At 45.6% G+C, this 117,450-nt stretch overlaps 1 protein-coding gene, 1 long non-coding RNA gene and 1 other non-coding gene across 9 annotated transcripts; 2 read left to right on the forward strand and 1 right to left on the reverse strand.

Annotated features, from left to right (window-relative positions):
- The first annotated feature begins 9,045 nt into the window (after positions 1 to 9,045).
- Positions 9,046 to 12,939, forward strand: MYC (MYC proto-oncogene, bHLH transcription factor). The gene is made up of 3 exons (XM_052704855.1): positions 9,046 to 9,329; positions 10,123 to 10,822; positions 11,802 to 12,939. The coding sequence occupies exons 2-3, from the start codon at positions 10,138 to 10,140 to the stop codon at positions 12,362 to 12,364; spliced, it is 1,248 nt and encodes a 415-aa protein (XP_052560815.1). The 5' UTR covers positions 9,046 to 9,329; positions 10,123 to 10,137; the 3' UTR covers positions 12,365 to 12,939.
- A 16,958-nt stretch (positions 12,940 to 29,897) lies between these two features.
- LOC128091567 (uncharacterized) lies at positions 29,898 to 108,261 on the forward strand. 7 transcript variants are annotated; one of them, XR_008211458.1, is made up of 8 exons: positions 29,898 to 30,029; positions 56,987 to 57,217; positions 69,014 to 69,369; positions 82,067 to 82,237; positions 88,027 to 88,098; positions 88,780 to 92,138; positions 92,806 to 92,885; positions 100,132 to 108,261. It is a non-coding gene; the product is annotated as an uncharacterized LOC128091567 (long non-coding RNA). The 7 variants fall into 7 exon arrangements; XR_008211456.1 differs by lacking the exon at positions 82,067 to 82,237 and having other exon boundaries at positions 88,780 to 88,923; positions 91,891 to 92,138; XR_008211452.1 differs by lacking the exon at positions 82,067 to 82,237.
- TRNAS-GCU (transfer RNA serine (anticodon GCU)) lies at positions 74,163 to 74,244 on the reverse strand. Its single transcript has one exon. It is a non-coding gene; the product is annotated as a tRNA-Ser (tRNA).
- Positions 108,262 to 117,450: the final 9,189 nt, after the last annotated feature.

Here is a 117,450-nt window from a genome sequence, read left to right on the forward strand (position 1 = left end):
TGGCCCTGCACCTTGGGGTCTAAGTGCCTTTGCAATACAAACGATAACAGTAACAACAATGCTTGCAACTCACTCAGGACATCTTCTTTCCTTTCTAAGGCTGAGTGTAAATAATATTCTTATCTTCTAAGAAATAGCTCTGCCATCTCTGACTAGGTGATAAGTAGAGAGACACTCTTAACTGCTGATCAACAGGGAGGAGAGTGATTAGCATCCTCTGGGGAACACCTTGTTGATGACGGCTGCTTTGCATTGTTGAGGGTGTAAGAAGCACCTAAATTCCTCCTCCACAGAGCTCTCAACTGCTGATGAAGTCAGCACTGCATTTAATCCCTCAGCACACTGCTTGTCAGGCCAATTTCTGATCAAAGCCTTGCTTGCCACTGTGGCCATAATTGCAACCCTCTGCAACTCTCCACAGTTTGAGAAAGGGACTTAGTGTGAACGTCAACGGAAACAAGGGCTGAACTTAGGCAACACCAAACTTTCTGAAGTACAAAAATTAAACAACAACAAGAAAAACAAACAAACACACAAAACAAAAACAAACAAACAAACAATTCAACAACCCTACATAGGGACCAATTATTAGGAAAGGCTAAAATAGGTCCAACCATTTCAGGAGTTTCCAAATTGAGGGCTATGATCTTAATTCCCTGCTAACTGGGTCTGATATGCTGGGTTTCTGCAGCTGCCCCCCAGTGCTCAGCCAATTCTGGCTAGCACAAACGTAGTTGAGTCAAGGAGGAACACAGCAGAGCAACATGTATCCTATAAAAAGTCAAAGCCTGAACTAACAGATAGGCTTACTGAAGGTCAGGCTTAACCCCAAGGGGTGGATCAGTACAGATATGTGGGAACAAGCCACTGCTTTGATTGTGTTGCTGAGTACCAACAGACCCAGGTACTCTCCATCCTCACCACCATCAATAGAAGAAAATGACATTCATGTGACTACACCCATACCAGGATCATGTTCAGTTTTGGGCCCCTCACTATAAGAAAGGAATCAAGGCCCTGGAGGATGTCCAGAGAAAGACAACAAAGCTGTGAAGGGTTTGGAGCATAAGGTGTTTGCTTTTTTTTGTTTGTTTTTTTTTGTTTTGTTTTGTTTTTTAATGGCAATTGGCTGAGATAACTGAGATTGTTCAGTCTGGAGGAGGCTCAGCGGACACCTTATCGTTTTGTACAACCCTCTGAAAGAGGTTGTGGTGAGGTGGATATCGGCCTCTTCTCCCAGATAACAGCAATAGGATGAGAGGTGATGGCATTAACTTGTGCTAGGGGAGGTTCAGGTTAGATATTAGGAAAAATGCCTTCTCTAAAAGAGTGGTGAAGCATTGGAACAGGCTGCCCAGGAAGGTGGTCACCATTCCTGGAGGTGTTCAAGAAACATGTATACATGGTACCTAGGAACATGGTTTAGTGGGAAATATTGGCAGTAATTGGACTGTTGGACTAGACGATCCTAGTCGTCTTTACCAACCTTAATGATTCTGTGATTCTATTCTATGATTCTATCTATGATCCTCTGTTGACAATGGTGCTTCAGCCAGAGCTGGGATGGTTCTTTCTGTAGTGCTTCAGTGCTCCCTATCACATTGGTGAGGTGTCTCCAGCCTGGGCAATAAAACATAGATACAAGCACATACTTACTAAGGCTTTTCCTGCTCTGCAGGATCAAACTGCTTTACACATCTCAGAAAATACTGGGGTAGGAGGTCCTTTCCTCCCAAAAAGGCTGGCCCTCCTGGTAAAGGTGGGCCCCAGCGTTGTGTGAGTCTGGTTGCACAATATGAAAGAAAGATGTCAAACAGATCAGAAACTCTTCCCTATCTAGTAGTGTTCTACATCTGGAAGAAAATGCAACCTCACACTTTCGATCACAGGCTGACTCTTAAATAAGGCAATCCTTATCCATAGCAATGATTTCCTTTCTCCCCTCTTATTATATACATTTTACCTCCCTGTATTATTGCTCACAGGAAACATCAATTTTCAAGCATGGTATTTCCCTTTCTAATAAAATGCAGCAGGAGGTTCCACAGGTTAATTATAAATTGATTTTAAAAGCATTTACCAAGAAGTGTTTTAAATCCATTTCCCTTAATTCCATTTGATGCAGCATATGTCTCGCGGTGCAAAGGGGAGACGCGGTGTTATTGCCACTATCTGCCAGATGAACATGTTCATCACCAACAGTGCAGAGAGTGATAAGTCCTTTATCTGATACAGAGAGACAAAACATTCCCTCTTTCTTATCAACAAATCGAATTATCAGCCAAGTGAAGTAGTTTTTGGTAGCATTTCTGACTGCGTTTTGCTTTTAAATCCATACCGGTAGCAAATGTTCATGGATGCATTTCCCTCTTACACTCATTTCAAAATGCAGCAGCAGCCACAGATAAGAATGCTTTATCTCTCCAAGACGTCAATCCTATGTGCTGCTAGGCTGTTCTGAATTTGCTGGTAAACTAAGCTATAGTGAAAAGTAAAAAGTGATGCTAAGACAGACATATATAGAGCTTGGAGGACCACAGAGCTGAGCCAATGTTTACTGACAAGCTGAGCAATGTCTGCTGACATGACTGTTGCTAACAGCTTAGACAACACTTTTCAGTGCCATCCCTTAATTCGGGATGCTTACCTTAAGAAGATTGGGACCCAGTAACCTTGGAAAGCTCTCATCTAGGTAAGGTGACAATACTGCCACCACTGGCACATGTGCCAGACAGATTCAAAATTAACTTCACAACACAGTAAAGCTAGAAAGGAGTTAGGGTTATTGGCCACCTGACAAGACCAGGGGAACGTAACAGCTAAATACACAATCACATTTTTAGGTGTGAGAGTTAGAAACCATCTGATGCCTTTGTATGAGACAGTTTGTTGGGATGCTCCCAGCAGAGTTCTCCGAAGTGAGCAGCTGCTCTGAAGGGCTTTGTGTGGGTGAGTACCCATGGGAAAGGCCTCAACATCAGCCTGCCTTGAGCACAGAATGAGAGCACTTAGCTGTTAACTTGCATTGGAATGTTGGAGTCAAAGCACCACTTCAGCTGTGTTCAGAAAGTTAATTTCAATGGGACAGCACTGGAAAGAGTTTGTGCTTGAATGCACTTACCGGGCAGCTGCACACAGTTCCAGCTCACCAACAGCGTTTTAATGCAAGTCATCTCTTCCATCAAGCAGGCCAAAGACGACAAGGCATGATCGCAGAAACTCATGGAGCACAGGCATATCACTCAAGTAAAAAACTTCTTGGTAAATATCTGCAAACTCCCTGCATTGAGTTCATCTTTCTCCCTCCCATGAGAGATGGGCAATCAGCAGCTCTGCAAGTAATGGAATGTTTGAAGACAACACCATCATCATTTCACCTGATGAGCAAGAGGAGCAAAACTAGTGAGCGCTCTGCTGCTTGCTCAGCACAGAGCCAGCCAAGGGAGATCAGACTCCACCAGAGCTGTGGACTTTGCATTGATCAGTTATTCAGATTATGCACATCCTTTCACCTCCTCAGAGATAAACACAACCAGCTTGGAGCTAAAACAAGGCCAGAAGCATCTCCAGTGTCTGTATCTCTGTTTCTTACTGGTTCCACCTCTACAAGGCTACCTTCTTTCCCAGATTTATTTTTTTTTAATTTCCCCTGTGGCTGAACTTGTTAATTCGGTGGCAATCAGATGCCTCATCTCTAAAGCAGCTATTTTGCAACCAGCGACATGATTCCTGGAAGGGTTATATACTCTCATCTGTTTGTAGAAGGGACAGCCTAGTTGGATATTAATTCCCGAAGAGACAAGAGATAATTATAATAATGGCCCAGCTGACAATAGTTTCAATAGTTTCCAGCCTCACTGTCAGCTGACACATTCCTTCCCCCAGATAATATCTGATACAGGCAGATATTTCTGAAGCTGTGCCTCTGCAGGACGTGCCATGAGAACTGCAGCGAGGTCAGCTCTTCTGCTTTCCTATGAAACCTGCAAGGAAGTTGATGCAGAAGAGGTTTATTTTTCTTGGACATTAATAAGAAAGCCGTTTAATAGCTTTCAAACCATTCTTGCCTTCCTGCTACACTCTGCCGCTCCCTCCCACTGCAGGCCTGCAGGTGTCCCAGCACCCAAGCACAGGAATGGAGAAACATTTGCTCCTGCTCTTCCCATATGGCATTTGGTTCTGATCAAAGTCTTCACTCAAGATTTCCATTATGGAAACAGTCTTGGCCAGTTCGGTGGAAGGGCTGGAGCCACCCCCACTGGATCACATCCAGCTCTCAAGATCTAGGGTTGGAAAATTACAGAAAGTCTTGGCAGTGTGGGCAACCAAAAGGATCATTAAGCAGTTGCAAATAGCCCTAATGCTTTAACGAGGACTTAATCAAGCAGAGCTGGGATGTCTTTACAATCTGATAATTGTGACAGAAAATGCAGAGAATGTGGAGGCCTGGCAGGTCTTCCAGGGCTGATTGTTCTGAAATAGCTTTTCTTTCTCTTTTTGAAGAGAAATTTAAATGAACCAGGCTTTCAGAAATAAATGTTTATCTTTCACAAGAGCCTTGAAGATCTTCTCATTTATCAAGCTCTTAAATCTGCACAGATTTCCTGTGATTCACCCTTAATCCACAACTGGACAGAACTCTCTCCAATCAAGGGATGCCAAAACTGCTGTTGTTGGCTTGGTCTCTTCCAGCCATTCCTGACCAAAATCTTCATCACTACGAAGGGCCAATTCAAACTCTTCTCACATTTTGGAAGGTTATTACTTTGAAGGAACGTAGATTACTTTACAAGTTAAAATATTCAAACACCTCAAATAACTAGTGTTACATAGCTGGTATTGAAATATTAAATTGTCATATACACATTTGAATAGTTTCATTTTATGTAGTTAACTAATCAAGGGCTTCCTTGTTTGAAAACAAGGCTAATATTTGATACCCAGCTAACTGTGATGGTTTTAAAGGACTGCGAAGGGAAAACTGTCTGTAAACAAAGTTAAATTAACAGCTGCAGTTTTTTTACCCTGAAGCAAAAAAGGTACGCTCAGTGGAAAGACCAAAGGTGGTGAAAATTCTTCTCTGTGTTCAAAATCAGAGGAAGATGTTTTCCCGTGCTTCACTCCTGATGCCAGTAGACACCCAGTGTTCTTGGCCAGAGCTAAGGGGCAGCTCAGGCTCTGCTCTAACTCTCCTGGCAATGAGATGTACTTCCAGGGGTTTCAGTGGGTTTCTGTGAGAGATGTTGTACTCACTGCAGTGCTGAGGGAGTGGTGTAATATTAGCATAGCTCTTTTATAGAATCATCATAGAAATGTTTGAGTTGGAAGGAACCCTTAAAGGCCATGTAGTCCAACTCCCCTGCACTGAACAGGGACACCTACAGCTACATCAGGGTGCTCAGTTCCATCCAGCATGGCCTTGAATGTCTCCAGGGATGGGGCACTCATCACCTCCATGGGCAACCTGTCCTGGTGCTTCACTGCCCTTATTTTAAAAGATTTTTTCTTTGTAGCCAATCTTTTATTTCACAGCACTCTTCCCATTTAGTTTTCTGCTCTTTTCCTCTGTGCACGTCCCTTTTTCTGCTGGGAAATCAGTGGGCTGCACTTTTTCATAGTGAGGAACTCAGGCTGGCAGAGCACAAGAAGCCAGCCTGGGGGACGAAGATATTTACCGCAGCGTCCCTTGGCCACACAGCTGTAACAACCGAATAAATAAATGCCATCCAATACCACTTTTGCTACCCCATAACTCCACTGTATGGAAGTGGGCATTCACAGCATGAGGACAAGCATGGCCTTTTCTGCAGCTGCCACAAAGGCGCGTGTAGGTCCTCATGTTTCATGGTGACAGTGGCCCCCAGACACCTGCATTTCTCATTCATAGTGGGGAAGTCCACCAAGAAGGTGTTTGTCGGGGTCACGTACAAGTCGTTTTGGCCCTGGGAGATGTTAGGAAGATGTTATTGAGACAGCACTGTCAGCTTCTGCCTACACACATCTCACCTCCTGTTGTTACAGAAAGTACAGCTGCTGAAAAAGAAGAAAAAGTTACACATCTCTTTTCTGGCTCTTCTATTAATAAGGTAAATCCATTTATTTTCTGCACTGGGGTCCCACAGGACCACTGTGGATCCAGGATCCCTGTGCAATGCTATTGGATGCACACAGGTGCCCCAGCTGATCTCAGTGACTCTGAGCACAAAAGACCACATTCTAGGGAGTAAACCTCCCACCCAAGTCATTAGCACTTTCCAGCACTAATACCTCATTAGCGCTTTCCCATTCTCACCCGTGGAAGACCAGCAACTCACTGGGGAGTTGCCGGGGAGGAGGTGAAGTGACAATCTCTGAAGATAGCCACAATTTTCAAGCAGCTTTTTGCCCACTGGAAAGGGGATTACAGACGTCCCCTGGAAATATGACACGCAGCAGGTGACACAGCCATGTGTGACATCACGAGTTGTCTCAGGGTTTTCCAGCCACAGAGAGGTGAGAGAGGTTTTTCCACTATCTCTACTTCACTCTCAACTTTTGCTTTCATTTCTGTTGCTCGCAGGCTCCTGATGTGCCATCACTCATCAGTTCCACCCTCCCACCTCCTATTTGTCATGAGAATCCCCGATGTCAAAATAATCATGTTGACTCTGCTGTCTCCTTAACGTTATAGTTGCATATTTATTCTTCCTGTATAAAAGGTATTTTGTCAAAATGCCCTTTTACTGGAGATTTATACTTACTGTTTTCACACCTATCCCTGCGTTCTTTCTGAGCTTGGACATAAGAGCAAAATATCTTTGTTCCGCCACGTGAGGACGGGACCTCAACATTGACTCTCCAAGAAGACCTCCAAGACCTAAAGAAATCTATAGAACATTTTAAATACCTATGAAGGCCACACTGTTTCAATAGTACATTTCTTCCAGTCCTCCTCTCTCGTTTTTCCACTCAGATGAACACAGGGTACTTTAGGAGTCCATCTGCTTATGTTTCGTAGTCCTCGCTTCAAGTGATACTGCAGTTAGTTTCTCTGCATACAATTATATTGCAGCACAGGACTATGATTTTCAACCCTATGAGTACTGGAGTAATTCTGAAGTATTTCTGCTATTTCCAGCTGAATTTCAATGACTTTTACAGCTCTGAAAGCATTACTGTGTGATTCTGATGCTGTTCTTAAATGGGTAAAACAATCATAGAATGGTTTGAGTTGGAAGTGACCTTTAAAGGCCATCTAGTCCAACTCCCATACAATGAGCTGGGACATCTACAGCTTGATCAGAGTCCCATCCACCCTGACCTTGCGTGTCTCCAGGGATGGGGCATCCACCACCTCTCTGGGCAACCTGTTTCAGTGCCTCACTGCCCTTATTTTAAAAACTTCTTCCTAATATCCAGTCTTAATCTTCTCTGTCCTAGTTTGAACCCATTTCACCATGTCCTGTCACAACAGACCCTCCTAAGGAGTATGTCTCCTTCTTTCTGGTGGCATCCCTACAAACCCTACACTGGAAAGAACTGGATCAATTCAGATCCTGCCCCTTTCTGGCAGAGTACTTCAGCCACGCTATTTCCAGTCACACCAGCAAAATCCTCTACAGAGAGTTGTAGCATTTTAAAACAGCACGACGTATTTTAAGCCACCTTGGAGCAAGGTGTTTAAAATATCAGTGGGTGAAGCACCCACCTTGGGACTGCTCAGTGCTCCCCAGTTGCTGATCCCTTCTTGCTGTTTTCATCAATCTGTCCCTCTTTGCGACCCAACTGCAGCAGAACGCGCTGCAAACTGCACTTGGAGCGGAATGTGGCTGCAAACACTCCGCTGCTCAGCGGAAATGGGAGATTTCCACTTTAAAAAAAAAAAGGGGCGGGGGGGAGGGGAAGATTTAAAAAATGTATATGTATTATTTTTTTCGCCGGGAGGGATTCACGCAGGTGCCGGGCCGGGGCTGTGCTCTGCATCCCGCGGGCGCGATCGGGCGCCGGGAGAGGGCGCGATGGCCCCACGGTAGCGGCGGCCGTGGGAAAGCGGGGCCGCCCCCAGCGCTGGGGAGCCGCACCAGGGGATGGATAGGGAGGGGGATGTTGGAGTCTAAGTGCTTCTGCGCTTAGAAATAATACAAATACAAGTCCCCTTGGTGTATGGGGGCTGAAAAAATAAATAAGAAATAAATAAGAAATAAATGAGAAATAGAAATAATATTTATATGTATATTAGCAGGGTGCCCTGCTAATATATATATTATAGCGGTCGCGCGGGGCCGGACAGACACGAATGCGGAGCGCTCCGTCGGGTCTCGGCTCCGCGCACCTCTGGGGATTGGCAGCGGGAAAGGGGTGAGCCCGGGTGGGGAAGGAGCCGCTGGGTGGGGGGCTGCGTAGCGAGCGGGAGGAGGTGCAGAGCCCTCGGGGGTCACCTTGCAGCCGCCGCCCCCCCTCCTCCGGCAGCCTCCTCCTCCTGTTTAATTCTCCGGGACAACGAAACAGCGACACGGGCGGGGGTGCGCGAGCCACGGACGCTCCTTTGTGCCGGTAGCCGGCAACCGCCCCGCCCGCAGCCGCGTTACGGGGGGACACAGAGGGTGAACCTCCCACCTCCCCTGCTGCCGTCGGGGGGCAGCGGGCGGAGAGGGAGAGGCGATCGAGGAGGGAGGGAAGAAGGAAGCTGCGAGGAGCGCCCTTTTCATCCCCTCTTTTTTTTTTTTTTTTTTTTTACTATGTTTACTTTCTACCTCTCCTTGTAGTAAGAGAAAAAAAAACAACCGCTGCTCCGCATCGCCTCTCCCCGGCTCCTCTCCCTCCCTCTCGCCCGCACAGCTCCGGCTCGCAGTGCCCGGGGGGGCACGGAGCCCCGCGGCCGCCCCCTCGCGGCGCGCCCTCCCCGCGCACGGAGCCCGCGCGGAGCCGGGGGGGGGGGGGGAGGGAGAAGAGGCGGCGACGCGCACGGCGGGAGCGCGCACTCGCGGGGCCCCGCCGTGCCGCTCGTGCTCCCGCCCCCGCTGCATCTCCCGCCCGCCCCTCGCCGGCGCTTTAAAGGAGGAAAGCAACTTAACTTCTATTGTACCGGACGGAGCGCGCCGCGCCGCCTTGGACCGTACAATCTGCCGCACGCCGGGAAGGCGAGCCTTCTCTCCGCTGTATTTTTTTCTCATCGTGGTGGGAGGAAGAGATCTACGTTCTCCCTGCGTTTTGGCTCCTTTTTTTTTCCCCCCGTCTTCTCCGGCGGTTCTTTTTATATTTTTATCTCCAATTTCTTGATTTTGTTGTTCCCCGCACCGCCCGCAATTATTGCCTCGCTCCGTCTCGCAGCCGGCGCGTTGGAGGAGCCGGTGAGTCGCGGGGCTCCGCTTTACCCATCACACGATCCGCCGCGGTCGGGCTGACAGCGCGGGGCCGCGGGACCGCCGGTGCCTCCCGGGGGACGCGGCGCTGCGCCGGGGCACGGCGCGCCCCATCCTTCTCCGTGCGCTCAGCTTGGATATAATTTTATTTTTTTAGGGGGATGGGGGGAGAACAAGAAGCATTTGCTTCTCCAGCGTGCGCACTGCAGGTTTTGCTTATTGCACATATATACGTGTGTGTGTGTGTGTGTGTGTGTGTGTGTGTGTGTATATATATGTATATATGATACATTTGGCAAAGTTTGCCCAGCTCCGTACACGGCCAGGTGGGAGGTTGGGGAGCAGCCCGGCTCTGTGCCGGGAGCTCCCGTCCCTTCCCGCCCGGTTCCCGGTGCCGGAGCTGCGCACCGGGTGAGCGCGGCGGCTGCGGGAGCTGTGCCCGAGTGGAGCCCCTCCGGAGAGCCGCGGGGAGAGTGCTCCGGGCGTCCCCGGGAGCTGAACCCTCGGTGGACGGGGTCGCGGCTCCCGGTCGCCCCGCTGAGCTGGGGAGGGGGTAAAGGGGAGGCGCACGAGGGGTCATGCATTTTATTATTATTATTATCATTATTTTATATGTATATATATATTTTTTAAAAATAAATCAATCCGACGGCGCGGGGTGCCGGGAGGGAGCGCTGCGCACCGGGGGCGATTCCCCCCGCTACAGGGGCCGGGGGGAGCGGAGCCTCGCGGCCCCGAGCGCGGCTCACCCGGCCCCCCCGTGTCCCCCTCCCGCCCACAGGCAGCAGCCGCCGCGATGCCGCTCAGCGCCAGCCTCCCCAGCAAGAACTACGATTACGACTACGACTCGGTGCAGCCCTACTTCTACTTCGAGGAGGAGGAGGAGAACTTCTACCTGGCGGCGCAGCAGCGGGGCAGCGAGCTGCAGCCGCCCGCCCCGTCCGAGGACATCTGGAAGAAGTTTGAGCTCCTGCCCACACCGCCCCTCTCGCCTAGCCGCCGCTCGAGCCTGGCAGCCTCCTGCTTCCCTTCCACCGCCGACCAGCTGGAGATGGTGACGGAGCTGCTCGGGGGGGACATGGTCAACCAGAGCTTCATCTGCGACCCGGACGACGAATCCTTCGCCAAATCCATCATCATCCAGGACTGCATGTGGAGCGGCTTCTCCGCCGCCGCCAAGCTGGAGAAGGTGGTGTCGGAGAAGCTCGCCTCCTACCAAGCCTCCCGACGGGAGGGGGGCCCCGCCGCCGCCTCCCGACCCGGTCCGCCGCCCTCGGGGCCACCGCCTCCTCCCGCCGGCCCCACCGCCTCGGCCGGCCTCTACCTGCACGACCTGGGAGCCGCGGCCGCCGACTGCATCGACCCCTCGGTGGTCTTCCCCTACCCGCTCAGCGAGCGTTCCCCGAGGGCCGCCCCGCCCGGCGCCAACCCCGCGGCTCTGCTGGGGGTCGACACACCGCCCACGACCAGCAGCGACTCGGGTGAGCGGCGCCCACGCGTGTCGGGGACCCGTGCGTTCCTCCTTCCCGCCGCTCGCGGGACCTCGCTTCTCTTCTCCCCCCTTGCGCTCGCCGCTCTGTTAAATGTGTTAAATGCCACGTTAGCGAGGCGCGCTGCGAGTTTATTTCCTGGAAAAGCAGTTTTCCCTTCACTCTTTTGGAGGAAAGAAGGAGTCAACAACAACAACAACAAAATAGGGAGAAACTTTCATAGCGGGGTCACTGCCTGATATCCCCAGCGCGGGAGAGTAGGGAGCGCTTCTCGGTGACACCCGCGGGTCGGGAAGGAGTTAACTGCGCTGCCCGAGAGCCGCGAGGAGAATGCGGGCGGGGAGGTGCCAGTGAAAGTGGCTGCGAGGAGTGAGTGAATGGGGCTGGGAAAGTTTTAGAAATGCTTCCTTAGGTATTTGACAGCGTGTTCCGCTCGCTCATAAATTTGGGTTGAAAGCGAGTTGCTACTCAAACACTGCAGCCTTCGGGTTTTTAGGTTTTGTTGTTTTTTTGCTTTTTTTTTTTAACTTAGTTTTTCCACAAATTAGCAGATCAAGAGAGATTGAGAAAATGTCTCTGAATACACATGTGTGTTAAGTAAGCCTTCTTTTGAGGCGTGGCCAAAGCCTTCTAAATCCTTAATTAAGGGCAGCTTGAGTCTGGGAGCTTTATTACGCTGCGCTGCTGACAGCCGAGGTTAAACTTTGCTGCTATCTCTGCGCTCGCAGTTACGCAAGAGCCGTGCAACTTTTGAAATCAGGGAGCCAGAGTTCCGAGGGCAGCCCTTGAAACGCCGCTTCCTTAAGGGAAGGGCTCTTGGGTAGGGAGTGGGGAGTCTTGCAGAGTCGGATGGTTTTGAAGTAGGTTTGTCAATGGGTTCCTTGCTCCGTGGCTTGGAGTAACCCCTTGTCAGGCTGCCCTGAGAGTTTTTGCACAGATCAGCTCATGATGCTATTTTTTTCCCATGCAGAAGAAGAACAAGAAGAAGATGAGGAAATCGATGTCGTTACATTAGCTGAAGCAAACGAGTCTGAATCCAGCACAGAGTCCTGCACAGAAGCATCAGAGGAGCACTGTAAGCCCCACCACAGTCCGCTGGTCCTCAAGCGGTGTCACGTCAACATCCACCAGCACAACTATGCTGCTCCTCCCTCCACCAAGGTGGAATACCCAGCCGCCAAGAGGCTAAAGTTGGACAGTGGCAGGGTCCTCAAACAGATCAGCAACAACCGAAAATGCTCCAGTCCCCGCACGTCAGACTCAGAGGAGAACGACAAGAGGCGAACGCACAACGTCTTGGAGCGTCAGCGAAGGAATGAGCTGAAGCTGAGTTTCTTTGCCTTACGTGACCAGATACCTGAGGTGGCCAACAACGAGAAGGCGCCCAAGGTTGTCATCCTGAAAAAAGCCACTGAGTACGTTCTGTCCATCCAATCAGACGAGCACAGACTGATCGCAGAGAAAGAGCAGTTGAGGCGGAGGAGAGAACAGTTGAAACACAAACTTGAGCAGCTAAGGAACTCTCGTGCATAGGAACTCTTGGACATCACTTAGAATACCCCAAACTAGACTGAGACTATGATAAAATATTAGTGTTTCTAATATCACTCATGAACTACACCAGTCCATCGAGAATGGAACTATTGCAACTGCATGCTGTGCGACTTAACTTGATACTACACAACCTTGGCTGAATCTCCAAACGGTTTGGCCAGAACCTCAAAACTGCCTCATAATTGATACTTTGGGCGTAAGGGATGATGGGACATTCTTCATGCTTGGGGATGAACTCTTCAACTTTTTTTCTTTTAAAATTTTGTATTTAAGGCATTTTTTCTTAAGAGAATTCCAAAAAGAGTTGTCCCCAGATTGCTGTAAATATTTACACATCTTCTTGCCATGTAAATACCTTTAATAAAGTCTTTATAGAAAAATGTGCAACATTAATACGCAACAGTTGTGGCAACTGGATTTATACTTGTCTTGAACTTGTGTGCCATAACATTTCACAATTTTGTTTTTTATTTAAATACATTTTTTTCTTTTAAAAATGATTTTTATTTTGTTTTTAGATAAATAAATATTTGCCCAAAATATAATTAGTTAAATCCTGTGTAAAGACTTTCCTTTGTTTTTTCCCCTGTTGTCATTAGATGCTTGTTTCCCTGACATCCCTCTCTTTGTCATCAGAGCGTGACTTTAGAAAATTCATATTGGGTTTAGATGAGAAGAAATTGTAGTTTTGAAGCTTAGTGGGGGGTTTGGCTTCTTTTTGTCTTCCTCATGCATCTTGTTACTTCCAGTAGATTAGACCAATGTTCTTGATGCTTTGCCAACTCAGCTATGTGCCCCAATGAAGGTGATAGCGATCATGTCCATCTTGCCCATCCATGGTCTCTGCTTGCCCATCCATGATCTCTGCTCAATGAAAGTAAAGTGGAGCTACTGTGTTTTTCACACAAGCCCAGTGTATAGGATCTGCATTCTTTCCAAATAAGCTTAATTATATTCTAGGGCATGACCTTCATTCTGCACTGGGGACCCAGCTATGTATTTCGAGAACTTCTTTGTAGTGAACTCACCTTAATTGCTTCCTGTTTGATTTTGAACAGAAGTTTAATGAGATAAAAAAATAAACAGAGGTGGTAAGTGTTGACGTTGTTAAAACAGCAGAGCCGTTTCCCCTTTTAAGTGCTGAAATCAGCAGAGCTAACCTTCCTAGGTAAACACCCTAACACTTCAGTAATGTGAATAGTTACAGGGGATTTCAGGGAATACCGAGTTCAAGGTCAGGGAGTGCACAGAACCACACTTTTAACAAAGGAGAAGGAGATTTCTTGCCAGGGGAATGTGCCTGACAAACTCCTAACATTTGTCTGTCTCTATTACATGGCTTTTACTTTCAGGAATTGTCTCATGATCGGCTTCAGATGGGCCACAGAGCACTTAATGACACAGTTCCAAAGATCAGATTTGAACTTTTTCTCCCCTCTTTCACCTGCTTAGCTCAGCCTTGGTCAAAATTTGAGCAAGAAATCAGTGACCCTTGGATTTGGAGGCAGAAACTGCTTTTACAAAAGCTGAACCTTGTATTTGTCAATTTTCATAATTCCCATTAAATACTTATTTGCTTGGTTTCCAACCAGGTGAGCAGCTGCCAGATAACACCAGTGCCAGTGACCAAACTGGAACGGGAGGGGCTTTGGGTATCCTGCTGCTCTCAGGCTCAGAGCAGAGAGAGGAAGGGTGCAGGTGGACACGGGGCAAGGAGAGGAGATAGCAGCTTATGGACAAAGCAGATGCCAAAGGTTTCTGCCCTGAAAAGCCTACAATAAAAGTCCCAACAATTTTGCATGTGGGACATACTAAAAGAAATGAATGTCTAAATCCCATCTGGTAAGGTGCTTTAGGTGCTAGACTGAAGATTTCTAAGGGAAAACATCATTCTGTTAGAAATCTGGGAGAAAGCAACATTTTTTCTTCCATTTGCACTACCTGCGTGCAAATGAGTTCATAGAAACGGCGTAGTTGCGTTTTTCAGTGTGTGATTCAGATATTCAGAACAATGTGAAAGTATTAACGTATTTGAACTGTAAATCAGGACTTCCAGCTCTGCGTCACACAGTTCTGCCTTGTATTAAATGGGTTAGCTTACTTGAATACGGATGTCTGTACGTATTCTAGATACCGGTTAGGAACAGAAGTCAGTCAGAAATCAGTCATTGACCAGGAGCTTCTGAGTGCATCCCCATCCTCTGAAACAGAGTGTAGATCCACCCATGATCTTCAAAAAACTTTGTCACCTTTGGGTCCGGTTTCATGTTAGCAAAACTCTCTTGCTTCTTCCCGTTAAATGCGGTTAGACCACAGTGATTAATAAGCCTCTCCATATCTGTCAGCTTCTTAAATCATTTGGAGGATATATATTTTTTTATTCTATCTGCAGAAGCTCCTCAGTCTTTTGATGCAGAAGTTACTCTGTTAGTTGCTTTCTTAAGTTCACCTTCCATTTGGGCAGCAGTTCCACTTGCTGTTTCCTTGTGGATGATAACCAGATGATGAACATGACCCCAGATTGCCACTCCAACAATGATTATGAATTTATGGTATGAAGCTTTGTATTTAATGATGTTTCTTACTTTGTTGGAGGATTTTGAGGTACCTAATTAATATAGTGGGAAAAAAAAGTGTCTGCTGTTACTGTTTAGGGGAAAGGGCTTCCATTTTCCGGCTCAGAATGAGAGATTGGGATGTTCAGAAGACACAGACATCCCGCAGGAGTTCTCAGGCTGGATTCAGTTAGTAACACGTTGTATATGGGCAGGGAAGTGTTGGGTTTTGCTGCTGTTTTGGAGCAATAAAGGGGAAAAGTTTCTAAAATAAACTTCTCAGTCTTGAAATAAGCATTTATAGCACTTGCCAAACAGCTGTACCAAAACACTGCTTGAAATACAAAGAGCATTTTTTACTTCATCTCTTTGCTCCTTCACTTTCACTGAAGATTTTAAGCCACTTCCGTTCCAGAAAAACATTAGGCAAAATATGGCTTTGAAGGAAACCATCACGGTGGAAATAAAGTTATCATCTATACTCACTGTTCACATTTAACTACATTAATTTTTAGGGTTCCAGCTTCACTTTTTCCTGAGTATAACTTCTCTTTCCAGTCAACTAGTAATCTAAATGGCACCAGCATGCCGATGTACGTGTTAGCATAGCACTGGGATGGCACTTGTGCTGGCTTCGTTCAGCGCCATCGATGCGACGTCTGTGAGAAATCCAGGTTTCTTCAAAGGAAACAGATCCTTGCCAATGGAGGATGTTTTTGGAAGTTTGATCCCCGCCTCTAAAGAAATCCCTTTCCTCATTGCTGCCATGAGCACTACTGCTCCTGCAGCACTGCAACCACTGCGGGCAGTGGGAAGATGACAAGCATTTCATCAGAGCTGTATTAAAAGGAGAATTTCAGGCAAGCTGAATAGAATTACTGTACGCTGGAAAAATGCCAGGCCACTTCAGTTAACATCTGAATTTATTCAGAACGGAAGGTAGAGGTGGTTGTTTTGCCTACAGAGATGAACAATCTCTCAATACGCTGGATTTTTTACCTCATTTTTGAATTGATCTACATTAGAGTTATCTGCCAACAGATTATCAGAACAAACCTGCATCCTAATACAGCCAGACTGCTTGGGAAGAGACCAAGGATTTACTAACCAGCTCACGGTTTTGCTATTTCCTCGTTTTTAAAGGATGTCTGCAGAAGCTTCTGAAAAAGCTCTCTGCTGACTGAGGACGAACCCTGGCTTCTCCTTGAGGTTTCCACACAAACTAGGCTCAAAACCCGCCTAGTAAAAAAAAAGATCGAGAAATGAGATAAATGAGCCACAAAAGCTGGATTTCATTTCCAGCATGAGTGTTTGACATTCACCAGCATTTACGTACTTTGGTATCGTTTAGTCATCTTGAGCATGGTTATACAGACGCTGGGGACACGCAACTGGGAGAACGTTGTCCAAGATTCAGAATGACAACAAGGAAGGAAGTCAAAAATCTTTTATTTATTTATTTATTTTTGTTTGTTTGTTTGTTTGTTTTTTTCTTTTCCTTTTTCCCCCTCAATTTTCAAAATATTCCTATTCACCTTCTACAGAACGCATCCTGCTCACAGCACTGGACTCAGTGGTGTGAATAATGGAACCCATGAAGAGCTGGAGCTCCATTTTCCCAGGAAATGAGGTAAGTTATTCTTCTGTCAGAGTAAAGATACAAATCTTGGCAGTGAGCATGTGAAAAAGTTGCATCTGCCACTTGTTCAAATTATTTGATATCTGTAGTTACTGAGCAAACCTCACTTTAAATCCCCACCTATGAATGGGAGCCCAGCCTCTGATGCCCATCTGCGTGGTCATGCCTGAAGCTATAGGGCCACAAGGGAAAGTCCATGGCAAGAGCTCAGTGACATGACTCCAGCTGACCTGGAAGCATTCAAGACCAGGTTGGATGGGGCCCTGGGCAGCCTGATCTGGTGATTGGCAACCCTGCCCATGGCAGGGAGTTGGAACTGGATGGGCTTTAAGGTCTCCTAAAACTTAAACCTTTCAATGATTCTATGACTTGGATGGAGGAACGTCTTACTCCTCAAGCACTGTCTCCGGTTTGCAGCCTGCTGTACAAATTGCAGTTATTCCCTGCTCTGCAGAAGCCTGGGAGAAAGCATCAGGGTGAGTTAGTTCCTGGCATTACATCTGGCTGATTGTATTCAGTTTCTAAACTCACTTTCCATGTATCTCTTCACAGCTTTTGCCATAGCTATTGTTTGTTGAACACATTTCCATTCAAGGCTAAACCTCCCTTGCAACCATGCATTATTCCCAGGTCCCAATTATGTGGAATTATGTTTTCCCTACAGGATCAAGAAGAAATAAAGGATTAGTTGCTATGAATGAAGAGGTTTTAAAATATAAGCTGCAAAAATTGAACAATCTGACTGATTTACAAAGAGTTCCAAGCAGAGAAATTAATGGAGAGCAATTCCCTGCTTGGAACTAATTAGCCCCATCAGCTCCTTTCATGTTAATTTATCCATGATGAAAGAGAACAGAAATAGAATGAAAAAAAAAAACCACAGGAATTGTGCTTTATATACAACTGCTGCAAGCGGGCAAACAAAAACATTCTGCAGGCTAAAGCCCAGTCCTGGGCACAACTCACAGCTCTTGGGCTGCCTGCAGGTTGCAGCTGCAGAGCATCATTCTTGTTTTGCAGCAAGTGGTTTTCTTCTGCACAAGAGCTGCTTGCAGGATTGCATCTGCTGGAGCGAAAGGTTCTTTTTTCTGCTTTTTCTCCAATTCCCGTGCTACTCAACAATGGCAGAATCAAAGTATTTTGGTGCAGGTTGTGTCTCTGATCGAGTGAGTGTCTGATACAGCCTTTTTGGCTGGACACCAAGGTTATGATGAACTTGGGGAAGAGGGATCCTCTCTGTAGCCTGCAGATTGGGTATAAGGAAAACTGTTTTATGCAATCAGGGTGTTGAGGCACTGAAACAGATTGCCCAGAGAGGTGGCAGATGTTGCACCCTTGGAGACACTCAAGGTCAGGTTGGATGGGGCTCTGAGCAACCTGATCTAGCTGTAGGTGTTCCTCTTCGTTGCAGGAGAGTTGGGCTAGATGACCTGTAAGGTTCACTTCTGACTCAAATGATGCTATGATTCTCTAACTCTGTCCCCTGCCAAAATGCAGTCCCTGCAGCACCCAGTGGGCTCCCAACTGGTCTCACACTGCTGGGCTGTCACCTGAGATTTTTTGGTGCAATAAGGGCAATGCTGTGCCTAGAGCTCCTCGGGATTTCATTGGACTGCCCTAGAACCAATGCTTAAACAATTTGTTTTCATTCATGTTATATATGTTACAATAAATAATAACTGTGCTCAGTGATAAGTACCACAATGCAAGGCTATCCAGAAAGAGTGCTTTCAGAAAGCTGCCGTTAGTGTGTCTGAAAACAAGCAAAAATGGACTAAAAATACATTAAAGAGGTTGGATCAGACAGTGAATATGTTTCTATCCTCATTGTCCACCAGGTATTTGCCAACATTTCAAGTGTTTTTTAGGCTGCACGTTAAATTGGGAATATAGAAGAGTAACCAGAATCTAGATTAAAAGGATGTAACAAGATACACTACAAGCATTGTGCTACAGCTCGAGTTCCATGCTCATACAAATTTCAGAAGGAAATCAGATTTGATTCATTTGTTTCTGAGGAATCTGAGGAAAGGTGCTTCTCCCTTTCTCAAGAAGAGGAAGCAGAACTGCTCGATAACAGCTACAATTTACAGAATCACAGAATCACAGAATTGTAGGGGTTGGAAGGGACCTCCAGAGATCATCGAGTCCAACCCCCCTGCCAAAGCAGGTTCCCTACACCAGGTCGCACAGGTAGGCATCCAGGCAGGTCTTGAACATCTCCAGAGAAGGAGACTCCACCACCTCCCTGGGCAGCCTGTTCCAGTGCTCCGTCACCTCACTGTAAAGAAGTTCTTGCGCACATTTGTGCAGAACTTCCTATGCTGCAGTTTCCAGCCGTTTCCCCTTGTCCTGTCTCCACTCACCAATGAAAACAGTCTGGCCTCGCCATTCTGCCCCCCAAAGCTTAGCTTTTAAATAGTAGAGTTTTTTGCACTGTATAAACATAGAATCATAGAATTGTCTGAGTTGGAAGGGACCACTGAAGGTCATTTGATTCAACTCCCCTTCACTGAACAGGGACATTTACAGCTAGAGCAAGTGCTCAGAATTCTGTCCAGCTTGACCTTGAGTGTCTCCAGGGATGCGGCATCCGCCAAACATGGTGAACAAGAGTGGAAAAGTGCTATTTTTTTTATTTTGATTTTTTTGATTTTTTTTTTTTTTTTTTTTTTGCTTATTTCAACCAAATATTTTTCACAGACAGAGATTTAAAAAAAATCCATCAGACTTTAACAGCTTACTGTGGCTATAGACACTGTGATTTGCAATGGATTCAGAGAAGAAAAGCCATATTATTTTGATAAATTGTACTGCTTTATAATATTAATTTGATCTGCAAAATTCCTCTCATCTGGGATAAAGCAGATTTTTCTTGGGCGCAAGTAAAATCTTATTATGCATTCTCATTATCGTTCATCACTGTGGTAAAGATAATATTGTATTGTGCATAGATTCCCACACATTGAGAGAATGTAAAAGGCTACATGAATATCTTATGAAACAATTGCAAGCTAAAATTGACATCAAAGTGATTCAGCTATGTAACGTGTTATTCCCTCTCTGTAAAATTGGATTCTGACTGAAAAGCACTTTCCTCCTTCTAAATTTGTGGAAGATAGAAAAATGAATCCCCTGACCTTATGGAACAAGCCAGCATTTTTCCACATTTAACAAGGGCAAAAATATTCATTGGTATATGTACTTCTATTCAGAATTTAAGAGTTGCTTTTGGGTTCCTAATTAAAAATGAACCCACCTCTTCCCCATTCATTTTAGTTTGCTTCCCTAGAAATGACAATGGAGCAAGGCACCCATAGCAGCAACCACAAAGTGCGAAAGCATCAATCGGGCTCCTGGGGCCAAAATGATTGCCACATGGTTATGATCTGCTTAACAGATCATCTAAACAGCCTAGTTACTGCCACTGAGCTCTGTGCACCTGCATCACACTGCCTTGCTGTGTGGGTTCCTGCCTTTCTTCTAATTTTTCAAGTTTTTTTTTATTGATACCCATGGCCAAATTCCCATTAATGTCAATGAACTGCTGCACAGGAACGCTACGTCCTGGAAGATTCGGTTATGTTTCCTGGAGGTTTCTCTACAAGTTGAGAGTTGTTCTCAACATTGAAGTTCTGGAGCATGTAATAGTGATAGGACAAGAGGTGATGGCCGTGAGTTACACCAGGCAAGGTTCAGGATGGACGTTATGAAAAATTCATTCTCAGAAACAGTGGTGAGATATTGGAACAGCCTGCCCTGGAAGGTGGTAGAGTCACTGTTTCTGGAGGTGTTCAAGAAAAGAGAGCATGTGGCAGTAGGTGACATGGTCTAGAATGGACACAGACATGAGTTGATGGTTGGACTGGATGATTTTGGATGACTTTTTGGATGTGACTCTGGGCAGCCTGGTCTAGTGGTTGGTGACCCATCACATAGCTGGGGAGTTGAAACTAGGTGATCCCTTGTGGTCCCTTTCAACCCAGGCCATTCTGTGATTCTGTGATTCTATGATTTTAGTAATCTTTCCAACCTTCATGATTCCATGGCTCTATGTAATGTGCATATCACTGTTTCTAGGGGAACTTGCTCTGAAGAACAGCAGATCCCACCAAGTGCCATTTGCTGGAACCCTGCTTCCACATGATGCAAAGTATCAACTAGTGCAAACTGACTTTGCTGGTTTAAATATGTTTAAAAAGCTTTGAATACAAAACTCTGTCCAGATGTTATGGTAAATCAGGTATAGGCTGTCCTGCCACAGTATATCAGAAACACCTCAGGGTTTGCAGGTCAATGGTGTTGTTGACCCAAACTGTATTTATCCCATCTCTAGCCATGCATGGCTTTGATTTTGTAACTGTAAGTCCATCACAACTAATTTATTCCCTAGTTTAATAGAATCTGTAAACTAGCCCACAGTTTCTAACTTCCTTTGTCCTGGTATCCATTAAGAGCAAAATCTCAACCTCTTCACAGTCACCTGCAGAACACCTATTGACTCCAGCAGGGCCAGGATTACAGCCTTCATTTTGCAATCTTTCTTTAATCTTCTCTTAATTAATTTAATTCTGTTATCATTATCTAGATAGCCCCCATTCATTTAGCATCACAACATCCTTCTCTTCATTCGTACTGGAAGGCTTTGGTAACTTTGCAAATGTTCCAGCTCTATCTCTCATTCATGCCTTTTGATCTTTGCTAACGACCTCCCTTTAATGTCTGCTTTGCTCAGCCTTTTATCAGAGCAGGCACTCCACCCAGCCTGGCAGAGGGGACACTGCTCTGATGGGTGCAGGCATCAGTAGCTAAATTTCTGCCTCTTCTCAGGGATCCTGCTGGCCTCTTCTGGGGCATACACACACTTCTCCAGCCAGTTTTAAAACCAGTTCAGCCAAATCAAATTTAAAACTGAGGGCAGACAGGATTTCACGAAGTTCTTCATGGCAGACTGTTCTGGTTTCAGTGAATTTCACTGGCCTTGTCTCTGATGGGGGTGTTCTTTCTTCAGTGCCTTTGGCTGACAATTCTTGTGTGATGGGCAGTCTGTGATCCGTGGTGAGGCTTATCCACAGTGTAGATTAAAAGGCAGTGATCACAGTGTGCTACTTCTCCGTGTACTTGGCTTTACGAACAGAGTTATATGATACCTCCCCATTTTTTTGTCTAGCCACTCAGAAATACCATACTGCTGCCATGCACTGCTGACCACCCATGTATGGACAAGCTGTGCTTTCTTCTCATCCCCGCTGGGAATGTGGCTCAGGACCATGTCCAGGTGGTTTTTGAAGCTCTCCAAAGGTGCTGACTCCACAACCTCTGTGGGCAACCTGTGTCAGTGCTCAGTCTCCTGGTTGTGACCAGGGATGGGGTCACACGTGATTGTTGTACGTGGTTTAACACAGAGCATGTCAGCTGTCAGAGGTGCTGAGTGTCTGACAGGTTGACAGCTGGACTAGATGATCTTTTCCAACCTAAATGATTCTATGATTCTGTAGGTCTCATTTCCTCTGGCTGCATTTAGGGATGATATCTGTCGTAAAGATGAGACCAAAAAACTACTGTGGTTTTATTCGCCTGAAGCATTAACGATTTCTGGATGAAAAGATAGCAGGGACAGGGTAAATCTGGAGTACAAATACAAGTGCCCTGCTTGCCCTCTGCCACACTTTCTGGGTAACTTTACACTCTGATGCACTCTAGCTCAGCGGAGTCACATTTTCAGAAGCTCTCCAGTGTCAGTGGATGCAAAGCTCAGCTGAAATTGAGCACAAATGGAAAATCCTGTCCCCTAGTCGCTCCTAACACTCCAGGAACTGGAGTTAACTCTTTAAGACTTCCTGCTCTGCTCTGACTTTCTCATCTCCATTCACTGTACCTACTGTGATCACTTGTTACTATGAAATCCTATGGTGGACATGATTCCACCATCTGAATTAAAAAACATTAAACATCTCTGAATGCTGGACTGGACACAGGTAAGAAGGCAAGTTGTAGTTATGAAGAACTAATTTTATGGAACGAGAGTCCATTATTATTTATGTAATGCTTTTTACACAAAGTGCTGCTTTTTTTACCCATTGTCACTGAGATGAAGCTATCCAGCATGGCAACAAAATTAGTTTCTCTGCCTAGCAGTGGAAAGGTCTCCTCCCAGCATGTACCGCAGTGTGCTTTGCTGGGTGGCTAAAGATGGTGTGTTGATTTTAACTGAGATTGATAGTCAACACGACTCGGCTGCCTGCCTCACTTCTCTGCTGGATGCTCAGCAGAGAGCCCAGCAAACCTTAAACAATGGGATTGTGTGTTGATTTTTGGATTAAAAGCTCACCGTGGAAAAGCACGCTGAGCAAATGTGCTGAGAGCTCCTGCTGAAAGGGCTAATTCATAGTCTAGTCAAGTAGCTTCATAACCATGTCTATCATGAAAATTTGTTATCAGCATACTGTTTGAATCACAGATCAATGCACTCTGATTTCGGCAAATCTAATTAGATTCGATGGGGAAGAACGTTTGCATTTTTCAGACTGTAGTTCCCAGCTCTTTACGTGTAATTTCATTTTGATTTGTTTAACAGTGATTAAGGGCTGTGAATCCTGATACAGAGAGATGCCAGCTCCCACTCACTCAGTCAGCCCTGTCTGTCAACCAGCACTGAGGGTGGCAGACCGGGAGTCAGTCCCTCACTACACAAGACAGAAGTCCATGTAAACTCCCTGCATGGCCACAGGCAAAGCATTTTACATACCCACCCTCAGTTTACATATCTATGAACTTGGGTACAGCATGTATACGCATCTTAGGGGCATTGTAAAACTTCACTGATGATTACTGCTTCTGAATTGTTTTCATTTCCTCTGCATCTCTAGCGCAACACAAAATTAATGATCACTGCTTGCAGTATGGAAGAAGCACAGCCTGGTGCTTATCTACCTGTGAGAGTACCTATTCAGTTTTTGCCTGTCATATTTTCTAGGTGGGCCTCTTTTCCCAGATAATGAGTGGTAAGATGAGAGGTAACGCACCAGGGGAGGTTGGGGTTGGATATTAGGAGACATTTCTTCTCAGAAGAGTGATGAAATGGTGGAATCACTGCCCCTGGAGATGTTCAGAAAAGCTGTAGATGTGGACATAGTGGTGATGGGTTGATGGCTGGACTAGATGATCCTAGTGGTCACTTCCAACGCTGGTGATTCTGTGATACTGTATGCAACTGATTAAATCTCTTCTTGGTTCAAGTGAATGCTGACTGCATGTGTATCCATAACTTGGTGCTCAAATGGGATGCTCCGTGGAACTAAATGATCAGCTTGTGAGAGGGGTCCTTTCACAGTACTTCTCCCTCTCCCCGTAGGTCTTTTTTTATTGCTTATAGATTTTGCTCAGAGATTGTTCCCCAGTTTACCTGTATTTATGTTCTATCCCAGGGGAATCCTATGCCTTATAGTGCAGGAGCATCATCACAAAGGCTGTGAAGTAAGCTTCCAAAGTCTCAGGACAGCATTCTGCCCACACCTTCACCTCTTAGGAGGAGGTGGGAAGAGAGTATCTCACAGAGGACAAAGCTGGGTTATCTGGCTGCATTCTGAGTGCAGGCCAAGATGAAAAGTGAGCTCTTTCACTTCTCAGGGAGATGCTGGGTTGTTGTATAGAAGTGGGCAGTGGTGCCACTGTCACCAGCTGTGCTAAAAAGAGGAAATGTCTCCACATTTTTTAGCACAGTCAGCAGATTGAAGAGGTGATCCTACCCCTCTGCTCTGCGCTGGTGAGGCCTCACCTGGAGTACTGCATCCAGATGTGGAGTCCTCAGTACAGGGGAGATGTAGACCTGGGTCTGGCTGGATGGGGCTCTGAGCAACCTGATTGAGCTGTAGGTGTCCCTGTTCATTGCAGGTGAGTTGAACTATATGACATTCAGGGGTCCCATCCAACTCTAACGAGTCTATGATTCCATAAAACTGGGGTCCTGGTCCACACACCAGCCTGCCCAAGCCCCTGAAGGACCAGGCTGAGACATAACTCCTGCTCCTGGGCAACTGTGAGGGGAGTTTGGGACACATCCATATACAGGCATTTAGAGAAGGCTGAACTCAAAAGGTGAGTGTATGGGTACTAACTCGGCTGGAGTGGAGTGAGCTGGCTGTCACTAGCAAGCATAGCTGGGGCACTTTGTTTCCACTCCCACCCCTCTGTTGGAGGAACACTGAGCAACCAGCAGCAAGGCTTGTCTTCGCTGTGTCAGGAAGCTGCCATGATGGTTCAGGGGCTGCTGGTTCATTCTCACTTGGAAATGGCTCACGTGGATTTTGTGTATTTTCTTACAAATGAAGAGGTTCATATAAAGGCTAAAAAAGAAATGTAAGCAGCAAGGGAATCATTCTGGGGATACTGCAGAGGCTTGTGCCAGCTCGGCTAGTCCGACCTGTTTATAGTGTCTGACACAATCACAGGTGCCAAGGAATAACCGACAAGTCCAACTGTTTTCTCTCTGTAATTTTGCAATAGGATCTGTGTGGGGAGGGCAGGGCCCCTGCTGTTTCCTGGGCTGAGTGCCTCACACATGGGAAGGGGCTGTTTTCTGCATCCTGAGCCTTCATCCCCACAGCTGAGCATCTCCTGTGCTTCTCAGGCAGAGCATCTCCTGCTGGATGTACCGTTGGCACATCACATCAGTGTGGGTCGTCTGCCTAATGCCACAGCATCAGTGCTGGTGGCTCATGCTGTCTCATGTGACCATACCTACAACTTGCACCTCTTATCTGGTGATGCCTTCCTGTCCTGTGCTTTCTGTCCCTGCTGACAGCATCAATTCTTGCTTCCTCTCCCAGGCTTGCAACTTCTGGTTTGGTCTTTTTGCCCTTCACACAAAACAAACAGGCTCAGCTTTTTCTCCCCAAGGACTTGCTCGGTGTCTTTCTCAGAGTCTTCCTTGGGAACTCTGGCTGGGACCCAAACAGAGCTGCCTCTCCCTTCTGAGTTTTCTCTTCTTTCTCTCACATTTGTTTTTCCACTGTTGATGTTATACCTGCAGCTCGCAGTTTGTTAAATCTCCCAAACTTAAGCATGCTCATATCTGCATCTACTTTCTATCTCACTGTTCCAACACAAATTTAGCAGTGCAGATATTTGGTTTCACTTTTTTTCCACAGTTCTATGTTTAAATCACATCTAAGCTATTCATCTTAAAAGCTCTACGCAATCTTAAATTGTGTTTTAGCACCTCTCTGCCCCACTATCATTCTCACTGTAAACTCAGAAAAACTACTTTAAAACATCAAATGTCTTTTTCCTTTTTATTTTTATTTTTTCTAATTCCACAGAATTCTTGGAGAATATACTCTCATCTGAGTCACATGCTCCTGTAGTTGTGCCATCAACTGCAAGCAAGCAAGCCTGTTATTTCTGTGCTTCCTATCAACCCCTCCTTCTTTGCTCTGGAGTCAGAGCCTTAAGGAATCTGCTCCTTGGAACATGGTCCTACTTCTTTGCCAAATGTCTTCCCTGCAGTCCTTTAGAGAAGGATTCATGATGCATTTTTGGACTCCAAGCAACCTTGTGCCTGGCTTCACTAGAGTAGGTGCACTGCCCAATCTGCCACCCCTCTGCTTCCTTTATGTGTTATATCACTCAATGCCCAATATAGCTGTCAAGAGAGGTGCGAACAACGTATGGCTACAGAGAATTCAGGAAAAGAAATGGATAAGCAGAAATCCAGCAACATATTTATATTTATATTTATATTTATATTTATATTTATATTTATATTTATATTTATATTTATATCCAGCAATATATTAACTGTGTACACTTTGTAAAATGGGACTGACAGTAATAAAGCTGCCACTTGCTTTGGCAAACTTGCTGCCACAGCTCTTGGCAGGAATATTTCATGAGCAGCCACCATATTATTCTGAGACCTTCCTCTACTCTCTTCTTTGTCACACATTTGACACTGACAGCACATGGAAGGTGGTGAGAGCCCTTCAATCAGCTCCAGAGAGTTTTCAGTCTTTATTTTTGCTCTATTATTATCACCTGCTCCTAATTCTTGGAGCAGCCATTCCAGTGCCTGACCATTAAATCACTGTACTTAAAAGACATGGGTATACATGAAATACGGAATCACAGAATAATAGAATCATTAAGGTTGGAGAAGATCTTTAAGATCATCGAGTCGAACCATCAGTCCATCACCACCATGCCCAGTAACGACAAGCCCCATTGCCTTGAACCATCAAGAGAACAAGTTCATCACAGAATGAACGTGATATTGGTCAGTACAACAGGGGAGTGTGAGTAAGGTTGAGAAGAGCTGGTTCTGCTGTACCATAACACTGGCTGCCAAACAAATGGGTGTATACGGACTCTGAATACATTTGGGATGGAAATTTGGTGGTTTCCAACCTTCAGAGAAGTTCCAAGATAACACTCTAAAGGTGAGATGAGGACAAGACACTGATGCTCACCTTGATGACAATAGGCAGGCTGGTGTAAAATGATAGCTTTAGGAGGAGGGGAGCAGATGTAGTGACCCAACCCTTTCTTCTGAACATTGGAGACCACTTGCATTTTTGGTTGGCTGTGGAATTAACCTGAAATACAACTTACTCCTGGACAAGGGGAAACATAAAATATTGCTGTGGTTATGATGCATCCCAGCTGTTTTCTCTGTGTCTCTCCACAACCCACTTCTGAGGTTGGGGCTGAGGTGTTCACTGCAGCCCCATTGCCTTTACCTCCCTGTACTCAGGCCACCACAGGCAGCGTCCCTTGCTGGCACCCCTTCTCACTTGGCCAGCTCTGCCTGATACGGATTAAGGAGCTCTCATGTGATCCCCGCAGCCGGTAGAGCTGGTATGGCTGCAGAGAGAGGCAGTAAGAAGCTGCTGGAGGGCAGGTGCCTGCAGCTGGCACAGCCTCTTTGCAAGTGACCCCTGATCTTTGCTTCTGATCTTCCTTTGGCCTTGCGGAAGCGTGCTGCGTCATTTGGCCTTGGCCGTGCTGCACTTCTCTCACAGGAGTGAACTCCAAGCAGAGCAATCACCCTGCGTGGGTGTGCGAGGCTGCTGTAAAGGCGATTACAGCCAAGCACTTTATTGGCATGCCCTGAGCTTATCAAGGCTGTAACATTAGGTAGTTTTCAGAGGACAGCTACTACTTCGATGCTACGCTGAGAAGCTGAATGATCTGGACACAAAGCAGGTCACTCATGTCACAGCTTGTTTGTGAGCTGCCAACAAGCACCTTCCCCAGGAAGGGCTGTGGCCCTGTGGCTGTGGCCCTGTGCACTTTTATGGAACCTGGAGGCTCCCAAGGCTGCCTTGCTGGAGTGGCAGCAGCTTGTCCTTCTGCCCTGGGTTGCAGCTCCGGAGGCAAATGTGCACATGACTATGGGTAACCAGGCACAGAACTGCTTCCAGTCTCCTCTTAATGGTATTTTCCTGGACACAAATAGCAAGTGGAGATGCCTATCTCTCATCTGTGTTCCCAACCGTGCTGCTGGTGCACACAAGCAAGGATGTGGCACTGGGAAGTACTGTTTTAATGCAAGCTGATGTTTAACAGCACACTGTGTGTGTGTTACCTCAGCTCTGCTGAGGTAGGCAGTCCTAGGGAAAAAAGAATTAAATCTCACTTTTCAGAGCCGTTAGCTATTTCTGTGGCTGTGAGGTGGCCACCAGAGCCCCATTACGGGTGGCACGCACAGAGTGGCACGGTGACAGCTCTGTGCTACCAATCCTGCCTGCCCCCACATCTGGAACACTCAGAACACATGCATGAGGCTCCTGTAGCTGGCTTTGTAGCCCTTTGATCACAGCACTGATTTGGTGCTCTTTCCCACGTTCACTGATCTCCAAAGTCATTTATTTCAAACTTGGGCTCTGGCCAGCTGTGGGAGCACAGCCCAAAGCTGCCCAATTGCCACCTCTGCCAGCCTGCTTGTGCACAGTGAGACACTGAATCACAGAATCATACAGAAAGGCTTGGGTTGGAAGGGACCTCTAAGTACATCCATTTCCAACCCCCTACTGTGTGCTGGTTGTCACTCATCAGATCAGCCTGCCCAGGGCTTATCCAACCTGGCCTTGAGCACCTCCAGGGCTAGGGCACCCACAGCTGCTCTGGGCAGCCTCTGCTGATGCCTCACTGCCCTCTGAGTAAGTAATTTCTTCCTTATATCTAGCCTACATCTCCCCTCTTTTAGTTTAAAACAGTTAACCCATGTTGCTGAAGGCAAGTCTGACCCACCTGGCTCTCCTGGCTCACACCATGGGCATGCAAGGCCTCTTTTTCCCATCCAGCACTCTGTGCCTGGCTTAAACTGCAAGCCCACAGGGGCTTACAATTTGGATGAAGCCCCATTTATACCATCAGTTTGTGTCTTTTCACAACCATTTTTGGAGCTGGGATCGTTTTTACCAGCTGCACATACTGACACATTTTAGAGATTACTTTGAAAGATTTAGACTGGATATAAGGAAAAAGTAATTTATCATAAGGATGAGGCACTGGAACAGGTTGCCCAGAGAGGTGGTGGATGCTCTGCTATGGAGACATCAAAGGTCAGGCTGGACAGGACTCTGTGCACCTGCTCTAGCTGTAAGTGTCTCTGTTCAGTGCAGGGGAGTTGGACCAGATGGCCTTTAAGGGTCCCTTCCAACTGAAAGATTCTATGGTTCTGCAATTCTCTGCAACCTCGCAGAGGTGAGTGTGTGGCACGTGTGGCTGGGCAGGGGTCATCGGGCAACTCAGGCTGTGCTTGCAGCTGGGATGCATGGGAAGGTGTCAGGGCCATTTGCTGGAGAGAGCAAAAATAGTGCAAAAAATAAAAATAAAAATCATAGAACACTGAAGCTTTCAGTTCCAGCCTGGAATTGAGGATACCTTTTATTTTTACATAGTTGTTAAATAAATGGAAAGGGAAAATCATGCTTATTTTGTCCTTATTTCTCCGTGATTTTTTTTTTTTTCTCTTTGTACGTACGATTTTCTTTTCGCATTTTTCTCTTTTCCTGCCCCCGCCCCCTCTCAGCCCTCACAGGACCGCTAAGCCACCTCCCTCTCTTCGCTGCGGGCTACTCTTCCCGGGGTACCCATGCCATCCAACCTTTGACCACCGGCCGAACGGGGCACTGCCAGAATACCCCATTTCCACGCCGTCCAACGCTATTTGCTCCCAGTCCCCGCTGTCCCCGCTCCCCGTCCCGCTGCGCTCAGACCGGGCTCCGCGCTCTGCCCCGGGCTGCGGCCGGCGGCGGCGGCGGCGACGGCGGCGGCGGCGGCGGGGGGCGGTGACGTCACAGAGCCGCTCGCCAGCACAACGTTCCATTGAGGCGAGCGCGTGCTCCGGCGAGCACATGGGCAGAGCGGCCCGCACCGCACTGCTCCGCGCCGCTCCGCTCGGCCCCGCCGCCGCCGGACCCCAGCCCGGAGAATGGGGGGGGACGCGGTGAGTAGCGGGGCTGCAGAGAGCGGGGGGGGAGGGGGGGCGGCTTTTGGTCTGATTTTATTTTTTAATAATGATCTGCATTGTTATTATCGCTTTAATTTTTTTTATTACTTCTTATAATTTTTATTCTTACTGCTTATCTGTTTTCCTTTTTGCTATTTTTATGGATTTTTTTTTTCCTTACAACCTATTCCCCCCCCCCCCCCCCAACCCTCCCATTTTTGCTGTACGTTTCCCTTCGCTAGGCCTTGCAGGAGTTTGCAGCTTGGCTGCGGGGCTCGTGCAGATGGAGGGGGGCGGGAGGGAGGTGTTGCATTTTATATATTTTTGATATTAATTCTTTTTAAAGCGCTGCGGCTAAAAATAGCCGTTGCCAAAGCTGAATCCGGGCGGATGGGGAGGAAAAGGGCTCGGAGTGCCCCCCCCGGCGATGCATCGCCGCGATAAGGCCGAGGGGTGCGGAGACAGCCCTAGAGGGGAGGCGAGGAGGGAAGGGATGCCCGAGCCCCGTAGTGGGGCAGGGGGGTGATGGGAGCCTGGCCCTTACTGCTCCGGGGCACAGCGTGTACCTTGGATGTCAGCTGGGGCGCTGGGAGGAAAATGCGAGGGTTCCAAGGCTGTCTTTTCCTTAAAAATCCGCCTTCTGGTTTTATTTCTCATTTATCTGTCTGTTTATTTTTGTACTTTAAAATGCAACTTAATTTCCAGAGGCCACCTTTGGTGTTTGCCTATCAAGAGTATTACAGTGTTTCCACGCTTTAGGACTTGAGTCCTAAACTGAGAAGCCCTCTGGCAGTCGCATCTCAGGGCACACGGAGGGGCGATGCCCGTAGCGATGCCCGCGGCCCCGCCTGAGGGATGCTGGAAGCCCATTGCCCATCGCACTGACAAGTTGAGGCTTGTTTTGCTTGTCCAAGGCTGTGGGCAGGCGGAGGGAGTCGAATACCCCAAGCCACTTCCTTCTTCTTAATACGTGTCTGCAAAGACAACCAGACACTTTTTGGAGAGCATTGTTTGGGTGATGCGCTTTCTGGGGGGACATAGTGACACACAGCATGGGTCAGGGCAGAGAGCACTACTGTGCACATGCCATGGCTGCGCAAAATGAGAATATTTCTTTGTCGAGCAGGAATACAGTCTCTACTGCCAGCTTGTGCCAACTGATTTGGATTAGTGTAGAAGCATGCCTATCTGTTGCTGTAAAATATATTTAAAAAAACCTCACTCTGAAGTGGTGACATCACCGTAAGAAGTAATGCTACAATGCAATATTTGATTACGTCTCAGAGACACCATTTTTCTTTTCTCTGTAATTTTTAATAATTGTGTAGTAGGGATGTGTGCTTTCTGAGCACGTGGAGCAGCCAGGTGCTGTGCTGGGTGCCATGTGTGATGGATGGCTCACATCCATGGAGCTTAGTGTGTGCTACGTACATTGTTTAGCTTAGTGTTAGAAAACCTCTAACTTTTGCTTTTTCCTCTTTTCTCGCAGTGAGTGTGGCTTCTCCTGGGTTAGGATGCCATAATTCAGGTAGATGTGGCTGTGCCTTTGTGTTCAGGCAGTGAGGTGTGCAGGTGCAGCGCTTCAGCCCTTGGGAGTGCCTCTGTACCTGTTCAGTGTGGGACATACTGTGCACCTCCAGCATCCCTGCACACTGTGAGCACTGCAGGCCGAGGTGCTGCTGCATCCCCTGCTTGGGCTGCGTGCTGATGTCCTCGTGCTGTCAGAGCAGCTTGGCAAGAGTGAAAATAAGGAAGGGCTGATGGCTGCTTCTGCTGAAAGCTCTGCATGTTGCAAAAATGAATTATGTATAGGAATTAGTTCTTAAAATGGAAGATGGGCTCCCTGTGTGAAGTTCCGTGCACGGAATACAACTTCCGCAGGAGCTGGTTGCTCTCTGAGGCTGGGAGCTGTGTGCCGACGGCAAAGCTCGTGCCGCAGCTCTGCAGCTGTGCTGTTCTCTCTCTGCCGAACTGAAGCCTAGGTTTCTGCTCCATCATGGGCTGTATCTGCTCAACTTTGAACTTATGCCTATTTCTCTGAAGGATCTGAGCCATGTCTTCCTGTTTTTAATCAGAATGCTGTGCAAAGAGGGCTTTCAGTTGGTGGCTGTCGGTATCTCACTAACTTTTATAAAGGAATTACTGCAGTGCTGAGGGTGTGGAGGAAGACCAGAGGAAAAAACTATCTACCATCTCTGAATGTATCAAAATATCGTTGTGTTCTTCTGTCACCTTTCTGATGAGAATGTTCAGTGGGTTACTACAGTGTCACTGCTTTTCTGTAATCACGCTGGAGCAGCCCTGCTAGGAATTGCAAGGTAGGGCTTACACATGTGACACCTTCATAAAAAAACACATCTGTACACACGCATTTTTTTTTCACCCATTGGTCTGTGCAAACAATAGCACTAATGCCATGTCAAGGGCAGGACGCTGACTTTTGTGGTCTGGGAAGTGTTTCCATGGCTTGTAGGAACCCTGGGGCTCATCTTTTGTTCCCTATCTGTGAGTATAGTGGCAACTCTCTGGGTACTGGTAGGGCATTGGGTGCTTCAAGCATTGCAGCATAGAGCAGTGCTGGAGACTGTCCACAAAGACTGCTGTCACTAGTGTGAGCAGTGTGGTTGTCATGTCTGGTGTTGGTTGCACTGAGCAATGGAGGAGGAGGAGTGAGATGGTGTCAGCCACGCTCGGGCACTGCAGAGGGCTCTGCTCAAGCCTTGGTAGATGTTCTGCCCTAATCCTTTGCTGCTGGCCCAGGAACAGCATCAGTGCAGGGTCCTGCTGTGTGAGCTGAGAAAGGTGCAGAGCTGCAAAACGAAATAGCAGAGAGGAAGATGTGTACCTGATCAGGAAGCTTCTGGCTCTTTTTGCAAGGTGATACAGATCTTACTTTGAAGCACGGGATGTGTTGTTTTCTGCCTCTTTGCTGGCTCATTGCTTTAATACCAAACACCTGCTTAGTTCCTGGCTAGATTTATGCAGAGCTTGTTGTGGGGAATAAAGAAATTATCCATCTCTTTGGCCCTATGTGGGCCACGTTTTCCTTTGTCACAGCTGCATCTCTTCCTAGTCAGTGTATGTTAATGCAGCATGGCGTCCTGACAAGACAGGCTGTGCAGCCCAACGTGGTTCATCGATACCTGCAGATGCAGTGCCTGCCCTGTGCTTGCCATGCTCCTGAGGATCAGGGCAGAACAGCATTTATCAGAGTTATCAGTGTTGTGGTAAAGCAGTGTTGCTGAGTGTTTCCAGGTGTGGAGAGCCAACTGAGCTGTTTGCATTCCAGGTCTGTATGATTTAAATGCCTTTTATTGCATCGTGAGGTGGTGTCAAATTCTTTATGTGACCTCCAGGTACAGGTGTATCAGTGTGGAGCTGTATCTTGCAGCTGGGGCTGGCTAAATATCTCAGGTTTATCCTGCCTGTGCTGCAGCCCTTGCAGTCACATCCTCGCTGCTGTTGATACCTTAGGTTTCTTGGTGGTTGCACCTGCCATATCCCTCGATAGAAAAATGATTCGTATGTGAGTTGCTGCCTACGGTAATACATCAGGCTATAAAAAGTTCTGTCGTGCAGCAGTGAGAGTCGTCACTAGGTCCTGTGCTGGGAAGCCAGGCAGGTCAGGAGGCAGCCCAAATTAGAAATTATGGCACTTTGACTTTTATGGCACAAAGACTTTGGCAAGGGTGATTAGCCACTGCAACAAATTACCAAGAGGAGGGATGAATTCTCTCTTTTAGTCATTTCCGCCTTCAAAACCTGGAAAAAGCAGCAGAAGATTTTTTGCATGGAAACTATTGATGGGTCCCTGCAAATCAGTTCCTTTGACAAGAGAAGGGAGATTTGGCCATGCCCTCTCCCAGTTTGGTTGTGCAGGTAGTAGGAGCTGCTAGGTTCTGCAGAGCATGGGCTGAACTGAGATGGGGGCAGCCTGGTGAGGAAATGCTTCTGGCACTTTGGGCTGCTGTGTGCATTTACACAAGAATAGTGGTGTTGCTACCAGATGTTTTGGAAGGCAACATTTTCTATGAGAGTCACTTCTTCAGTGCCTTGATTGAGAATACAAGGTTGAGTTGCTCTTCTGTTTAAAACCTTTTATTGTATTACTGGTCAGAGCCAACTGATGGCTTTTCCAGGTGCTGGTCCCACCCCTTGGGAAGTAATGAGAGAGGTCCTATAGGAAGCTCCCACAGGCTCTCCTCTGTTCTGGTGGCAATGATCTCTGGCTCAGGAGCAGTGCCCAGAGCTATAGGCTCCTTCCTTAAGGGGTGGTGAATAGCAGAGGTGGGTGGGATATGCAAGGCCGCATCCTAGCACATAGAGCAGCTTTTGGAGGTCTTCATCATGATCTGAATGTTTCTGGGAGCCCCGAGACTCTGAAGCAGTCCACTGCAGGGCCTTTGACCATCTCTTTTTGACAACAGGAGCTGAGCAGAATCCATGCAAAAATGAAGTGCATTGCATTGCCTTGTGTGGCTCCTTGCCCAGGCAAGGGGTGAGCCCTGCACAACTGGAAAGGGCTTGCCGGCTGTGCAAGGAGCGAGTGGTGCAAGAAACTGGAGCCTTGCTGCTGCTTGTGTGCTGCTGACGTAAATGCAGTATCGTAAAGGTGGTGTTGTGTGCTGGTTAACCTGGGGAAAGCAGCAGCTGTGGGCTGTGCTTATCCTGTGTCGTTGCACATGGGATGTGGAGCAGTGGCCAAAGCACAAACTGCCCTCAAACCCTTTGTGTTTTGCCTTCTCCAAATGGAAAAATTTCTAGCACGAGTCTCTTTTTGTTGATGTTGAAGTTCATTATTCAGTATTAACATAGCCCTGCTGTAGCTGACTGTAGATGTGGCACCCCAAACCCTTTGTTTCAGTTGATGTTGCCAGTAGTTAGTCACACCTATCAATACAACGATCTGCAGCTTGGCACACTGAATAAAACACTACTGTGCCTCTGTTTGGAAATATTTAGTAATACTTCCGGCTTCATTTAAATAATAATGGCTTGTTTATTTTATTTTATATTTTCTCTTATATATAAAGGAGGGTGTGAAGTACACTTTCCCAGAAATGATCACGAGGCAGCAGAGGCCAAGAGCTTAATGCTGAGCACAGACAACTTAAAGCCTGCTGCTCTGGGGCTTTCAGATGTTAAGTGAGTTACTGGATCATTTAATTTACAGGTATCTCACAGCTGGCTCTGGTGCTTTTATTAGCTTGCTTTTAAGGGTTGCAGTAGGCAAAGCTTTAAATTTTCCTTAAATGTTAAAAAGGCTGCTATTAGATGATACAGAAAAATGCTTGATGTTACAAAGGAAAATAATAGCTTGTAAGATGGGAGGTTGGACTGGAGACCCCAGTCCACTGGCAGTTCTCTACTATTGTGGTTACTGAGGAAGAAATTGAAAAGATGGGCTTCAGGTCTTCATGTATGGAATGAGATGGAAGGATGCCCAAATTTCTGGAATGAAGAACATTAGTAAATGTTATGATCAGAAGCCTCATAGGAGAAGGAAGAATGTCTGTCTCCATGGGACAGTGAAGCAGACTGTCCAGGTCCCAGTGTCTGCCTGGTGGTGTTTTGATTCATTGCTGGGATGAGAATGAATGATGCTGCCGCCATGTCCTGGTCTCCATAGGAAGGAAGCATGGAATTCTGTGCTGAAAGGAGAGGACCTGGATCCGAGCAAAAGGTGGTTGGTATTAAGATCCGCCAGAACCAGTTTTTATAGGTAATTTGGATAGATGATGGGATTCCCCCTACTTGGCTACAGGTAGATGTGGGGATTCTACTCTCAGCAGCCATTTCTTCCCCTTGTGCTCACATTTTCATATTCATATGTTGAGGAAGGTGCTATTTTCTGTGTTCATAGTGGAGAACAGTATGATGTCAGCTGGACCCTCAGTGCTTCACCAAAATTGTCAAGATCCTGTACTTGACTTGATGTCAGAAATGTCAACGATGACTTTGGTAGGCTGCAGCTGACATATCTAAGCAGAACTTTTGAAAACTTTTCACTGAGTAGCTGTATGGGATCACACAAGTGTTGAAAGACTGGTGCTAAGATCTCCTTTAGCTCCTAGCTAAGTGTGAAACATACATTTGAGTACCAGCTTTTCATCGTCCATAGCACAGTCTACTCAAAGCCCACTGTAGCCTGACTTTTAACACTTTGGTGATAGGACATCCATCCAGTACTTCAGAACAACCTGTTCCAGTGTCTGACACTCTCATCAGCAATAATTTCTTCATTAACTGCTACCAGCATCTCACAGAGCAAGCTAGTATGAAAAGAGACAGTAAGACAGTGATGAAACAACCTGCAGTTACTTGTGCTGATTCACAACGACTGGGAGAGTTTTCAGCTGTCTGGTCTTGCTAATACACAGTTCTCCTCCTTGTAATAGTGTTAGGAGTGCTCATATCCATAGTAATGAACACTTGTATTTTTTTTTTTTTTCTGCTTAGAAATCTGGGTGCTGAGCACTTAAAATGCTGCTGTCTCCACTCCCTCAGCAGAAAGAGAACTGGAGGTACCAACAGGGACAGGGCTGCTTTGTGGGATTTCTGCCTCCCAGGCTCTCAGTTATGGCATCTTCTCTTTAAAGTCTTGGAGCCTGGCCTAAATCTGTTTTAAGCATCCTTGAGTTGTGGCAAAGCCTATAGACCCATGAAATATTGCTGATAGCATTAATACTTATGTGAAAGATATTACAGGATGAAGTTGGCAAGAGTTAAGGTTGGACTAAATGCAACTGTGGTTACACTGGAGGTTTGGCAGGCAGAGGGGGTTGCCCCAGCAAGGCTCCCAGCCTCGCTCTGCTGCAGCGGGCCCCTGTGGTTTTAGAAGGAGTCTGAAGTCATCTTCAAGTCCATTGGAGTGGCTGGTACCCAGAGATGAACAGTGGTATTGCATCCTCCCACCAATTTCCATCCTTGGAGCCTCTGAGGGTAAAGATAAGCCTTAGCTTTGTGTAACATTTGGACCCAGCTACTACCTCATGGATGGAAAGCAACTCTCTGAAGCTGAGCTCCAGCAATGCAGAAGAGCTGATGGGCATGAAGGAAGGAACTGACTGTGCTACTGCCCTGCTGGCTCCATTGTCAGCTGGAACGAATCCACACTGAGTTGGTGGGTTAGGAATGCTCTTGAAATTGTTTTGGTGATTAACTCTTCTCTGATAGTGCCCTGTCATCTGGGACTGAGAGATGAAGTATCATCTTCCTGGGCAGAGTCCTGATCTTGGTTATGGGGACGTTTGTTTGGTGTTGCAGTGATATGTGTGAGTTGGGAGCCTGCCAGCAAAGGAAGCTTCAGGCAGACCAGAAAGCTGCAGCCTATCTCCTCTGTGGTGTTGGCAGCTTGTCTTCCTATACTGGTTTTTGCTGGAAATACAGATAGAGCTTTGAGGTCTCTTGTTCTCTTTCAAAGTACTGCCTGTATTACCTCAGCTAAGAGAAAGACTGCTGAAATCTTTCAGCAAAGACTACAGCAGTTTTCTGCAAAGAAATGGAGCTCTGCTCTCTGAGAGTTCGTTTCCATCCTGGGTTGTCCAGACCCTCTTTCTGATAAAGACACCACAAAACTCTTCGTATTCTGCTCCAAAGTGCAGGATATGTCATCCCAGTTGTACTTTTTCTACATATGTAGCCATGTTTCATATAACATTTACAGATAATTAAAGAACACGCAAGCAAAAGCAGGCCCTCCACTGCTGGGTTGGAAGAAAAATAGCATGTATCAGATATTGGTTTGTCATTTAACACATTACCTGAAAGATAAACTGGTGATGACTTCAGTGTTAAAACTGAACAGTGAGGAAAATATGTTTGACTGGAATTCCAATTGTGCCTGATTGGAATGTTGAAAAAAATTAAGGAAATAAAAAGATAGGCATGTGTACCCAAACATCCCTAAATTTTAGCCTCCCTTTCTGCTCTTCACCTGTTCCAAACTAAGGTTAGTTACCAGGATTTTTCTGTAGAGAAAAGATTAATGCTCTGTCACATTAGCTGGTCAAAGCAGGCCATTTTATTTTACTGACGTATTAAATCTTAAATTATTATTCTTTTTTTTTTTTTTTATCACATTACTTCCTTTAACATCTTGTGGATGGACTCATAGAAGTTAACCCATGAATAATTTTTGATTGTCTTCTGTTTTGTGTGTCCCAAAATGTGGCATTTTAACAGATGGGCACGCAGAACAGGAGTCGTGATCCTGATGGACATTGTGGCCATGTCAGTTAAGGGCTGTTCTCTGGGTGGTTTGATGGATGTGGTGATTCTGATGTGGGTTCCTTCTTACTGCTGGTTGTTTAAGTAATGGGGGATCTTTACAGCATCCTCATTAGTGGTTTAAGTGGGAATTTGGAGAATGGGGATGGGTGGGCCTTTGCTCAAGCTCTGTTGTGGTTCACCCCTTTCCGGATTCCTTTTTAAAGCAAGATTTTTAGGACTGTATGAGGAAATGATGGTATCTCCTTTGGCATATTTCTTGCTTCAGTCTGCTCAGCCTGCCTTATTTGCTTTTACTTTCTAACTATATCTTGGTTTATGCCTTAGGTCATTGGGTTTCTGGAACAGTAACTGTCCTTTCTGTTCTATTTTTATTTATCATCAAGCACAGACACATTTGGTTTCTCCAGCTTTTGGTGGTGCTTTATATGTGGTGCTGTAAGCAATACCAATAACTAACGGTGCTAATAGTCCTCATGAGGATCTGTGGCTGTCTGTGCACACATGATGGAGATGTTGCAGCTGTAAACATGCTGCTCTGCTGTGAATATTTTTACATGGCTACTGCATTCTTTCTTCTGTAGGTGAAAGTAAATGGGAGTCAGCCTGGTACAAGAAATGTGCAGAAATAATCCCTGTGCGGGTGAAAACTGCTGACATGCCAGAGGCAATGACTTCATCGCCACTTCTGTGTTCAGTCTTACACAGTGTAGATAAAACACAGCGTGGTTCTTGTACTTGTGTGTGTATGTATGTTTTAGATGTGTTTATGTATACAATGTTTGAATGCATCATTGCTGTAACTTTCTTGCTCCTTCCCCTCCTGGTTTCCATCTACTTCTCTTTTTCTGTTCCACTTCATGTTCTGAGTTTTATGCCCATGGTGTTTTTCACACACATATTTCCCTTTTTTCATTCCTTCTTTCCCCTTTCTTTCCTATTCTGGCTGTTCATTCTTTATCATCTTATCTACGTTTGTCTTCTGCTCCAAGACATTTTATCATTTCTGCTTGGCTCCTCCTTCCTCTCACAGAGACAGATCATTCAGCCACCCTGGTAGCATCTGTGCACGCACTGATACTCCGCTGCTTCCAGAGGAGGAGCCACAGCTGCGCCTTTTTCTCAAAAAAAAGGAATAGAGGAGCAGGAGCTGCTCCTATTTCCCTTCTCTCTAAATGATAACTTGTCAGCTTTTGCTTCTCATACCTCCTTCAGGTTGCAGCTTGCATGCAAGTGCAGTGTATCCTAGACCCACTGATACGAACCAGAGTGGTGCATAAATGGGATCAGTGGTTGTTGTGCTGCTCTCCTCCATCACAGCTGATTACAATCTTTGCTCAGAGCTCTGGGTCTGCATTCCAGCCATTAGCTTCCTTAGCTGTCAGCTGCTAATTTTAATAGCATTCTGGCTTGCTGCAAGCGTGGAACTTTCCAGCCTGGTTGTGAACCTGTTTCTACCCTCCTGAGGGATTTGGCTCTGCTCTGGGCTGAGCTATGTGGCTGTGCTGCTGCCCAGCTCCTCCTGGGGCAGAGGGTTCCTGGGGTGTCAGCAACCAGGGAGGCTTGTGTGTGGTGATAAGAGCTTGATTGGTTTCAGCAGTCCTCATCCGTTTAAGAAAATGCTTGGGAATGGTATGTGGGAATGCCTGCCCTGCAGTTCTGGGAGCAGAGGGAACTTGAAATGGAGCTGAGGTGACATCCTGTAAAATACTTTCCATTTTCTTGTAAGCAAGGAGAGCTGTAAAGCTCAGCATCTTTTAGCTGGACTCGTAGGCTTTAAAGCTGAGTGTTTTGACTGCTTCTGATTATAGAAGCGGAGGGATCTGAAATAGGAAAATGCTTTGATGTTGGCAATTTGAAAAATGTGCTCAATATCAATTTGTGGCAGACCTTTTATTCTTGGCTGCATCAGCCTCATGAGCCCACGGCAGCGAGCGACTGGGTTGGATGGCTTTGCTTGCACAGCTGTTTTTTTCCAAAAAATCCCAGGACTCAGCACTGCATTTCCCATGCTGGAAAGCCAACGCTTTCCAGGCCCCTGTGTGCAGCATTGGCAGCCGTGCCTGGGCGTTTTTGTGATGGGTGGCAATTCCTGAACGTGCTCAGCCTGCGCTCCTCTGCGGTCAGGTTGGGTGATCTCAAATAAGTGCGACTGGTGCAAACGTGTCTGGGGGCTTACATTGGTTGGTAGTCACCTCTTGGAAAAGGTGTGATGAAATCACATCATTTCGGAGGGTATCATCAGGGTGTCAATGCGCAGAAGCAAAAGCAGCAGCCTCTCCTATCCATGTTGCTGGTGAAACGTGAGACCTCTAGAATGAGATGTAAACACTGAGTGTTTCATGTTTCACGCAGGATGACTCTTCATTTTTTTTTTAATTTTTTTTTTTCCAAATGTCTCTGCGATGCAGTGATGTGTCCCCATGTCAACCCTCGGGTGTGGGGCTCTTTCAGGACATGACCATAACCTGATCTTTCTGATGACTCCTGCAGACAAGGGCCAGCTAATGCCAATTGTTTGGGTTGATTTCTATTTTCAAGACTCTCAGGCCTGATTTTGTCTCCCTAGCATAACCAAATGAGATTTTTACCCCAGTTTAATTCAGAGCAGAGACAGGCTGTTTATCTAATGAAGACTTTGGAGCTGGCATAGCTCATACACTTCTATTAGTTATAGCCCTCAGCACGGGGCAGTGACCTGGGAGGTGCAGAGGGCCTTGCCTTGACATGGATAAAGAGCAAATCATGTCTGAGGTAGCCTGGCAGGAGGAATAGCTCTTAAAAGCCATATCTGTGCAGAGCTGTCACCATCCTGGATTGTTCCAGGTTAGTGTTTATGGCTAACTGCTGCTTCTCCTGCATTTTGGGCTTGAGTGCCACAGATGCTCATGTTCACCGTACGCAGCATCCTGCTGCTGGCCCTGGTTAAAATCAGATGTTTGTAGAAGAAGTGGGTGAAAGTGAACCAAAGGGCCAGAAAGTAGCCAGATCATATCCTTTTCTTCTACAGCATGTCATGCCTGCCCACTGGAAGGGTTGTTTATGAGCTGTAGGTGGGAGATATCAGCCAGCTGACTGCATCTAAACAAATAAATATTTTTTTCTCTTTTTTTTTTTTTTCTCCCAGTATCTGAGTGTGTGGTGTTTGCTGCTTGAGTGTCTCTTTTAAGCAGTTAAAAAGTTTTTCTAGACAAAATATGTTTTTAGGCTGAAGCTGAGAGATAAATATAACTCTGAGCTGGTGTATTGAAAGGAGGCCATAGTAAGTGTTATGTTGCCTTACTCAGTATTTTTTTTTTTCTTTCTTCTTTTTGTGGTGATTCTGTTCTAACTTAAAATGGAAAACCTCCTGAAAGACGTCATTTTTCCCATTAAAAGAAGCTGCATGCTGGAATGCCATTCACTGGTTTATGCTGCAGGGATCAGAGCCCCCAGCCCTCTTCTTCATCCGAGCTCTGTGTGTTTGGAAGGCAGATGCATCTGCAGCTGAGCCAAGTATAATAATAATAATAATAATAATAATAATAATAATTCAGGTTGAGAAGCACAGAGCACCCTGTGATTAGCAAAATAATGATTGCATACTGTAGAAACGGAGAGATGCTGTTTGACAAAGCGAGAGGAACGCACATTGCAGCTGCTTTGCGAGATGCTCGGCTCACATTCCCTCACTGACGCTTTCAGCATACAGTTCTGTGCAGGAACCACACAGAGCAAAGCACGTTTGTAAAGCGATGATTGCTTTTCAGTTTTCCAGTGAATTGCGCTGATAAAAGAGCAGCCAGAAAGCTTGTAAATAGGAGTTGTACGCACTGTGCTCTACTCCCCAGTGGTAATTTTATTTATTTTTTTTTTAAATTTGGATGCAGATGCTGCGTATGTTCTCTCTGCTTGCCAAGGGACCAAACTTTAGCTCTAGGATTTAAAAAAAAAAAAAAAAAAAAAAAAAAAAAAAAAGAGATAGGAAGCTTTCCAAAGCCTTTCCTCTACAGGTGCAAGGTTGGATCCAGGTCATTGTGATTGTGACAGAGATCTGTTACACAGTGCCACTCTGACATTTGTTAAGTGTGTTTGTAGGCTTGGCACTGATTATTTGCTGCCTTAAAATCTAATCTGCCCTTCTACATAACAGTGAACGGTGGATTTTATGCATACTTTCCTTTGATGTTTCATCAGCAAGGCTTGATAAAGAGGGCAGGGTTTCTTTGGCCCTGTGCTGCTGCCCCACTTTATCTTTGGTAACCTTTGGTGTTGGAGTTGCAGGGCCATTTCTGAGACCTGACTCTTCCTCCACTCTTTGTGGCTTCAGTGGCCTCATGCCAATCTTTAGGTACCTCAGCACTGCCGCAGCAATAGAGGCATCCCAAGTAGTTGGCGCTCTGGATTATTCTGGCTGCTTTGCTGGCAATGCAGTGAGCCAGCGTAGAGAACTGAGCCAGTCAAAAAACAGCAGAAAAAACAGTGAGATTGTCATAGCATGGAGACATGGGAAAGAACAGGAACAGCTGTGTGCTCCTGCATAGGTGAGGCTAAAGGGAGATTTGGTGGTAGACCTGGAGAGCTCACACCGTCACCTACGTCTGCATGCTCAGTGTTTGGGAAATATTTCATGAGCACTGCTGGGCTTCTCCAGACCTGGGTTGTGATTCTGCATCTGCATGGGATATTGCCCAACCTACATATGTGAATACTGTGCATATATAAGTAAGTCTTTGGGAAAAAAAATATATATATATATATATTTATATATATATATATATATATATATATGTATATGTAGGGTATATATATATGTAGGGTACTCATAAGGTGTTACAACCATTTTTCAGAAGTCTGGTTGTCCTCCGGAGATTTCTTCAAAACTGCCTGAGTATTTGCATAGGACTTGTATAATAGAGGAAAAATAATAATAAAAAAAGAATCTTAATTAGGCTTATTTTTCTTCAGGCAAATGTGTGGAGTATGTTCTTTGATCTCATCCAACTTAGTTTTCTGAGATTTCACATTTTTCTTTCCTATATCTCTTGTTGACAGTACACCTAGAATCATAGAAAGGTTTGGGTTGGAAGGGACCTCAAAGCCCATCCAGTTCCAACCCCTGCCATGGGCTGGCTGCCCCCCACCAGCTCAGACTGCCCATGGCCCCATCCAGCCTGGCTTTGAGCAGGGATGGGGCGTCCACAGCTTCTCTGGGCAGCTATGCCAGCACCTCACTGCCCTCTCAGTTAAAATCTTATCTAAATCTCCCCTCTTTTAGTTTAAAACTGTTCTTTCTTATCCTATCAATCATGTATATACATATATGGATAAACATGTACACATACAAGCTCGTTTCCTTTATTATAACGTGTATTTTTCCCAGATTCCAAGACAGCTTTTATTGCCTGTGTACAACTGAATGAGCCATTGAGTTAATACTACTGCGTGAAGTTCAGGAAAGACCAGCAAACATTTTTCTAATAAGAGGATATTCTGGTCCTCTTGATAATCAACCTCCCATTGTAAACTCATTTTGAGTCACAGTTTTAAATCTTTGTTCCAGTGGAAAAGATTTTTATGGTCAGCCCAAACAAACATTAAATCCTGTTTTTTAGCAGAGTTGCCTAAAATAGCACAAATTCTAAATTGGAAGAGTGACTCTAGGGAAAAGAGAAAAAGTTGAAACAATACAAATCATGGTTTGGTGGCACAAACCTTCTGTCCCACCCCAAACCATGATAGATATTTGGCAGAGATATAAGGCTGGGTTTCCTTGCTGTAAAAGGCTGCATGCTTTAGATGGCTGTATGGAACTGGATTTAGATCTTCCCTGTGGGTGGTTGTCCCCCCTTATTTTAAAGATTCCAGTAAATCACTTTGGTGTAGTTTCCACTGGTTTTCTTCTGTGTAGCCTAATTCCCCTGTATTGTACAACCTTCCTTTATTTGGAGGGGAACGTTTTTCTGGAAAATGATTTGGAAACATGGGAGTTCAAAACCCCCAGAAAACACCATTTCCTTGCTCTTCTCCCCTACTACTTAGGCAAGTAGAGCTGCTCAAAGTGGACCCATAGCTCTTCACACCAGTTCTGCACCTACTCCATTTATTTTCAGTCACTGGAATTGCCATGGCAGCAGCAGCCCTTGGGATAATTATTTTGTCACAAAGAGCATTAAGTCAGGACAGCCCGCATTTTGGGGAGGGTGCAACTGGAGTGGCAGTGAGATTGTGGTGGGATGAGAGGAATCAGTGCCAAGGTGAGCTGGGAAACCTGTGTAATTTTATTGGGATGTTAAGGTGCTCATGCTCTGAGCTCTCTGAATTTTTCTGGCAGCATTGCAGCAATGTAGCTCTTAAAGCACATTCTGCTCTTCCTGAGCAACCCACTGTTGAAATGTTGCAAGCATCATTTCTTACTTCTCTGTCCAGGCATGGATCTTAGTGCTCACATATGCATCTCTTTACCCCTTACTTGGGATTGCCTCTGGAGACCAGGTTTGATTGCTCTGCAGTTGTTCTTGTGCCTCTAGTGCTGCAGGACCCTGTCCTTTTGTGGTGATACTCTAGCTTGTCTTCAGCTTCTCCTCACTCTCCTCCTTTGCTGTGTTCTTTGCTGGCACAGCTGGCATATGGCAGCTCTTTGTTGATGTGCTGACTTTGGAAACTTGCAGTGCAGACACCCAGTGTTCAGTGTAATATCTCACTGTGCAGTTTTCCACACCCTGTCCTTGAGTCGAGACTTGTCCCTTTGTATCTCGATCCTGCCCTTGGTCCTTTAGCATTCTTCCTGCTTGCTGATGGCAGTGGCCAGAGAACTGAGCATCTGCTCACTTTGTTCTCAGTGTGATCTGCCTTAGAAATGCTGTAGAGGTAACTAACCCTCTGAGCTGGGGAGAGGACTCTAACTTGCTGGGGCTATCTCAGTACCCACCTGGTGCACTCTTATTCTGAGCAAATAAGAATTACGCTTTCCTTACTTCTTTATCACATGAGAACAGCAGTCAGGGTATAAGGAGGCTTTACACCACACAGGTTGTGAGCATGCCCTGCTTTCCATTTCTTTGTCTCACTTTCTTTGTTCTTGTGGCTGTGATATTGAAGCATTTTGCCAAAATTGAAGGTGATGGTGATTTTAGTCTTTACTGTAGAACAGTCCCTGAGCAGAGAAGAACGGTGATGTTAGCATATGGAAGTGACGTATTTATTATTGATGATACCTTTAAATGATTAAACATTTTTTTCCTTGCATTATTTAGGGGAATTATGATATTCATCATTAATGGAAAGATGTCTGTCTAGGGAAATGCATGATTCATACTCATAAATACCTTCTCTGCTCTAATTATTTCCTTCCTATTGTCTTTTCCCAGCTCTTGCTTTTCCTTCTGTAGTAAGTGTTCATTATTCTGTAAATACCCTGTGCTAAATGCTGAAGTGTTTTCTAGCCAGGTAGCTAAGATAGAGCTCCAATAAGAGACACGGTAATTCAAGTAAGGAAGTAATGCTTAGAAAACCCCATCGCATTTGAGAACTGCTAGCAAATATTAATCAGATTTTTTAAAGTTATTATTTTATTATCAAATATGCTGGAAGCATGTTTATTCCTGCCATTACGTGTGTTTGTCTCCTCATGGTGTGGTGCGTTATTGTAGCAGGGTTTTATTAAAAATAGGACGGTATTAACTGATAGTTTGGTTTTGATAGGGTAGGCTTCTCCTAGTGCATGAAGACATGGATCAGGTCCAATACGTTTTAGTGATTCTGCCAGTGGCCTGATGTTACTTAGATCTTGGGTATTCTGATATTATGTGAAAATCTTGATAATGTGATCTTCAGCTTCCTTAACATCTCTGAAAACCTGCATCTCATTTCTCTCGACCCTTCAGAGCAAGCAGTTCTTGTCCTTACACAGGTGTCTGTTGCTCATCAGAACAGAAAACTAAACAGCCTTGCTCTCGTGTTTTTTTGGGTTTTGTGGAAGTGAAGATGAGAGTCCTTCTGCACCAGACTCATGAACACTTTTTTTTTTCCCCACATAGCAAAAACAGGGTGTATTTTAAAGATGAAATGTATCTGTAAGATTGCCTGCAATATAGGGCATCAGAATACATTGATGGGACATGGATTGACCGCCAGAGCCCCTATGTTTTCTGCATGCTGAAGAACAGCACTTTTAAGATAACTGAATAAGATAACTCTTTTAAGATAACTTCAGATATTCTGAATTGGAAGGGACCCGGAAAGATCGTGGAGTCCAACTCCTGGCTATTCACAGGACCGCCCAAAATTAAAACTCTATGTCTGAGAGTCTCCTTGAACTCCAGCAGCTCAGGGCCTTGCCCACCACCCCCTGCTGCAGACCCTGTCCCTGACCCCCACCTGAACGCAGCTCCATGCCGTTCCCTGGGCCCTGTCGCTGTCACACAGCAGAGCTCAGGGAGCTGCAGCCGCCATCAGGCCTCCCTTCAGCTCCTCTGCTCTGCACTGAGCGCACCCAGGGACATCAGCCACTCCTCATATGTCTTGCTCTCCAGACCCTTCTCCATCTCCGTAGCCCTCCTGTGGGCACTCTCTAGGAGTTTTATGGCCTTCTTATCTTGTGGCACCGAAACCTGCTCCCATTCTGGACCACAAGAGACAGTCTCTCCCCTCACCCAGTGGGAGTCCTTGCCTTGATGCACTTCAGGGCATGGATGGCCCTTTTGGCTGCCAGGGCACACTGCTGCTGATATTCAACTTGCTGTCAACCAGTGCCCCCAGATCTGTTTCTGTTGGGCTGCTCTACAGCCTCTCATCCCCAAGATCATACACATAACCAGGGTTGCCCTGTTCCCTGTTGTAGAATCCAGCACTTGCTATTGCTGAAATCTGTGTGACTGATGATTGCCAGCCCTCCAGTCTGTCAGGATCTCTCTGCCCTCGAGGAAGTCAACAGCTCCTCTTAATTTAGTATCATCAGCAATCTTAACAGCTCATTGAAGCTTCACGCTTTTTATGACTTTAAATAGATGCAATCAAATTTTACTAAATTAATACTTTGGTGTTAGTTTTCTTAAATCATTAATCTAAGAGCTATTTCTTGAGGAAGAAAAGGGTATTAAAATGGAATGTTAATTGTTGACATAATTCTGGTTGATGCTGTAAAATGGACAGGATTTTTATTTCCCGAGGAACAGTGCCTCCCACTAAGATGCAGATTTCCTTCACTGACAGTGTTTCAGAATCAAGATCCAAGGAAAGCCAAGGCCCAGCTTGAACTGAACTTGGCAAAGGATACCAAAAAGAACAAGAAAGGCTTCTACAGGTACCTCAACCAGAAAATGAAAGTCCAGGAGAGTGTCCTTAGCAATTGATACAGGCAAACTGGTAACAGCAGACAAGGAGAAGGCTGAGGTACTTAACAACTTTTTTTTGTCTTGGACTTCTCTGCTAACTGCCTGCCACACAGCCCTCAAACATTTGGTTTGATAGGAAGAGACTGGGGAAGTAACATCGCTCCCAAACTGTAAGCAAGGATTGTGTTTGTGACCACCTGAGGAACCTGAACATCCACAAATCTATGGGTTCTGCTGAAAGGCATCCTAGAGTCCCAATGGAATGAGCTGATGTAGTTGCCAAGCCACTCTCAATGATATTTGAGAAGTCATGGTAATCAGGTGAGGTCCGTGGTGTTTGGAAAAAAGGTAACATCACATCCATTTTTAAAAAGGGTAAAAAGGATGACCCTGGGAACTGCTGACCTGTCAGTCTCACCTCTGTGCTGGGGAAGATCATGGAGCAGATGCTCCTGGAAGCTACATTAAGGTGCTACATGGAAGGCACAGAGATGATACAGGAGAGCCAGCATGGCTTCATCAAGGGCAAATGCTGTTTGATCAATCGTGGCCTTTGATGAATGTGTCACTGCATCAATGGACAACGGAAAAGCTACTGATGTCATCTATCTCTACTTCAGTAAGGTCTTTGATAGTCCCCCACAACACCCTTCTCTCCAAATTGGAAAGATATGGATTTGATGGCTGGATTGTTTGATGGTCGAAGAATTGAATGCTGGATGGAATCCACAGAGTGGTGGCCAATGGCTCCATGTCTGGTTGTAGATTGGTGATGAGCGGTGGCCCCTGCGAATCAGTGCTGGGGTCAATAACTCTTTAATATCTTCATCAGTAATAATGACACTGGGGTTGAGTGCACCCTCAGCAAGTTTGCTGATGACACAAAGCTGTTGTATGCAGGCAGCATACCAGAGGGACCTAGACAAACTTGAGCAGTGGGCCCAGGTGAACTGCATGAGGTTCAGCAAATCCAGCTGCAAGGTTTTGCACCTGGGTCAAGGCAACCCCCATTACCAATACAAGCTGGGAGAGTTGGGTGCAGCCCTGCAGATAAAGACCTGGGGGTACTGGTGGATGGGAAGTTGGACATGAGCCAGCGGTGTGCCTTCTCAGCCTAGGAAGCCAACCATATCCTGGGCTGCACCAAAAGAAGCATGGCCAGCAGAGTGAGGGAGGTGATCCTGCCTCTCTTCTCTGTGCTGGTGAGGCCTCACCTGTAGTACTGTGTCCAAATGTGGAGTCTTCAGTACAGCAAGACTTAGGTCTGTTGGAGCACATCCAGAGAAGGGCCACAGAAATGATCCATGGAATGAAACATCTGTCCTGGGGCAGATTGAGAGAGCTGAGGCTGTTCAGCCTGGAGAAGAGAAGGCTCTGGGGAGACCTGAGAGCAGCTTTTCAGTGTCTAAAGGGGAACTGCAGGAGGAAAGGAGACAGACTGTTTAGCAGGGTTTGTGGTGACAGAGTAAGGGGGAAAAAAAATAATCGGAGGACGTAAGAGGCTTTTCCCTCCTTTATTATTCCTTCCCTTCCTTCCTTTGCTAAAAATTATTTTTGAATTTCAGCCTCAAAAATCCTTCTAAGACCCCTACAAAGAGTTCATGTTTCTGTAGCTTCTTCCTGTGCAGCAGTACCAGCAAAAACAAGTAGCTGTTACTTCACACTGTTTTATTGGTGTGCTGCTTGCCCAGCCTCTTGTGCTGGAGAAGGTGAGGAGCTCTTCACCTGGCATCTCAAACTTGCTGAAGTGCCTTTACATGGTCTCTCTGGGAAGAAAGGAGTATCAAGAATTCACAGATGTGTATGAACCTGGGAACACAGTGAGTTTCTGTATCACAGATAGTTCTCTGCTCCATGTTTTGCAGCCTTATCCTTTGGGCAAGCTGTTGAACTTTAACTCTTTGATTTTGCAGGGCACCACGGTGTCAGGGGAAAGGAGGCTGTGCTTCCTGGCTTTTGCTGCCAATCAGCTCATTACCAAGAACATAAGGATTTATTGTTTTTTTTTTGTTTGTTTGTTTTGTTTTTTTGTTTTTTTGTTTTTTTAAATTGTACCTAATCACTCTATAGAGGCTCTGTTTAATGTCTTATCCTTGTTTGAAATGTAGAATTTGTCTGCCTCTATTAGTACCCAAATGGAGAGAGGCCACAAGACTCGTTTACAGAACCACAGAATTGTAGGAGTTGGAAGGGACCTCTGGAGATCATCAAGTTCAACCCTGCTGCAGATTCCTACAGTAGTTTACACAGGAAAGTGTCCTGTTGGGTTTTGCCTATCTCCAGAGGGGACTCCACCACCTACCTGAGCAGCTTGTCCAGTGCTCTGTAACCCTCAAAGTAAAGGAATTTTTCCTCGTGTTTGTATGGAACTTCTGTGTTCCAGTTTGTGTCCACTGCCCCTTGTTCAACAATGCCACTGGGAACCACTGAAAGGAGCCTGGCATCACTGACTTGTCTCCTGCCCATTAGATATTTAGTAGCATTAACAAGATCCAGCTTCATTCTTCCCTTCTCCAGGATGAACAGCCCCAGGTCTCTCAGCCTTTCCTCATAAGGGAGATGGATGCTCCAGGCCCCTCATCATCTTTGTAGCCCTCCTCTGTCAGTAGAGGTTCCCTGTCTTTCTTGAATCAAGAAGTCCAGAACTGGACACAGTGCTGTAGATGTGGCCTCACCAGGGCAGAGGAGAGTAGGATCACCAGGCGTACTGTAGTGAATGGAAATTAAAAAAACAAAACAAAAACAACCATGGTTTCTGCTGCTAGAAGAGATGGAGTGATGGAGTACATGATGGTGAGTGTGGGGACACCTGTCCCTGTGCAGCTCAGCCCATGAGTATGGCACGGTAGGCAGGGCTAAAGGCACCACAGGGTTGTCCCCAGCCCTGTATGTCCCACCTGCTGTATGGGATGCTGCCTGTCACTGACCAATGTCTGCCACCTCTCTGAAGCTGCATCCCCATCCTGATGTTTTCCCTGTGCCTCCCATGAATCTCTTTTCTGCCGGCCATCCCTTTGGCCTCGAGTAACCTCCTGTTTGTCTCTCTTTGAACATGCCCCCCCCACCCCCATCAGCGGGGCCGGTTGCAGGGCTGTGTGTGTTTATGTTGGTCACGCGGCTCGCACGGGGCTGTGACGAGTTCCTGGGCGCAGAGCATCCGCAGACACGTGGCCCCAGCGTGCGGCGCTCAGCTCCTCCGGCCCCATGCCCAGGAGCTGAGTGGAGGGGAGGGGAGAGGGGGAATGAGAATTCTTAACCATTGACTGCAGAAGAGAGTTAATTAGAAAGATAGCAAAAAGCTCCCCCCCACACTGTTTGCGGGGGCGCCTGAAATCATGAGGCTGCTCTGAGTCTGTGCCTCTGAGCTGTGTGGCTGAAGCGGATGAATCATGGCTTGGGGGGAATAAAAGCCTGAGTCATAATCACTAATACTACAGAGCGGATTTGCTTTGTTTTTTTTTGTTCCTGCACTAATGTGCGGAGAAGCAACACGAGCCCTTTCTCTGCTCTTTCATCAGGGAAGAATGCAGCCCTGTCTCCCCACAGCAGTACTCAGCTCTCCGATATGTCCCAGTTGGGTGACCCCAGCCATCTGCCCACAGCCTCAAAGGCCAGGGCAGTAGTCCTGTACTTCTGTCACTGCTGGGAGTGAGAGTGGCAACTTAAAATACTCCGTTTTGGTAACCAGCACCTGTTCCCAGAGCTCCTCAGTGCGACTTACTGGTTTATGACCACTCAGCTCCCACAGCTCAGCAATGTAAATGCACTGACATAAGCTAGCTGTCACTTTCCTAGAGATGTTCCTACAGCTGCTGGACTCTAAAACCCAATAGAAATTCAAATATTTATATTTTTATAGAGTAGCTTATTTTTGGCATTTTGTGAAGAAAACCATCTCTCATTGTGCTTTTAAATTTGGACTGGACTGTGAGTCCAACTCTGTTAAACTCACTTTGACTTCCCTCCCCAAAAGATGTACATAAAAATTTAAAGAAAAAGCCAAAACCTTTTTCTTTCCTTGAAGAGGGCCAGAAATTTAGTACTGAGCCAATCCCTGGGACCAGTGCTGCTCACTGTGTGAGATGTCCCCCAGGAGGTTGTTTCAGGGTTAAATGGTTCCGTGGTGGGTGGCAGAGCTGGTCTGCCCCGTGTGGCAGCTTCTGCCTTTGGTGCCAAGTTCTGGCTGTCGTATTATTTTAGCTGATTAGATTAATTTCCTGGATGAAGTAAGCAAGTGACATTAATTATGTTGTATTATCAATATGTGCTGCTGCTTTAGGCCTCGTATGTGCTTAAAAAAACGTTGGAGTACTTGCACTGCTTGAAGGTTCGTGCACAGAATTGAAAACCTGTGCACGATTGTGCATGCTTGTATACATATGTACATACAGAGACAGAGGAAAGAGGTGCAGTGGTTTAAATTTTGGTAAGCAAAGTGTTTTGCTATGATGTCATAGAATCATTAGGGCTGGAAAAGACCACTAAGGTCATTCTGTCCAACCATCAACCCATCCCCATCATGCCCACTAACCCATGTTGTGCAGTGCCATATCCACTCTTGAACACCTCTGGGATGGTGGCTCAACCACCTCCCTGGGCAGCCTGTTCCAGTGTCCAACCACTCTTTAAGAGAAGAAATTTTTCCTATTACTCAATCTGAACCTTCTGTGGTGCAACTTGAGACCATTCCCTCTAGTTCTATCGCTGTTAAAGGCGAGAAGAGGCTGACCACCACCTCACCACAATCTCCTTTCAGGGAGTTGTAGGGAGTGATAAGGTCTCCCCTGAGCCTTCTCTTCTCCAGACTGAACAATCTCAGCTCCCTCAGCCACTCCCCATAAGACTTGTGTTCCAGACCCTTTACTGCTTCACTGGCCATCTCTGGATAAGCTCCAGGACCTTGATGTCTTTCTTGTAGTGAGAGCCCCAAACTGGAACTGTTGTTTTTGCGTTGTGGTGTTCTTAATTTTTCACTGTTAAAGATAAAGGCAGTAGGATAAGTGTTACCCCAGAGAAAAGCTGGCAGCACCTGGGTTTAGCAGTGGCAGCCTGGTGTTCCTGGTACTGGCTCCAAGTTTCACTGCCCCTTATACACCTAAAGCTGCTCTGATAGAGTGATAACACTTGCTATGAAGTTCATAGATGTTCTCGGGTTTTTTTTCTGTCTTGTGCCAGGTTATTTTTAAGCCAAATTAGTTCCCTGGCTGCATTCGCTACCTGACTGTAGGAAAGGAAGCAGCAGCATTTTTTTGGGAGACTTCATTGTTGAAGTATATGGAGAGCTGAGAAGTGTGAATGCAGGCTGCTGGGGTTGGTCTGCTGCTGCTCATGTGCTTACAGTGCTGATGTCACTGTGGCTCTGCAGACCACTCTGTGCTGTACGCAGCTCTTTTGCTGGGGCAGCCCAACCTCATTCCCAGATAGCAGTAAACTCCTGCAGCAAAAAGAATTTTCTGTTTCCTTCCTCTCTTCCTCCCCAGCCTCTATCTGTTAGCCTGTTCATTCGCATGTTGCCAGTGTGATTGGAGCTGTGAGTGTATTTTTGAGATGCATCTCTAAATTTATTTAAATTTTCTGTTCATAATTTTACAGGCTGCTAATAAACAGTAAGTAGAGATCAAGCCAAGGAAAATGTGAGATGTTTTGGTTTCTTGTCTGTGGAAAGGAGCTAATGGGCCTTTGGGTATGAGGATGGGGAATTTGCAAGTCCTGGGTATCGTTTTTTCTCCCTCTCTGTGTAGGACTTACAAGGAGGTAATTAAGTCTTGGAATAGAAGAATGCTTGATTTCTGCCTTCAGTCTTTTATCTCAGATTGTGTAAGCCAACTATGCTTCTGAAGCTGGTCCCATCTGTGATGATAGGGTGATAGCAATGGGAACAGGCAGGGACAGTAAAGAAAAAATATCCATCCAGTTGAGTCTGGCCAAAGGTCTGAAATGAGATGTGGATTCCCCTTGCAAAGATCTCCCCCCTCATTACACTAAATCAAAATGAAATGGAGATACTGATTTAATTCATGCACTCTTGGTACGTAGAATGTCTAAATATGAGTGCATTAAAGCAGGTGAAATGATTCCAGCAGCTTTTCTTGGGGAGAAATACGTTATTGCTGCGAGGCTTTGATAGAATGAGGGCAAACTTGTATAAAATGCCAATGCTTCCTGTTGGCTTTGTATTTGCATAATTCTCAGTGCTTTCACAAGGCTCCTTGCTTTCGAATGTTTGTCCAAACATTAAGTAATCTGCAGCAGCCCGGGGCTATCAGCGGCCATAGTTTCTGCCTAGGAGGGTGGGGAGGCTTTGGCTGAGGAGGACAAGATGAAGTTCTGCTGAAGGTGGAACTCTTCCAGGAAATTGGCACCCAGCTACAAATTCTCAGGGTAGCCTAGTGGTGCTCAGCAAGACCTGCCCTGGCTCAGGCTTGTCGTATGGGAATAAACTCAGGTGCTGCCTCAATCTGGATTAAAAGATCAGATGATAATTCATGTTTCTGTGGCTGGAACATTTTAGGGGATGCCCCCTGTTTGTTTGTTTGTTTGTTTGTTCTTTTGTGGGATGGCTCATTATTTGTCACCATTCAGTTGTCCCTGTAGTCTGCAAGGGCAGGGGTTTTGCCTGTGCTCGGTCATTTCTCTGTATCCTCAGTGCCAATGGGATTTATTTCAGCCCATGCTGCAGCCGTGTCTGCATACAGCCAGGCTTTCCTGTTTGCTTGGCAGAGAGCCTGAAGGCAAAAAGGGTCCCCACGTCACTGAGCACTGTGGGACCGCTCAGCAAAAATGTCAGGACAGATTTCCCAGCCCCACAGAGAGCTGGGGGTGTCCTATCTGGTCCAAACCCACTGATCTCATGAAAACCCTCGCAGCTCCCAAATCAGGCATTGTGCTAGAAAGCGATAGAATACAAGAAATGAATCAATTCACATATCCTGGTAGTTGTATCTAAGCCACAGGGGATGTCCAGAAGGAAATGGTGTCACGCATTGGCAAGGCAGCAGCCGCATTTACTGGCTTAATTGAGATTTACTCATTGAAAATCTGCAGCTGAAAGCTGAACTCTGAATGTTGGACTTGAAAAGTTATTTTTTATCTAAACATACAGATCTGAAAGCTGGAAATATATCAGAGGTACAGGCAAATAATCTGAGTGCCTTTGAAAATAAATGGCTTAAACGAGTGCTGAGCAGTAATCTCCCAAGACATAGTAAAAAAGAAGATAGAAGTATTTGGCGGATAAGAAACAGGACTGTCTGCTGTGTTGGGGGTCTTCTGGATAGTGGAATGGAGACACTGGCAGTGGTAGGAACAACCCTGCTCTTACATGCATTAACTGGGAGGAAATTATACTGGGTTTATTGTAGCCTGCACAGGACGAGCAGCAATAGATGGGAGTGGTGGTTGACAAAAAAATGTCAGGCTCATTTAAAAGCTTTGATCATTTGGAGTCTGTGCTTGGAAGAGTGGGATAACATGGCACTGTCTGTCACTGAGTGATTTTGCCCTTGCTGGTAGTTTGAACTTGTGTAATTCCTGTTAATTCTACATGTACAGCACAATGCTCAGGTTTCCTTTACTGCAGAAACAGATTTCTACTGTCTTCATTACTGCGCCTGCAAAATAAGGTGTATTACACTTCTTTTCTCTACAGTAGTCTTTCAAAGCTCTGAGTTTCTGGAATTTCCCATTAAATGTCCAAAATGAGTTCATGTGGATGGGTACAACCGTGGATGGTTGTAGTAGGTGAAGCACGTAGGTGAGGGAGAATAAGAAAAAGCCAATTAAGAGGTGTTATCAATGAGCAGAGGAACATGAGTACCGAATGCTACTGGGATCTTGAAGACTTCTTCCTTCCTAAGCAGCCAAGGTTATAATCTCACCAATTAATATATCAAGCTGAATCTTAAGGCTGGTTGGGCCACCTGCTCCTCTACTGCTGGAAAACATCCAGAGCTGAGTGTAGCTGGAAAGCTTTTTGCTCAAGCCTGAAGTTGTTCATAGCCAACTTATACTCATTTGGCCTTGTGAAGTTATCAGCTTTAATTGCTGTTTCTGTGATAAGGAGAACAGTCTTGTTTCCTCAGAACCATGCAGCTTAAACTGACAGCTCTCATCTCCCTTGTAAGAAGGACTTGTTATTCCCTCCTGGCAGCTCTGATGGGTTCTGTTCATATTCATCCTTCTTGAACATAGGCTCCCAGATGGAGCTTAATATCTTACAGTGTTCTGTTGTTATTGGTACACCTTTACATCTTCTCTTAATCTACCAGAGATACTTCGTTCTCCAACAGTTGTCAGTATTATGTAGACCTTGAAGATCTGCTGTGCTGACGCCTTGATTGTCTCTTCCCAGAATTTGGCGATGTGAGTCATAGGAATGTAGTATTGAGTCTTCTTCTTGCTAAAGCCTTATGCTTGGAGAAATGAGGGGGTTGATCCTAGTCTACCTGCAGAGTGACAACATTTCTAGTGTTTAGTTTAGGCCTTAACTCAAACTGATCTTCCTCCAATGCTAAGCCCTGAGCTTAGTGTCTTTGTGAAGAAGTCTTTGTGAACTCTGTGTGGAGTTCTTAGAAGAAACAACAGTTGAAAATGTTTCTTTTTTGTATTTGAGCAATTTTTATCAGGATTGTTTGGCAAGATGGGGTATAAAAAGTACATTTAATATGATAATATATCTATTTTTGGTTTTAATCTTCATATTGATGACTAACAAGACACAGTTGTTGTAAATCATGATGTTTGTGATTGTCATAGACTTTTTGCTACAGTTTTCTTCAAACTGGCAGGTGCTTCAGTTATTTGTTTAAAGAATTTGCATCTTTTTAACGGGGGTTTCAGGAGCTGAAGTGAAACTGAAGGTTCTAGGCAGTGCCATGGTTCACCTGATTTCCAAGGGCCCCCTCAGCACTGTGGGTTGATTGCAGCTCCAACTACTGATGTGATGAAGTCAGTAACAACGCCATGCTGTAGATAGTTGAGTTACTTTTTGCAGCAATGAAATAAGTGAAGAAATAGGGGTGCACTCTGCTGTAAGTAAGGGCTCTATCTCTGGGAGAAACCTACCTACTCATTTGTACTTTTGGTGGTTATAATTTGGGGCCCATCTCGTAGAATCATAGAATAGCTTGAGTTGGAAGAGACCCTTGAATGTTATCTATTTGTACTCATCTGCAATGAGCAGGGAAGCTAGCCATTAGGAATGAACTGTCAGTGCAGAACTGATGCTGGCAGAGCCTTTGCTTTCCATGCTTCGTTTCATTTGTGTGGAAGAAAAAAAAAAGAGAAAAGCCAGCAAAAACAAAAGCAGACTCTGCTGCTTGAAACAATAAATGAGCCATGATCTGATGTGGGTTTTATTTTCTTCCCCCCCCCCCCCTCATTTCCTCATCCAACTTTTTTTTTATTTCTCAGTCTTGGCAGTGGGAGCAACTATTCTCAAGAGCTGGTGCTCTGCTTTGGTGAGTCACTGGAACCACATGCACTCTGTTTACTAGAGTGCAGAATGTGCTCGTGCCTTGCTACTTCCCGGCATGAGTGACTTTGCCTTTATGAAGCTCTATGCATACGAGATGACGGTGGGAACTCGTCTCTGTAAGGCCAACACCTGAGCTACTGACGAAGGGAGTCTGCAGTGCAGTTGAGGTCAGTGTGATATGTAACCCCAGTGATGTAATGCACAAGGTTTTGACCTGCGGGAGGTTCAGCCAGGGTGGCTGAAGCACTTGTGGACACAGCTACTGCGTTGCTCTTCTGGAGTTTGTTCTGGGACACGTGGGAATGGGAAACATCATGTGAATCAGCTCAGATTTTTTCATGCGTTGCAACTGCATCATATTAAAGTCACCTGAAATGGGTTACTAATAGCAGTCTGTACTCTTTTCTGGGAAGAGTAATGAAGTGAAGAATAGTGAGTAGCAAATACCTGAGTTATGTGACTTGAACTCATCTGTGCTAGGAGACCAGCACCCTCCTCTACTGCCAGACATGAAATGACCCAGATGTGAGTGTCAGAATAGGTCTGATGGGGCAAACCTACAGTAAGAAAGCTGTTTGTTAGATTATACATGAATATATCTACATAAAAACACATAGTTGGTTTAATCAGTGACCCTGTGGTTACATGGACCTGTAAGGGTTGTGGCAGGTGGTCTCCTGGCGATGCAACAGCCGTGGTAGATGTTGTCATTGTGTCTGCTCTGCTTCCTGTAGGCTGCGGTGGTCCCTATCAGAGGCAGAAGGGGAACTGTGTCAGCTCCTCAGCTGCTACAAGTCACAGCTGGTGAATTAGTTTAACCTGTTAATTTAATCTTGCTAGGCCAGCAGGTCATAGAATCATAGAATCACTCAGATTGGAAAAGACCTTAAAGATCATCGAGTCCAACCATAAGCTAACCATACTGGCCTAACTAGCAACCTTCTGCTAAATCATGTTCCTGAGCACCACATCCGAATGGTTTTTAAACACTCCAGGGATGGTGACTCAACCACCTCCCTGGGGAGCCTATTCCAGTGCTTAACAACTCTTTCTGTGAAGAAGTTTTTCCTGATATCCAACCTAAGCTAGTGGATGCTGATGCCCAATGGTGGGCAGTGACAGAATTGTTCTTCCTTCTGCTAGGTGTGCGGCGCTTCTCTCCAAATGTCTGAGGCTGGAGACCAGATGCTGAGCAAGGATAGTGGTTGGGTTTGATCTTGTCTGGTGATCACTGTGTTACTATGTTTAAAGCCCATCAGTTTCACTGGAAGGCTCATCACATGGTCTCTGCAGGGTTCAAATTCTTCAGAGTTATTCCTGGTTCCTGTAGATATACAGAGCTGTGATGCGAATGTATTAATGCTTCAGGGCATCCTAATGAATAGGACTTCACTGGTGGAACCGAACCATGTATAATGATGTACAATAAACTCCTCCAGGTTGCCCGTGTTCGTGGGGATGCTTGAGGATTTGGATTTAGAAGGCAATTTCACAGTTTTCCAGAGGTCTGTTTCTGTGGGAAGCGTAATGAGGAAGAGGGTGGCAGGAAGTGATGATGTGAAGGCAGTTGAGGATCACAAGATCTTTAATCCCTCAGTGCCCCACAAGTGGGGCTCTTTATGCCTCCCTGTTCCGCTGCATTATGGTTAGAAGAGAACAGGCTCCTGCTGTCCTGGTTCCATGTGCTGCCTCCAATGGCTTTACGCCACTGTGAACACAAATGAAGAGAAAAGGAGATAGGATACTGTCATACTGGCCTGGCTGCATTCATGGAGATCTCTACTAGTGTGACTGTTTTGATAAAAAGAGGACTAGAAATTTCCCTCTTTTTTGTGGTGCTGACTGATTACAGTGCTGATAGGAAATCACATATACAGTGGCTGTACATGTTCCCAAACCTGGTGGAGACCTCTACAAATAAAATAAAAGTGTGCTCAGAATTGCTGCAACAAACCATCCATCTTGAGTACCAAAAGGGTTTGTTGAAGTACCAAGCTTGTTGAAGCTCTGAGGGGTGAATGCAGTTTCATGTTGGTGAGAGTAAGTTCTTACCAGCTAAATTAGGCTTTGTCAACTCAAGGCTAAAACTTTAGCATAGCTGTGGAAAGAGCAGGCTGGCTTTGGCATATCTGGATACTGGCATGATGTGTTTCCTGTGGTAGGTGTTGGGAAAACCTGCATCTGCTGTAAAACAAACAGTTCTTTCCCTTGGAAATGTACTTGCTGAGATATGGTTGATGGACAAGTCTCCCTTGATAAATGTGACTTCACAGATCATATTTTCAGCCTCATGGAAAAAATGGAAAAGGTATCAAATGTGTCAAACTATTTAAAGGACATGTCTGAAGGTTTGAAGGTAATCATTCTAAAAATAAACATTAAAAATGATTCATGAGCTTAGGCCAGGTTATTTCAAGATCAAAATCAAGGCTACGGCACTCTTACTCTCAGTGTAGGTTTCCAGGTCATTTTCATTGACTTTGTTCACCTGTGCTGCTTTTGAGGTAGGAAAAAAATGCAAATATCTACGAGGATCTTTAAACTCTCTTCTTGAAAGCATGTCCCTGAGGAATCCTGATTCTTCTTGCAGTCTTATGATTGCAGGCCTGTTCTGTGTTGTTTTCCTTTGGTATCTCAATTTACTCATTAGGGAAAAAAAGAAGAAAAAAAAGAAGAAAAAAAAAGTAGTTATGGTGCTTTTCGTATGATCAAAGCTGTTGTACCTTGAAACAGGTTGCCTGGAGAAGCTGTGGATGCCCCATCCCTGGCAGTGTTCAAGGCCAGGTTGGATATAGGACCCTGAGGATGGGCAGCCTGAGCTGGTGAGGGGCAGCTCTGCCACAACAGTGGGTTGGGACTGGATAAGCTTTAAGGTCCTTCTCAATCCAAGCCATTCTGTGATTCTATAAACTTTTTTTGGTATGGTGGTGTGTACACAGCAACAGTGTGTGGACAGGTCCTATGAGGACGTGGTGTGGCAGGTCTTGGGACCTGCTGGAACGAGCAGCCGTGACGACCTTGTTTTTCCAAGATAATCTTTTATCAGGAAAGCAGTTCAGAAGATGTAGGTGAAAGGTGATGCTGACCAAGTGCTGCCACTTTCCTGGCTGTGTCCTTTGACTTTTTAGGCTTTTCTTAGCCTCGCTCATCATATTGCAGCTACTGGGTTGCTCCTCACCAACGTGAGCTGCTCCAGGATCATAAGAAAGATTTTGGGGCCTGGAGAAGTGTGAGCTGGTGACTGTGTGAAAGTTTACATTTGTTGTATTGTAGACATGTCTGATCTGATGTCCTGACGTCCAAATGGGCACATTGGCTGTGTCAGAAGAGGGAAAGACGTGTCATCTTCTTAAGAAGTGACTGAATAAACTGAATATTCTGTATGGAGTTATTTTTATGCTTGACTGCCTGTCAAATAATCAAAGCCCCAAATAATCAAGTTCAGTTGTTACAGTGCCACTTAATCATGAATCTTGATGAAATGCTTGCTCCTTCCTTCTTTTCTTTTTCTTTAACTTTGGGGCCTTCTCTCAGTAAATATGTCCCATAGTCTAATTATGCACCATGTGGAAAAAAATCTTCCTTTATCAGTTATACATTTGTTATCTTATGTAAACAGGGAAAGCTGACTAGAAAGGCCTCTAACGTTTGCTCCTGTATAGTCCCTGATAGGGGGGTGTGCAAATGGGAAAGGGGATTGGCAAAAAGGGTTTCTTGAATGAGTGACATTTGGAAGAAGATATTTCCGAGTATTTTGGGTTGGATCATAGACCTGTGAATTGCTTCACTTAAGATCATGTCCTCTTGCAATAGTCTCTCTCCATTCTTAGTGAAGGATTCTTGGATGAAGGACGGCCATTTTCATGAAAACAGATCTTCTGTTCCCCTGCCATGTCCATAGAACTGATTATGACTGTGAGGTCCTGACTCAGCTGGATTCAGTAGAGAAACCCCAATGGGACTCCCCATGGCAAGGCTGTACGACAAGAATTAAACCCTGTGCTTAAGAAAAGCAGATCACACGCAGGTGTTGTGGTAGACAGTGCCTTTCTCACTGTAACAGGACAAAGAGCAGACAGGAAGCCATGAGAGAAATGTGTTCTTAGGAACCCTGGCAGAGAAAGAGACCTTTAGGACTCCGAGATTCATGGAGCGTGCCTTATAGGCAATGAAGTAGTTAGCTGCATTCACATGAAGCTGATGGCATGTGGCTGGAAATTCCTCCAATGCCTCTAGGTGCTGATGTAAAGTAATCCTACCTGGTTTTTATTTATTTTTCTCATAATTCTAGTTTGAACACCTCTCAATAGTAGCATGCAAGCTGTTCTGAAAACTTGGGCATTAGGCACTGAAGAACCTGGACTGCGTGACATGACAATTTTAATTATTAGCAGCAGATAAGAGGTGCAGTGCATCACCAGTCTTAAAACATAAAAATAAATTTCCTCTTTGAGTTGCAGGAAATGTAGTTGGTTTTGTGCATACATGAAGGTGTCCATCCCTCCAGCCGCGCCAGAGCCTTACTGCTGTCCTGCCAGCATATACAGCATGGGCATCAGTGCTTGGTGCGAATCTTTGCATCTCTTCCTCCAAGCAGAAGAGAGGACTTTCCTTTGGATACTGGGAGAAGCATGAGCACTGGGCTATAGCTCTGTAGCAGAACTGCACTGATGCAATAAATAAAACATTTCCATGCTGCATTTAGTTAAACCAACACTGCATCTATGTTTGGATGAAGTTTAATCCTATGCTGTTATGAAATCTTTCTTAATAATAATAATTTCATTCACTTCGAGAGGAGCCTGAGCTAGTGCCCATGAACTTAACTGTGCTTACAGGCTTATTAATTCGCATTAATGCTGCCTGTATTAGCAGGTAGGCATTTATTTGGATTTGCCAGCAGTTGCTGAAATGAGTCAAAGTACTCTATGGGCTTTGGTTTGATTGAAAACACTTTCTGTTATTATTTACGGAATATTGAACATGTGCCCTTAGTAAACAGGAGGTTAAAAAAAGTAACAGGAAGATAGAGCCTAATCTGCCAAAACATCACTGGACTGCTGTTCCCAGAGATGTTTTGAAACCTTCACCTTGGTTGCTCTACAGGACAGTGTGCCAGCCCACAGCATGGGGGGCTTCTCCCAAGCTCTGTGGGGTGTAGGTGCGCACCCATGCTGGAGTGGGGACTTCGAGCCACATGTGGTGGGACTCAACGAGAGCAATTATTGCTCTCTCACATCCAGGTTCTAGAGGAGGAAGCAGCCACTGAGAATTAAGCTTTGAAAGGTGACAAACAGTGAGCGTGAAATTCATAACCCATGGAAGGGGGTGATTTACAGTGATTTAAAAAATGACTTTTTCCTGCTTGGCCCTCCTCCCCTTGCTTTTGACTGATTGGCTTTACTTGCACACCCACTGAAAGCACTGCCAGCAAACAGCAGTGTTTGGTTTCTCTGTGGATTGGTGAGCTGAACCCAGGCAGAGAAGGGCCCACAAAGCACCACAGGGAGGATGTAGTGTTTGGAGGATGCTAGAGAAGTGCAGCACAGTCAGAACTGTGTCCCTTAAGCCTTCTTGAACCAACAAGCTGATTTACTGCTAGTGGACTTGGAGCTGCATCAGTGTAGTGTGCCAGAAGCAGCAGTCACACTTGGCCAGCACTGGGGTTTCTGGCTGAGTCTTTGTCCCACCAGCACCTTTAGCAGAACCAGCCATAGCAACTGGCACATCTGTGCCTCCTGGGAGTTGAAGCAGTGGCAGCATGGAGGGTATAACATCGTGAATTTCAAACCCAACTTAATAGAGGAATATAAAAATAAATGAGTCTGTAGTAGTGATGGGCTGATGAAAGCCAACTTTTAGCTGTGAAGGAACTGCTTCAAGTTGGTTGGCTTTATCTTTGAAAAGTAAGTAGTTGGTGTCTTCTGTTCTATCAATGAGATCTAATTAATGTCACAGCCACTTTTATAATTTTAGTGCAACTCCTTTGCTCCTAGAAAGACGTAGTTATGAGAATTTTATGTATTTGATTAACTATAAAGCATGTTTTTAGCCTTTACAGTAACAAAACAAATCCTGAAAACTCAAAGAATAGGTCTAACACAAAAAACTAAAATACACTGATTAGAAGGATTATTTTTGTAGCTGGCTTAGTGATTTTTGCTGGTAAAATAGTTAACTTTGCTGTGGACTAAAAGTCATAAATTAATTAATTGTAACAAAAAGTGGCGGCAAACTTTAGATAGCTCTGGGAAGCCAGGATGGCTTCTCAGGAATCAAGCCAGGCAAAGCAAGAAGTGAGGCTGCAGAGGGGTTCCAGTTTCTTGGGGTTCCTCAGCTGTACCTGGTGTGGGAGCCCCACAGGAAGCAGCACAGGGTGCAGCCCCATGGCCCTGGAGATGGAGAAGCAGCAGCTCCATCCCATACCTGAGAGAGCTCTTTCAGGCCTTTTGGGCTAGACATGGGCTGGCTGGGGAGCTGATGGTTTCCTTGTTGCCACGTGCCTGTGTAAGGAACCTGAGGGAAGAAAGGAGCTCTTGTTTGAGCCCGCTGGCGGTGCGGGAGGTGAAGCGGTGCCCGCTTGGGTGTCAACAGAGGGGCAGGGATGGAAACCTGGGCAAGTGCCAGGATAAATACCAAATGTCTGTTCTGTTGTAAGGAATTGTTAGAATAACAGAATTAAAAAGCCAAAAGGGCTGAGCCTGTGTGCTAATTAGGCTCCCACTCAGGCTTATCTGTAGCTTATCTTCTTTGGTGAACAGGACTGTGGTCACCTCGCAGTCCTTGTCCCATTACAACTGCTGCACACTCTGCTGGGCATAGCAAAACACCAAAGTAATTGCATCCGTGCAAGATATAAAAAGTGCCTTTTGTTTCTTTTGCAAGCGAAGAAGTCAGCTGCTCGGGAGGGCCATCCGCTAGCAGTGTTTGCCTCAAAGGGCTTTTCTGTGTGGCTGAGCTCTTTATGGTGCCTGATCTGTGATTTGGGTTTTTGTCACAGCAGGCGATCGCCTCCCGCTCTCTTGTAACGCGCACAGAGCGCACTCACCGAGGCCTTTCAGAAGTAATGAATTCCCATCTCAGTTGTGGGGTTACCAAGATGAACACTGACTCAGTAATGTTACGCTTGTCATGTGGCACTTCTGTAGCAATGTAAGCAACGGGTGACGGTCCCTCCTGTAAGATACAGCTGAAGGCAGCCATGGCATTCATAGCTATTGGTTTTCCTCAGCCCAGGGTCTTCTTGGAGAAGGACTTTGCTCACAGAACTGTGCTGACAAGGACTTCTGGAGGTCTGGCTTGCACCAAGGAAAATCGTGCTTTTGAACCATTAAGCTTTGAAAAATGATGTGTGGTAGTCACTAGTTAGAGCTGGGTCAAGATATAGACCCAGCCATCAAGTATGGACATTTAGGACATGTTTGAGGAATGCTGAATGGTTATGGGGAAGAGTTAATGTAATAATACCGAACATGGAACATATAGGTGCACTTCCTTGAGAAGTCTCACAAGAATCAGCAGTCCTTAGAACTCTGTTTTTTGTTTCATCCAGTGCCCTGTCATTGAACAAAGCATACACGGTTGTTCCCACTCACTGGAGGATACTCCTGCTTTTGTTGTTCTCCTTTGAACCTGTTTTGGTTGGCATCTACAGAATTTACTTTTTAGAGCAAAGAGTGGTAGGATGGGACATGATAAATGGTTGTGGTTTTCACGTCGTTTCCCTACAATACTGTGTAATGCAAATGGTGGCTTTGGCAATCCACACAAGGATAGCTCAGACTGATGCAACAGGCAAGTTGACTGACTCTTGGGGTCATCTCCTGGTCTGTGTTGCTAGATGGGTGTTCTGGTGGAGCCCCTGTGAGGTGCACTTCCCATATTAATCACGTCCTACCATAGCTGCATTTTCTGATGCAGGAGCCAAAGCCCTCCCTCTACAGGTTGCCTGGATGTGGCAGTCGGTCAAACCTGTGAACCCTTCAAAAGCAGACAGGTCACTCTAAGAATGTGGTGCTTCTGAGTGAGAGTGAAAGGGAGCAGCGGCCTTTATTTTTTTTGGAAAACAAACAAATAACAGAATATTTGAAGTATTTTGTTTATAGGATTTTCTCAATTGTTCTTTTATAAGGATGTAAATATGATGTTCAGACAAACACTGGTGTCCTTCCGTGACTCCTTAAAGTAAATGAGTTCAGACCATACACTGCCTTGCTGATGCAAAACACAAGCCCTGTTGACCTGGAATCTCTCCATTTCCTGGGTTCAATCTATACCTCTTCTAAAATTCTGTGTTTGAGAGCAGGGTGGTAGCAGCTGGGGAGAGATTTCAGAGATGGGTTGAATTAGTTAACCAGCTGGGTGCCGATGCAAGGGCAAGGATAGTCCAGCTTGATCCTTTCCTTCTTCTGTCACTGAGCTCACCACACCTAGAGAAATCCATTCCCCTTGGTGGCTGAGTTATGCACTGTGCTGAATTGGATCTGCTGCCCGGGAGGTTTGGCCAACACATGAGCTTGACCCCAGCAGTGGCCCAGGCAAGAGAGAGGACAGACTGTGTCCTGCGGTGGTTCACTGCTGCCTTTCAGTAAATATACCTGCAACCTTTTGCTTAAAAGAGAAGGAGAATTTGCAGAAAAATATAAAAGACTTTTTTTTTTTCTTTTGTTTCTTAACTGGGCATAAAAAAATTTGTTTCTGCATAGGAAAATAAAGAGGGGCCATTTTGGGACTTTTGCTGTGTTTTGGAGGGGTGAGTTTGGAGCACATTGGATGTGGGACAGGAACAGCAGAGACAAAAAGCCCTGCTTGCTCTTGTGCCCATAATAAAGTTCCTGCTGTAGTAATCTGGTGCAGATATTGAGGTTTTACAGGTCCCTCACTGCACTTAGCTCACATGGTTGGGTTGTAATGAACAAGCTGAAGTGGAAAAACAGTCTTTTCCTTAAGCCAAAAACACAGGCACAAAAAACACCCTTTGTTTTTTTAAAACAGACATTGCACTTGGGACCCTTTAATGGTAAATATTTAACAGGTGGAAGTCCTTATTCGTTTCTCTTTTCCCCTGTATTTCTTAATTAGCAGCAAGTCTTTTTTTTTTTTTTCTTTTTTTTCATTCGGCTATTAATCATCTGAGGCTCTCTGGGGTACTCTGCAGTGCTCTGCTTGCTGCTGTTTTCCTTCAGCTCATATGACTTGGTCTTGCTGCCCTTGAGAAGGAGTTGTGGGCTCTCAGTGCTGCTGTATTTTGCAGCCTATGCTGTGTTTATTTGGAGCCAGGCTTGCCCAGTGTGGGTGGCTGAACTGTGCCCTGCTGATCAAGTGCAGGAGTTGTTATTCATTGAGGGATGAGAAGAAGGAATGTGTTTCTCAGATGCTGGACTGTCACTTGCAGTGTAGATGTACTGCTGCATGACTTTCTCTATGTTATTTTGGGCAAGACCTGTAGGTGTTTGTCACTGCTTAGACGCCTAATTTGTGAGGGAAGCAGAAGGCTGCTGTAAGCCTGGAATGCAAAGCACTGGAGCTGGAGTTGAGGTCTGCAGGGCAGATGCCTGCAGGATTTTAAGGGCAAAGTGAAATTAACCAAAAAGTTGACTTTTCGGGTTTTTCCTGTAAGAGCTTGAATGTCATCTGCATCCCATGCTGGGACATCCTGTATCCTGTCCTCACAGCCTAGAAGGGAAGGTGTTGAGCACATCAGTGCCGTGTCTGCCATACCACAAAAGAATATGCTTAAAATGAACATGTATCACTGGTTTATCAGTTCTTCCAACTCTTAAAGCCTATCTAGAAAGAGGTGGACATTTATGTGGGCATAATGGAGCAACCCTTCAATGCACGTTGAGGTTCGAAGGGACCACTTGAAATCGTCTAGTTGTACCCCTGCTTCAGGCAGGGTCCCATCTGGCTTTGGAGGCAAAAAATGCCAAGAGGAAGAGCAGAAAAAGCATAATTTTTGTATTTTCTTCCTTTTGTTTCTTTGACTCATCTCCTGGTGAAAGTGTGTACAGTGAGCTAGAACAGAAGCCCTACTCCTCCTGGCACACTGGTGACTGGTGATGGATTTTTATCAGTTGGCATGCACATATTTTGTAAATATTTTAGAGAAAAAACAGCTCAAGGGTTTCAGGCAAATGTTCTTTTAGTGGAGAAATACGTTTTACAGGCATTTTAAGTGTCGTGCAATCATCAGAGTGACTGAGATTTGCTATATGATGAATAGGATGGGAGTTATTTTGGGGCAATCACATCCTTTCCTAAGATTTTTTTATCAGCTCACAGTTTTGGTAGGCTCTGAATGTTTGTGTCATTTAGGTGGGACATGATATGGGGCTATTTTGTTAGCCCTACCCATCTCTGGAATACCAAAGAAGCAAGGAGACCATTCAGGTTTCTGGTTTCAAGAACTAGAAGACTTGAGGGAAGACTTAAAATTGCTTTGCACTGATTTGAGTGACATATTTTGTAGTCAGCAGCCTAAATACACTGGGAAGACACCAGATTTCAGTGAGTTACAGTGTCATCAGTCCTACTGGTGGCAACTGTGACTCAGCTTAGCTTGGGGCTATGTTAAGCCTGTGTCTTTACAAAGCAGAGAAGGTGATTCTGTTGTCTTCCTTAGTGAGGAAGAAGGTTTGATTAAAGGCAGGTTGCATACTGAATGTGATGTAAATAGATGCGAGTGGAATGCTGTTTATAATAAGCATGGGTTTCTCCAAAGTTTTAAACGGGGAAAAAAAAAGAAAAGTATTCTGAACATTGAGTTATTCACTTGGTTTTTCCTTCTATTTTTTATTTCTGATTGCGTTTCATCTGTTTGAGGATAGGACTTCATTGACACAATTAGCAAAACAAAACAAATGATTATAACACCTTTTATTTAAGCCCGTGCTATTTAATGTATGTGCTTGCACTTTCATTACTCATTTGCTTGGTTGCAAAACACAGTGATATCACCTTTCTGTGCTGCTAGAGCTAAAACAAAGCAAAAAGAAATCTTTTGGCTCTGAGCTGCTCTCTGCTGTTTTTATGACAGATGAACTAGAAAGCAATGTTGGGCAGGGAGTTATTTGAGTTTCCTTTCACTGCTTGCAAAGCATTATTTCCGGGCCTGGCAATTGACTGAGTTTGTGTGATAGCTTTCTTATCTTAAAATCACAAACAAAAGTCCCAGCAACTTGATTCCCAGCACTGTTAGTAATATCAGGTTTTAAAAGGAAAAACAAAACAAAACAAATTTTGATGGCTTTATGCACGTTGAATAACTAGAATCTTTATGACTAATTCCCTGGGCATTTGAAGCCACTTTGCTGAGAGGTTTTTATTTCATTTGAACGTGGAGGTGTACTTGACTTGTTAGGAAGTGCAAACAGTTGTTTTACTGCAGAGCTGAGTGCTTCCAAGGTGTTAGGCTTTGTATCCAGCTGATACGTAGGGCTGTTTCCTCCACTTCAACCCAGATGGGCATTTAGATGGGCATTTTTCTCTGAAATTAGGAAGGCAGAAAGTCCCGCTCAGCTGCTTCCAAGCAGCCTTTTACTGCCTTCTCTTCCCTGTTGGAGAAAACATGTAATTAGGGTAAAAAAAGTAAAAAAGGAGAAAGAAAACTGTCTCCTTTCCCCAGTCAAAAGGGTTTTGGAAGGATGTGTTGGTTAGGTGACCTTTGTTTTGGTTGTTGTTTTATAGTCCTCTTTGTTTCATATCACGTGGGACCTGTGAGCCTCTGGAGATGGTGGTCCCATGGAGCCTATGCTCAGTGTGTTTAAATAAACCAGGCTAATAGGGAAACAAATGAAAAAAGGAGAAAAGTGAAAAAAAATCAAACAAACCTAAAAACTTCCTCCTGTGCAAAAGTGAATTGAAAGAGTTTGCATGGGAATAAGATAGGTGGGAAGAGCCTGTGCTTTCTACTTCCTTGTGGTTGCTCTCATATAATGGCTGTCCTTTTCCTCTCTCCAAAGGTCTCAGCCCTGTGCCTTCAACCACTCTGGAGTAATGCTGGGAGGAGCTCTCAGATTGATCCTTTCCATAGCTTCCAAGGATTTTTAGGATTATGGGATTTATGGACCTGCAAAATCCTCTGGAGAACGTCAGCCATCCACAAAACCATCTGGAAATTCTCCCTATCTTTCCTGGGTCACTGAGTGTTGGGAAGGAGGCATCTCTGCTCTGAGGATTACAGCAAATCAGTCGCTTGCCATCCTTACTGGAATACCTCCCCTTTCAGTTGCTCGGAACAGAGCAATTATTGCAGAAGGCAGAAGAATATTTTTTCCCTTTCTCTGAGCTTTTGCAGTGCAGCAGTGGCCATGTCTGGGTATGTAGATGGTTTCCTCATTCTTCACCCAATTTCTTTTCCTGATGTTTAGGAACTGAATCATTCTGTTTCCTTACTAGCCTCTGCTAAAGGTAAGGCCTTTCCATCTCTTTAGCATCATACTCTGAAGGTGGCTTTTCCTCATTAGAAAAGGGGTGGAGATGCTCACATCCACACCTCGTAATTCCTCCTGCACTGCCCCTGGCCACTCAGCAATTACTGATGTACTTACAGCACCACGCAGACACCGGCTGTGTGTGAACCTGCTTATCAGGCTTTGCCATGTAATTTCAGAGGAGATAATATGAGTATTCAATCCATTTTTTTTCATCTTAATTTAACAGCGCTTCTGTTGAAGAATGGCATCATTTAGAGGATGACATAAAAAAAGGAGATGGCTTTAAATTTTAACTTGAAAATTACTCGTATTCAATGTAGACATGGATAATTCAGCAATTGCAATGATAATTACAAATTTACATTTTCATAAAGATTTACAATGACTTCGATGTTTTTATAAAGGTGACTGAGCCTTTTTCTTTTCAACACTGGAACTGGATTGTTCTGTTGGTCTTTGGGGTGTCAGTTTGCTGTGAAAATCCCAGTTTTGACAGTTGCTCTGGAAGTGGTGGGGGATGAATCTACTCGTGTGCTGATGAACAGAATGCTTTTCTTAAAAAAAAAAAAAAAAAAAAAAAAAAAAAGAATAGAGAATGGAGAAAAAAGTTACCTCTTTGAATCTAGATTCCAGATTTATTTTGACTATACAAAAAAGAACTGCTAAGGGGAAATTGCTGAAAATGCTATTCTGCATTCCCATCAGCATGTGTGAGGCATTAAAAGTTTCATCTTATTGCTCTGTAAGCACAATTTTACATCAGATTAAAGGAAGGAAATGGAGCCAGGGGAACAAAATCAGTTGACTGTCTCTTGAATTTGATGTGATACTTAAGCCAGATTGAGAAGATAGACTGAGAATTAAAAGGTTCTTTGCTTTGACTAGCAGGAAAGTTGAGTACTTGCTGTGCTTCTAACGGAGACTGTGGTTTTAACTGTGGGGAGTGAAAGCATCGTACCAGGGCTATGGAGTGGGTCGTGTGTATTGCTTAGCTTTGGTGGTCAATGGAGGGTTCTGTGTAGAGCCAGCAGCCTGTGGGGTTTGGGGCAGAGACATGCTCATGGCTGGAATATCCAGTGTTTAACTTGACCTGCTCACTTGGCGTGTTGCAATCCAGCTCAAATGGCGTAGAAAATACGCTGAAAAGTTACTGTATTTCTTTTGCGTGGTGAAGCACATCTTCTGAACTTCTGAAGGCTGCATTCTCTGGTGGCTGAGACAGAGAAGAAAGGGAATTAGGAAATCTATTACCTGTAGCTGGCTCCTCCAGTAACCTCATCTGTGCCTCTGGTCAAGTCGCTCAATTTTTTTTGTTTGTTTCATTCTGCCCTTGTAGGGTGATAACATTGTGTACAGCAGAATGTAGGTAACTTTCGAGGCAATGTAGGTAACTTTCATGGGTTGATCAGGAAAGTAGTTTAGCCCATTTCTATCCCTTGTGAACACAGAATGCAATTTTCCAAGCAAGTGGAAATTCCCAGTGTTTTATTAACCACCTCCTAACAACTTCTAAGGCACCGAAGCAAGATCACTGGAAGTACGGGCTTTCTAACTACTATTTAAGCAAACATGGTTGATAACTAAAAAGCTCCTTTGTCAGCAGTGTGCTACAACACCATGAGCTTTATCTTTTGTACATAAGCAGGAGCTTGGAGCCAAAAAGTCCTAATTAGAGCCACGAACACCTGCAGAAGACCTAGAGTGCATGTACAAGATGTATTTATTGGTCTCCTCCCAGCCTTATTGCTCAGCCTTTCAGGAACAGCATCTCTGTAATTTGACGTGAGGGAGTTCCCTGGGATTCCTCTTTGTTTAAAGAGCAAAGTCAGTGTGATCACTGCTTGTATACTGGTTCCTTTGTCTTCAGTACAAGGTAGGGTGTAGGCTTCATTTCTGGAGTACTTGTGCCCCATAAAACAGGCTCTTGGTTGCTTTGCTCTTGTGATGCAGTTCCTTTGGTGCTTCTGCAAATGTTTGTTCAGGGATGGAACAAAACCTGTCCATCACTGGGTAATTTAGAGCAGCACCAGTGCTGTACATTGCATGGTTCTTCATTGCCACTAGGATTGCAGATGAGCTGCAGTAGATACATCCAAACTTTCTGTACTGCTTTGCCCATTGCAAACTTAGTCCTGCCCATCCTGTCTCAGCTCAGAGACCCTTCACACCTGGGAGCCTGGCACCATGCAGGTGACATAGACTGGCAAACCTGGGATGCAGCTGCATCTCAATGCATCTCACTTGGCCTTGCTGCTTACTCTGTGTTGCATTGCTCTGGATCCATGCTACCTGTAGGTCTGTGGATAGATGCATGGTATTAAGTTAGATATTAGGAAAATGCGTTTTATTTCAGACTGGATATTAGAAAAAGTTTATTGTCAGACGGAGTGGTGAGGCATTGGAACAGGATGTCCAGGGAGGAGTTGGAATCACTGTCTCTGGAGGTTTTCAGGAAACATGGAGGTGTGGTATGTAGGGACATGGTTTATTAGGATTGTGGCATTGAGTGTACAGATGGACATGATGATCTTCATGGTCTTTTCCAACCTTTCTGAATCTGTGATCATTAATTAAAAAAAAGGTTTCAGCTGATTGTGAAAGTGGTGTCACTGGGCGTACAAGTGTTTGTATGATTCAAACATGCATAGCTGATTTGGAGATTGTAACAGCATTGTAAAAGTCACAGCAGTGCTAAGTCGGTATTACTGTGGTTACATGAGAGTGAAAAAGCAGCCCTGGCACATTGCAGGGATGTTCCAGCCATGAGTAACCCCTTGCACTCACTGGAGAGGAATTTTTTGGTGCCCAGCACAGACAAACACTGATACTACAGCTTTGCAGCAGTTTTCAAGTCTATCTCCAGCTGGCAGAAAATAAAGGAATTGCAACTATTTATTGGTTAAAGGAAAAAAAAAAAAAAAAAAAAAAAGCTACAAGCTGTAAAATAAATTTGACAATGTAGTTTTTCTTCTGAAATCTTAACTTTCTTTATGGTTCTCTGAGTTGACTTTGTGGAAGCCCAGCAAAGGAAGATGATTTAATCTACAGATAATGTCTCTTGCTTGATGGTTTCCTGCTTCTAAAATTTACCCCCAGTTCTCTGGAATTGGGGCTTTAACTAGCTTTGGTTTTCAAATGGGATTTTTGAGGGTGCAGGTGCTTTTAGAAATTTCTTATCTTGGGTGCCAAAAGCCTATCTGGCACTTTAAAAATATTTACAACTTAATATTTGAATTCACTTCTTCCTCCAGGATGCTGCTTGGAGAATGTACTGGTGATACTGCTGTTGAAATTTTGCTTTGATCTTACCCTTCCTTGTCCTTGTTGGAAGGATTTCATAGGATCATAGAGAATGGTTTGAGTTGGAAGGGACCTCAAGTGAAGATATAGCAGGGGTGAGTGCTGCTCACAGACCCTGCTGCTGCTGACCGTGGCGCTGCAGTTTGGAGAGCACTGACTTGAAATGCAGCAGTGAGAGCCAGCCTGAGCAAAGCTGATTAATCGCAGACCTCAGTCATTGGGTTATGCAAAATCGTAGTTTTGGTGGTCTTTCCTTTTTTTTTTTTTTCTTTCTTTCTTTTTTTTTTTTTTTTTCAAGGTCTGGAATGATCCTACTAGTGTGTGATGAATGGTCCTTTGTTTATTGTTTCAAGATGTTGCTCAGTGCTTTCCACTGACTAAACTGTCACAGTAGTTACTTTCAGGATATAGTTCTTCCTTAAAAGTGATCTTTGCTTTTGTGATGAATAACTGTTTGCAGTTCCTGACTTGCCATGCCTGTAAGTGCTGCCTGCTTGCAGACTCACTATTCTGCTTCAGATTGTCCTCAGGAAGAAACAGTGAAATACCAGCACATGCATTATGGCTAGAACCAGCAAAGCAAGGATGACATCTTGGTTACTGAATCCCTTGTACTACATTGCCGGGTTCTGCAGAGCCAGAGGTGCTGACAGGCTGTTTTCTTGGGCTCCCATTTGTTGAGCAGTTGATGGGGATTCATATTTAGGAGCTTGTTTTGAAATCTGCCTCATGCCACTAAAATGTAAAACCTCCAAAGCTGGCTGCCATCCTGAGGCATTGAGGGGCCCTTGAGGGGCTTTTCAGTAGAGGTGTTTGCAGTCACAGAGTCATAGAAAGGTTTGGTTGGAGTTGGAATTGAATGGGCTTTAAGTTTCCTTCCCTCTGCCATGGGCTGGCAACACCTCACCAGCTCAGGCTGCCCAGGGCCCCATCCAGCCTGGCTTGAAATCCTCCAAATATGGGGCATCCCCAGTTGCTCTGGGCAGGCTGTGCCAGCGCCTCGCTGCCCTGTAAAGAATTTACTCCTAACACTTAACCTGAACCTCCCCTCTTAGTTTGAAGCTGTTCCCCCCTTGCAGAACACGTAAGAATTCCCCTCCTGCTCTCCTACTCACAACTTCAAGGCACCTGAAGGCCGCAGTGAAGTCTCCAGGAGCCTTCTCCAGACTGAACAAGGCCAGATCCCTCAGGCTTCCTTCCTTCCGTAGGAGCGATGGTTCCAGCCCTCTGATCGTCTTTGTGGGCCCTTCCATTGGACCCCCTCCAACAGCTCCGTGTCTTTCTTGCTCTGCGGCCCCCAGACCTGATGTGACCGCGGTGCTGCAGGTGGGACCTCGCAAGGACAGAACCTAGAGGGGAGAAAATTTTCACCTGCCGACGAGGATGGGATTCGAACCCACGCGTGCAGAGCACAATGGATTAGCAGTCCATCGCCTTAACCACTCGGCCACCTCGTCTGCCTTGTCTGTCTCCTTGAGTTTATTGCGAAAATGTAAATGTTGTGGCACAACGTGCTGGGTAGGAGTCACAGCTCTGGTGTTGCTCTCAGGCTGTGCTCCAAGGAAGAATCCTCCTGACGCTGCCATTGCATGTGGACATCTAGGAGGCTGTCAGCTGAGGATCCTTGGAGGTCGGGAGAAGTTGACTGGTTGGAGTTGGGGATGTGCCACCGCCCGTCCTGCTGGCACTGTCGCTTGTTCTCCTTGCAGGGAGAAACTCCTCTTGCTGTGATCCCTGCACAGTTTTATCTCATGCTGAGCAGTTCACATCAGCATCAGGTGGTTTTTGTTTGACCCGTGCCCTGCTTCTAAATGTAATAACAAGGTACTGGGAAAAAAAGTAATCTCCCAGATAAGCATTTTTTCCTACTCTTCTGTAATTCGTGTGGGAGCTGGCTTACTCTGCTGCCGGATGACTAAGGAGGAAATTCTTTTTTGGTTAGGGCAATGCTCCTAGTCCACTGGAATTTGTTTTATCACAGGTTTATCACTTCCACCCTTGGAATTCATAACCGTTATAGCGTGGGGCAGAAAAAATAATGGTGACTGCAAGTTATGCTGTTTTTCTTCCGTGAAAAGGATGCCGCGTAGCTGAAAGGCTTTCTCAGGTTTGCTCTGTTTTGCATAGGGATTTTGCTCCATATCCGGGTGTCTTTGTAACAAATTAACTGGGAATGAGTCTTGAATATTCTAGCAGCTGCCATCTTTGAAGCATGTATTTTTTCCTTATGCTTAAGTTAATTAATGCTCGTATCTTGAGTGTAGGTGAGTGTAGCTCTGCTTATTGTACAGATAGGGAGGAGGTTCTGATTTATCGTGGCTCAACCGAGGGATGGCAGGGTCAACATCAAGTTTATGTCTGAAGAGTTTCTGGTTCATCTTGTTAATCTCCATTACCTCCCCTTTTTATAGGGAATCTGGATGTGTATATCTGGAGGACACAGCTGGGATCTGGATGTGCCATGCCCTTCAGAAGCCATGCTTGTTGGCTGAACGTGTTTATTCTAACAGCATTCGCTTTGCTGCTGTGTTACTGTGATTTCAGCACCAATCCCTCTGAGCAGCCTGACAGGGCTTCTAAAGGGGTTTGACACTGCAAAGCATTGTTTACTTGCAAAAGTATTATTATATTTTGCATATTTATTATTCATCTCTTGTGCTAAAACTGACACTACATCATAAAATTGCTCTTAGATTTCAGAGCTTTGAGCAAAAGCTGTTTTTGTCCCTGGATGCCAATGACAGCTCCGGGAAGTGCCATAGCCTTTGTATCTCTATAGTCCCCTTTTATGAATTGTGAGTGATGGCAGGGAAGTATAAAAGAGAGCAGCGGAGCCGGTTTGATGTTCATAAAAGGCTTTGATAAAAGATGCAGTGCATAGACCTGATATTATATCCTATTTTTAACTTCATAAGCACAAAGTGCTCAGATCCAATATTTATGTAAGATGGAAAGATGTGTTTTTTCTTTTTTCTTTTTTTTTTTTTTTTTTGACCAAGTGAAGCAAAACAAAACGTCTCCCTTCTGCATTCCAGTAAAACTTTGTGTCTTCCATGGAGGCAGAGGAGTCTGGCTGGGGGTCGATGCTTGCTGCCTGCAGGCTGGCACCTAGGACAACAGTTGGCACAGTTTGGGAGTTACCAGCTCCCAAAGCTAGCACAGCACCACAAGGCAGAGTGCAGCCTCTAGGTGCAGGAAAGTGCAACTTTCCTATGAGCCCAGCTGTGTTTCCCACCGTTAACCGGTCCCCCAAGAAGTAGAAAAATAAACCATTTGAAAGCAAGAGCAGCTCTTCTCATTTCTGTACAAGTCAGATTACGGTAAAGGCATCTCTATAATAAGCAGCTTTGCTTGCTCAGTAGGAGATGAGAGGCTGTGTGCAGACAGGGTAATTTGGGTTTTACTGATGAAAGCACTTGTCATTATTTCCAGCCTCCTACATGTTTCGGTGTTCTCTTTAATCTCTTCTATCAGCCTTCTTACTTGCGGTGTGCCTGTGTACTCATGCATATTCATGTGCAGGGCTGTGATTCAGGAATGCACATACAGGCACATGCCTAAAGCTTAATAAGGTGCTTTCCTGTCTGCGTGTGCATATGCACGCAGGAAACTGTGCAAGTAGAAGGACGTGCAGCATGTGCACGTCACAGTAGCATCGTTATTTATTGGTGTGATTGGGTTGCTGGTTCATACACGGACCTGCAACCTGGGTATCAAGAATCCCAATAGTCTCAGCATGCAAACCTGATTTTGATAGTACTTTGATGCTTGTCTTGCTTGACGCCACATCTATTTTCTGTTAGGGAGAAGTGTTAACACCCTGTGCAGTGGAGAACAAGCTCTGTTATTCCCTAGAGAAGCCCAGAACAGAGTCCAATCTTGCTGCAGCTCTGAGAAAAATTTAAGGTTGATCAGATGAGCATTAGCAAACAGCTGTTAGTGGTGGTTTTGAGTCTTTCAGCAATCCATGCTCATCAGTGGGTCCGCTCAAAGCTGGAGTTACATTGGAAGTAATTGGATTTGGGCAAAGTTGTCTCAGTCTCTCACCTGTCCGAGGTGCATAAGCCACTTTCTACTCACGTCTAAGTATGTAAGTGCATTTATATGCCAAGTGTTCACCTGTACCCACAGATATTTTTAATTGGATGAATAAGTTGTAATCACCATATCTAAAAAGAAGCAGTCTAATTTTTTGGTTGCTCACCTGTAATGCTGTGCAACATTATGTGTAGGAGGTGCTGTAATGCTTTGCAGTGTGACGTGCTGGGCATAGAGAGCTTCTAGCAGAGGCATATCTGCAAATCCAAGTGTCTTTTCATCTTGTGGAAGATCGTCAGACCAAAAGTTTTAGTGTTCCTGGTTATTTTGTAGGGCACTGTGGGACTGTGGTACCCAGCTCTGGTTAGGCTGCTCCGCAAATACTGTGTTCAGTTTTGGGCCCTTCATTACAAGAAACACATCAAGGCTCTGGAGCATGTCCAGAGAAGGGCAATGAAGCTGCAAAGGGTCTGGAGCACAATTATGGGAAGCAGCTGCGAGATTGCGTAGTCTGAAGAAAAGGCTCTGGGGAGACTTTATTGCTCTCTACAGTTCCCTTAAAGGAGGTCGTGGTGAGGTGGGGGTCAGCCTCTGCTCCCAGGTAACAGTGACAGGACTGTAGGGAGTGACCTCAAGTTGCATCAGGGGATGTTCAGGTTGGATATTAGGAAGAATTTCTTCTCAGAAAGAGTGGTTGGACATTGGAACAGGCTGCCCAGAGAAGTGGTGGAGTCACCACCCCTGCAGGTGTTTAAGGGACATGGGTTAGTGGGCATGGTGGGAATGGGTTGATGGTTGGGTGTGATGATCTTAGTGGTCTTTTTCAATCTTAATGATTCTATGACTTTGTACCACTGAAGTAGATACTGTGATCAGAAAAGCTGGTCCTTAATGCAGAAAAGAGAAGGGACAAGTACTCAGAGTAGTACTTGTTGGCATGGACTTAAAACTAGGTTGTCCTCACTTGCAGTGGATTGACTCCACCAGCTCAAATGTTCTGAGGTGTTTGCAACTGCCTTGCTGCATGCTGTAAAGCAGTTCACTTGCTTACACTGAATTTTCAGGAGCAATTGAACTGTTCGACTGCATGTCATAGAGAGCCAGGCTCTTAAGTGCACCAAGAGCTCTCCCAAATGGGCTGTAGCATCCAGCAGAGCTCTGCCAAAGCGTTGGATGAAAAATGGCCCTTGGCTTTCAGGAGCTGTATTTCCTTTGAAACAGAGCAACTGCATTGCTTAGCTTCACAGGACTGGTGGTAAGGGGAAAACCAAAGTGACAAGATGCAGAGATGCCAGGGGTGCAGGGTGCTGACTCCCAGCAGGAGGGACCCTAAAAGCAGACTTGGTGCTGGAGGGAAGCATTCTCATTCTACATGTACCTGTCCGTTTGTTCCAGCCAGATTTTATGGGCTTTCTTATTCAGCAAGTGCTTGTGTGTAGCTGTGCTGAAGCAGGGTCCCAGCAGGAGGAGTGCTGCTGGCTGTGGGAGGCAACCCAAAACAACAACAAGAGAAAGTGTCCAGATGAAAGGTCTGGTAAGCCTCAGAGTCTCCTCTGCCTTGTTTTCAAGCTCTTCTGTAATCAGCTGTCATATTGGGGTCTGGGCATCGTGGAGCTCGGCAAGTAGGGGCTGAAACTTAAACAAACAGTGACTCTTCTATAAATATTTAGCTCGCACTGTTTAGGAACTGCTGGAGCAGGAGACAAAATACATTTCAAGTTCATAACTGTCTGAAAAAACTACTGGAGGATGGCGCTTGATCAGTGAACCTGTTGACATGTAGGTTTTCCCCTGTTTTTCCAGAAGAAAAGGCCTTACTTAAGCACCCTTTGCAGAGAAGTGAGATTGTGCTCTGCCAGTGTTTGCATGTATTGTTTCTCCAAAAATACACTAGCAATGGTAAGACTGAGTTCCATGATCCCTGCTGCAATTAAGCTTGCCCTGCAAGCGCCTGAGAGCAGGGCTTGCCTCAGGACAGTTGCCACTTCTCTGGTGGAGAACTAATTTTGTCTTTGTTTTCACTGCAGCGGGCAGAAGCAACTTCAGGGACTGCGTCCTCTCCTTTGAGATCAGAGGCACTGTGGTTTTAGTGGCTGCCACGCAGGTTGCAGAGGTTGGATCGCTCTGTGCTGCTTGGGTTTGGGTACTGATCCAGAGGGCTCCAGATCTTGGGACTTTAGGCTTTGTGCCCCATGTTGTTGCAGTATGATGGTCCAAGCCAAAGCATCACTGAGATTAATGGGTTTCAGAGCATGACTGTGCTGCACTGGAGTTTCAAATTAGTGTGAAGATGTCCTGCTGTTTGGTGTCCAAGAGGAGCTGGGACTTCTTGCTGGCAGTCTGAGAGATGGAGGAAAAGGATAATGACCCTTTCTCTGCAAACATCTGGAAGTCGAGAATGCAGCTGTGGGGCATGAAGACCTTTATGAGCACATACTTTGGCTGGCTGCCATGATACCAGGATAGTTGCTGGCTGCGTGGCCAGGCCGTGTGAGCAGCCCTAAATCTTGGGCTGCCACATTGTTCCTGCTCTTGCAAAAGCCTCGATAGGGAGGTGGGCCTGTCCCTGTCAGCCTTTCTTTGCCTCTTAAATATGAAGATAATATCCTTTGTTTACCTTGCAGAACTCTTGCAAGAATGGGAAAGAATGAAACACGCTGATAAGAAATGGTATCAGTAGCTGAGACGGGCAGATGCACATGTGCTTTGAATAAGGAGAACGCTTCACTGGCACAGACAAAGGTCTGGGATTGTTGATTAAAAAGAAAAGAAGATCAATTATCGATTGTTTTATTTCTTCCCTTGTATTCTAAAACAAAGCAGTTTAAAAACAAAACAAAAAAAAACACCAAAAACTTTTTTTAACTTTTTTTTCCCGGTGCCTGCCCTGCAGCTTTGTACCAGAGTTGTCTTTACCAAAATGCCAATCACCCCTGCCACCCTGCTCCTCCCTGCTGCACATTGCTCAAAAAAACTTTACTCAGTGATGAAAATTCCTGAATTTTGCTGTGGAAGAAAGAAATTTAGAGTGCAGAAGGGCGTAGGAGTTGACTTGTGGAGCAGCTCCACCAGCTGCTGCCTGGTCCTTTGGAGGAAAGCAGCACTGGCACAGGTTGCCCAGAGAGATTGTGGGGTCTTTCCTTGGAGATCTCCAAAAGCCAACTGGATATGGTCCTGGACCCGGTTGCTCAGGGCCTTGTCCAGCCTGACTTTGAATTTCTTCAAGGAGGGGCATCCACCACCTCTCTGGTCCCTGCCAACTTGTAGAGGTGAGGGTTTCATAGATAGATTCAGGCAGTTGAACAGTACAGTGGAAAACCAGTGAGCTAGTTCCTTAACTGAACCTCTTTGCCATCAGCCTGAAGCATGTGATTGACCTTATCTTAAGTTGCAAAATTAAAAAGGAAAAAAAACCCAAACTGATAACTTGTCAGAGGAGAGCAAGTGTAGCAAAATATTTTGCATCCCTTGCAAGAAGTTTGGTGTTTGCTTGAACTGCCTCTGCCCCTAGCTCTACTCCTCTTTCTGAAGCTGTGAGGAGAACCCAGCAGAAGTGCAAGCAGTGCCTGAGTGCTTTGTATGCAAGGACAAGAGGCAATGGCTTTAAGTTGTGCTGGGAGACGTTCAGGTTGGTTATTAGGAAAAACTTCTCAGAAGGGGTGGTGAGGCATTGGCACAGGCTGCCCAGGGAGTGGTGGAGTCTCTGTCCGTGGAGGTATTCAAGAACCATGGAAATGTGGCACTGAGGGGCATGGGTTAGTGGGCATGGTGGGGACTGGTTGATGGTTGGACTAGATGACTAGATGGTCTTTTCCAGCCTTACTGATATTACGATTCTGTGATTCAGGGAGGGGCCACAGAGCCAATGTGGGGCAAGGGCGAGTAAGGGAAAGGTAAATTCTTTGGTTGCCAGCTCATTGAAACCGCTTTTGGTGCTTGAGAGAAAACGTCAGTGTTTGAGTTGGATGTGACAGCAGGCTTGATGGTTTTTCTCTTTCAATAGTTTCTTTGAATGTTCTTTTTAATTTAAAAGGAGGGTTTAAAATTATTAGTGTTTTGCCTCCCATGCAGAGGGATTCCAAAGCTCTCTGCAAATCTCTGCTACAACATCTAATGTAAAAAATAGCCTCATGGTTTTTCCCAACTTCATCCTTGACAGAAGCCACTCCTTGAATTCACGCAAAGCACTAAATCTGCAGAAGTGAAGAAAGGGGACGTTGATTTATGTAGAAGGTAATTTTCTTAAATGGTGTTGAGCCAGAAAATACAAAGATGATAATGATTTTTCTTTTGGCATAGGCTTTCCAGATTTCCATGTTTCTGACTTGCTGAAGCAACGCCTCCTGCCAGGGCTGAGCGTCGGTGCTCGGACTGGGATGCTGAGCACTGCCCAAGAGGGGAAGGTGCCCAAATTCCGCAGCATCCCAGCACAGGAGGCAGGGACCAGAGCCAAGGCTCTGGACATTAGCCTGTGCAAAAGCTGCAGTGAGAGCTAAAGCCTCCTGTTGGATTTATGACACATTTGCCTGTTGAACCTCCCTGTTCACTTTGGGTATTTGTCCTGATTTTGTACCAAATCTCCTTGCTACTTGAACTGATCCATAGGCAAGCAGAAAGAATAAATTATTATAACTTTGGCTCAGGGCAGCTGTCCAAGGGATATATTGGGACACACTTGGCCTTTGAAAAGAGGGACTTCAGTCTCCAGGCCTGTCAGTCCCTCTGGCTCCTGGAAGTTTTCCTTCCAAATGGTTACTTCTAACCTCATTGAAGAAGTTTGTGTTTTTCAGGGCTATGATTAATTCCGTTTTTACGCTTCGTTGCAAAATGCCACACAATAAATGAGACCAGCAGGGTGGTGTTTTATAGTGGGGGAGTGGAAAACATCAAACAAATGCTTTCAGATGCTGTTTTGGAGCAGTGGTGTGTGTGTGTGTTGTATAATCTCTTGCAAACTGTGGGGTTTTGTTCCTATTAAAAGGAAGGGGGGGAAAAAAAAAAAAGCTTCATATGTGGAAAGAATGTTAGAAATACTTGAGAAATTGAATAATTACAGTCTTTTTGCACCGGGTCAGTGAAAGCTAAGTGAAGGTGCAGAGTTGCAAAATAATACATCACTGAAAACTGGCAGAGCACACTCTTTCATCTCAGGTCTATGTTCCTGAGAGTCAGATGGCATCTCTTAGTCATGGGTGGAGATTGCCTCTTACTCTCTCATTGCTCCCCGGCATCTTCCTACAGATCTGAAAGTCCTCAGGGTACCCTGTGCTGTGTGGTGCAGAGTTGTGGACAGCACTCAGCCCTTCCCTGTCCCAGGAATGCTGGCCTGTTGCCTTCACTGAGCACCACTGGATCCATCTGCGTGCTCTCCGTCACTTTCTGTGGAGGAGATCCTCCTTATTGAATGGGAAGGTATGTGATCCTAGTTGTGCTTCACTGACTTCAGTTTTCCTTCCCTGGCATGGCCTCTTGGTACCACATGGTCGAGGGCCTGAGTCATGTCACCACAGGAATGTGAGACTCATTATCAACCTCAAATGAGGCTTATTATACCTCTGAAGTGTTCAGTGACAAATGGAGCTGCAGCATGAGGTACTGGCCCTGTTGCAGCAGCCCTCAGCTTCCCAGGAAAGCTCTCAGTCTCAGTATCAGACCTTACAGAAAAGAGGCTGAAGCATTGTTGTGTGCCCAGATTCTGCATACTGAGGACTCACAGGATGCTCGTATATGATACTGAGATTTATTTCCTGGTAGGACGTTGGCTCACCTGGTAGGACAGAGCTCACCTGTGGCTGTGTGCACATCCTTGACCCATGAAAAGCATGAGCAAGCAGCCCCGAGTCTGCACATGTGGCCTTGTTCCTTCTCCTTGTCTGTAGTGTTTCCTCCTGTCCTCCTTCCCTGGAAAGCAACAGCCTTGTTTGTTGTCCAGGGTGCCTTCTTCTTCCTTCAAGCCACTTGCTTTTCATGCTGTTTTGGTTCCTGATAAGCAGTGGGAATGACAGGAATGAGGTGATGGTTACCCGTGAGCATTCAGCTCCCACTGCCCGCAGACTCATCCTGTCAGCATGTGCAGCCCTCATGCCAGTGACACGGGTGTTTTCTCATTAAAAATAGACCACAGACAATGCCACTTCCCGAGGACTGTGATTTATCATTTAACAACAAGTGGTTACTCATTTCCTTTGGAAAACTTTCTGGAAGTGTTATTTTGCTTTCTCCCCTTGCTTCCCTTTATTTTATTTTATTTTCTTAAATTTCTTTCTAAACCCTACATTATTCTTCCCAACAGCTGCTCTTTTTAAATGAAATGTTCCTTTTTCCAGTGGAATTAATGTTTATGAGACAAAGATCATGGGAAAAAAATCATTAACCCTTTGGATATTTGCTTTTTGTTGTGAGTCCCTGAAGCACTGGAGCTCAGCCATGAGCAATCAGTGAAGAGATTGGTGAGGCCTACTTGGAAAATAAGACTTGAAGAAAAATCAGAAGATTGTGATCCCTGATGAAGAGTGGATAATAAATCTTAGGAAAGCTTGGAATAACTGCAGAACTCATCCATCTTCACTCGCGCTGTATTACCAGCTCTGAGCTGTGCTACCGACCGATGCAGTGGTTTGTCATGAGGGATGGAGGGGTTGCAGAGTTAGGAGGAAAACCTGTATCAGTCCTGAGATTTTAGTGACTGTACCAAAACAAAGTGCTGGAAGATGTTGGGTAGTTCCTGAGGATATCCTGCTATTTTGACAACCAAACTTGGGAAATATGATGAAATAGTCATAACTGAGTATTTAAGAAGCAATACTTCGAAAACAGTTTGCTGTAGGATCGAAAGGGTGTTTTGAGTGGTCTGCTTAGGGTCTACTTTCTCTAGCGAATTGAGAGGTAGACTGCAAAGGACATGAGTGTAACCAGAGGTGTTGATGATACTTCACTCAATAGTCTCCTTGTTTACAGTTGTCTTAATGAGTTACAGGGGTAGTCTGAAGACAAGAAAAATAAATTCAGTAAAGACAAGTGCAAATTAGTGCAGTTGGCAATTGAATGCATGTACCCAAAATGAACAATAACACGTTAACTGCAGAAAGGACCTGAGAGATGCAGCGAATCATAAACTGATTGTGTATTAAGGATTGGATGGTGTTACAAGAAAGGCAGACCTCAAATAGCCTACAGAAAAATGGCAAAGGTAACAATTCAGTCTGTGTTGTCTCATGGAACCTTGCTTCAAGTAGAGCATCCATCCTCTATGTTTTTAATATTTTCATATTTATATTCCCAAGCAGGCAGCTTGGGAAGATGAAGCTTCTGTTTGGGAAGCTTCACTTACAAGGAATGGCTGGAAGATTTGCATACGCTAAACTTAGGGGGAAAAATAACAACCACCGCAGGTGCTGGGTATGATTTGATGGGATGCTGTCTTCAGCACTTATTTCACAACGTAGCGACATGTTTTGGCCAGGACAGTGGATAAGATGCAGGAGGCAGGGCAGGAAGAGGAGAGACAGCTGGACATCTGCTTTGGATCACGCTTTGATGGGAATGGTGGATTTGAAGCACCCAGAAAGGTGTCAGTCAGCATCTCCTCTTGTCTGAGCCCAGGACCAGCAGAAAGCTGCCCAGGAGGACGTGGTTTCTGGCTGCTGCCTTGCAGTCGTGCCCAGTGGCAGTGGGGCAGGCTGCTATTTCTCAGAGTATAGGTTTCAGTTCATCGTGGTGGTGGTGAGGGAAAATGAATGCTTCTGGATCTGGCCCAATAAGTGTTAGAAAATGCTTTGTTAGCAGCACAGCAGCCCTTCCCGGATGGCAGGGAGAAGGCTGCTGGTGGCTGGGAACTGCGGCTGAGACCGGCTTCCTTCTTGGCAGAAGCCAAGCTGGTGTTGCCTTGGAGAGTGGCGCAGAGACAAATAAGCTGAGTGGCCTGGGGCTAGATGGCTGCTGGACCTCTCTGCAGCCCTTGCATCTGAGTTCTGGCTTGCTTCTGGCTGCTGCGCTTTGGTTCTGCTGAGTCCCATCATCCAGACCAGATTTCCGACGTGACAGCATTACACTGGGCTTTTGACTCTTGGTTCAGTTGACCACAAACTGGTCACTCTGTGCTGATGCAAACTGCTGATTTCCTCCTCCATGAATGCTGAACCAAATACCCCTACAGCGGCTATCTGACGGTGTTCACAGCTGCTGGGAATGCTCTTGGGTCCTGCAAGCCAGGATGATTCAAGCTGATACTCATGCTTACAATAAATGTTAAATGCTGAGTCTATTCTGCCCTACCAGCTGTAACCCCGAGGGGAAAAAGGGGTTTTACTGCAAGAAGAAAGACTTTTCTCATTGATATTAAGAATGCGTAGCAGCAAAACTAAACCAGTGTGTGCCAGCTTTTAAAATAACAGGAGGATATAAAAGTGCCTTGAGAGGAAGATTACAGATAGGCAGAGCTACTGGGTACGCCTGCTTCTTTTTGTAAGCTGTAGAACCTTCCCATGTGTTGTGCAGGGTCATTGCCGGCTGTGATCCCACACTGAGCATGGCATCTGGGCATGGTGTCTCGGAGGAAGATGTGAGTTTTGCTACCAAAATCTGGGTTTCAGCTCTAACTCAGTCAGGGCTAAAATTTCCCTTGGAAAAAAAAAAAAAGAAAAAAAGGAAGCTTGATTGTGACATGCAGCACTGAATCTAACTAGTTCAAAAAACAATTTCAATTTGTTTTATAAAGTTGACAGGGAAGGTTAAGAAGTAAATAAGTGATTTGGCCTCTTCATGGCTAATAGGCTGGGACTTAGCTGGAAAGAAGTCAAATGCAACTGTAAACCCATGCTGCAGGGAGGTGAGCGGTTGGCAACCGTGCTGCACATGCTGACAGGAGTTCTTGTAAATAAAACCAAGAGGGGTTTTAGTGCAAAGCATGGAGCAAAGAGCTCCCACGGGGCAGCGGTCTGTGTTGCAGCATGTGCAAGGTTTGTTGGATGTGGACTTGATCTAAGGAGGAAATACTTGTTTTGATTTGATTTGATTTGATTTGCTTTCAGCAGAAGGCCTGAAGACTTCCAGGCGGTTCCTCCACACCGTGTTGTATCAGTGCAAGTGTCCTCCAATCGAGTTTGCTGAGTGCTGAGCTTATGCCAGTGCTGAACTGTGAAGCTGCAGTCTCAGGTGCAAAGCAAGAGGAGTAGCAGCGAACTTCTTGTCCCAGGGGAGATACTGTGGCTCTGAGAGTCAACTCACTGCATGCTGCTCCCACTTGCCCAGTCTGGGGTCACTGTGCTGTTGCAGGGTGGCATGGAGGAAAGCTGCTTGTATGGTGCCAGAGTTATTCCACGCAATCGCCTCCTTGCTCAGCATCAAGCCTTGCTTTCATAGCATCATTGTAGAATGGCTTGGGTTGAAAGGGTCTTTAGAGACCACCCAGTTCCAACCCTCTGTTGTGAATAGAGTTGCATGCCACTAGATCAGGTTGCCCAGTTCCCCATCCAACCTAATGCTTTGCTTCACTGGAGATTCATGTAGGGACCTCATTTGGATGCATCTCTGGAGGACGGGTTCTATATGCCCTCGGTGCACATCTGTGCTTGTTTTAATAACATTACTGAGGCAGTGTAAGTGGCTGTAACTACTCAACGTTCTGGCTAAGCACAGCCCTTTTGCCAGGCTCTTGCATGTGTCTGGGTTAGCACTGCCTGTCCCAGACACTGTGTCTGTCAGGTCCTTGCTCCCTACATCTGCTGAAGGGCTAGTAAAGCTTCTAAGAACTTTCTCCCTACAAGCCCCAGACTGACAGCAAACATGGTTAATTCATCATCTGAGCACTGGGAAAGCATGCATACAGGGAGCTCCTGCAGCACGGAGCCCCTGGAGCATCCTCAGAGGTCAGACTTCATAGTGTTGGTTCAGCCACTATCCCACTGGCCCAAATCTGGGGAAACTGGGGCCTCCCATCCACTTCAGCAGCCTCTGAATTCGACCTTCATGAAGAAACTAGTGAGAGGTGTCTGTGTACTAGCATGCAAGTATTTCTCAACTCCACAAGTCAGCTGTTGTGCTGCAGCTGTATGCTACAGAGTGAGCAGTAGGGAAAGTGGGAGGTGAGGACAGTGATGCTGCAATGTGGGAAAAGATGGGAAATTTTTAAACTGATAAAACATATTTTATGAGTGTGAAATGGACTGGCTGTCGACTGAGCTGCATGTTTTGCAGCCTTCATTGCTGGGTGCCAGGTAGGTTCCCATTATGTTGTTTGTTGCCTTAGCAATGTGCAGGATGACTGTCCATGTCTACCTGGCACTTGATTTCATGGCATTCTGGTGTTTGAAAGCTGTCTCATCTGCTCTGAACCTGGGAGAGGGAGCAGTAAGTGCTTGAAGGGGAGAACTCATTTGGGGCATCAGCCTTCTCCCTTTGACATGCCGTGTCTTGCCTCTACCTGTCTGCTCAACATCAATCCCAAATGCTGATCCAGAGGCACAACAAAGGCAGCAGAAGCAAAAGAGATCCCCAGACCACATCTTTAGGGAGGGACAGTGGATTTGACCCTGGAGAGGTTGATGGCAAAGGCAGGAGGAGGGAATTGGATGCAAGATCCCAAGGAGGACCTTGTGATTATCCACTGGGAGATACTCGGTGTCTTTTTCTTCCCTCAGTGCACTTGTCCTGGAGCTCTTGGTGCTGCAGTGTACTTGCACTGGGAAGTGGATAGGCTTTGCCAGCACCTGGCTTTTCCATGGCTGTCCCCATTTTTCCTCTTCGCCCTGTCCAGGTCCAGGGACTGTCAGTGCAGGAAGCATTGCCCATCACCTCCCTTCATTTTTTCCTCTCTCTCTTGGTGCCAAGTTGCTCTGATAGACTTTGGCTTGTGTCCCAGAAACAGCCTCTGAACACACACAGACCGGGAAGGCTAAAATAACACTTTAAAATTGTTAAATAAATAGCAGTCGGTCTCTGTTAAATGGGAAACACAGCTTAATTTGTTATATTTTTTTGTCCTCCCTTGGACAGGGAATTGGGGCGTGTGTGCATGTCTGTAGAGTGGTTCTTGTCGTAATCCATCTGCTGTAGCCCCAAGTGGGCAGAGGAGGGTTATGCGACTCCGAGTTACCAAACACTTACAGTAAAAGTGTAGTCATCCTGAACCTCATCCAAAGAGCCTTAGTTTTTTTGTTGGCTTTTTTGTTTTACTTTTTTTTTTTTTTCCTCTCTCCTGCCAGGATGCTGCTGCGTCACTTGCATTCTTCACCCCTCCTGCCTTGTTGGGAAGGAGCAACCCTCCGAAGCCGGCGGTAACTCTTTCCAGGCTTCTCACAGCAGTGGTTGGGGCCCTTCTGTGCTGCTTTGCTCCATCCCAAAACACTTCAGGACCACAGGGTCACCACCTAGGGTTTGCTCTGTAGCAGTGCTGGTATTCCCTGTGCCAGACTGCCTCCTGAAAAGCTCTTGTCTCTCCCTGACACATTCTCAGATCTCGAGTAAAAATAGTGTAACGATTATTGTAGTGTGGGAGAGCAGGGAACGCTGCAGGAAGCATTTGGAAAATGTCTGTTGCAAATGGCTGCCAGCAAAGATTGAGTAGGAGCAGGGATTGACTTAGTCACTCAAAGCTGTATGTCAGTGTGAGAAAGTCTCATCCTTCTTGGGTCTTTCTAGCGAGGACATCCCCCTGGGGATTGGCTGCAGGTCCCAGGGATCCAGTTCGGGGCTGGATGAATGCAGGGGGTATACCTGCACTCGATACATCCCAACCTGCTCTTCTCTTAGGCTTCTCTTCTTTTTATTTGTTTGTTTTTGGGGCTTTTTTTTGGGGGGGGAAGGAGAGGGGCATTTGAATTACCCCAACCAACCCAGTGTTTTGGATATTAGAAACTTGTCAGTGTGTTGGCCACATGGGAGGCAATTGTTTCTTGCTGATTATCTGCATGGCAAAAAAAAAAAAAAAACACAAAAAAACCCTTACTTCATTACAGCGTCAAAATTGTCCATTTCATTCCTCAACTTCCTGAAGCTGTCAGTGTGGGGTGAGCTGCAGGAGCTCTGAATCCTTGGTGAGAGCGGGGTAAAACAGCAGAAGTGGCCTGAGCAGGAATAACCCAACTTCAGAAGGGGAGGAAGTGAATGTCTGACTACAACCTGCATGCCTGTACTTAAGTATGGCAGCGATAGCCTGAGCATGGTGATCTTGAGCATCAGTGTTGTTGCAGTGATGGAAACAGCTGATTCTAGATAAAAAGAGGAAGATTTGGTAGAATATATCATGATATTTTTTAGATGCTTCAAATTTTGTCTTTTTTCCACCATGATGTAAGTGCAGAGGTTGCTCCACTTTGAATGGGTATTTTACATGAGCCTGCCTCTCAAATTAAGTAGGATCATGTTTCTTCAGCATTTAGTGTGAATCTTGATGCCTGGTGGTGTATTTCAACCTTCCAAAGAGACATGCAAGAATAAAGCACGATGATTCACTGCATACTAAAATGCTCTACATGTAAAATAATAATGATAAATAAATAGAAAAGTTGCTGTTTCAGCTTTGCAATAAAACTATAAAACTCACCAGCCAGTAAACAGTGGATCTCCTGTTCCCATGGAGAAGAGCTGCTGCAGACCTAAAAGCTTGCTGTGGGAAAGAAAAGAAATATAAATCAAAAAGATCCACTCATGGTCTTGCAAACAAAGGTTGCCTTGGATTGTGGTCACATGTTGCCGTTCAGCTGATCGAGTTCATGCCAAAAGGGGAAAGATTTCTAGTACTTGCTTGAACCCCACTGAACTGGTTTAGGGAATTAATTAGAGGAAAACTCTTCACCTTTGTTTTTTCCCTCGCTGGTTTTCTCCTAGACCCGATGGCCCTGCGTGAACTCACCAGCCCAGCCACCCCTTCCATGACTTGTGGCCACTGAGTGAACTTGACTGTGATTTAAATTGCACCCTCAGCAAAGGGGCTTTGGCTTCTCCCTGCTGAGGGAGAAGGAGCCTGCCAAATACCCAAATCTGAGCTTTGTAAATCATACCCAGCAATTCTCGGTGGCCAACTTGCTTCAAGGATATAAGGAGGAGGAACACCTGCGAGACCTTCTGGGGGTGAATTGCAACCCCTGTATATATAAAAGGTGTTGATAAGCTGGTGTTGCTGGCAACCCTCCTGGCCTGACCTAATGCTCTGTGTGCATATGTTCTGTAAATAAAGATCAGGGCAGGCTTCTTCCCTTGAACACATCCTCTGTCCACGCCTATGGAGGTATTCAGGAAACCTTCCTAAGGCTGGGCATTGGAGGTTGCATGAAAATTTCCAAAATCTTTGGCTTCACACATTTGGTGTTAAGGTACATACATGTGTTGCATGCATCACGCGTAGTTTTGAGGACAAACTCAGTGCAGCAGGCTTAGCTCTCATCCCAGGCAGTTTTCTCAGGGCTCTGGACTTGCATCTAATTTTTACAAAGCTCATCAGATGGCTGGTACCAGAGTGCTTTTCTTTGAGGGATACTGTATCAGCACAGTTGGGTATTGGATTGCTTTCCAGAATTTTCTTGCCTTCCATGCCTCGGGGCTTTTTTTGGCGAAGGTTCCATCACACACTGATCCTGCTGTCTTCTGTAGCAGATGAGCCCTGGGTTCCTGGCTTGCACTTTCACCTAAGGGTGAAAGTGGTAGGATGAAGTCGTATATCCAGACCTGTTAGTCTGGAGTACAATGGTGGTGGTTATATGCCTCTTTTTTTTTTTTTTTTTTTTAACCTTGCATTAGGGTGTGCTGAAGGAAGCAGGGATGAAAACACTGTAGGTTGAAATTACCCAGTAAAGAGCCTGAATCAGCTGCAGAGGATACTGAAAATCTTGGTTACAGACCCTTTTTTTATTTTTTCAATATTATTATATCATGCAGTGAAAAAGCATATCTGTTTCTTGGGTGAGGTCTTCCCGAGTTGACTGTGCTTCCCTGTGGCACGGCACACTTTCTTTGTAGCATCCCGCATGGGAGATGAAAGGGTTTGATGTATACTGCCTTCAGGGCAGTGTGGATTTCTCCTCAAAAACGCAGATTCTAGTTTTAAATGCCTAAAAAATGAGACCTGTGCCTTATCTCTTGGGAGATCGTTGATGGATCCATTCCTCAAAAAGATATTTTATTCATTCAAACTATTCAGTTCTTTAATTCAGTGCCACTCCCTTCATTCGGATGCCTGGAGTCTTTTATCATGTCTCCTCTTACTCATTGCTTAGCCAAGTTAGACATACTTAGTTCTTTTAATCTTTCCTAGTAACTGAGTGTCTTTAATCATCGTGCTTGATGTCAGAGTGTTTGATGCCCACTTTTTCTGAAAGTAAGCCTGGATTTTGTGTGTGTGCAAATCACTTGGGAAGTGATCCAGGAGAGCAGGAGTAGCTGAGCAGCTGCAGCTGGTTGCACAGGCTCACTCCTGGATTCCTCAAAAGCTCCCTCAAATATCCCAGTGTGGGTGCTGAGGAAGATTCTTGGCTCACCTCATATGCCAGCAGACTTGGCACGCTTGGGGATTAATTAATGTTTTTGTTGGATGTGGGCAGCAGCTCCCCTGAAGACGTCTCATGGCTTGGCTTTCCAGAGGCACATTTCTCTGGACTTCCATGGAACTAATTGAAGATGCAGGTGTAGATTATGTTTGCAGAAAACAGGCCCAGAAAGGTTACTGAAACTTACATTTCCTTCTCTTACCCTCAGCAACAAGAGCAAGATAGAGGCTTAATTTCTTTCTACAAAATCAATAGCAAAGCTAAGGGATGGGTTGTTTTTTGGGAGCAGTGATTTTGCTACATGCTGTTAGTGCAGCTCATCTACTCTTGCTGCAGGTATTACTGTTGATTTTCCAGATGAGTTCATATATTTGCACCTGAAAATAATCATTCACAAATTCTTAAATCAGTGTGAATGTAGGGATTATTGCTATCTGTTACTGAGCTATGCAGTGTATCATCTCAGCATGGTGTCGTCAGACTTGGCTTTGTGGAGGTAAGCATCTGCTTTCCTTCTTTGACACAGAAGTCCACAATTTATTCCATCTTATTTCAGTGGGAGCTGTTGGTATTTCTCTGTTTCAGAAAGGCTGGCCTGATCCAAGCCTAGTGTCGACTCACTTGGTTAAATGCAGCACATCTCTGGTTTGCTGGCGTCAGCACTGAGGGAGCTCGGGGTGGCACCTCTGAGTGAAGGAGGAGCATGGACTTTGAATCACACAGTATTTGGCAGCAAATTAAAGAAGGCCAAAGACTGCCTGTCCCTCCCCCTCATCCTATTCTGCAAGAATGCTTCTCATACTTCCCAAACTTAGCAGTGCAAATGTCACTGGGTTAAGTACACTGCCTGACGATGCTATTCTGATGTTAATAAAGGTCCCATTCCCCCCCACTGTGGTTCAAACTCCGTCTACCAAAGGCACTGTGTGATATACAGCTACCCTTACAGGGGGTCCTGTGGGCTGGGAGGGAGAAGAAGAGCAAGACCTGGTTTGGGGAGAAAGCAGCGCTGCAGCACAGAGCAGCACCTGGTGCCCACTGGATGTCCCTTGTCACCCTTGGGTGACCAGAGTGTAGTGTGGGATGTCCCTAAGGCCTGGAGATGTCCACCAGGAAAAGTGTGTGCCCTCTTGGTGATGCTCGTGCCGTCTTGGCGAACATCCCAGGAGCACCACATCATCTGGAGGAGCCAGCAGGCTTGTTTTGGTGCTGCACTGCTGATTCACTGCAGGTGTTCGCCATGAGATGGGCACAGCACTGTAGAACACCATCCCCACCCCAGGGGCACGTCACACCCTGCATGCAATTACATTCACGTCGCTGGAGGATTTTCACTCCCTACCTTTGATTGCAACCTTGGGGGCTGGAGTGATAACTTTCATATATAATTGGTTCACTTTACAGCAGTAGTTTGAAGAAGAGAGGAAATGAAGCTTTTTGGTTGGAGGGAAGGGACAGGGTTTGGCTTGCTGACATTTCTTTTGTTGCGATGTTGTATAGGTCTCGCTTGACTGAAAAAAGGAGAAAGGAGGAGTGTGTGCAGGGAGTTCAGGTCCCGCTGTGGCTTCTTGGGAAGTGAGGTGAGTCGTGACAGCCTTCAGTGCTGCTAAGCTCAGACGTACAAATGCCTGGGCTTCCTGGCAGCCTTTGGGTGAGACCCCTTCTTCTGAGCCTCCAGATTTTTTTGTTATGGGTTTCTTTGTGTTTTCACTCTTCCAGGCTGATGGGAAGATTTTAGACCGCTGATGTGATCCTACAGAAGGATGTAGGATCACACAAAACTTATTTCTGACTGTGGCTTTGGCTGTGTTTGAGATTCACAGCACGGGACTGCATTCCCTTACATTGTTAGTGTATGGTCTGCATTTGTCTGGTTGAATTCTATGTCTGCCCACGTGCGGGAGGACTTGAGTCCGGTATGTTTCTTGTGGCTTTGGATATTGAGAACTTGGGCCTCTGCTAACCTAACAAGTGCCCTTGAGTTTTCTTCTCTTTTGAGAGGAGTCTGGACACAGCCCATATCTGTGAGCTTGTCTGAGCCTGCCCTCTGCGCTCATACACCCTGACAGGCAGCATAAGCACGTTCCTGAGGGTAAGGTATCATCACCAAGGCAGTGCAGTCCAGCTGGGCCATGTCTCACTAGCTGTGGCGGTCCTGGTAGGGACCAGCAAGATATCTGTTGTGCCAGCGTCCTGAACTCAGAGAATTGTCAAATATCCAGGGCTGGAAGGGACCCAAGAGAGTTATCAAGTACAACTCCTGGCTCCACACAGGACCACCTAAAATTCAAACCCTATGTCTGAGAGCAGTGTCCATAAACAGTACCCTGGGCAGCCCGTTCCATGCCCACCACCCCCTGGTGCACACCCTGTCCCTGACCCCCACCTGAACGCAGCTCCATGCCGTTCCCTGGGCCCTGTCGCTGTCACACAGCAGAGCTCAGCGCTGCCCTCCGCTCCCTGTGAGGAGCTGCAGCCGCCATCAGGCCTCCCCTCAGCTCCTCTGCTCTGTGCTGAGCGCACCCAGGGACTTCAGCTGCTTCTCACATGTCTTGCTTTCCGTACCCTTCACTATCTCTGTAGCCCTCCTTTGGACGCTGAAAGTTTTGTGTCTTTATGCTGTGACAGACAGCCTGAACAGCACACAGTGACTCAGCACCAATGCTGGAACCAGTAGTGGGATGGTAGTACTGAAATACACAGTATCCCACTAACTCAGCAGTGGTCTGCAGATGTGAAAAGGTGAAGAAATGAGCCCTGTGTGTTAGGGCTCTCTTGTTCAGCATTTCTTTTGAGATCTTTTGTGCACATCACTGCATCTCCCATGCGCTGGAAATTCCCTCTAGATATCCATCTGCCTTTGCTGAGCTGTCTCCTCCCCTTCACTTCCTCACCATAAGCCTTTTTAGGACAGCAACTTTCTTTTCTGCGTGTATTTGCGGAATGCTCAGCATGCGCTGTTCAGTCCATACTGCAGTGTGACTAAATATGTTATAAAAATGGATAATCTTTAGATAGACAAGCTTTTTTATCTTTCTCTTTTATCAACTGTGACTCTGGAGGGCCTTTGTATGCTTCTGTCTCCCTGATGCCCTACATGTGCTTTCAGAGGTGTAACCCATTGCCTTGTGTTGAGAAGGGGACTGATGTTGATGCGTTTTCAAGATTCTCACTTGAGATCAAGGAAAATACATAATTTGCTGCATTATGTAACTGTTGTTCACTTGTAAGTTGGCGAATAGAGAGAATGTGAGAGTGTCTGTATAGTGAAGGAAAAAGAATCACTAAGATTGTATGGTTCACCCTCCTTGACCGAGCTCTCACCCCATCCAAATGGGGGCTGTGTACATCTTCTCCTTCCATCCATACACCTTAGGACCAGAAAGAGTTCCAGAGGCTTGGGTCAGTTGCTTGCTTTTGCCACTGGTCTCTTTGCTCACAAGCCATGCCTCAATTTTCCATCCAGAGAACAGGGATAAGTTGAGTCTGTGTAGTTGTGACAATTACCTTAAGGAATATGCAGCATCATGTTCTAGTGGTGTGTTTAACTGGAGCTGGGTGCTTTCTGCAGTATGAGTGGCTCTCAATGAAAAGCCTCATTTTCACTTGGCTGCTCTCAATCTGGCTGGCTTTTCTCAGATAAAGTTCATCCAGCATAACAGCTGGCTTTCCTCTCCCTTCCCTCCACTTTTGAAAGCTTGCTCTGGTCTGACACCTTCATCATCAGCAGAGTGTTGGGGATTGGGGCTTGGATGTTTGGACCTCTTGCCCTCTCCTTGTTGCAGGGTCACCAAGCCCATGCCAGGCCACTACTTCTGTGCAAGGCTCTCTCTCTGTCTTCTAAGGTTTTCTTTGCTGGGGTTGGTGGAATGCAGGGATTTGAGGGCCTGTGGATTCCTTAAGCACCTAAACAGGAGAATGCACTCGTCTCCTTCATAAAATGAGCAGCCTCCTTGAAGTGGTGGGGAAGGGAGGAGTTTATAGGTCTCAGGGACAGTTGGTAAACATTAAGAAGGATAGTTGTTATCAGCGGTGCAGAGTCTGGTTGGAGGCCTGTAAGTAGCGGTGTTCCCCAGGCAACTGTGCTGGGACTGGTCAAGGGAAGTGATCTGTTCTGCCCTGGTGAGGCCACATTTAGAATACTGTGTCCAATTCTGGGCTCCCCAGTTCAAAAAAGACAAGGATGTTTTAAAAGAAGCCTGAGGAAGGCCACAATGATAAACGGTGTTGAGCATCTCATACATGAGAAAAGGCTGAGTAATCTGGATCTGTTTGGAGGACTGAGGGGGAATGTGATTAATGTTTATAAATACCTAAAGGGAGGTGGGAGGCAAATGGATGAGTCCAGGCTCTTCTCGGTGATGCGTAGCAGTAGGACAAGGAGCAATCTCCTAAGACTTGAACATAGGAGGTTCCACACAAGCATGCAAATGAACTTTTTGCTAAGGGTGATGGAGCACTGGAATAGGTTGCTCAGAGAGGTTGTGGAGTCACCTCCTATGGAAATATTCAAGGCCTGCCTGGACGCCTACTTGTGTGACCTATTGTAAGGAACCTGCTTTAGCAGAGGGGTTGAATTTGATGATCTCTTGAGGTCCCCTACAACCTCTGCAATTTTGTGATTCCGTGACCGTGCATTGGGCTGGGTGGAGAAGAAGATTTTTTATCTGTTTTCTGGGGGCTAAAAACAGGTGTTCGGTGGACTGGGAGTTGCCTTGAAGGCAGAGAAGGATGCAAATGAACTGTGAGACATAAAAGGAGCCATTGGAATGCCATGTTCTGCCACTAAGTTTGCCTCCACCCTGAGCAATATGCATGTGTAAGCTGATCATTTGGTAGCCTCTTCCAGAAACCTGGACAAGTCCTGCCTCAAGAGACCCTTTCAAACCTAAAGATCTTACAGAGATCCAAAAAGAGACTGAGCCCAGAGGCCTAGTTGTTTACAGATAGGCTGGGAGATGGGTCTTGCTCAACAGGGTGGGCTGTGTCTGCTTTCCTGGCTGGGAGCTGGGTCCCTGAGGAGCCTGGGTGCTCAACCTTGGGCGTTTTCAGTAGTGAGTAACTGCTAACGATAACTCTCTGGCCCTGGATGAAGCTTTCTTCAGGTTTTGCAATAGCTGAGATAAGTCAACGCTGACCCTAGTGCACATAGCAGCTTAAAATCTTCTGTCAATGCAGTCTGGGCTCAGGGCCCAGCGGTGAGCTACTAAAGCTTACTGCCTGTTTGCTGTTGCAAAAACAGTGTAGCAATTAGTTTAAGCTTACCTGCGGGAGATTTTAGGCTGTACTTTGCCTAATGCCTGAGGGAACTGGGGCTGTTTAGTCTGTAATTGAGGAGGCTGAGAGGAGAGGAGAACTCATCACTAGCTGTGATCTTCAAGGTCTTTTCCAGTCTAGATGTCTCTATGAGTCTATGTTTCACACTGCAACGGGACACAAAGCTAATCTGTTACTCTAGCCCAGCAAAGTGGTAACGTGTCATGGGATGGAATCCCACCCGTGTCGTCAGCTTGGAATAATATACTTCTCTGAAAGAGTGGTCAGACAGTGGAATGGGCTGCCCATGGAGGTGGTGGAGTCACCGACCGTGGAGGTGTTCAAGGAACATTTGGATGTTGTGTTGAAGGACATGGTTGAGTGAGAACTATTGGTGATAGGCAGATGGTTGGGCTGGATGATCTTGTAGGTCTTTTCCAACCTTGGTGTTTCTGTGATTCTGTGATAATAGCACAGCTGGAGACCTCCTGGACAACATGGTAATACTGAATGTGGTCAGGAGAGGAGCTGAGCAATTCCCACATTGTCTTCCTTCTGCCCTGCCCACATTTTACACCAAAGCTCTGTCTTCATGCTTTTAATGAAGTAGATGCTTATGCTGTGATTTTGGCACCTGTCTCTTGTAGCAAGCATTTTTGGCTAATCCCTTACCCATGGATGGCAGTTCTCCCTCCTTGCTTGCTCTTCCTGTTGTATTTTTATTGCACAGTGGTCAGCAGTTGTGTGTGCTGTCTTGCAGAGTAATGCGCCCAACCTCAGCTCAGTGATGACTTTATTGTGCTACAGTCTAACTTTTTGCTGTTGACAAGCATTTCCTTAGCATCCCTGTAGGCCAAGATGCTGCCTCTTCATCACAAAGGTTGGATGTTCATTGGCTCTGTGTGTTGGTCCTTCCCCTTTCTGATTTCATTTGATATGTGCAGGATGTAATGATAAACACTTGGGCTTTTTCCTATTTCAGGCATTTTTGCTTCTCTAAAGGAACCCCATGGGATTACAAATGTTTGTGTGAATGCCCAGATCAGATCCTGTGAAGGGAACAGCAGGTTACACAGCCCCACAACCACACACTGCTTCATCCTTGCGCATGTGGGCACCACCAAAACTTTGGATGAAAAGTTTTGAGGCCTTCCATCCTCTCAGGATGCAGTTGCTATAAATCTGGAAAAAATAAACTCTGACGTTGTTCCATCTTGTCTTCCTTCAGCTCACTGCATTTTGCTCTCCATGTTCAGCTGCTCTTCATCAGTGGCTCTCACCATCATTGGAGCCAGAACGCGGTGGTGCTTGGGAGGAGCCCTTGAAGCAAAGCAGTCCATTCTGGTTTGGGAACTGGGTTGTGTGTATGACCATCTGGGTCTCACATGCAGGGTCTGGCAGAGGTCTTCAGGAATGACTGACATAGGTATTTCTTTTCTGACAGGTGAAGTGGGTGATTCATATACTTAGTTAACACTAAATATATGTTTTTTTCAAATATGCAAGACGAAGTACTGAAACGTATGCATATATTGTCTGCATTTATGATCAGAGCTAGCTGCTTATTGCTTCTGTAGCATCACAGCAATGTCATGTTTATGTGTTTTATGACATTCTAACCATGTCTTCTGGCTGGACACGGCAGTTAAACATTATAATACAGCAGTCATAAACCTGAACCATCTGATGACCATACCTGTTAATTCCTTAATGTTGCTTGTATATAAAGTGAGTTTAGTAATAACTCCTTGCTTTCTGGAAATAGAGTATGAATAGGACATTTGGAGCTGCTGTGCGGTTTCAGCAGTGGGCAGGTGTCTATGTTAGGCATCACAGGCTGTGCTCATCTTAGCCATGGGCGACATCTCAGAAAACGCCAGCATGCCAGGGGTTAGTGCACACACTTGGGTATCTCACAGTGAACTGGTGAGTTTAAGTTTTGAAAGCAATTTTACTGCTGCACACCACCACACGCTTTTTTATGTACGATGTTCCCTTCATGAAACTTCAAATAGTGCTCACATCAGGCTGAAATCAATATCTCCAGGAGAGATTAGGACAACTTCACTTGAGGTTTTTGTTGTGGTTTCTTGCAGGAGGAATAAAGAAGGTAGGATAACCAAGGTCAGCACCTCACTTCAAGCTATCAGTTGGACTGCTTGTGGGCGAGAGATATTAAATTACCATGTGTGTGTAATTTATCCGTTGTGCCAGTGACCAAGTAATCCAGTGAAATGGCAGCAAAAAGGACAGGGAAGTTATGAAAATTTGTGCTGTAAACTGAACTGGCAGGATTACACTCAGAGCTGTGTTTGGTTATCAGGTGTCACATTGTCTTCAGAAAGTACCTGAGAGGGATTTTACTCCAAGTTTTGCAATAGAAGTCTCAATGCCCATAAGAGGGGCAGAGCGCGTCTTTTCAAACAGGGGCTTTGTTGTTCCCTATCTGGGTGTTCTTCACAAGTTTTGGGCGTGCCAATTCTGATTATAGTTTGCATTTATTATTGCTTAATGTAATTAATGTCATCATTTGAAACTGATTAATTATTGGTTAATATCATAATATCCTTTACTACAGCTTACTTCTACCTTGTATTTATTAGCCTCATCTTTATAGTAGTGTTGCTAAATGCTTCTTAGACCTGGTGTGCCTCCTTTGATATCCTTAGGCACATCATCCAAGTGCAGGTTACAGGTGCTGACAACTGTCTGACCCATTTTCTTTTGTTTGCGGCCTCTCTGCACCTTATCTTGGTTTTTGTGAAGTAACTGAGCTAAATGCAGCACTATTGTAGTATAGTTTGTACTCATTTGACATTATTAACTTTCTTGCTTTATCTGGGTTAATTCTCAAGGATGGCATCCTGGCATTCTCTGCCAACATTGCTTTCTGTGTAGTTAATACAGAATTAACCTTAAAAGAATGGGTTTTGAAAACTATTTCCAATCTTCTGCTTATTTTTTCCATGTTTGGGCTGCTGATTTTAAGAAAATTGCATTTCAGAAGAAGGCTGCTTTGACAACACACTGTACACTGTATGATGCCAAGGAAATAATTTGCTGCAGAACCCCAGTACATGCAGTCCTTGTTTTTTTTTGTTTTTTTTTGTTTTTTTTTTCCTGGGATATCTGCTATGGACCTTCTGGCTGATTTTTCTCTTGTAAGATCCAGAGTGATCATCGTCTGTTGCGGTACGTGGGGCTCCAAGCCAAGAATATCCACTATTTTTGAAGCATGATCATTACTGTTCAAAATAGGCTTTTTTTTCCATGATCTTATAAGATTTTGCCCCTTCTCTAATAAGCTAATTTTATCCCTGCTTTGGCATCTGTACTCCTTAGTGTTATTTTGGTGTGCACTTCATACATATCATATATAGCTCTGTGCACACATGCATCACTGTATGTGATTTATACAAGCTTGTCTTGTCTGCAGTGTCAGAGGGGAATCGTTCTCACTTTTGTGATGGGGGTGTCAGGTCAGATGTGTCGAGTCCATTGCCAGACCTTTCTGTGACCTGTCCCAGTTTGTTTCCCTTCATCCCTAAATGATACCATTGCTTCTCCCAGGCAAGAGAAGATGTGAACCATCCACCACTCTTGCTGTATGAAGGCAAGGGGTGCCTTTATGACCTGCTACTTCTACTTCTCTGTCAGCTATTCCTGGAATGATGGCCTGTGTCACTGGAGACTGCTTCAGAAAGTTTGTGAGACAGACATTAAGTCTAGTGAATGGAAGAAAATATTTGTCACTGTCTTTATTTGTCACTGCACCCATTGTCCTTATTTCTAGAAAAAAAAGACTTAAGTTGCACAGCCATCTTCTCTTCCTTCTTGACCTCCACCTCACATCTTTCTGAATGAGTAATTCTGAATGGATTGGCATCAAGATGGCATTTTGCCTTGCTTTGGGTAGCATACAACTGAAAACTAAAATTTCCTTCTGAGGTAATCTGGTAGGGATGGATTTGGATGGTGCTAGGGCCTTAATGCTCCAACTTAATAACAGGGGAAGAGGAATCCAACAGCACCAACATGCTCTTGGGGCAGAAAAGGAACCAGATTTAACCCTAAGGTCAAGTCATGGAGGAGAAATGATCCCTCGTGGTCAACTCCAACCTGAAGGAGCCCAAGGAGCATGATGGCTATTTGACTGACCCATCTTCTGGTTCTGTTCAGAAGATGTTGTTCCTATTTCATGGACATTAATGACCTTTGTTTCATTGTCGTGTCTTTAAGGACTCGAGATGGTGTTTGCAGAGGAGGTACAGACCTGGTCTGCCATGACCATGTCAGTTTTATGTATTTGCATAATGTAAATGCCAGCCCAGCTGAATTGTGACAAGTGTATTTGTTGTAGGCAAATAAAGGTTTTCAAGAAGCTGTGGAGTTTCTAGTTTGATAATCTGAGAATAGGTACTTTAAAAGGTATGTTTTGTGGTATGACATGCAGGGTTAGTTCTTTCAAGACAAAAGAAGGATAAAAGGATGAAATTATTACAACCAAATTTGACATGTACCCTGACTACCAGTTTTGAGGTTGTCAGCTGAGGGAGGTGTTATGTCTAAGCAGAGCATCAGAGTCTCATACAAGGGCCTTAGTGTGTTCAATTTTACCTTGATTTTACATCAAGTTGCTGTGTTGTGGTTTAACCTGGCAGGCAGCTCAATTCCACGTAGCCATTTTCTCACCTCTCCTTCCCAGTGTGATGGGGGAGAAAATCAGAAAAAAAACCCAACAACACAAAACAGAGCTTGTTAGTTAAGATAAAACTATTAAATAAAACAGAAAAGGAAAAGGAAAAAAATAATAGTAAATAACCACAAAACAAGCGATACACAACACAATTAATTGCTCACCACCCACTGGCAGATGCTCAGCCAGTCCCCTGAACAGCTGCTACCCCCCCAGCCAACTCCCCACTGTTCTTCAAGTTTTTTTTTTGCATGATGCCATATGGTATGGAATATCCCTTTGGCCAGTGTAGCTCAGCTGTCCTGGTTCTGCCCCCACCCAGCTCCTTCTGCCCCCGCAGTCCCCCTCACTGGCAGGACAGTACAAAGAAACTAATAACTGAAACATCCCTGGCTCTCTGCAGCACTCTCAGCAACAGAAGAAATGGCCCAGCAGAAACCAGGACATGCTGGACTGCAGAAAGATGCGACTCTTATTTTGAGGAGCACCACAGCTTGCCACCGGTTAATCAGATTAGCACTTGTGGTCCTCTTCCTCAGTACTGGGGCTGTTACTGTTGATTTCATCAAAACATATTCTTTTCTGTAAAGAAAGGAGTCCTTACAGTTTGGTGGAGGCCACAGAGGTGTCAAAACGTTGAGCCTGAGGTTTTTAACTTATTGTCACCTTTTTCAGTGAGAGCTCTGCTGAAGCTGAAAAGGTTTCAGCAGTGTGAAATTGCCGAAGGAAAGGAAACGCTCAACATTTTCAGCTTCACAGTCACCCAAGCCATAGCTAGTTCCGGAAGGGTCGATGAGTGTATGGACATGAGTAAGCCTTCTGAGACTAGTGTGGGCTCTATCAGACCTAGCAGGGCTTTCCCAGGTCAGACCCGGAGCTCTCCACTCGAGATCTGAATGTCACTGCAGCTGCACCTACAGGAAGGCTTTGGCTAACGCTGTACAGTAAAAAATATCTATTGTTCCCTTAATAGACAAAGCTGTAACAGGAAAAATGTCTTATGTCAACCTGGCCTTTGAAATACAAATGAGTAAGAGCAACCTCACTTTTAAATGTCATCATGTGCTTTGTGTGCTCACTTTGTAATTTGCTTTTCTGTGGTTACTGCATTTCAGGGCTTTTGCTTCAAATGATGTTTCAACAAAAGGGAAAGGAAAAGAAAAGGCATTTCTGGTGTTGCATGGGGAGTTTTGTGGGGTTGCACTGACTCTGCTTCTACTTTTAAGCATCAAGACAGGCATTTTTTTCCTATAAAGTACCTGCTGATGGTGGAAATACCGGAAGCCTTGTTTTCTTATTTCATGAAGTTTGAGAGAAAGGTGCATGAAGGAGCACTGTGCATCTCTGCTTAGCAAGCTTGGCTTTTTCTATATGCCCCACGTCTGATTCAGAGTCCTTTGGGTCCTGGTGGCTTGCAGTGACATAATGAAACTTCCTCTTGGTGAGGATGGACATCCAGTGCTTGCAGCATGGCATGTGCCATCCAAGTACCCTGCTTGCCAAATCGCCTTGTTTTGTTCATTGTCTTCTGGATGGGGCACCTTTGGGGTTGCTTGAAGTCCTGCATCTGCTTGGTGGGCATCTATTCCTTCAAAGTGAATCTTGAAGTGTGTGCAGAACTGATTCTGGAATTGAGTAGGTCCTTCTTCAGGTGGAACAAACTGTTATTTGGAGTTACACTATGATGGGCTGACTGGTTTGGCTGTTTTTGGTCTGTTTGTGATTAAATCTGATGGTGACAATAAAAACAGAACAAAAAATGATGTGAAAAGTGAATAAAAGCCTTGGAAGGATATTTTGGGTTGCCAGAGGATCTTAATCCACAGAAAATTAATTGTTTTAAAGTAATTCAATGACTAGTTTGAGTCGGCTTTGCAGACTCCTGTCTGAGCAATGGACATTTCTGTGGAATTAATCAGAAGGAACTGCAGTTTCTTTTACCATGGGCAAAAATAGCCCTCAGACTGAGGACAACGTGTAATAGCAATGACTGTAGCTGTTGACTTAGCCAGAAATTCACAGCCAGTAATAAACACAAAAATCATCAGGAAATATGGACTGCTGAATCTGTGCTGAAATTCGCTCAGCTTTATTGCGGTGAGTGGGTAAGGGGGTGAGAAAGGAGTTTTAGGGTGAGGTGCTGAGACTGGAGGCGTACTGTGAGGTGGGATGGAATTGGTGGGACAAGACAGCATGGCATGGGATGGGATAGCAGGGGATGGCATGGCATGGCATGGTATGGGGTGGCATTGGATGCTACAGGGTAGGATGTCCATGTACATGCAGGGGAGTGGCAGATCCACAGTTCATCTGTCCTGGGATTCAGCAGTTTGCAGAGTTGAAGGCCAGTCAGTGGTAATGCTTGCACTGTTCTAATTTGATAAGGTGGATGATCTGTTTTGAAAACAAGAATGGGGGGAGTGGACGTTTTTTTCCCACTTTGTTGATGCTGAAATACCATGTTTCAATGTCCTGTGTTTTAGGATATTTAGATGTACTTTACAACTTGATTTTGTATTTTTCATGTTTATCTGCCACTCAAAGTGAGCTGCATTTGAAGTAGCTGTTGAAACTCCCCAGGCTGCCCTGGAACCGCTACATCATCCTGGTAGCAGCCCTGGGCAGGGAGGAGATGCTCTCCACTTTCAGGTGGCCCAGAGAAGGGCTCGTCCTACTCTGACTTTCATGGCTCAGCTGGTGCAAAACTATGTTCATGCCATGAGGGAGACTGAATTTATCCTGTCAGGTGTCTAGAAAGGGGTGATATGAGCAGCATCGTGTTCTCACTTTGTTTTAGCACTCACAGCCTTGCAGACCTCGTATTTTGACATTTTCCGAATTGGTTGGTAATATGCAGTGGGCTTTCAGCTCATTCTCCAATTTTTCTGTCTTTCAGTGAAGATTTTCCCCTTTCTGCTTTAAGCATGTAACTTAAAACCACAAACAGTCTGGTGATGTGGAGCAGGCTGCTGGTGCTCATCCCCGTGGCACTTAAAGCCCAGAGAATGGTTTAAGTGGGAAGATTCTACAGAAAGTGGTCAAATTATAAAATGGCTTAGGATGGAAGGGACATAAAAATCATCACAGAATCACAGAATCACAGAATTGTAGGCGTTGGAAGGGACCTCCAGAGGTCATTGAGTCCAATCCCCCTGCCAAAGCAGGTTCTCTACATCAAGTTCCTGCCATGGGCAGGGCTGCCCCCCACCAGCTCAGGCTGCCCAGGGCCCCATCAATCCTGGCCTTGAATGCCTCAGGAGATGGGGCATCCACAGCTTTTTTTGTGCCAACCATCCCAGTGCCTCATCACTCTCTGTGTAAAGAATTCCTTCCTCACAGTGCCATTTCTGGGGTGAAGCCCCAGCCCTGCCACTCACCACAGCCTCCTACGAGGCGCCTGCACACAAAAAGCTGGGATTTAGTGTGGCAAAACAAGGAGTTGTGAAGAGGCTTGGGGACAGCAAGTCTGTGCCAGCTCACAGTTTTGTGTAAGTTAAATAAATGTTGTCTTTTGAAGGAAGGTGTTGAAATGCTCCTGTGGCCTGTTAAAAACAGTGGTGCGTTGGGTGAAGAGCTGCCATCCCCTTTTTCCATTTCCTTCTCCATTTCTCTTTCCATTTCCTTTTCTGTTTCCATTAATAACTAAGTTTTTCTGCTTCATGCTTCTTTAACTTTTTGTTCACTTACGACTTTCAAGGTGTGCTTTTACTGAGTTTAAATGCTTTGCCTTTGCTTTGTTGAAAATCACACCAGTCAGTTGAATGACTGCTGTTATCTCAGGTTTCCCCGGGTCTTCCCATGGGCTGCTTTTGATTTCAAAGGTACATTTGTTGTAAAAAGGAAGATTTCCACAAAAATGCCCATTGCACCTTCGTCTTGTTCACACAGGGCTCCTGTTGAGCAGCTGTCCCATTTTACCGAGCAGCTGGAGTTAGAGGCTGATTAAAGGAGTGGGAAACCTCTTTTCATTTATTTCTGCTGCATGTATGTAACTATGGGTGTGCTCTGCTTTTGGGTGAGCTCTGCTTTTGGGTGAGCTCTGCAGGGAAGACGTGCTTAACGTGACTGAGCCTCTTCTTTTATAAGTTCAGAATTGATCCACATTTACCACTTGCTTCTTCTTTGAGAGCTTTTGGTGAAGGGGATTAGTTAAATCCACATTTTTCCTTCAGTTAGTTTTGCTCTGGGGTGGAGCTCATCGAATAAAGTCCTCCTGGGGATGATGTGGGAATGAGAAGGGTGATGGGCATGTCACTTTGTCTCCATGCACCTCATGGTTCTCAGCACTGGGTGCTCCTCCTGCTCAGCACTGACCACCTTCGCTCCTTCTTCATGCTAAGATAGCTGCATTTCAGCTGAGGCTGCACAGCACCTCTCCATACACTTTTTTTTTTAACATGAATTTGCAAGGGAAGGTTGGTTGATGTTGGATCCAAGGCTCTTCCCTATTGTCATGTTGCAGAAGAGCAACAAAGCTGCCAAAACTGCTGGGAGTGAAAAGTGTTAGGTCTCAGTGTCTGCATTTGGTCCAGAAACAGAAAATGGGAGCAGACTGAGTCTGATGGATCTGGCAGCCCATGAACTCCCCCCTTTACTTGCTTTCCTTGTATAATTACAGTAATGGAAGTCACTGACACTGCCCAGCTGAAGAGGAGCTGCATGGTTTTGCTGGGCATTGCAGGCACTTCCTAATGCATCAGCGCCGGTGAGACTCGTGGGTGCAGCCTTCACCCTGTCCCTACCAACAGGCTCCAGTCTGGCTGCTCCCATCTAATAGCTGGGAAATTAGGGCTGGGAGCGAGCAAGAACTGCTTGCAGTGATGCAGAGGGCTTCAGTGGTGAAGCAGAGGCTGAAACTCAAGCAGGGAGCATATGAATGAGGTGCTGAGCACTTTGGATTGGCATGATGCACTTCCACAGCCTTGCAGGATACTTGTGTAATTTTTCAGATAGATGAAGCAGTAACTAAGCCAGCTGTGACTCCACCAAAACAATTTCCAATGACAGTATTGAAGGAAAATAGAAAAATCAAACATTGAAGTGTATGGAGGTCTGCCTCAGGCAGTTTTCAGTGCCTACAGGGCAGGGAGCTGGGGAGAGGAGGAGTTAGATGGGTTAAAGTCCAGAGAAGGATATTGAAATACATGAGCCATCCCTGGGAAAGGTGGATCTGCAAGCACTGGGTGAAAGAGCATGAGGAGGGGGGTGGGTTAGGTGGGGGTGTGGATTCCAGGAAAGAATTTATTTCTTAGATTGCAGATGCTTGATGCTATTAGCATCCAAATGGCTCCTGCTGCCCTTTGAAGTCAGCATCTCATTGAGAAGTAAAGAGTAAAAGAGGTGTGGGGAATAATGAATTTATTTCATTTCTGGCTGGTGAATAAATTTCTTTGCAATGTTGAGTTAGCAACGAGACCGTGCATGGTTTATTTTGGGAGCACTGTTTCTTGGAAACATGAGGCATTTATCACTTCTATGATTCTATGACTTTGTACTTTGGCTGTTTTTGTTGTTGTTGTTTTGCTGTTTTGTTATGGGGTTTTTTTTGTGTGTCTTAATACTCAAACTTGCATTATACAGAAGACAGCAGAAAACCACAAAACTGGAGCCTCAGTAATTTCTTTACACCCACCATTTGCCAGTATTCTGGATTGGAAACCAACCACAGCAGCTACTGACAGTCTCATTCCTCCTCCATGTGAACCTCCTTCCAGGGAACTGTGATAATTCCCACCTCCATTTCCTTTGCAGACTGGGGTTTCATGACCATTAAACCTCTTCCTGGAACCATGGGATGGCCCCACAGTGCTTTTGATCCAGGTCAGATGTGCGCTTCTCTGTGGGATGAGAGTCCAGCAAGTCCAGCCATCAGAACCTACCTAGACCCGATGGAGCTGCATGCTCTGACTCGTCCCTACCAAAATGTCCCCACACCCTGCCCCAAGGCTGTGCATTCCTGGGTGCTGGTTGCCTGTGCCTCATGAAGTCTTTCCACCAAACTCATCAGTTTGGCTTCGTTCTGCATCACCACACTGACACTGTGCAAGCTGCAAGCCACCAAACTGTACCTTTGAGCCATCTCATGGGGCACATGTCTCACAGTGGCTTGGCTGCTGGGCCACGCAGCGTGGGATGCGCAGCACACTGTGAGGAGAGCACTAAGCTGGGAGAATAGCGTCCCTAATTCAGGTTGATGCTGGAGCTCTTTCTGCAGACCATTTCAAAGGGCGTTTTGTTTTTTCTCTTCATTCACTGTTCACAAGTGTTCTTTCACTTGTGCATTTTGTGCAATTTTAAAAGCTTCTTGCATGTATTCCTTTCCTCTTATCCTAGATTAAGTGGCTGTCTTCTCTTCTTTCTTAGCTGGCTTGTTCATGCAGAGGCAGGGAGTAGCAAAACATGTTTTTCCTTCTGAAAAGAGAGAAAATAAATATGTTTGATACCTGAGAATAGTTTTTACTGTTCATCTGAGGCAGCTTGAAATCCTTAGGGAAAATCAGAATTGTTCCATTAGGATGAGCTGCTTGCAAGCATCCTGCCAAACTGGAACAGCCCTTCAAGCTGTACTGAAATGAATTAAAACTCTCCACAGATAAGCACAGCATAGGGTATAATTTTATTTCAACAGATGGAAAAAGTCCAGTACATCATCTCCTTTTATTTCAGTGTGTGGTTGTCTTGTCACCCATGTACATATAGAAGTATGCTTTCTTCACATGTATTTGCTGAGGCACTCAAGCTAAATGTGATTGAGCCTGGTGGTTGCTGGGATGGTTCATCATGCATGTCCAGGTGCCATCTGTACACAGGGAAGCTGGCGGTGCAGTAAATGGCTGTTTTCCTTCCTATAAGAAATGCATGTTGGCATTGCTTTTTGATGATCGCTTAGGATCTTAAAGTTTTTGTGCTTTCACATTTATTTTTGTGATGGCTAAATTTCAGTTCACTTAATTCCCTGTGAACAATTCTTCTTTTGTTAAATAAACTATTCCTTGCAAACCATAGCAGTGATGTCATTGTTGTTGTGGAGGTTTGGGTTGGGTTGAGTTGAGTTTTAAGCAGCTGTTGCCACCCAACAGTGGATTTCCCTTCATTATATATCTTCCAAATACACCTTTTAACTGGTTTTCCACCATTCTCACCTTATGGATTCCTAAATATTTTTATCTAGTTTTGTGGAAGTGAGAGTTCCTCTCGAGGAAAAGGAAGCCTCCTGACAATAAGCTTGCCTTTCTTAGTTGTTTTCTGTGAACTTGTATGGTATGCTATGCAGATCTCTGTAAAGTTCCCAAAGCAATCAGCTTGAAAGCCACCATTCAAATGGGGCAGTGATGTACACTTAAATCTGTTTTTTTCTAGTAGTTATTGGTTATGTCTGCTGTGGAATTTCTGGATCCTATTGGGTCCATAGTGGGTTTATAACCCTCCCATTCTCATGGAACTGTTGTGGAAGACAGGATGAAAGTCTGCTTGCCATTTGCCCAGAGCACGCACCTCGTACATACAAGCTTGGGCAGAGCATTGTGTTGATGTGGCTCCATGGCTTTTGTCTTAAGCTGAATTGAGTCCAGTTGACCTTAGCACAAGTGGAACATGCCGAGGTCTGCCCAAATTTGTGTAGGTAGACATATCCCACTAGGATTCTGTCAAATTCTTGCTTCATCTGCTCATCTCAGTCCTAGACCTTGCCTTTGGCTGCACCTAGCACTGGGCGTATAGAACATGCATGGCTATAATCACAGTGATGCTGAAAATGCCTGCAATTTAACAACATTGTGTTAATAAAACAGAGGGAGTTGTTTATGTCCAACTAAGCAAAATCCTGTTGTTTCTCAGAGAAAAGTGATTTCATCTTTGGAGCAACTCTGGCCAAAAGCTCTTAAAGGACAGGTGATTACAAGACGAAAAACACAGTGTAGCCCAAGAAACACTTTTGTGTGTGTGTTTGCAAAATTTTTTGTTTTGAGCCATGAAAAATCCTTCCGTCTGAGGCTCTAGTGTGGGACGGGGGGAAAGCAAAGCAATTCCCTCTTGCATGGGGCAGGCTGGCAGTGGTGGGGGCTGAGTCCCAGCAAGGAGCACTAGAAATGGTAAGAGAACTCTCACTATTTCTAAGGTCTAGTGAATTTTCTGTGGCTTTTGCCTGGCTTCTCTTTTTTCTGTGCTGGCTCAAATCAACTTCAAATAACGGATGAAAAATAAAGAAAAAATTGATGCAGTGCATGTCTCATATGACTATTGGTTTTTCATTACGCAGTGAGCTGGTGGCACTGGCAGTAGTGTGGGGCATGATCATCCCCCTTAGCATTGCGGATGAACTGGCTGTGTAAGCTCTTTCTGAACACACATAGACAAGGGAAAGTCGTATCCACAAGGAATGTGTTTTTTTTCAAAGATACCTGTACATCTGCTGAGTAGCATCCACAGAATCTTGTGAAGCCACTTTGCTGAATTGCCAGTGTCAGAGCTGCCTGACGTGTTCCTGGCCATAGGATGCCTTCTGTGCTACCAAGAGGAATGCTCGTAGCAACAGATAGGAATGTTCTGTGATTTAATTGAGAAGAAATGTGACATTTTATATACTCAGATGCAACAACAGTGCATCTGACTAAAGTATAGGCAGGCTCTTATTGCACTGTGAAAATGCCATCAGGCAGCTTGTGGTCTCCTGGCTACATTTTGTGAGTGGATTTTTGGGCCGTTTTCTGTGCTGTAAAAGTAGGATTCATACATAGTACTAAGGATTTCAGACCTTGATAAGTGTTAAACATGCTATTCACGCCACTGCGACAAGAGGAGCATTAACTGTGCTCCAACATTCACCTTGTACAAATGGTGAATCAAAGACTGTCCATCCCCCAAGGAGGTCATGGTCTGGAACAGTGACAGAAGGATGTGGTTGAATACATGCAGATGGGAGTGTAAAATGAAAATGCCAGGATGATATTGATCATCTTGTCAGATGCATCTCAGGACACCAGGACAGTTACTGTGCGTTTCTTGTAAATGTCATGGCAAAAGAGAGTTTTGATGAAGTCTGTGAGATTGTTTGGCAGATATCAGGGGAATTCCTACCAGACAAGAAAGGGAGCAGGAAAGGAGAAAGTATCATTTCCTGTCAACATGTTTTATATTGATTGGCCCAGGAGATCTGCTTGCAAAGAAGTAGATTCTGTAAGAGTGAGCAGCAGGTAACAGTGTAGGACCTGAGTTATGCCTTGAGCATTAAGGAGCTCTTGTGTGATGAGGGAGGGAAAGGGGAGTTTTGAGAAGGTGAAGAGGGATAGAGAAAACAGATATTACATCTCTGGAAGGGTTGTTGGGTTGGCTGGGATATGGGGAGATAAAAGCTTAGATGGCAGCAGTGGATTTGGATGCTGGATGAAAGAGCATCCAAAAGATGTCCCAAGACATTATTTTGAACTGAAGTAGAGAGGGAAGTTTCTGGGTCATGTGTGAGGAGAAGAGCTGGGTGTGTGTTTTGATGGAGGTGAAGGGAAGGTAGAAGGGACCATGAACTCCCTCCTTTGATCATGGTCAAAACCTACAGAAGGGAGCTCTGAAGTTGGGCTGGGGAATTAGGAGGAGATAGGAAAGGAGCAAGGCAGGATTGTTGGGAATTCTGACCTTTGGTTAAAAACCCACTGCATTTTTCAGCAAAAGCGTGAACAAACAAATACTGTTAGTGCATCCAGATCCATGCTGAATTCTCTGTAGCTAAACCTATACAGGTAGTGAAAAGGTTTGAGTGTAACATGATCAGCATTTGCATTGTGTGTGTGTGTGTCAGGGACCTGTGCTGCACAGCAAGGTGCCTCTGCATGCTCCCATTCCATTACTGCGCACTTGTGATGGGATCCTATTCCCATAAAATAGTCATGTGCTGACGTCTCCTCCTGGTTACACGAGCTGGCTCTGGAAAACCTCAGCTCCTAGATTACAAACATAGCAGGGCTCTGTCTGCAAAGGTGTAAGGTTACAAAACACACACACACTCACGCAGCTTAACCGAAACCGCCTCATTTTTAGCAGTTGTGAGGGTTTATTCACTACAGGGCAGTGGAGGAATGCAGGAATGTGAGTGGCATTAAACCTATTCATTTGGAGGGGGAGTCCTCTCCTCTCCCCTGCTCCAGCCTGCTTAGCTTTAATGGTAATTGCACCTCTTGCCTGGCTGAGCTGGCCGCCTGCCTGCCCTCCCAGTGCAGCTGGGGAGAAGAACTGGAGCCAGGAGGAGCAAAGTAGCTGTCAGTGTGAGGTGGCTGTGTCTGTGCGGGGCTGTCCCTTGTCCTGTGAGCCCACAGCCTCCCTGCTTTAACCTACTGCTTGGATGGTGATAAGGAGGCATGCTTTTTGCTGTGGAGTTTAGGCAGGGAGGAGGAGGACAGTCATTGCATAGCTCCTATGTATTGTGCAGGGGAATGTATTTCCTTTTTATTTTTCTATACTTTGTGCTTGAAATTAATCATCCCCACACACATCTAACAGTACCTTGGCATTTAAAAATCAAATATTGATCCTAAAAGCCCTGCCACTTTAAAAAAGAAAGGAAGAAAACCAAACAAACACAAAAAGCAGCGTTTTTTGTTGGCTTGTTAAGAATGTGAGAGATGCAGTAAAATCGGCTTTTTGGTTTATGCGTGCTGCCCGTTCCTGGGGGAGGAATGCGGTCCTCTGCACGGCCAGCTGCCACCGTCACCACTTCCAGCCCTGCTGCTGAGGTTTCATGTGAAGCCAAAGAGCCTGGGAAGTTTGGGAAACCAGTGACACCGGATCCATACCACAAAGGTGAATGCCGCCTGCTAGCTGTGTGTGTGTGCAGAGACACAGTGGCTCCAGCTTTTGCCTCCAGGAGTGAGCTGCCCACAGACAGTCATGCTGACAGTGTAATAGAAGCAGCTGCGTGTGAGCCCCAGAGATATTTGGAGGTTTTTGTTTAAGGTCTGTCCTCAAAGGGTGCTGCCTTGAAGGGTCTTTGGTGAGGATGGATGCAGCCTAACCCAGTCAGTCTGTCCTGCCACTAGCTGGGGACACCAGCACTTCCAGTGATGCGTGCTGCTGGGAGACAGCTTTGAGAGTTGTGCCTGTAGGGTTAAATTAGTGATGCTTTCAAGGCTGGGATGCATTCCGAGTATAGCAATTGCACTTACTGATACTGGGAAATCTTAGTTCAACCCTCTTTCTCAGCAGGTCTGTATGATGGTGAATTGGTGGGTGTGTACTGGGATGGAGTTGAGATGCTCAGATGCTTCTTTACTGCCTTGTTCCTGTGCTTCATCCAGACAGAACTGAAGCAGAAGTAGCCCTCCGTGCTCCACTGTCAGACACATTCATTTTTGGTCGTGGGCATCACTGGTGGATTGCTCCTGTCCTGTCCAGTCCTATGGTAATGTTGGCAGACTTCTCAGGAGGTGTGAACTTCGGACACCATCCTTAGTTGTTACAGTGATAATCCTTTAGTTGTTCATTTGCAAGATAGTTTAGGAGGTAGAGAGAAGGACAAATGAATTAATATGAGGAATGTGAGGGGATGGGTGGGCAGCACAGGGTCAGTAGAGCGAGTGGATTAATTAAAGAAGAGCAAACAGTAACCTCATGTGTCTGTGGCAAGGTGAGAAACACTGTTCTCTCCACTTGACCCATTTAGTGCCCTGGATTGTGAAGCAGCAGTTCTTCACAGCATTCAGGAGAATAGAAATACATTGCTTCATCTTATAACTTTGAACTAAAATAAAGGAGATTTAGGTAGGACATTAGGACGAATTTTTTCACTGAGAGGGCAGCGAGGCACTGGCACAGCCTGCCCAGAGCAGCTGTGATTGCCCCATCTCTGGAGGTGTTCAAAGCCAGGTTGAAAGGGACCCTGATCCATTTGGTGGGTGGCAGCCCTGCCCGCAGCAGGGGGTTGGGACAGGGTGGGCTTTGAGGTCTCTTCCAACCCAGATCTTTCTATGGTTCTGTGATCTTGGTGGTCCTCCAGTTGGAGTCCTACTCTCTATGGGCACTTCTGTTGTCCGTGCCCGAGCCATGTGCTGCCTTGGGCTGGGCAGAGATGGGGGAATCTCTGGGAATTTGGGGAACATTGCAGCCATATGAAGGCAGGATTGATGTGGTGCACATGACTGCCATGTCCAGGTTGTTGGTCTTTCTGGCATGGCTGTGTTATTTGTTACTAACAAAAATTACAGCTGTGGAGATTTCAGCAAGACCCCAGTAAGTTTCTTGCTGTTGAATCTAAACCTTCCGCTACTGCTTCCAGACTTTCTTTGTCAATGCAGCTCTTCCATCTCTCTTCTTTCCCTTGCCTTCATGATTCCCATCATGACAGTTTGAAATCAGAGCCCCTACCTGTGTTCTGCCCCAACCCTCCTGCTCTTCACTGGCTACAGCCGGAGCTCCTTCAGACCCTACATTTCAGGAAAAATGAAGAGCTGGAGTTCATCGCTGGGTCACTCCTAAACCCAAAGTGGTTGTCTGAGGAGGTATTTTCCTTGTTGCAGTACTGTGTTTGTTGTCTTTTCCCATTCTGGTGCTTACTGGTTTAACCATGATCCAGTTCCTTTGGACACAGAGAGTGTGAGACTGGACAATGGGAGCAGAACAGTGGAGAAGAAATAAATCCTCATTGACCCAGATGGTGCTTTGTGCTTGCAGACACCTGCTGGCAATGATTTTATTTTCTGGGTGGGAAAACAGACACCTCTGCCTCCTTCTATGAGAACTTTTGCTCCCTCCACAAAGTCAGCATTCCTCAGGCTTTGAAAAGAACTCTTTTCTGATGGGGATGGAAATAAAGGAAACAAGTCTTACAGTTCAGTCTTAGCAGGTTGTATTAGCAGGGACAGCAGGCACCTCTCCACCTTGCAGCTTGTCCATCAGGAAGGTCGTGGTCCCAGGGCTGGAATAGGTTTAAAGAGCTTTGGGATCTCTTGGGGAGAGTTAAAGAGTGGAAGAAGGGAAAGGATACAAGTGTCAGGAATGACACCAGGAAATCTTTTCAACCATATCATCTTTATATTTGTTCTGATCCCGTTGTTACTGTTGGCTTCCTGGAGGTAGATCAAGACTGTGGTTAATGCAAGGTCCAGATCCTTGCTGTTGCTGCCGAGTGATGCTTGACATCATTACTGAGCTAACAGCAGTGGCAACACTGATAAAAAACATTAGTGTCTCCTGGAACATAACCTCTTTAGGATGAAAAGGGCACCTTCTGTGTCCTGGCACTGCGCTCTGCCCAGATTTAGCTGTCGATAATGGTTTTTAGTTTCCTGCACACGTGTCTTTTGTTTTCTTTCGTAATAAGCCCTGTACCCACATAACCCTTCAGAACAACTTGCCTCTGTGCAGCACCGCAGTGCCAGGAAATACAACGTGGCTGGAGACCGTGTGCCTGGAGAAACCTTCTTTTCCTCTGGATCCCAAATCCAACAGTGTTAGAACAACAACAGCTTCTACTGAGTTGAAAAATAAATAAAGCCAGAATGTGCTTCTTGCTTCATGCCGATGTGTTAGGGTGATGCACAGCCGCGTGATGCAGTCGGGTACCGGGTGCCAGCCTTCCTCGCTGGCTTACGAGTTTCAGAGCCGTGGCCGACGCGGATCTGTATCTGGGCCTGTTGGGCTGTGGTGGGTGGAGGAGCTCGGTGAGCCTGGTGACGCCAGACACGGCCGGGGCTGTGAAATGGCGGGCACTTGCTCAGCGATGACGCTGCTGTGCTGCTGCTCCCTCCCGTGATCTTCACCTGCCGTGAGCTCAGCCCCGCGTGCCTGCACAGGCAGGAGCACAGGGCTGAGCCCTGGCAGCCCAGCCTTCCTCTTCCTGCTTTTCCTCATCTTCCTCCTCACTGCAGGGCTTTGCTGCTGGAGCGGCAGAGCATCAAAGCAAAAATTACCAATTTGCTCCTCTTTCTTGCAGGCACCCTGGCTCCAGTGCTGGCTCTCGGTGGCATTGAACCTTCCTGGGAACGGGTGTGACTCTGCATGCCTGCCCGCCCTGTGGGTCGGCTCTCGTCTGGCAGGGCGGGTGAGGAGCAGAGGCTGGTTCACCGCCTAGCAGACGGGCTGCAAACCCAGGGCAGAGCTGAGTTTCTTCCCTAGGGCTTGTTCTCACCAGATCTCGCCCTGGCTGGCGGCTCTAGGTTGTGCCCAGCGGTGAGGAACCCGTTATGGCTGCGACCTGTTGGGGCACGATGGATGGTGAAAGCCTTCCTCCCATGCAGGGTGACTCAGCCCAGCTGCTGGGTGAGAGCCTGGCTGGAACGTTCCTGTAGTTCGGGGCTGGGATTTTAGCCTCCTCCCTGCTCTTCTCACTAATAGTCCCATTTTAAATGGTGCCTAGGTGGAAGCAGAGGCTGGGGTTATTTGTTTACATGCATTCCCGTGGCCTCTGCACAGAGCTCCAGGAACTGCTAGAGAGCAGTAATGGAGCTGAACCAAGGCTCACTGTGGCTGGTCCTACCTGCAGGAGCTCCAGACTGCTCTCGCTGGCAAGAGGGCTGTGGCTGTGGGGCAGAAGCCTGTGCCCTTCCCTTTTTTATCCTCATGGATATCTAAAGGGTATAAACATAAGATAAGTAGACATATATCCATAACTATATGTAGGGAGAGGGAAAGTTATATGTATAGCTTGGTGAGCAGCAAAGAGATGTACGTGTGCATGGAGGGGAAGCAGAGTATGTATTCAGTGACTCCTTAATTATGAACAAATTGCTTCCAAAATTGCTCCTTTTAAAGGCCATCACTATCTCACACACAGGTTGTGGAATTTTCCTCAGAGATTTTTGAAATCCCCCTGGACATGGTCTTGGGCACACTGCTCTGGATGTCCTTCCTTGGAACAAATGGAAGGAAAAGTGATGAAGTTGTGCAGCTTGATGATGCTGTAGCTCATGTACCTGTTTCTCCAGTGCACACTGAACTTTGGCCAAGTGTTTTACTCTTTTTAAGATCTGGTTGGAAATAACTGCTCTTGAGTTTGCAACGTGTATTTACAGTTGGTTTCTTGGGTTCTGTGGCATTGTACAGAAAGCCGTCACTTGGTAGTGGAGGCTTTTTCAGCAGAATTTTTTTTATTTTTTTTTGCCTGAGTTCATTTGTAGACAGAGTTCCCGGATGCAGGTTTTGCATCACAAACTGGCATGTGTTGACATGAAACAATGTCATGGGTTGGATCTGGTGCCAAAAATCTTGTGCTGGGGGAGCCATGGGCGTAATCACACAGAAACTTTGAGACCTTTAGCTGAACCATGCACCTCTTTGGGCTTTCTGCTCCCTGCTTTGGTTTGTTGGTGATGGTGAAGGAAGTCTCTGCCTCCAACTAACCTGCACATGCAGCGTGTTCCTTGGGAGACTTTTCAATGATATTTTAACATCCTCAAGTTTTTTCCTTATTGGGGTCCCATCATTATACCCTTCAATAACATCAACCCAGAGCAAGACGAGAGCACAGAAGTGTGAGGTTGAGAAGAGCTGAGCCAAGTGTCATAACAAGATGCCCCTGCTGGCATTTCTTGTTCTTAGAATCATAGAATCACCTAGGTTGGAAAAGACCTTCAGGATTACCAAGCCCAGCCATCCACCTGACCTATCGAGTCCCATCACTAAACCATGTCCCTTAGTGCCACATTCACATGTCTCTTAAATACCTTCAGGAATATGGACTCCATTATCTCTCTGGGCACCCCGTTCCAGTTCTTTACCAAAGCTTGATCATTGTCTCTTGTCCCATGTTAGCTAAGGTCCCACTCCCAGCAGCTGTATTTCTGTACAGCTTTCGCTGGCTGTGCTCACTGAACACTGCCACACATAATGCCATGAAGGAGCTGAGCATCAGGCCTTCGGCTGACATTCAGCCATAGTTCTTTCCCAGCACCACTGCTGTTCCCAGGCTCAGTGTGTGGTGACTCCAAACCCATTCTCTTCTTTTATCCGAGGGCATTTAGGAGCACAGCACAGAGTTCCAGGATTGGCGAAAAGTGGCTTTGATTCTGCCATGTGATGTGGTGTGCATGTGGACAGAGATTATGAGCGCTCATTTCCTTCCAGAGTTTCCCTGCTCTGGGATCGCAGAAGTTGAGAGTAAATGTAAATCTCACTATTGCAGAGGGTTGTTTTCCTAGTAGTGAATGTATTTTTAACACTACTGAATGCAGTGGGATCCTGTGTCCGTATTGTGTTCACAGCTCATACCTGAG

Source organism: Tympanuchus pallidicinctus, unplaced genomic scaffold (assembly GCF_026119805.1).
Source record: "Tympanuchus pallidicinctus isolate F22 unplaced genomic scaffold, pur_lepc_1.0 scaffold5, whole genome shotgun sequence".
NCBI lineage: Eukaryota > Metazoa > Chordata > Aves > Galliformes > Phasianidae > Tympanuchus > Tympanuchus pallidicinctus.

What these genes read in the sequence shown, in the direction of transcription:
- MYC (XM_052704855.1), top strand. Translation starts at nt 10,138, where the DNA reads ATGCCGCTCAGCGCCAGCCTCCCCAGCAAGAACTACGATTACGACTAC. An exon ending in CACGACCAGCAGCGACTCGG is followed by an intron (nt 10,823 to 11,801) that starts GTGAGCGGCGCC and finishes TTTCCCATGCAG; the next exon opens with AAGAAGAACAAGAAGAAGAT.